General features: G+C 45.0%; 1 protein-coding gene across 3 annotated transcripts; it reads right to left on the bottom strand.

The window, feature by feature from the left end:
- Positions 1–27,164: 27,164 nt before the first annotated feature.
- On the bottom strand, positions 27,165–85,761 carry AMOT (angiomotin). Of its 3 annotated transcripts, XM_044306131.1 has the most exons (13): positions 85,645–85,761; positions 59,710–59,820; positions 58,485–59,352; positions 52,919–53,360; positions 51,312–51,456; positions 48,444–48,536; positions 38,392–38,537; positions 34,039–34,188; positions 31,475–31,665; positions 29,213–29,335; positions 28,366–28,598; positions 27,966–28,190; positions 27,165–27,627 (listed from the first exon to the last, which is right to left on the bottom strand). In XM_044306131.1, the coding sequence occupies exons 3-13, from the start codon at positions 59,312–59,314 to the stop codon at positions 27,530–27,532; spliced, it is 2,676 nt and encodes an 891-aa protein (XP_044162066.1). In that variant the 5' UTR covers positions 59,315–59,352; positions 59,710–59,820; positions 85,645–85,761; the 3' UTR covers positions 27,165–27,529. The 3 variants fall into 3 exon arrangements, with proteins under 3 accessions (XP_044162066.1, XP_044162068.1, XP_044162069.1); XM_044306133.1 differs by lacking the exons at positions 58,485–59,352; positions 59,710–59,820; positions 85,645–85,761 and adding an exon at positions 55,768–56,303; XM_044306134.1 differs by lacking the exons at positions 58,485–59,352; positions 59,710–59,820; positions 85,645–85,761 and adding an exon at positions 55,756–56,296.
- Between the last annotated feature and the right edge of the window lie 58,418 nt (positions 85,762–144,179).

The raw sequence follows: 144,179 nt of genomic DNA, 5'->3' as shown, positions 1-144,179 counted from the left end.
CCCAATACCCATGCACTTTCACTGGCTTACCGTTGCTAGCGATAATATCTAGCCAGGACTCTGGTGGCTGGGTGAGGAGACTTGGATCCCAGAACTTGTCAAAGGCAGGCCGTTGAATGGTGGTGACCTGTGACCCAGTGTCTAACAGGGCCTCAAAGGGTATCCCGTTGATACATATATTAATTTTCGGACGGGATCCCACATACTTAGGCATCCATTTTGGATCCTTTGGACCTTCTGTTCTACCTCCCGAGGGGCGGTCCTCTGCCTCAGGGGTTACTCGTTTAACTGCCAGCACATGGATTCAGTATGTCCATATTTCTTGCAGTGATGGCAGACAGGCTGTTTTCTACTTCTGGGTCGGTACTTCGGTCGCCCATCAGGCTCTTTTGGATACACATCTCCATATGCAGGTGGGAGCCTTGGAGGAAAAAGACCTTCATCTTCTAGTAACAATGGCCTCTCCCACTCCTCTATCTTCTTGCACACCTTCTCTAGACTTAGAGTAAGATAGTTCACTTGCTCCATTAGTGCCGCCACTACATCTGTGACGGGAGCTTGGGTGGCTTGACCGACTCCTGCAGACCCCACATTGGCAGTCTTTGGCTGACAAGCCTGGGGTTCAGGGAAGATTGCTGGCCCTGGAGCAGGGTTCTGGCCTAGTATGCTGATGGCCAATTCTTTAAAATCCAAGAATGTACAGTGAGGGTGTTGAGCTGACAACATCCGTAGCTGGCCCTTTAAATGCTCAGTACTTATGCCTGCAATGAATTGCTCCCTAAGAGTCCGGTCCTGGTCCTCAGCTTCTTTAGGATCCACTTGGACTATAGCTCTCAGCGTCTCCTGTAAGGACAGAGCAAAATCACGGAGCGACTCTCCAGGCTGCTGCTTTCTGCTGAAGAAACGCATTTTAACTTCTGACACTGTACCAGGCTACTCTTCTCAGAACGGGGCCATGACATTACTTCCCTGCGGGCGGCCCCTTCTAACTGAGCTAAGAGGATCTCCATTTGCTGCTCAGCATTGATGGGATAAAGCCGGAACAGAGCCAGTATCTGTTCCCTAAAGTCTTTTAACTTGTGGGCTTCCCCTGAATAACGTGGGAACCAGGGGGCCCCGAAATAGTACGGCATGGTTAGCGGCATCAGGCTTGGCGGTGCCGCGGCGGCAGGGGCCCCAGAGTCGGCTGCGGGTACTTCAGCAGGCACTACTGGGGCTGCCTGTGCGATTTCCTCGACCGCAGACATGGCGTTGCTAGGTGGGGTATGGCCCTTTAAATGGAGCGGAGCGGACCGGCTTGCAGTAACTTTAACTTTTTTTTTCAGACAAGACTTTCACTACTAGCGGGGATCCCTCCGGTGCCTTGGCAGGGGTCGGGAAGCTTCCGGACAGGTAAGCGGAGAAGCCGGCAAAAGTTTTTAAAGTCGGTACTCACTCCGGTGGTGCTCGCTCCAAGTCTCGCGAGATGCGCCGCTACGGGTGTCGGACGTCTTGCGTACCGCGTCAGCAGGTAGGCGCGGCCTCTCGTAGCTCCGGGACTCAGGTAGGCGGGGTTCTTCTTCCTGGTTGGCTGGGCAATGGCTCCGCCTGATTCTTTTCACGCCAAAGTCCTCTTTTTCGCGCCAAACAGCTCCACGAGGCGCACTTGTAATCCGATCAGGTTAAATGAGCAATATGGCTGTCTATTCACTGACAGCAAGCGGTGACTCAAATCAGCAGAAAATAGTCCATACAATGCAGTCTTCACAACGCAATTATTACAGTTCACTTTGGCCCAGCAATTTGCAATAAAATAATTAGGGCTTGTCACTTTAAGACAATTTTCAGCACACAGTTTTAAATCCGCTATGGCGCAGGAATATTCGGATCCTGTTCGTGACGCCAATTTATGGAACACGCCAGACCTGCAGGGTATGACGAAGTGAGGTCACGGTTATGGGCAATCGAGGGTACTCACTATATTTGAAGAACCCTGGGCAGGCGCGTGGCAGTGAAGGAGAGGTAGGCACGGTTCCTCTGGGGCACGCTCTGTAGATAGGGACCAGGCCTGATGGTGGATGAGGTGCCCTGGATGTTACAGGTATTTTGTGTGCCTGGGGCAAGGTCCCTGTGGTATTCGTGACGCCAGTGCCTTTGGACGGTGGCACGCCGGTTGGTGGTTGGAATGATGAAGGTACACAAGTATACAGTGAACCAAACGTAAACTTTACTGGACAATCCAACTTTGTACAGCAGGTTTAGCGCAGTCTTTATATTACAGTTCCACAAGGGGGCTTATTCACAACATGGCAGGCAATAGTCATGCAAGATACGCAGAGGGTAAACTTTACAAGCACTCAGCAGCAGGTTGTACCTTTCCTCAGAATCAATGTACAGTGTCCTTTCTAGAACTCCTGCTCTGGCTTTATATCTCCCAAGGCCAGGATGCCTAAAAGGGTGGCTTAAATCCTTGGTTACTTTCTTCCTCAGGTATTATATTCTTGCTACACTTTTCTAAGGTCCTCTGCCCATCAGGGTGACTTAGCTTACCCTGGGTCGCCTCCTCCTATCAGGTGGATAACTGTAGGTTTCTCCCAGGAGGTTGGATCCTGCAACTGGGGTGTCTCTACTGAGCTGATCCTAGCCTCAGGAGCTTCAGGTGGACGAAGTGACTCCTCTAGTCCCCTGGAATGAACTAACACTTCCCTGTCTGGGCCTTCCTATATAAAACTAGGGCTCTCTAGCTCCCTCTAACGTCTGGGAGGCTAAACTACACCCTGACAGGCCTGACACCCAGATAATACAGGGAAAAACATGCACATGACATTTAATGCAATGCAACACATTAACCTGTGCAGTGCCCACCTTTACCTAGTGGGACACTACACTGGAAAGCCGCAAGCCTGAGATATGGGGCAAAATATGACAAAAGTGGGTCCTTTCAGAATACATTTCTTAGGCTTATCTCTGAATACTGTGTCCTTCTTTGTATAGGAAAAAAACTAATATGTTGGCATCAGTTAGAGTTGTTTTTTTTAAGTGGATCAGTCATATGCATCCATTTTTAATGCCATACACGGTATGCTAAAAATGTAAACTGCAAATATATAAGATAAATGTGGTATATTATCTGTACATCTTAGCCTTAGAAGTGTTGTTTCAGCACAATCAAAGATGGCATACCTCTCAGCACTTGTGCCTTATTCACACATCAGTGTTCGGTCAGCGATTTCCATCAGTGATTTTGAGCCAAAACCAGGAGCACCTCTAAACACAGAACAGGTACAGATCTTTCCATTATACCTTATCTCTGTGGAGGCTCTACTCCTGGCTCACAATCACTGATGGAAATCACTGCCCAAACACTGATGTGTGAATAAGGCATAAGCGCTGAGTTAATTTGTCTCATGCTATTTTTGTTTCAGAGGTTGCAGCTATTGACTATATTGGGCCAACCATTTTGTCTCCATAAAAAGAAAAGCTGAGCTGTTTGGAGATGAACTAGCATGCCACCAAATTCTACCGAGCATCAGGAGTGGCAGCAGCCCGATTCCCATGTCCTGGCATGCACAGATGGCTACTGTCAAGAGTGGTTGAAACAAACATGCCTGCTCAACCAAGATTGAGTGATTACAGTCATGGACAAAAGTTTTGCGACTTACGCAAATTTGGGTTTTCACAATGTTTGCTGCTTCCGTTTTTCTGGCAATTTGCATTAACTCTAGATTGTTATTAAGAGAAATCAGATGAATTGCAATTAATTGCAAAGTCATTCCCTGCCATGAAAATGAACTTAATCACAAAGACCCAATTTCCACTGCATTTTAGCCCATCCAAAAAACATCTTCTCATTAGCTCAGGAGAAAGTATTACCAGGCAAGGACATTTCTGCTTGTAAGACTGCACTTATCAACCATTTAACAGATAATCAAGAACTTCAAGGAGAGAGCTTCAGCTGTTGTGAAGAAGACATCAAGGTACCCTAGAAGGTCCAGCAAGTTCCAGGATTGTCTCCATAATGAGGATTCAGCTACAGGATCGGGTCACCCACTGTCCTGAGTTTGCTCAGGAACAGCAGCAGGCAAGTGTAAGTGCATCTGCATGCACAGTGAGGCAAAGGCTTTTGGAGGATGGCCAGATGGTCAAGAAGGGCAGCAAAGAAGCCACTTCCATCTAAAAAAAAACACATTTCATGAAGTACAGGGATTGGGAGGATTGGGGTAAATTTATTTTCTCAAATAAAGCCCTTTCAGACTGTTTGGGACATCTGGAAAAATGATGGTCCAGAGAAGATAAGTTGAGCGCTGCCATGAGTTCAGTGTCATGCAAACAGTAAATTACTGAGACCATTATACATGAGGTTGCTTCTCGTCCAAGTGAGTGGGCTCACGAAGAACACTGCTATGAATAAAGAATGGTATCAAAGCATCCTCCAAGGGCAACTTCTCCCTAAGACCCAGGAGCAATTAGACAAAACCACAGAAATTGTGCTAAACTCCAAGGACTGATTAGTAGTGATGGATGAACATCAGCCGGGACGATTCACAAATGAGAACGCGCGTTCATGATCAAATGTTCGCGAACCACACGTTCGCGGCGGGCCCCATTCACTTTAATGGCAGGCGAACCTGAAAAACCTTCAGGTCATATTTGCAGCCAGCAAACACTTACTAGAAGTACACAAATGGTCCCACAACATGGACAATGATATACCAGAGGGGGATCATTGGCAAAAATTCCCACAAAAAAGATGTATTTTAATCAGGGGCCATTTTTATGCGTCTCAAAGGGAAACTCTCAAAAACGTGCCCTGCTTGAGCGTAGAATTTTTTAATTTCCTCTCAGTTTGATGTACACAAATGTGCAGCACTCCACGTTTTTGTATCCTGCAGAGTCCAATAAAAAAATGCATACATTAACGTAATTTTTTTTTCTACCATTAAACTCTATCTGAGGCATTTGTTAACGCATACATTTTTGGTATGCATTAAATGGATGGCAAAATAGGATGTGAACCCAGCCATAGCGCCAGAATAAGCATCAGTATACAGCGGAGCAGCATGGCGGAGAGGGAAGGCCACCATGTACTGACAGAGCGCTACCTGGTCCTGGTGGTCAGGGATGAGGATTGTGTTTCCCAAGGATCATTTTCTAGTGGGAAATACAGGGCCCAGTATAATACACTAGAATCTATATAATATAAAGATATTATCCCTACCCCCAAATAATAATACAATTAGGTGGTCATTTATTATATAGCAATGGCCGGACTGAGGGGGGGCGGAGGCCCCCATGACGGGGGTTTGGTTTTAGTGAGCTGGGGGGGTGTCGGAATAGGGCGGTGGGAGGGGGGGCTATAGGTAGGGACAAAGGGTAGGATAGGTTAGTTTAAGCGGGGGGGTTGAGTTAAGGGGTTAAATAGGCAGGGAAGAGGAAGGCAGGGTGCCATTTTAGGTAGAGAGGAAAAGCTGTCAGCTTACCGCAGGGATGGAGCAGCTGGAAGCCATGCTGGGAGAGTTGCGGGCGGAGGTGAGAGGCCCAGCGTGGGCGCAGGAGCAGATCCGGACGCTGCTGAGGGGGGCGGGTGAGGTGCCCGTTTTGCCTCACCCACCGGCTTTACGGCCGCGGCGGGCCAGGCCGCCGGCGGGCCAGGCCGCCGGCGCGCCTGTCGCCATCGGCTTCCCCCCCTCGGGCTCAGTGCCGCATTAGGAGCCCCTCGCGGGACCCTCCACGTCGGGCGCCGACGACTCCAGCTTCCTCTAGGCCCCGACGTGGGAGGAATCTTTACTGTAGGCGGAGCCTTGTGGGTGGCCGGGCCCGGCCATCTACTCCTGTGAGCGGTGACGGCGGGGGAGCGGGACCAGGCACTGCGTGCGCCTCTGTAACTCCAGGCACAGAGGCGGCCCCTCGGCGTGGGAGGTCAGGCGTTCAGCGCTTGGCTGCTGCAGCAGGGTCCGACGGTGGCAGCAGGCCTCAGGATGCCGGCAGTGCAGAAGGCTCCGCCCCCAGGAGCGTTTCAGACTTGTCTGTGTGGGGCCAGGGGACGGGTGGCGGCCAGTCCCAGGAACTGTCAGGAGGGGTCCTGCTGCGCTTCGCATTCCTGCCTTGCCAGGAGGCAAGGTGAAGAGGAGAGGTCCGGTGTTGTGGTCTATCCTGGGGAGGACGTCCCTGGTCCCAGCGGGCCCAGGGGACAGTGGGACGGCGATGGCCTTTTGCACTCGGATGGCGCGACGCAGAGGAGTGATCTTCCGGAGTCAGGACTTGCGGCTGATGGGAACACAGCGCCCAGACAGCCAGGTGAGATTTCTTGGGGACCACTTGCGCAGGTAGTGTGGGGTGTGGGGGCTGGGGTGGGGGGTGTCTCCCAGTTAGAGTTGAGTAAGGGTCTGGGCCAATTGTTGGGGGGTTTGGCGGGATTGGTTGCGAGTTGGGGGTTGAGTGGGGGGACTCCTTTACAGGCCTGGGATGTGCACGGTTTGGCTGCGAGTGCGGGGTCGTCGGGGGAGCAGCAGCAGCGGGGGTTGCCGGGCGTGGGGGTGTCAGTGCAGACGCAGGCGGGAGCGGAGGGGGAGGAGGTTGTTCGGGTGGATGATAAAGCAAAAGGGGAGGTTTATCTTTGTTTTGAGGGCCCGTTGGGGGCGCATTTGAAGTCTGAGGTGAGGGAGAGGATTTGGAGGGGGAATATGTGGAGATATTTTCCCTGCTTCCTTTGGAGCGCTTCAATTTGGATAGGGTACGGAGGGAGAATGGTAAGAGGGAGGAGGAGGAGAAGCGCCGTTATAGGCTGATACCGCGGACGTTCGCTAACTGGTTGCAGGCGTTTGCGATATTGGCGAGTGTGATTGGGGAGAAGGCGCCGGAGGCGTGTTCGGGGTTGTTTTGATATCTGGATGCAATTGGTGAGGCGTATCGGGTGTATGGGGGAGTTGCGTGGTTGCGCTTTGACGAGCAATTCCGGCAGCGGAAAGTGGTGCGCCCTGAGATGCGGTGGGACCAAAAGGATATCGCCTTGTGGTTGAAGGTTACGGCCCCGGTGCGTTCGGGGCAGCCCTTTCGGGGGGATGGCGGCAGTGGGGGGACGGGCAGTACGGCAGTCACTTCAGCGAGGGGACTGTGTTTTGCCTTCAATGAGGGCAACTGTAGGTTCGGGGTTAAATGTAAGTTTAAGCACGAATGTTCAGGTTGCGGAGGGACTCATGGGGCAGCAAGGTGTTTTAAGGGGGCAGGCAGAGGGGGGGGTAGTTCTGGAAAAGGGGGTGATGCCGGTGTGGCTGGTAAGGATGCAACCGTACTTAGATAGGTACCCCAATAGAGAGGCCGCGAGATTGTTGGGTTTGGGTTTTGCGGAGGGTTTCAGAATTCCGTTCGTGCCGGGGGAAGCGGTGTTGCTCAAGAAGAATTTGCGGTCGGCTAGGGAGCATCCGCAGGTGGTGGGGGAGAAGTTGGGGAAGGAGATGATGCTTGGGCGGATGGCGGGTCCGTTTTTGGTGCTGCCTGTTGGCAATTTGAGGGTGTCGCCGTTGGGTGTTGTCCCTAAGAAGGAGGCGAATAAGTTTCGCCTTATACATCATCTGTCGTTTCCGAGGGGCTCCTCGGTCAACGATGGGATTGACCCGGCAGTTTGTTCTGTAGTATATACATCGTTCGACGCGGCAGTGGGTTGGGTGAGGCATTTTGGGGCAGGGGCATTGATGGCGAAGACTGACATAGAGGCGGCGTTTCGGTTGTTACCGGTTCATCCGGAGTGTCAGCATTTGTTGGGGTGTTTTTGGGATGGGGGGTTCTTTGTGGATCGTTGTTTACCTATGGGGTGTTCGCTGTCGTGCGCTTTTTTCGAAACGTTCAGCTCGTTTCTGGAGTAGGCGGTTGTGGACTCATCAGGTTGTGACTCGCTGATTCATTACCTGGACGATTTTTGGTGTATTGGCCCCCCAGGGTCGCCGGTTTGCGCTTTGTTGTTGGAAACATTGGGCACTATTTTTGGGAAGTTTGGGGTTCCGCTGGCGGAGGGCAAGACGGTGGGGCCGGTGACGGAATTGAGTTTCCTTGGCATAGTGATTGATTTGGTGAGGATGGAGTGTCGGTTGCCGTGTGATAAGCTGGAAGATCTTAAAGGTCTAGTGGCTAGGGTGATTCGGGTGAGGAAGTTGCAGTTGAGGGAGCTTCAATCACTTTTGGGGAAGCTTAATTTTGCTTGCCGGATAATGCCCATGGGTCGAGTGTTCTGCAGGCGGTTGGCACAGGCGACCGCGGGGGTGGTAGTTCCGCATCATTATATCCAGTTAGGGAGGGAGCTGCGGGCGGACTTACAGGTTTGGAGTTCTTTTCTGGACCAGTTCAACGGTCGCTCGCTGTTTATGGGTGTAGTTGTTGAGGCTTTTGATTTTGAGTTATTCACTGATGCGGCGGGGGGTTCGGGCTTTGGTTTTTTTTGTGGCGGTCAGTGGTGTGCTGGAGTTTGGCCAGCTGTGTGGGTTGAACGGGGCTGGGTACGGAATTTGTTGGAATTGTTCCCTATTGTGTTGGCGGTTTTGTTGTGGAGGGAGCGTTTCCGGGACAGGAAGGCTCGTTTTCACTGCGACAATATGGGGGTGGTTCAGGCAATTAATGGTCTGTCGGCGCCGTTGGTGGTGCGGCTGCTGCAGCGGTTGGTGTTAGAGTGCTTGTCGCTTAATGCCTGGGTTGTAGCGGTACATGTGCCTGGGGTGGACAATTGTATTGCTGACGCCCTTTCTCGTTCGCAGTGGACTCGTTTTCGGCAGTTGGCTCCGGAGGCGGACGCGGTTGGTCTGGAGTGTCCGGCTTGCCTGTGGGAGCTGTTGGAGGAGCGTTAATGGGGCTTATTTGGGCGTCCTTGGCTCCGGGTACGTGGGATATGTATATGAGGGCTTGGACGGCCTGGGCGGATTGGTGTTCTGTGTTGGGTAGGGGGATGGAGGATCCGGAGTTGGCTTTGTTAATGTTTTTGGGTCATGGTAGGAAGCAGGGTTGGTCGGTTAGCAAGGTTAACGGTTACATGGCTGGGTTGGCTTTTGGTTTTAAGGCTCGGAGGATGGTGGATGTTACAAAAGCTTTTCTGGTGGTGCAGGCGTTAAAAGGGTGGCGGAGGATGGGTGCTGGGGTGGATGGGAGGAGGCCAGTTTAGTTTGGGTTGTTGCTTAAGTTGGGGGGTCAGTTGCGGGGGGTCGGTCGGAGGGGGAAGCGCGGTTGTTTCGGTTGGCTTTCTCGCTGGCGTTTTTCGGGGCGATGCATGTGGGAGAGTTGGTTTTTCCATCGGTGAGTCGGGTGGGGGGACTTTTGAGGGGGGATGTGGAGTTGTTTGCGGATAGGGTGGAGTTTGTTATCCGGCGGTCGAAAACGTATACGTTGGGTAGAGGTCGGAAGGTGGTGCTTTTGCGGATTGAGGGTTGCGATACGTGCCCGGTTCACTGTTTGCGGGATTATGGGATGGGGCTTGGGGGGGAGGCATCCCCCTTGTTGGTCCATGCGGATGGCTCCTTTTTGTCTCGCTTTCAGTTCTCGGCTGTTTTTGCTAGATGTTTGAGCCGTGCGGGGATGGATAGGGTGGGGTATTCTAGCCACTCCTTTAGGATTGGGGCAGCGACGGAGGCTGCTAGATGGGGCCTGGGTGAGGATGTTATTAAGCGGATTGGACGTTGGGAGTCGGCGAGGTTTAAGTCTTATGTTCGTTTGGATTGTTTATAGTCAAAGGGGGTACTGTGCGGGGTTTATCGTGTTGGTGCAAAGTTGTGGTATTGTTCTTTTGTTTCTTTCATTACAGGTGCGTGTGAATTCTGGGGCATTCTTATGTCTTCTGGGGGGCTGTTCGGGCAGCGGTTAGGGCCGGACGGTCAACAGCTAGGCTTTGACAGGGAGTCTGCGGTGGTAAGGTGGATTGGGAGCCGGGGTATGGTTTGGAAGGGGGTATTGCCTGAGATTCACAGGTTTGTAAGAATGGATAGGGCGCCGGATGTGTTGGTGGTCCATGCGGGGGGCAACGATTTGGCGGCGAAGCCTATCCGGGAGCTGATTAAGGAGGTCAAGTGGGATTTCTTGCGGTTGTGGTCACTGTTTTCGGGTATGGTGACCGTATTGTTCCTCGTCATGTGTGGAGGGAGGCGTGGTCGGTGGATGCGGTGAATAAGGCAAGGGTGAAGGTGAATAGGGCGACAGGGCGTTTTATGGCTAGGAACGGGGCGGTCGTAGTTAGGCATAGGGAGTTGGAGGCTGGAGTGGGGGCTTTTTGGAGGTCGGACGGAGTTCATTTGAATGCGGTGGGGTTGGATATGTGGAGTTTGGCATTGCAGGATGGCATTGAGGTGGCCCTGAGGTTGTGGAGGAACGCCCGGAGTTGAGTTGGTCAAGTCCGGGCGTTGGTGGCGGTGGGAAGGGTCCTTGGAGTTGGTCATGGTGGAATCTGAGGACAATTGGGGGGCCCCACGGTTGGGGCTGGACTCCCAGGTGGACCGAGAGGTTGTGGTGAATCGAGGGGGGGTCATTCGGTGGTGCCTTTGAGCTGGGCGTTACGGCTGGAGGCAAGAATGGCTCACCCTGGTTTGGCAGCTCGATGTTTGGGGCTTCAAGGACCTTCCCCCATTGGGGGTTTACAGTATTATGTATGTTATTTTGTAATTGTTATTTAATAAACGGCTGCTGTGGCCATTACATTTCCAGCTGGTGGTCTGAGTTTTTATTAAGAATAGGGCTCTGTGGCGGGGAGTGGGGAAATGTAATGGTGGGGAAAGGGGGGGTTTAAAAAGGAGGCTATTAAGGTGAATGGAGGTGGCGAACGATGGATAACCAATACCCTCGTCAAGAAATATGTCTATGTTAAGCGTATTTCTGACACAGATTGTGGCACAAAGGTCCTTAGCACCGCAATCTGCATATTTTTCCAGCTCATGCCAGGTCTAAAAAAGGATGGCGTGGGCAGGGAAAGTGATACAAATGTAACTGTCAGCCAGTACAGGCCCCAAAAATTAGGCAATAGGCACCTGACAGCAAAGAACTTTGGATTCTGTGGCTGGAAGTACATTAGGCAGTCACAGGATAAATATGTAACTATCGGCCAATACAGGCCCCAAAAATTAGGCACTCACCTGACATAAAAGGCCTTTTATGCTGCTGTATATACAGTACATAAGGCAATGACGATTCTTTGTTTTGGGTGGTGGCGGATATGTGTGGGCTGGCATGAAGAAATTCAATTACACATGGTCATCACAGGTGTTGAATTCCTCCGAGAATGTGAGTAGTCCACACTGTCGTGAACTAGGCGACTGTGCTTATCGGTCACGATCCCCCCTGCTGCGCTGAACGTCCTTTCGGACAGGACACTCAACGAGGGGCAAGCCAAGAGTTCCAGGGCAAATTGTGCCAGCTCTGCCCACAGGTCAACTCTGTACACACAGTGGTCAAGGGGTTCCTCGGTTCTCAGAGCGTCCACATCGACCGTTAACCCAATGTATTAATGTATTTGGTGATCCTGGCAAATTAAATCCAATATAGCGATTCAGCATTTGTTTAACAGCAGGCATATTATCATTTGCAGCAATAACGGGCCCAGTGTGTGTGAGCTGTGACGTTGCCAAGCAACGGGTGACGCTCAGCCGCAGGTCCCTACCTCACTTCCGGTGAGCCCGCACCACATGATCCCAGCTTCCGGTCTGGTGGAACGCACGCGAGCGGCGTGCGTTCCACAGGCAGAGACAGGTACTCATGCCGCTACAGACAGGTGAGGCAGTTGATCGGGGGGGGCGTAAACCTACCGGCAGTGGAGTAATATAAGGAGGCGGGGTGACTACTATTAGTTGCTCACCCAAATCACCACTATTTGAGGTGAGACACAGGCTGATATAGGACACTTCCCTTGATTCAGCATGGATATGACTTACTCATTATCCATATTGAGAATACAGAGTTAAACCACCTTCGATTCCAGTAAGTAACTAATCTGAGTTTCTTTTTGCTAATTGACATCTGGCACTCAGAAGTATAAGTGACCAATACTTAGTGTATTTTTGCAATTTTGTCTTTAGTTATCCCTGAATACTGTGTGAAGTCCCCTGATGATGTCTGACAAACAAGACTGAAACATGACATGTAGGGCTTTGTAAACAGGGTAAAGTGCAGTGCTAGGCCCGTACTGAGGCCATAAAGGTTCCATATGGGGTCGCCCCTGTCAGGGCGGGTGCTCTGTGTCTGTTAGGCAGGTGTAAAGAACAGCCCGTAGCCCTCCTACAGGTAGGGAACCCAATAATAGGGCACACTAGGAGTTCATGTCATGCCACCAGACACAAGCACCATGGTCACCTTGGTCCCTGTATAACCAACTACCAGGACCTTCCTCCACTGGATGTGGAACTCACAAGACGTGGTAAGATCCACTCTTTTCTTCACTTTATTGTGATTCAGAAACAGTGGAGTCGTGTATTTTTTGTTGTTTCTCACCTAGTGGTACTCTATATATATTTTAAATGATTTAGTAAAAGCTATGTTTTAAGATACCCAGTTCACATATAATTTCCGTTAACCCGATGTAGTCGGACACCTGTTGGTCTAGGGGTTCCCTGAGGCTAGATCTGGATGACGGCTGTCGATGGGTTGGCTGCAAGAATGATCTCATATCCTAAGTGACCAACACATCTTCAAACCGCTCTCTTTTTGCAGGTGCGGTAGGATTGGTACCCGCACCTGTTTCGCTGTGGGTGGACATTTCTCTGCCAGCGCCTGCAACAGCAGAATACAGCATCTCTCACACCAAAGCCTGGGAATGCTGCATTCTGACAGCCCTCTGTGATGTGGGTAACATGTCCGCCATTTTGTGTTTGTACCAGGGGTTTAAGTACATTGCCACCCAGTACAGGTCCTTGACCTTTATGCTTTTTATATGGGGGTCCTTCTTCAAACACTGGAGCATGAATGCCCCCATTTGCACTAAATTGGAAGCGGTGGTGCGCCCTGGCTCCTGCTTATCACCCAGGAGAATGTCATCGGTCTCCTCCCCCCAGCCACAGACAACACCAGTGATCCCTGAAAAGTTTAAAGCCTGTTCTTTTTGCTCCTCCTCCTCCCCCCAGGCACCATCCTCCTCTGACTCCTCTTCAGACTCCTGCTAACTTGTCTCAGATGGAGTAGCCCCCACTGGGAATTCATTCAGCATTGCGACTTCTTCACCTTCCTGCTCCTCGACGGCTTGATCAATGACACAACGCAATGCATGCTCCAGAAAGAAGGTGTAAGGTGTCACTGATGGCGCCCTGGCTGTGACTGACCAGTTTGGTGATCAAATGGTCACAGGAGTCTGCATGTGTTGCGCATGAGCAGTCACTGGCGCGGTGAAAAGAAACCAAGCTCCCCAGAACCTGTCCTGCTGCAGAGTTCGTACAGGTAGTCGTTAACGGCACGTTTCTGCTGGAGCAGCCTATCAAGCATATACAAGGTGGAGTTCCAGCGCGTCGGGCAGTCACAAATCAGACGTCTGACGGGCAAGTAGTGTCACCGCTGAACGTCAGCAAGGCGAGCCATGGCCGTGTAAGATCTTCTAAAATGGCCAGAGATTTTATTGGCCTGCCGCAAGACATCCTGGACCCCAAGGTATTTGGCAACGAATCACTGCACGACTAAGTTCAAGATGTGTGCCATGCAAGGCACGTGTGTCATTTTGCCCTGTTTCAGCACGCTCAGCAGATTGGCACCGTTGTCGCACACCACTTTACCAACTGTCAAATTGAGCTGGGTTAGCCAGTGATCGGCCTGTGATCGCAGAGCTGAAAGCAGTGCAGGACCGGTGTGGCTCTTGGCTTCCAGGCACAACAGCCGCAGCACAGCATGGCAACGTCACACCTGGCACTTCGAATAGGTTCTGGGGAGCTTGGGGGGTGCAGCGGAAGAGGCGGTAGCAGTGGAAAAGGAGGAGTCAGCCGAGAAGGATAGAGTAGGAGGAGGAGAAGAAGAAGAGGCCGGCCTGCATGCAATCCGTGGCGGTAACACCAAATCCACATGGGTGCCACGGGTTACAAGCTTGATGGCCATCAGAAGGTTCACCCAGTGGGCAGTAAAAGTTATGTACCTTCCCTGCCCATGTTTGCTAGACCACGTGTCTGTGGTCAGATGTATCTTGGCACCGACACTGTGTATAGTCCAGGGATGCCCTTCTGGGAGAAATATTTCCTTCCGGGGACCTTCCATTGTGGTGGGTTAATGGCCACAAATTTTCTAAACGCCTCAGAGTCCACCAATTTATATGGCAGTAGTTGGGCTAGCAGTTCCGACAAGCCAGCGGTCAGCCGTTGGGGAAGAGGATTATCCGGCGTCATCATTTTTTTACGCTCAAACATTTGGGCCACGGAAGCCTGCCTTGTGCCAGATGAACACGACAACGGCATGGTGGAAGGTGGAGTGGAGGACAAATGAGAGGAGAAAAGGCAGGATGTGGAGTACCGGGAGTGTGGCTTTGTGGGTTCTGACGACGTCGCTCCCACTGGGCTCGGTGATTGAAGGCCAGGTGCCTTCTTAAGGCGGTCGTCCCTAGGTGAGTGTTGGGCTTACCGCAACTTATGCGTTGACAGCACAGGCTGCAACACTATTGTTAGCAGCTGACACGTTAAAAAAAAAGTCCACACTGCGGAGCCATGTGCCGGCATCTTGGGAGCACCAGATGTGACCGTGCATGGTGGATGGCTTGCTCCAGATACATTTGCAGTCTGCTTTTTGCCTCCTGTGCACTGCGAGTTCTGCCTGCTCCATCTCTCCCTCTGAACTCCCCTCCTCTTCCTCTCTTGTGGGCACCCACGTGACGTCCATCGACACATCATCATCATCATCGTCACCTTCACTACCACTGACATTAGAGATCTCGGAGTAGGCAGCAATAGCAGGGACCACCCTCCTTGGGCTGATCTGGGTTCTGTCGTCAGACCGCTGGGTGTCAGCCGTTGCTACCTCCTCTTCCTCATCCGATGCCAAGAATGGCTGCGCATCGGTAAGGTCTGCGAATGGATGGTAAAATAATTCCTCTGACTCGAGTGGAGGGGCTATGGTGGTGGTGTCTTTGGGGGTGCACACAGCAGTGAGGAGGGTGCAGATACAGAGGATGAGGAGGGTACAGAAGCGGAAGGCTTAGTGAGCCACTCAACCAACTCTGGTGCGTCCTTTGACATAATCGCACGCACCTTCTGCAACTTCCCACTTAGGCTACTTTCACACTCGTGTTTGGTGCGGATCCATCATGGATCTGCACAGACGGATTCGTTCAGATAATACAAACGTCTGCATCCGTTTAGAACGGATCCATTTGTATTATCTTTAAAATAGTCATTACGGATCCATCTTGAACACCATTGAAAATCAATGGAGAACGGATCCGCTTTGTATTGTGCCAGATTGTGTCATAGAAAACGGATCTGTCCCTATTGACTTACATTGTATGTCAAAACAAATCCGTTTGGCTCCGTTTCGTCAGACGGACACCAAAACGCTGCAAGTGTCTACCTCCAAAGCGGAATGGAGACTGAACGGAGGCAAACTGATGCATTCTGAGTGGATCCTTTTCCATTGAGAATGCATTAGGGCAAAACTGATCCGTTCTGGACTGCTTGTGAGAGCCCTGTACAGATCTCACAAACAGAAAGCCAAAATGCCAATGTGAAAGTAGCCTTAGGCTCCGGCCTGGTACACCTGCCCGACCCTACCACACCTGCGGAACAGCCTGCCTCTTCCTCTACCTGTCATTTTCAAAATGACCCTGTGCCAAAGTCCCTAGAGAAGAGCAGTATTTGTGGAAGCTGATATATGGCAGGCCTCAATCAGTTGGTTATACAAGCTGGTATATCACCCTCAAGCAGTAATTTTTTGGATGCAGGTATACGGAAAACCTCTATCCCCATTTTGTGGAAGCTGATATATGGTAGGCCTCAATCAGTTGTTAGTTGAAGCTGGTATATCACCCTCAAGCAGTAATTTTTTGGACGCAGGTATATGGAAAACCTCTATCACTATTTTGTGGAAGCTGATATATGGAAGGCCTCAATCAGTTGTTAGTTTAAGCAGGTATATGAAAACCCACAATCTGTATTTTGTGGCCGCAGGTATATGGAAAACCTCAGCCCTAAATCAGTATTTTATAAAGTATATTATAAGTATATCACAACCCTCTGTGTATCATACCTATCGATAGCACAATGTTACCAGTCCTAAAAGGACTTTTGTGGCCCTATTAGCTAGCATTTGGTGTCCCTAAGTTCCTAACAGTCTGTCCCTGCTCCAAAATGCAACCTCTCCCTACACTGGCAAAACACATAATGTAAAATGGCTGCCAGATCAGGTTCTGTTATAAGGTAGGGGGTTTGTCCATGTGCTGAAACGTCTCAATTGGCTGTCCTGTTCCACCCGATGGATGTGTCATGGCTCAAAGTTCGGCCCAATGCAAATGAATATGGCACACGCGGACGTCGCCATATATTTGCATGTTTGGCGGATCGCGAACGCGGAAAGTTCGCCGCGAACTGACCGCCGGGCGAACCACAAGGCCATCACTACTGATTAGGCAAGAAAGGGTTGCCATCAGTCAGGATTTGTAACTGGGGAACTATTGGGACACCTCAGGCAGTTTTTAGTCCTAACTTATGTGACGTCACAACATAGAGACAAGAAAAGCAGTGATGTCACAATATATAGATGATAAACATGGTTAACACACAGTACAGGTAGTGCAAATCTCTAAATAAGTCTAACTCTTCCAATCTGCAGATCCTCTTAGTTTATATACCTTATACCACATAAACCATACCTGCTAAATTCTAAAGTGTTTAATGGACTGACATGGGCAGCTTCTCTAGAGAAGAAATCATAACCATTTGTTCTGCTGACATTTTAAACAGAATGGCTTTTCGTGAATAAAAAAAAACATGATTCTAAAATAAACTATATTCACAGCTTTACTGTTATTTCACTAGACAGGAGAGCATACGGAATAATGTATTATGCATAAAGAAGCTGAATTATCTGCAAATCTGTAGCCATCTTTAGATCCAGTCTGGTTGGTAATTTTGACAAACATGGAAATTTTGCTTTTTCATTTAGATTAACAGCTGAAGAGCCATAACGGTTTTTAAATGACAAGATTTGTAACATGAGGGATTTTAATAGATCTTCGGTTATGAGGTGTTTGCCACTTAGATTTTATCGACAGATTGGCTCCTTAGTTGGCACAGGTTTTTAGCGATAATTATGCAGAGCAAGCAGTGGAAGGCATAGACTATACATCTATTATATGTAACTGGAGAAGGCCTCTGCCATGAGGAAAGGCTTAATCTGAAATACCTTTCATGGATCCATTTAAAGACAGTGGGGCAGTTTTTTTGCCATAAATACATTTTTAAAAATTATATGTTATGGTGGAACACCATATCTATGAGGCACTTGCACCACCTGGCCGGTATTCCGCCATTATAGAAGGTATTTTGCTCAGACTGCCAATACCGGCGGGACCACTGGCTTGCCGGTATTTTCTCTCACTACATATATGGCAAAATGGTCCCTGCTCTGGGTCCATATTTGTAATTGCTAAAAAAAATATATAAAATGTCCTGATATATACATAGAAACATAGAATGTGTCGGCAGATAAGAACCATTTGGCCCATCTAGTCTGTCCAATATACTGAATACTATTGATAGCCCCTGGCCCTATCTTATATGAAGGATGGCCTTATGCCTATCCCATGCATGTTTAAACTCCTCCACTGTATTTGCAGCTACCACTTCTGCAGGAAGGCTATTCCATGCATCCACTACTCTCTCAGTAAAGTAATACTTCCTGATATTACTTTTAAACCTTTGCCCCTTCTAATTTAAAACTATGTCCTCTTGTAGCAGTTTTTCTTCTTTTAAATATTCTTTCCTCTTTTACCTTGTTGATTCCCTTTATGTATTTAAAAGTTTCTATCATATCCCCTCTGTCTCGTCTTTCTTCCAAGCTATACATATTAAGGTCCTTTAATCTTTCCTGGTAACACTCACCTATAGAATTATTAGGAACACCTGTTCTATTTCTCATTAATGCGATTATCTAGACAACCAATCACATGGCAGTTGCTTCAATGCATGTAGGGTTGTGGTCCTGGTCAAGACAATCTCCTGAACTCCAAACTGAATGTCAGAATGGGAAAGAAAGGTGATTTAAGCAATTTTGAGCATGGCATGCTTGTTGGTGCCAGATGGGCCATTCTGAGTATTTCACAATCTGCTCAGTTACTGGGATTTTCACGCACAACCATTTCTAGGGTTTACAAAGAATGGTGTGAAAAGGGAAAAACACCCAGTATGCGGCAGTGCTGTGGGCGAAAATGCCTTGTTGATGCTAGAGGTCAGAGGAGAATGGGCCGACTGATTCAAGCTGATAGAAGAGCAACGTTTACTGAAATAACCACTCGTTACAACCGAGGTATGCAGCAAAGCATTCGTGAAGCCACAACACGCACAACCTTGAGGCGGATGGGCTACAACAGCAGAAGACCCCACCGGGTACCACTCATCTCCACTACAAATAGGAAAAAGAGGCTACAATTTGCATGAGCTCACCAAAATTGGACTGTTGAAGACTGGAAAAATGTTGCCTGGTCTGATGAGTCTCGATTTCTGTTGAGACATTCAAATGGTAGAGTCCGAATTTGGCGTAAACAGAATGAGAACATGTATCCATCATGCCTTGTTACAACTGTGCAGGCTGGTGGTGGTGGTGTAATGGTGTGGGGGATGTTTTCTGGGCACACTTTAGGCCCCTTAGTGCTAATTGGCCATCGTTTAAATGCCACGGGCTACCTGAGCATTGTTTCTGACCATGTCCATCCCTTCATGACCAACATGTACCCATCCTCTGATGGCTACTTCCAGCAGGATAATGCACCATGTCACAAAGCTTGAATAATTTCAAATTGGTTTCTTGAACATGACAATGAGTTCACTGTACTAAAATGGCCCCCACAGTCACCAGATCTCAACCCAATAGAGAATCTTTGGGATGTGGTGGAACGGGAGCTTCGTGCCCTGGATGTGCATCCCTCAAATCTCCAACTGCAAGATGCTATCCTATCAATATGGGCCAACATTTCTAAAGAATGCTATCAGCACCTTAGGTGTGTATATATATATATATAGATAGATAGATAGATAGATAGAGAGAGAGAGATATCTATAGATTCCAGTACACTGTATATGTGAATACATAGGAAAAATACTACCAAGATTTTTAGCCATAGACAATCTTACATTTGTTAGCATTGAGCCATATAGATCAATGCAGAAAGTTCAATTCCTAGCCGAGGCAATTTTAAAATAGAGACTTAATAAATGTTAAATACACAGGGGTGTCCCTAACAGGGAAAACGTTCAAGTTAAGTTTTATAAAAAAAAAAAGAAAGGCACAAATAACACCCCATGTTAAGCCATGCCCCCAAACCACACATGCTTTTATCCATTTTAAACCTGGACGGTATTTTTGTTTAGGAAAGGTGAAAACTCTACCAATGTCTACAAATGTCTCTAGAAAGACGAATGGAAAATTATTAGGTTTGACATGGTGCTATTCATCAACATATCATGATGGGCTCTGAGGATGAATCCGTCACGCTGCACGCTGTTTGCGACAGGATATTGTACATACAGTATAATGCATCAGTGCTCATAAATATCCTCCTATGTCTCTTCCTTATTTGACACATCTTGAAACGTTATCTGCACTGGGGCTTTCAGACAGCATTGCACAGGTTTCTTTGGCCTCCAGATTAAGGCTCCATTCACATGTCCATATAATGGTTCCACATCTGTTCCGCAAGTTGCGGAACGGGTGCAGAGCTATTCATTCTCTATGCGGACAGAATGGATGCCGAGAGCACACTATGTGCTCTCCGCATCTGCATTTCCGGAGCGCGCCCCCGATCTTCCAGTCCGCGGGCCCGGAAAAAAAATAGAACATGTCCTATTCTTGTCCGCAATTGTAGACGAGAATAGGCAGTTCTATGGGGGTGCCATCCAGGTGTATTACGGATCCGCAATGCACTACGGACGTCTGAATAGACCCTAAGAGATTCTGAGAAATCTGACTTTCTAGTATCCCTTATACAGTGAAAGAACCCAGTGCCCGTGCATTTGCCGATATACAGACTGTGTTGATGTTTTTCAGAAGTCAGAACCTTACATAGATATCACTGAAGATTAAAATGATTGCTTCATGTCCATGATACATCAGGAAGGAGTTAATGAGGAACAGTGCCTTCTTGTTTACTAGTCCTGGATTTATTTAAAGCCAGTGTGGAGGAGTTTGGAAGAGATCACGTGCCCCTTAACTAAACTACACATTCTTGAGGCAAAACAGCTGGAGACATCCATGCTAAAAGATGTTCTGAAGTCTATATCTGACAATTTCAACAAAAAAATTACTTAAAGTGACTAGTTATATCGATAGCATTTAAAGGGGTTGCACTAGATTAGAAAAACATGAGCATCAGAGCATGAAATTCTCCAATGCTAACATCAGGGGGGGCTGCCTGGGTGAAATTATGGTTATGTCCGGGTTCATCTCTGAACCCCTTTAAGGACTAATTACATTTATTTAGTGAGAGTCTCTAGCTTGGTTCTTGCCTTTACACGTAAAGGGGCTGTTCACCCCTGGGGGCTTCTCAGGCAGGCCAGACCCAGCGTGGCCAGAACTGTGGAGGAAAATCATACTTACCTGATCCCCGCTCCCGAGTTCAGCTCCTTCCCTCTACCTGTGCTGCTGCAGCTCTCCCCACGTCAATATCCTGTTTGTCGCAGATCACATGGCCGCTGCAGCCATTGATGTATGGGAGTCCTACAGCTGGGACCCCACCGATCACGAGAACGGGAGCCTTGAACCATGTGAACCCACCCTGAAACGGACGGAGCAGCTAATAAAAAACGTGTGCCGCTGCTTTATTCATTTCTATGGGAAAGCTGGAGAAAAGCTCACCCCAAAACAACTGCCTATAAGTGGATGAATGGCTTGATTATTTTTCCTTGTCACGTTCCAAGGCTTCTTAAAAGTTGGATGTTCACCTATACGTAGCCACTTCCAATAGGTGACACTAGTGGGATGGTTATTTTCTCTGGGAGAAACCTATCTGCATGGATTTCTAGATCCAAACAAATTCACTAACAGAGAGTACAGCTCTGATAGCGCAGATAAAATACAGTACATTTCCAAACAAGTGTTGTAGTCTTGCTACAATGAAATAAACAGGTCACAAATCATACAAAGAAGAATATGTAAGCATCTGATTGGATTTCTTTTATTTTCCAGTTCATGAGCATAGCAACAGAGTAGTGCAAAAATAATTCTTTTGTTACAAAACACTGTAAAAACTGTACAAAGAAAAAAAAAAGAACAAACTTTTGCCCAGCAAATGCATCTTGATAATTCACAAACTACAAGAGTACATTGTTTATCCAACCCTCTGCTTATTCACGTACATTATTAAAGATCTGGTACATTCACTGTTGATAGGCAGATTGGTAATCAAAGACAGATGGCAACTCAAGATCATTTGGCATCAATGTAACATTTCTCAGCATTGATAAATGTTTCCTTTCTGGGGAAATGTTAAAAAATGAGAATGCTAAACCATATCTACAGTATAAGGTGAAGGTGTATCCTGAAAGATATGACTAAGGATAGCGCCACACTTTAGTATTGAGATTCCTAGAGAGCTTAAACCACCATTAAGAGGAAACACACAAAATGTAGGCCTTTAACACAAGTGCTATATATAATTACTATTATGTATTTAGACATCTATTCAATTAGGGAACAGTTTATTTTTTCAATGGACCTTTTGTCAAACTTAGAGTCTGCTCTGGAATAACTTTTCATTGGAAACATTTCATGGACAACCAACCGCTATTTCATGAAGAGTGCCATAAATGCTGCAATATAATTTCACTTGCATTTTGCATCTCCGCTGAATACGGTTCTTAGACTGCTTTAACACAGCCATAATACAAGCACATTTGGTGATTTGACCAGTTTTTTAGAACCACAGGAGGTCACCCTAATGTGGATGCATAACTATGCCTATATACTATGGTCGGACGAAAGTTGCCTCTGTATTTCAAACCGAGGATTTTCTAGACAGGTTCCAACTTTGGACAGAAGAAGGTGTTAAACATACCTGAACTATGTTCTATAAATCACAAATGGGAGCCTATGTTTTAAAATCCAGTAAGAGTCTTCTTCATCAGGTACTGCATTATATGTAACTAATGTATACAAAAAGCTGTAGTCACTAAAAGACATTCTCCATTCTAATATGGCTGTAAGGAAAAAAGAACATGGTCTAAAGTCCTCATGTGTCTTTTCTGTCTGTAGCTTCATGCCATTTCAGTTCGAGACTCAAGTAATCACATCATTTACAAGGTTACAGAAGTTTGGCAAGGTGCCCCATACAGCTAGTCCATATCATCTGCCCCCCACTTGCTGTTCAAATCTGAAGGCCAAATTAGCATTTTGCTGTTTTAAGCAGCTTTCTTCATACATTTTTTTGTTCAAAAGAAAGAAGCAGTATGAATGAAGGCTTTAAAGTTCTCATCTTTGGATGTAGCCATAGTCTTGACTTTAAAACAAAAAACAATGCATGCCAAAACTGCACAGTGTAAACACTAATTGTTATTGGCACTGATGTAATACAGGAAAACCAGTTTGACAGCAGTTAAGCAATTCCAACCTATTCCAATCCAATCCGGGGGGGGGGGCTCTTAGAAGAGACAGGGCTTCATAACAAATATCAAACTTTGGTTCAGCAGAATCTTCTACTTCCTTTCTGTGACCTTTGGGCCACTCTCCATACCCATGTTTGCTAATGTTGCAGTTCCTTTTGTGAGGGGTGTCTTGTATAGGTTCTCACTAGAAGAACCCCTCTTTCAAAAGGCAACACAGAAAGCCATATGGGCGGCCTTTAAGGCATGTACACCCTAGGTGGAGAACCTCAAAAACCTGAAACTTGGTTTCCCACCAAAAACTTTTGTCCTTCTTTTTTGTATCATTAAGGGCTGTGATTTATCTTTGCCTGAAAATAATGTTTTGCTTAACAGAATAAATTCTTAAACATTCCTGTGTAAATTGCAGCTTTCAGCAAGGATATTGAGGAACTTTTTTTTTTTTTAAAGAACAAATGTTTATGGCCATAATCCTGACACGAAATGCATACAATTAGGTCTTATGCTATAAGTATCCAGGAAGCCAACAGTTCCTGCTTCCAACCTCTTGCTGTTTTCATTTTAACCCACGGTACACAAAGGAAAGGAGAAGGACTAGCAGCCAGAACAACAGGATAAAAATGTATTGGCACCACTACTACATTTTCCTGCTTAAGCCAGTCTTGGCAAGAGCAGCAACTATACTTCTCGTTTTCACATTACTCTGCCTCACAATGACAGCGGAAGAAGCACACAATAAGATGGTGAAAAGACAGGAAAGATGCCTTAGTCTTTTCAAAAAATAAAAGGGAGTAAAAAAGTTCAAACTGAAATATGTTCTGCTGAGGAATGCCAAAATCTGCCACTTGATTGTAAACAAGGAGGAGATTGGCAGAGATTTGGGGAGTCATACAAAAGGTATAGTATGCACGCTGACTGCAAAACTGCTCAAATAACGAAGCAGAAAATTCTGGCTGAATACAAGTAACTAAAATGTGGATTTGAAAAAATTGTAATAAAAATTAGAACATTTTTAAAATATTAATACCCAAGTTCTACTTGGTAAGGAAAAAAAAGAATAATATGCTTTTAATATACAAGCAATTAAATTAACCCTTTGGCTACCGCAACATCCAGCTATATTTTGCTCTGCAATACACTGGGATGCCTCTGACAGTCAAAGAAAGAAAATACAAAGTTGAATTTAATTGAAAAATGATAAAATAAAATAAAACACTAAGGAAAATAAAAAGACAAAGACAAAATCAGACGTAAATGCTTCTATTTGGCAGTGCAAAGTCATTAACAGGGAATGTTCTGTTAATAGAGGAAAATAAAAATGAGCATTATGTTTCTGAGCATAATAACCCACATTAACATACAAAAACATTACATTAGGTAGGTCAAAAAGTAATTACATCTAGAGGATATACACATGATTTACCATCTCTCTGTAAGAAAGTCTGCAGTTTTCACAATGCAAAACTGCTGATGGTGGCCGGGAAAGCAGGACAGATGTAACTTTTGTGGAGATTTTAGTATAAAATATAGTGTGAATGTGAAGTATTATTCTGCCAGGCTCTGTCCCTGCAAGTGCCCAGGAGGTGGAGCTTCATTGCGCTTCACAAGCCCAACCGCTCTGATACAGCTGTAGTTGTCTCCTGTTTGGATGCTACTGCTGCAGAGGGCTCTTCACAGTGAAGATCTGCTTCCGATGAACTTGCAGGAGAGAAACATGGCAGAATGAAAGTTCATATTCACACTACTTCTGATAATAAATGCTCCACAAAAGATATGTTTGTGCTGCTCTCCGGCCCCTATGCCTAATGTTGTCAGCAGTTTAGCATTGCCAAAACTGCTGACAGATTTCCTGTAAATTTACATTTACCTTTAGCAAGAATAAATAAATGGAAATCCACAGATTTAACTGGTTCCACGAAGCAATGTTGCTTACTTGCTTAGGGCTTCTACTTATGAACAATGTCCAAATAAATTGAAAGTCTGTCTGTAAGGCTACTTTCACATTGGCGTTTTGGCTTTCAGTTTGTGAGATCCATTCAGGGCTCTCACAAGCGGTCCAAAACGGATAAATGTTGCCCTAATGCAGTTTGCCTCCGTTCCGTCTCCATTCCGCTTTGGAGGCGGACACCAAAACACTGCTTGCAGCGTTTTGGTGTCCGCCTGACGAAACTGAGTCAAACAGATCCGTTCTGACACACAATGTAAGTCAATAGGGAGGAATCCATTTTCTATGACACAATCTGGCACAATAGAAAACGGATCCGTTCTCTGTTGACTTTCAATGGTGTTCAAAACGGATCCCTCTTGGCTATGTTAAAGATAATACAAACGGATCCGTTCTGAACGGATGCAGACGGTTGTATTATCTGAACGGATCCGTCTGTGCAGATCCATGACGTATTCGCACCAAACGCGAGTGTGAAAGTAGCCTTAATCTCCTTCATTTAAGTATGTATAGAGAAGTTCTGAAACCCTGCATACATAAAAAAAAATGGATGTATATAAAACTACATGTTTAGAATTAAAAATAAAAAGAATTAAAAAAATTTCTTAAAGAATTTGAGGGCTAAGTGATTAAATATGATTCATTTGACTGACTGCTAATTCAACAAGATTTTTTTACATTTTAAGAGAATGAGGCAAGATATATAATCCTGATACGGTTATTTGCAAACTAAACATAACAGTATATTTTGCAACCTATGCTGTGGTTAATACAAGAATACAACTGTGGAAAACATGCCTGGTAAACAAGAGAGACAGCAACTGCTGCAAGTATATGTGTAAAACCATCCAAACCAGTCTAAAGTGAAGTTTACAGTATGCACCCATTTCCTGGATCTAGTATATTGCAAAAAACAGCAACCACATCTTGTATTTTGGGCCCCATCAAAATAATGATATGTGGTCCAGCATTACTGGACGTTCCTTTGCCAACATCCACAACAACTAGCATTTATAGCCAACAAAACAAACCCCGTGCCAGCCGCTTTATGTTGTCTAGAAAGCAGACATGCTTCTTTTGCAGGAACATGCTGAAAATAAGTGCTAGCAGTCAAGCATGTCCCCAGACAGAAGTCATAAGGTGCAGAGGTTATTCTCTTATAAGTACATCTCACTAGTTACATAGAGAACATTCAGCAAATTTTAAGTTTACGCAAGTAAAATCTAACAGATTCTTGACATTTTAAATGCAGACAGGCAAAAAGATGCAACGTGCTTCTGGAAAAAACGTATACAAATACAAATGCTTCAAAATGTGTCACATCATATGTCAGGCTCCCACAGGTCTCAGCCTTCTTAAGAGTAAATTGTTTGGAAGTGGAATATCTTGTCAAGGGGTTATGGAAAATTGCCCTAATCATGACTATGCTCTGTAACGTCCCACAAGGACTGTTCTTGATTGTAACTAGCAACCATGAAGATTTTAGGGTGGGTCCCAGAAAGGTTTGGACCCGTAGGACAGTGGCATTGCATAGTACATACATGTCAGAAGGTCATATTAGTTGGAGCCATGGAGCTGGGAATCCTTGAGTGACACTTGAGAAATGGGCACACAATGTTGCCGTCTGTACCTAAATATATAAAAACCTACGAATAAGGAAAATCCATGGTTTTGTATGAGACAGATGCCAGAATTCTTTAGTTCGAACACTGGTGTAATTGCAACTCCAAGACTCCTATCGATGTAACATTCTCACATGTCTGAGTGCATTCACACTGCATTTTCCCTGTCCCTCTGAGGTATACATCAGGTGGATTTCCTAGCTAGTTTCTTCAATGAACATATGAATAGGGGGCTTGTGGATACATTTCAATATACACCAGTCCCATACACCAAACGGACACTGCAAATGCAGTCTGAATGCATCCTAGCAGACATGTCAGCAAATACTATAACTTTTTTAAAAAGCAGTGTTCTATGCAGTCTTCTTCTGGAATCCTCATTAACAATTTTGTCTATGGCAAATCAGTTTGCAAGTAAAACTATGTAAGTGGAACAATTGTCGCTGGAAACACTTTTTTTTCCTGGTATTTGTTTTTGACAACACTAATGATGTCTCTTTATGCACATCCTTAAAATACATCTCCTTCTGTAAATTCCTAAATAGATATTTATTTGCATCATATTCTGTTCTTTAGTAATGCCTATATCATCATGCATTCTAGATAATAAGAGCTCGGCACGTTGTAATTAGAACATTGGAATGTTAGAGGCAGCACACAATGCAGGAGGGGGATCCGTCATGCTCACCTGGAGTGGTCACTATCATGCTCACATAGATTGGTTACCATCATGCTCTCTAGCATAATTTTTATTGTTTCGCAAACAGGACCTCCGCGGAAAAGGCCATATATCATACGTTATCTTTAAGTTTTACCATCTACTACATAAAAGCTGGTACATGTTTCCATTCTCTTAAAAAGTAGGGAGACGACATGAAAGTATGCTGCTGCCCAGGAGAATGGAGTTTATTTCATTCCTTCTACATTCAGAAGACAAAGGTTCACCTATGTATCCAAAAATGTTAACCAACAAGACTGGGTGCCAAGTCCTCTGCCAGCAGATGGCCCATGTGCTTTAAGCGACAAAGAGAAATCATTCATAGTCTTTCCGCCAACAATTATAGATTACTTTCAGCACTAAAGTCCCTTCAGGTCTGTACAAAAGGCATTTATGTAATTTACAAATATAAAAAGTCTGCGTGACTGAAAAACAAATCTTCAAATATGTATAAATATGTTTGGGGTAGATCTTCCTATAAATACCATAATAGTTAAAATAAAAATAATAAAAAATAAAATTTGAAATATCTTGTTTATATAAGATATTCCACCAATTCCCCATCTGTAAGATCTTGGTCCAGGGACGGGATGGGATTTTTTCTATCCAAAGTGCTGGACTGGAAAACTGCATCTGTGGAGGAAAGGAGCAACATTCATTTTAATATCAAAGTAACAAAGGTAGGGTACGACCACTTGGTCAGGTTTCTGCGTGCAGTTTTGGAAGCCAAAACTAGGAGTGAATATTTTTTTTTTAAAAAGTCATATTTGTCCTTCATATGTCCTTCTCTCCTTTTATAATCCACCTGATTTTGGCTTCCAAAACTGCATCAGGTAACCTAACTGTGTGAATGTACCCTTATACATTATAAGTGCCAAATAATCAGAATGATCAGTACACAGACATTTCAAATAAAGGATTACTACACTGCTATTTCAAAAGACATCAGTCATTATGCGATTCACATTTACCTGTTTTCTCAGAGCTATACATGGGGCTCGGAGTGGCCAGCCTCCCCGGGCCTGGAGATGCAGCCACTGAAGGGGCTTTGCTTTGCTCATTATTTTTATCTGTCTGTGTGCAGCAGTCTTTGCTACCAGACTTTGAATGTCCAGAAAGTTGGGGTGTGGATGGAAGTACAGGAGACGGAGTGGATGAGATGGACTCTGAGCGATATTCTGTTCCTAAGAGAACTCCTGCACAAAACATATAGAAATACATAAGACACTAATAAAACATTAAAAAACAACATACAATCCTATCTTGTCCAGCTTCCCTTAGCTTTTTTTCATTTAAACTAAATAACTAAAGAGGCTGTAGATAAATGATGCAGCCAATACAATTATTATCCCATACAGTGATGTATCTTACCCAAGCTGCCTTTCCAGCTCTTGTCCTCTCTCTTTTCCTCCAAGATAGGAGTACTGCTGAGTGTAGAAGAATGAGAGAGTAGCCCAGAGCTGGCATTTGAGATAGACATAAGGGACTTTGATGGACGCATGGAAGATGGTTGATCCGTTTTGCTGGTGTCTTTACGAGAACGTTGTTGAAGCACCTTAATCATGGCATCCTTCTCAATTATCTGAGCATGAAGAGTCTTTATCCTGACATAGAGGAAGTTTTTCTAAATTACATTTTCTAAAGTTAATATTTTACATGCTTATGCTTTGATCATTTTGCCACTGGTCTTTGGTCACTTATGACAGCATGAATAGTGCATAATGCAAGGCCAATTCCAGCTGTGAAAACTACATAAACCTCAATAGAAACCCAAAAAACAGCATTTTGGATGGGGTCTATCAGCCACCATTTGGATCTGTCATGCGATGGAATCGGCACATCATCATGACTTCCAGTGCTCTTACACCAAATTGTGATTTTGGAAACACAGAAAATTATATTTACCATAAATGTTGTGTACTAGCTTATATCTGTCTGTTACTACCGTAGGTCCCATGACAATCTTATTCTAGAAACTTTTCGTGACAGACCCACTAGGAAAGGGGTTTTATGCCATCATTTCATGTTTTAACATTTACAATACATGACTCAATGCTTTGCAATAGTCACATTTACAATTGATATAATCAGGCATGTTAAGAAGAGTGCATCAGCCACTGGTCTATAAAAGTCCATTGCTTCATGAGGACTATAAATCCAAACATACTCAATGTCTATTCTAGATTGTTACCACATAACTGTGCCCTCTGGATCTCACCTTCCTTCCATGTCTACACATCTTCTATTGGCCAAAAGTATCTCTTCTTCTTCCTTCTGGATACGGGCCTCCACACTAGTATCAAAACTTGAACTAGGAGAATGGCTTATTGAGCCGGTGTCCCTGAAATAAGACATGTAAATAAAACAGATTAACAAAACCGCACATATTTCATTCATGACACAAGACACTGGAAAACGTCAAGAATAAGTAACTGAAAATATAAAAGCTAAGCTGGGTATAACGGCAGTCTCCATTCTCATCTGCACTGCAAAAAGTACATACGATAGTTGGTAAAATTTGAAAAAGACACAGGTCAATAAAGTCCAAACTGCAATCGTACCGTGTCAATCCAGAGAAAGGAAAAAAAAAAAAAAAAACCTCAATAGGTAGCTGCTAATTGCCCTAAAGTAAGGGAGAAAATTAATTCCCGACTCCAAATCTGGCTATCAGAACAAATCCCTGGAACAATGCCCCATCTCTAAAAATCTAGTACCCATTACCTGGTCCTGCAATATTTCTAAATTCAAGAAAGGCATCCAGACCCTGCTTGGACTTGTTCAGGGAATCAGCCAGCACAACTTCCACTGGCACGGAGCTCCATAGTCTCTAGATGCGGAGGATGCCCTCCTGTATTTCACAAATGCATTTGCAGCTTGTGTTACTTTTTAGCTCCTATGTCAGGTATGTTTCTGAGTAAGCGAAACCACACCTGACACTACACAGTACGTAGGCAGAATAATCAAGTCAGGTTATGGAGTAATGGGATGAAAGGAACCAAAAGAAATATTTCAATGTTGCTGGATAAGCAAAAAAAGTTGGAGAATGAATGGAGGGTGAAATGATGGACACCACTGCAAAAAGGAACTGTAGCAAGGTGGACGTTAGTAGAATTTCTATCTGGCATGCCAAAATACAGCAGTACATTTTGACATTCACTTCTAATTTGGTGGAAAATTTTAACTGGTAATTGTGGTATTATTGCTAGGTTTACCAGATTTATTATCCTGACCACCAGTACACTATTTATCACTTATGCCACTCAATCAGTTTTCAGGACAACAATAGTGCTTCATCGAAGCTCACTGGCGGTGTAGTTGTCATTTTACAACATGGAGGCTAGAAAAAAAAGGCTGCCTAAAAAATAAGGAATGCCTATCATGCACCCAAGTAGCTACACATTATTTTGAGTGATCAGCATTATCAAACACTATCTGCATACAGCTACAGCCATTGCAGTGAAAATTAAGATTCTAGTGCCACACACACACCTTAGATAATGTTTAAGGACAATGGATTCTTAAGGGTGCCACTAAACTCCATTCAGTAAGATATGATAACAATTTTACAGTGCTCCTCCTTCGTAAACATGTTAGAAGTAGCCGATCAGGGCAACAATTATATGGAATTGACTAGAATTTCTAAAAAGTATGCATTGGTCTCTTGCAGAAAAGACAGAGTGCACGTACCCAGAGCATACACAGTTAAATAATTTGCTTACGCCAGCTGGCTCAGAACCCAGATATGCCGTTTTACAACTTTCAGCTCTTCAAACAGCCATGTCCCTGAAATAACTAGTAAATTCCAACACAGAGTCCTGAGAAGAGCACACCAGGAGATAAGATAAGGGGAGAATGCAGAGTATACCAAAGAGCCATCTATAGGGTCTTGGCCACGTTTTTACTACATCAGCACTGACTAGGATTTGAAGACTGCCAAGTGAATAACCTATGAGAAGAAAACCCTGCCTGATAGTGAAAACGTAAAGCGTGAAAAAAGAACATTTTGCACAAGGCAGGAAAATGCAGCTTTGATTCAATTTTCCAGTGATATATTCGGCTTAATCTTAACTAGCCCCTAGCCAGATACCTCAATTTCTCTTTTCCTTTCTGGCCCTTTCACCAGGCCTCAGCTTTCTTCTAGTTAATAGCCACTAAATAACGATCATATAACCAGACAATCCACCAAGATACTGGTGGACCACACTACATAAGTTAGCATTTGATAGCCAGGCAGTGACAAGGGGAAGGTCAGAAGTATGGTCCACCATTCTCGGTTAGGAGCTGTTGTCAATCTGCCAACCCAACATGTGGCGTGAACACTTGAAAAGGTAGAGATGGAAAAAAAGGGTCCAGCGTCTACATTGAATTCTTCATTAAATGAAGTTATACAGCACAAGAAACCGGTGTTGGGGGGACATGCATGGGTCAGGAAGCTATCTTATGGTGCAGATATAGCCCACAAAATATAATTTATACTCACCTCTGAGCAGCCACAGTAGCAGCGGCATCTAGTGCAAACTGTCTCATAACACTTTCCTCCAAGTACTTCTGCTCCCACTTGGTCATGTCTGCTTCAAGAGCTAGCACTCTCTCCTCCTTCTCCCGGAGTAGCTCCATTAGGGCGACAGCATTATACTCAGAAACACTGGCGGATTGAGAGTTCCCCTGGCGCTGTAACACAGGATATAAACTTGAGTAAGCTCCACTAAATAGCAAAGGCATCTGCAGTAAGCTTCAGTACTTGTGTGGCATCGTGAGCCATATGTGCAAGTATAAATCTGCTGCAGCCTTTAACTGTGGCTAAAAAATTTATATGAATTGAAAGGTCAAAAGTACATTGAACACCCTAAGAACTGCCAATTCATAGCATATTTTGCTTAGGATCAATATCAGATTGTGGGGGTCTGGAAACCGGCGCCCCTCCTATCAGCTGCAACCAGGACAAAGCCAGAAGCAGTGGAGGGATACCCCAGTTCATTTTAGTTCTGCATCTGAACCATGATATTTAGAGACTTGGCCATTCTGTATATAGAACCCATGACATTTTGACTGCTCCATTTTAAAACACACCTACACTGATTGACACTATTTACTTTATTGGGTTTCTCTACAGTTACAATTTAATGGATGGTAAGAAAAGAGGCAATGGTTCTCAAGGTATCATAAACCTGCAGAAGCAGGTAATGACCAGAGTTTACATGCACCAGTGGTCTGATCTCCAGTACAAAAATAAAAATCTCTTTGACTTTGAAATATCATTTTTAAGACACACATTAAAAAATTAGACGGTTGAGATCTTTGTATAATGCAAATGAGAGCAGAACAATGAAGCATTGATATAAAGACTCTCTACATACAGGCATGAAAGATACAGTAGACTCAGCTGACAATTCCAGTCCTCGAAGAAGCAGCTTGAGGGGAGCAGGATCTCATTCTGGACACAACACACAAACAAGATGATCATTTTGCTGGCTCTCTGCGGGAGCTGCTGACCACAGTTCACCTCTACTAGTTTTTTTGCAGGACTCTTGGAAGGCTGGGGGTTTGCAATGACCTGACTGTGCAAATAATCTCCAAGTAATGTGCACACACAGCACTTTGCTTGGGCCAAAGAAAGAACTAAATTTATACTGGCTATTTCTGGGGCGTCTGTTGGTCTGCTATAAGAAGGCCAATGTATATTTAATGTGTGTGTGCATTATGATAATACCATAATACAAAGGGGCATATTCAGAATCTGGAGAGCTGCAAACAATTACAAGACGAACAGTAGCATCACATTTCCCAGTTTCCATGCATGTCGTATACTTGTGCTCTATTTGTATCATACATTAGAAAGATTTTCTCCAAGCTTGCTTTTTGCAATTACATCCAGGTATTTGCTAGACCAGGGCTGTTTTAGTCTGCCCAAAATAACCATCAGGTAATATAAGAACATCTATGAATTTTTTTTATTGCATCACAGTTGCAGAAAAACTGTGTGGAGTTAGAATTTGTTGTTATATGGTTTTTTTATTCAACAGGATTTTCTGCATGTTGCTGAAACAGTCTTGAAGAAATTCAGTAGAGAACACAGGGATCAATTTCCTGCTGATCTCTTATATTTTCAATCTGTGTCATACTGCAGATATCAGAGGGGGAGGCTGGCTCCTGCTTACAGCCAGTCATAGACATGGCTTAGCTCTGGAGACATGGCTTATCTCTTGAGACACAGAGGAGATTTCTTTACATATTGCTCAGTTTTAATTTTAACATGAGGTACCGCATATGTGCTGTGGAGTCCTCGATATTCCTGGGTCGGGAGCAATCATCAGGAGAAATAGAATGGCCGCCATCCTATTAGTACACACAAAACCTGTCCTCATCCAACAGCAGGACAAGTTACGTCACAACGCTGAGCTAAATAGCTGCCTCATCCTCCTCTCTGCTCTGCTTTGTCAGGGATTATGATTCTGAATACAGATGATAAGATCTTAAGCTGAATCTTTATAGGAAAGGAGTTCATGAGGAGACATGAAGTACCGAAAGAATGGACAGGACAGACTGTGGTAATGGAGACTGCACACAAGAGCTGCTGCTCATTACCCACACCCCATCTCCTCTCTGTGCTTCATGTCTCCTCATAAACTCCATTCCCCAGAGATTCAGCTGAAGATCGTATTAAACTGTATTCAGGATAATAATCTCTGACAAGTAGAGCAGAGAGGAGAATGAGGCAGTTCTTTCGCTCCTGTGTGATTAGGACAGGTTTTGTGTGTACTAATAGGACAACGGCCAATGTTATTTCTCCTAATGATTATTCCCCAGACAAAACAATACATCATAACTAATAAAAAGTATTTGAGAATATATTTATAATAAAGTAATATTTATGTATTTTCATTGTCTTTGTTCTTGGAGAATCCCTTTAAGGACTCCACAGCACAGGCATAGCATTGCAGGAACTCTCGCCTTGGCTGCCATTGTGGAAAACTAAATTATTATTTTTTTGGGGGGATGATTAAATAACAAAATCGATAAGATAAAAAAAACTGTTGGTTGTACCTGCTGCATTCGTAGGGATTCCAGTTCTCTTTCCAGCCTGGTGCGTAGTCTGTGTTCCAGTTGTTCACGCTTCTCACAGGCAGCCTGGAGCTGGGCCAAAGCCTGTTGCATCTTTTCTACTTTGTCAACATATACTTGCTTCTTCTTCAACTAGAAATGAATTGGAAAGTGTGGCTTTAACAAAACTCCCTTCATATGGCGCATGTCTCTACGTGACCATAACCCATGGATTTTTCCAACCCCAGACTGAAGGTACAATTTTCAGATTCATTCAAGTTTTACAGTTTGGATCTACATAAAAATCTAGGACATATTTATTTGCTATTTTTGGTAGCCAACTTCTCGACAGATTACCAGTGGAAGCAGACACTGATTTCTCTCTACTGCTGGACATAGAACTAACAGCTTGGCTCTGATGAAGTGGTTTTCATCTGAGCGCTGCTCTCTAATAAGATATAATTAGAGATGAGCGAATTTTAATGTTATGAAATTCGCTCAAGCTTCGTTTGGTGGTAAAAGCAGAATTGCGTTATGGATTCCGTTACCACGGACCATAAAGTAATTCGATGAGGGAATGCATAACGGAAACGGGACGGATCCGTTTTTCAGCCCATAGACCTCTATTATGACTGAATGAATAACGGAATGCCTCTAAAGCCATTCCGTCATAGAATTGCGTTATGGTCCGTGGTAACGGAATCCATAACGCAATTCTGCTTTTTTACCGCCAAACAAAGCGTGAACGGATTTCAAAATATGAAATTCGCTCATCTCTAGATGTAATCAGAATTCTGTATTTGGATTTGTACAGTATTAGAGAAAAAAAAAAAAACATGAAGTTGGTCTTCGTTGCCATAATTTGTGCCAAATGGTTAAACTTTGCACGCTGGCACATCTTTAATGATAACTCTCATCTAGAGATATTACTTTGCCATATTTTGTGGCTTTCTGAAAAAGCCACCTTTGCTAAATCCACAACCATTTTCCACTATTTTTCAAGAGCAGTAAGAATGGTGTAAAATTAGAAAATGGTACAAATTTTTGAGCAAAACGCTGTGCACCAAAATTTGAGAATCATTTTTTTAGGGCTTCATAAATTTTCATTAAATGTGAAATAGATTTCAATATTGTGAATATCCAACTCTCCAGAATCCTTTGGCTATACGTATTGTATGTACATAGCTAGTCCTGGGCCATTGAGGTTATTCTCCAGATCTGAACAAAACACCATGAACAATGGAGAAGGTACTAAACCATTCCCAGCCAGATTCTGCTAGGGAGGCATATGGCCTCTGAGCAGTGCATCAATTCTAAATTCTGATAGATGAAGAGGTCTAAGGATGTATATATATTCCTCATGCCGTAATTGGCACGACAGGTGAATGACAATATCAGAGTCCTGTCTATACGTGCTTGCATGGGAGGCAAAACAGTACTATACCAGTTTGGTCACATTTCAAAGAGATGAGAATAACTTTCCTTAACCCGTTTATGCTCGTCATGCAACAGCAATACAAAAAGCCCCTTTTTAGAGTTAAGTACCTCTCATTACTTTTTTTTTTTTTTACTTTCTAAGACAAGGATCAAATCATATAATTGATGGATTATTCTAACACAAAATGTCTATTCCCAGTAGCCCGAACATTTGCGGATCCCTGCACCCCACCCACCCCCTGCTGGGAAACAAAGTCAAAATTAGCATTTATGCCAGCAATGAAAGTGTATATTATAATTTGTTCTCTTTTATGAAGATCAAGTCCTGGCTCCTGAGCCAAGGAAAGAGTTGAATGTAACGAGTGATGCAGTAATGTTCCGACATTATGTCCTCGTTCCTTTTATGGTGCAGTGCTAGTATGTAAAGAATCCAGTATATCCCAAGCGCTTGCCAAGCAAAGTCTCTTTTAGTCTGCACTTGACGGAACTATGAGAGGAATCCCCTCTGTTTATATGTGCTGCTCAGGATACCTCTTATGGTATAAGGTTGGCCAGACATGCCAGTCCATCGCAGAGTCATAATTGTCATCACACTACGCAAAACACAGGAGATGGCCAAGAACATGCCGCTATGCTCTGATGTTTAACCCTTGCAGCACTTAGCTATATATTGCTGGATATAAATATGCACTGTCCACATAAAATCGTACTTATCTGCTGCACTGTACACCCCCCATCGAGCAGGGGTGCCATATAAACACGAGATATGCTAGGCACTGCACTCATGATTTAAACTATTAGGGTTTGCTTACACTGCTTTGTTACATTAGGACAAACAGTAGCTTATTATGATCACATGAATTATATTACAGTACTTACTTAGAGACTTTTTAACCACTGTGTTCAATATCTTAGGGACGAATAAATATAACACTCTGCAAAACTGTATATGGTTGACTGCATACTCCATACTGGATGCTTATTTTATGATAGTTGCCCCCAAACTTGATTAAATGAAAGTTTTCATACTTTGTTCAGGCTTTTTGACTGTTTAAGTATGGTACTTTACATTTTATATATATATATATATATATATATATATATATATATATATATATATAATTATTTTTTTTGTTTTTCATTTTATTAATTTAATTTAGATATAATATTCTGTTTTAAAAAGGATTTGGTTTGTGCATCATGTGGTAATTTTTGCCTGAACATAAGGCAGTACATAAAGAAGGATGCAGAAGGTAGGTTGTCCCACCGGTCTTGGAGCCTGAGCAGCAACGTTCCCTTGTCTGTGGAATGTTACAAAGTGCCTGATGTTTTCCAGACAGCAAAACAAGAAAAATAAAAAAAAAATCTTCCATCTTCATTTATTGAACATTCCTTTCTCAGACACTGCCCAGACTCCCTGCCGTGTATTAAGAATTTCTCCTCTAGCTTTAGAAAGTAAAGGGTAAATGAAGCAGTTAAAGTCCAATCTGGCAATCTGTGCTTCATTACGAGTCGGGAGATGACAGTTTGGGGAATGTGGAGCCACTTACAGGAGTGCGAGTGGTAAAACCATCCTGGAATGTGGAGGGTGAGGAGATGCAGGGATTTTACTAACCAGTAACCAACAATTATAATCTTTATTGAAGATGATTAAAAGTAAACCAAAGGGGCATTTCTTGGTCTTGCAAACCTATTTACTTATCATTTTTGAACCCTGATCAGAGACAGCCCCCTGTAGTTACTCAATTAGATCATACACTACACTAATCAATGCAAAGCTCTTCTGTGGGCATCTTTATGTAGGCCTTTCTCTCATATATAAATATATATATATATATATATATATATATATATATACACACACACACACATATATTTATACAGAGAATGCCATCAGTCACGGATAAGACCGACCCCGTGTACAAATGAAGTCAGAAAGAGCAAAGATATAAAAAGGTATAACGTACAAGTTTTACTGAATCTTTTCCCACATAACTATACATCCATCTGCTCAGCTCCTCCTGCTCTATACCATACTGCCTGTATATTCCACTGCATTTTGTGGTGACAGGTTGTCTTTAAAGGGAGTTGTCACATGCTTTATGCCTAACAAACCAATAATAGTGATGATCTGATTACTCAAGATGACCAAGGAATGATGTAGTGTGTGAATAATACCAGGGATGTCACACTTGAAAGATATGCTAATAGCATATACTGTTAAGGCCAGATTCACATGTCTGCGCTCCAGATGTGTTATACATCCATATTCCTTAGATGTGTCACAGCTCAAACATGGGTTTAACTGAGATGAACTTATATGGATGTGTGAATGCGACCTACTTATGTATAAATGATTATAAAAATTGATATAACTGGCTTAGGTATGAATATTCATGGCCACCAAATTTTGGTTTAAGATATTAACAGCTGAAAAATAAAACCAAGGTTTTACTATTGCTACAAAGCATGAAAAACCGAATAAAGCAAGACAGATCTTGTCTCAGATAAAAGTGGTTTTCTGGGTAAAAGATATAGATTACCTCTCCTCAGGATAGGACATCAATATCAGATTTGTGGGACCACTACACTTTTAATGGAGCTGTGCTTCTGGCTCAATTCAAAGTGTTAGGTCTAGCCCTAAAGGCTACAAGGAACACCTGATCATGAGGAAGCCGGGTGAAGGAACCCCACCCAACTAATATTGATGACCTATCCTGAGGAACGGGCCTATAAATGATCAGCTTCATAACAATGACTTATATATTTGATATAGGCCCTTTATGCAAACTTGGGTCAAAGGCTTACACAAAAGAGAATGGAGTAGAGCTTGGTTCTACAATTACAATGGATACCACAACATTATAATCTTATGGATGTATATTCTAGATGTATATCCAACAGGATGTTCATACTTACTTCTTCTTCCAACTTCACCACCTTGGCCTGAGCGTTATTTAAGGCTTGGTCTCGGATCTCAATATGCCTTCTTTGGTCCTCATTCATGGACCGCAAGGAAGAGGACTCCATTTCCAGCTTCTCTTTCTCTCTTTGTAGGTCTTTATCTGCAAAGATACAAAAAGAAGAGTTTTCAAAAATTGTCCAAGATGTAGATAGATAAGGAGGCAAAAGTTATCTGCAGCATTAGGCACTTGCTTTCCCATATTAAGCACTGTGATGCGAGTTGAAGGATGCCACATTTTTACATATTCTTGGCCGCTAGGACTTTTGATATGCTACAATCCAAAAATTGTAAATTGCAGAAAATAACTTTGTCATAGAGTGATGTAACACTTTGTGGAGAAACCAGGCAGAAGGATGAAAGTTGTAGCACCTTTACCATATTTCTTCACTACCAAGTATTACAGTAAATCATGTTCCAGCCGCTTGGTTGGTTTCCTGAACATGATGCTGCTATTTCCTCATTAGAGACATTAAAAAGAGATTATTCAAAATATCACCAGTGACAGTTTTCTGAACTCTAATGTCCATAATATTCATATCATTGTGCAGAAAGCTCAGCAATCTGTAAATGGCTGTCATTGTTTCGGCAGTCGCTCCCTCGTTACTAGTGCCAATCTTTTGACTCATTCAGTTAAAATGTAATTATAAACAGCATCACCCACATCCATCTATTCCCAGCCATGCACAACAAACATCTGGGCGTTGCTGGAGTGATGGGTGTATTTCAGTACAATTCTCTAGGGCATAAATCAATGACAGAAAGAAAAGTTGTTAATAGGGCAAAAAGTGGGAGTAGTTTCATCAAGAAAATGCCATCCTGCTGCACAAAAGATTCAAGAAAGGTTGTCAATGACTGATACTGGATTTATGAACTCTGATCACATGACCAATCTAATGTTATATTATCAGTGTTAAGGTGCATTCACTTGACTGTATGTATTTTGGGGTACACAAAACATTGATCCGCAAAATATGTTTTTGAAGGACCCATTGTAACAATGCATATTCTTGTCCGAAAAATGGACAAGAATAGGACAAGTTCTCGAACATGATGTGCAGTCCGCATTTTTTTGCAGCCCTTGAAATTAATGGGTTCTGTATCTGGTCCGCAAAAAATGCGGATCGGATAAGGACCAAAGATACAGTAGTGTGATTGGGGGCCTTAATCTCAGTTCAGTCAAGTTTATGGTTTTTGCACTGTAATAGTTAAAGGGTTTCTACCACTTCGGTTTCACATAATTAGGTGTCAGACACTAGCGATCCGCTAGTGTCTGCTCTGCCCAACCATCCTAATATAATTGCTTTTGGGGCAGCCGTTTTGCTAAAAAAAGAACTTTTATTAATATGCTAATGAGCCTCTAGGTGCTATGGGGGCGTCATTAGCACCTAGAGGCTCCGTCTACCTTCAGAAACTGCCGCCGCCCAGCGCGTCCCTCCAGCCCGCCCATCTCCTCCTGAATGCGATCCTCCTTGTGAGCGCCTGTATTCGGCGCATGCGCAGTGAATGTCTGACAGCTTCCCTGCTCAGACATCTCCACTGCGCCAGTTCCTCGGAGCACTATGGCGTCATCGCGCAGGCGCAGTGGAGATGTCTCAGCAAGGAAGCGGTCAGACATTCACTGTGCATGCGCAGAATACATACGCTCACAAGGAGGATCGCATTCAGGAGGAGATGGGCGGGCTGGAGGGACGCGCTGGGCGGCGGCAGTTTCTGAAGGTAGACGGAGCCTCTAGGTGCTAATGACGCCCCCATAGCACCTAGAGGCTCATTAGCATATTAATAAAAGTTCTTTTTTTAGCAAAACGGCTGCCCCAAAAGCAATTATATTAGGATGGTTGGGCAGAGCAGACACTAGCGGATCGCTAGTGTCTGACAGCTAAATATGTGAAACCGAAGTGGTAGAAACCCTTTAAGTTAAACAGGCACTGCGATGATAAACAGGATAATTTTCTTATGTTTTTTTTTTTTTATAGCGGCTCCAAATGTTAGCTTAAAAGGGGTTGTCCAGGTTCAGAGCTGAAGCCGGACGTATCTCCCTCTTCCCCCACTCAGCCCCTCTGACATAAGCAGCGGAGTATTTCATGCTCTGATGCTCTCCCTTGCCCTGTGCTGAATCAAACAGGGCAAAGTTTTTTTTTCTGGAAATCAAATGACTTACCGGGCTCTCCATGGGTAAGCTAGGCGAAGGCTTCCTCCTATAGTGAGCCCAGTGACGTCACCAGCACTAATGGGCGGGATTTAGCCCTCCTTTAGCCTGTAAAATTTCTAGGGCAGCGCTAAAGCCCGTCCATTAATGCCGGTGACGTCACTGACAACACTGCTAGCCGGAGGCCTAAGCCTAGCAGTGTAAAAATGTAAACAAACAGCCCATGCCCTGAGCTATACATGAAATGCTCCAATGCTCATATCAGAGGGCCTGCCTGGGTGAAAACGCGGATGTCTGGGTTCAGCTCTGAACCCAGACAACCCCTTTAGGCTAGGTCTACACGACAACATGTGTTGCACGACAATTTTTATAATGATAGTCTATGGTGTCACAATGCGACATACTGCGACAGTCACTGAAAAATCCATCCACAGTCGCAGCATGTCGCAGTGCGACACCATAGAATATCATTATAAAAATTGTCGCGCGACATTTGGTTGTCGTGTAGACCTAACTTTAAAGTCTATAGGAATTATGAAAATCGGGTTTTATCCATAGTGGCATTTTTTGTTTGCCTGGGTATTTTTTTTTTTGTGATGTGTAAAAGCTACAACAGTTATTTGCTAGTAATGGATTAAACAAAAATTATGTTTGTAACATTAATTTTAGAAAATCTGTTGCTAAATTTAGGATTCTGTATAGAGATAGCGGGGATATTGTGGAATTTACTGGGAAAAGCAAGGACCTGGAAAACCCCAGTTTACAGAAGGAGGAACAAATACAATTTCCAACTAATTAAATGGTAACATATTAAAAGAGACTAGTGAAAGTCAGAGAGGAAAGAATTAAAACTAATCATGGTCCAGACATAATTATTTCATTAATTTCTGATGATATTGTGACAGAACAGGACTGGTGACATGACATTGCTAAACAGCAAGTGACTGGTAACAATAACTAATCAGAAGATCTGGGAAGAAGAGTCCCCGCAGCCATAACCACCCAGTCGCTGACCGACCAGTAATGCTGCATTCCTGAACCTAGGCCGTGGGAGGAAGGTGAATCAGGGCAAAGGTTTACACGTGAAGAAGACTAAGGCAAAGCCTGCCACTTGTAATGAGCTCTAGAAGACGCTTTCATCTACGTGCATCTACTGAAAGTATAACACTGAGGCAACTAATTGCTGTCTTTACTGGCTTATGTGAGAGGCCGTGAGAAACCTCAGTTAAAATCCCTCCACCTGCTGATATAAACATAAAGGGCAGTAAGAAACCAGAAAAAAAATAAAAAGGCATGCATTAAAGGGGCTATGTAATGTAACTCCATGACCAAGTACAAGTCACATTCTGTCAGAAATGCGTAGGCCTTTTTTTTTTACTGTTTTTTTATGGATGTTTTTAATAAATGATTTTTTTTTTATGGATTGCTGGAAAATAAACTCATTCATTGCTTCAACGTCATATGAAAGCCAGCTGATCATCAAGGAATCAGCTTCTCTAATCATTTCTTGGCATGAACCATGGCAGGGGAAATGTAAAATTGCATGTTGGGTATTCCAACAAATGGCCTAAATGAAGTCCATATGGCCTAATGTGGTATTTTAAAAAAGGGTGTTATCTTCATGATACAACCTCTTTAAAAGGAACAGAAAAGAAATGATGTAAGCACCTAGACTTTCTTTACTTTCTTAAGCTTTTTTACTTTTTTTGGGCCATCTCTGCACAGCATTTTTCCAGCCATTGTTGTAGCTCAGTGAACATGGAGATGATAAACAATGATCTGCCATAAGGATTTTCAAGCAGCGCTTGCGGGGCGGAAACGTGCCACACAGTGTGGCAAAACACCAGTTCATTTGCTAAGCAAACACAGGCGAAGCCCCATAAAAACCATGTGTGCTACCTGTACTTATCAACAAAAAAAAAACGTGGCAATTCTGGGCCATCTGCTTTGGATTTGCAGCGCCAAACCATGGCAACTGAGCGCAGGGCTGTATTACAGCAGTCAGTTCAGTTAATAAGTTGGAAACAGGAGAGACAGGTAACTGTAAGGATTTAAGCAAAGTTGAAAATGGCCAAATTGTGATGACTATATGACTGGGTCAGAGAATCTGCACAATGACAGTTCTTCTGACCTGTTCCTGGCATGTAGTGGTTATTACCTGCCAAAAGTTTTCAAGAAAGGACAACCAGTGAATTTACAACAGGGTCATAGACACCCAAGGTTTGCTGATGCTCATAGGATGTGTGCTATGATAGTACAAACTTCAGAAAAACAAACAAAAACATAAGGATAGGTCATCAATAGATGAGCGAAATTGTGTTTTCAAGTTTGGCAAGGTTCAGGTTATCTAAGAATTCCGTTGTGGATTCCGCTACCACGGACCATAACGTAACGGAATTCTTAGGTAAACCCGAACCTTGTACGCCGAACTTGAAAACACAAGTGCGCTCATCCCTATTCATCAATAGCTGATTGGTAGAAGTACCTCAATGTCTGATCGGCACTCCCTTCGACCAGCTGTTTGAACAGGAGGCGGCGCTCCTTGCCAGCGTTGCTTCCTCTGCCCATTGTCTCGGAAGTACCCTTTATTATGAGTACTCACTCGATTTACTTGAATAAACTTAGTACTTGTAATTACAGTACGCCCCAGTTGCAATGGAGATGATGCGTAGTATAATGAAAAGGGAGCAGCGCTCGCATGGAGCACTGCCTCCTCTTCAACAGCTGATAATTTGGGGGTCTGGGTGTCAGACCTCCGCCGATCAGAGCATTAATAAAACCCCTGAACAACCCCTTAAATGTTGGCTACATTAGAAAGGTGTCAGAACACACAGAGCATTGCAGCGTGCTGCATATGGAAGCCGTGTAGCCAAGTAGTACACGACATTAATGTTAGGGCTGACCGGTGTAATACTTCAATGTATCTAAATTTACATAGTAGAATGGTTAGGTCTTACAACATTTGTCCATAAATAATGTACTTTCTCTAGTTGAGGTTTTAATTACTATCATTTAGGTTAATTGGATAATGACTTGACTTGGTGAAAGTGGAACAACCATGACAAGGTTCCTGTTTGGTCAGGTTAAAGTAAAATTGGTTGCCCAGTAGGTAAGGCAATAACCTCCACATCTACCTCGGACTAAAGGCTATCTCCACATCTACAGTATCTCAGACTGTGGACCATCTCACACAAGCAAATTAGTGTTCTGGCACTTTATTTTTGCATGACAAACCAAACCATTTGCATTGGAACACTAAAGCATCCAGGAGACGTTTTTCAATATATGGGCTTGTCTAAAGGACTCTTTTTCATGCTGATTATCAGGGATAAACGTTTGTATGGACGATTGCCCATGATACCTGGCCCATGTAAAGGTGCCACCATTCATCTTGTGAAACCACTCCTGATATGGCACTCAAAATCATTGTGACAGAAGGAGGGGCAACACAAGTAGGCAGGGCCAGCAATACTGTAGTAAGGAACCAAATGCCGCCCCAACAGAGCCAACTGTGCAGCACAAAATACTGCCCCAGCAGAACCAAATACCACACGGTATCACAATATACAGCCCCAGCAGAATCGAATACCACAGTACAGCACAGAATACTGCCCCAGCAGAACCAAATATTACACTGCTTCACAAAATGCTGCCGTCCGCGCCACAGTATGAAGCTCCTACATAATTAATGCCGGGAGAATTAGATCTTTATGTACCCAGCTTGTGGCCATGAGGAGGCCTTGGGTGGCCCCTTGGGCATCTGCTCACTGGGAAATTTCCCTGTAGGGTCTAGGGCCAGTCCGCCCCTGTGTACTGTCCACTGATTACACGGATGGCTATTCATTTGAAAGCCCGCTATTTAATATTAGCTGCTGCAGTGATATATCCGATTACTGTACCACCATAACCTACTCCCACACCTTGAGCTACCTGGGATATTTGAGGAACTTTTACAAGACTTCAAGACAGGTTTTAAACTCTTTATAATAAATACCTGTCCATTCCTGAGTACTCAAAGGCAAACAAATATGGGTATTTAAAAAAAAAAGAAAAAAAGGCGACTCCCACAGAAATTAAGTTTTAAAAGAGAAATGAGGCAACTCCCACAGAAAATATGGTCTGGCTGGTTAACTCCCACAGAAAATATGTAAGCACCTCTAATTTCCTCATACAATTAGCCAGGCTTTAAAACCAGATTGTCTGCTTCACTATAGCTGGAAATTCTTTTAATTTTTCAAAAGCTTGGCTACATACATGGAACCACATAATGTCACCCCTCCCTCCGAAGGGTGGGAAAATGGAGATGAAAGACTCAGACTTCAAACACAAGGGATCCAGATGAAGCGAAGAAGAAAAATACAAATCAAACAGTGGATTCCGACATCAATACAAGCAATTCTCCAGCCCTTTGTTTCTACAAATTATTAGACACAATGACAAAAAAACTCATTTAATTTTAAGTAAAATCCCCTTCCCTATAGGCGACTACTAATCATTATCTACGCCTTTCATTTAACTTGGAAATAATCCGTTTTCAGGTTCAGCCCTATGTGTGGGGAAGGCTGTGCCATAGGGCTTTTTCACACATTTATTTGCATAGCATGAAGTAAAAAGAGCCCTTTAAAACAATCATATTGACCAGTAATGACCAATGCTGCCCCTAGTATGAATAACTTGTTAAAGACAGACAAGGCAATATTTCTCCTGTAGATCAGCATAAGGCCCCCTGCACACGAACGTGTGCACCCCATGGTCGTGCTGCGGCCCGCAAAATGCAGGCCGCAATTCACGAGCACAGTCCGTTGGGCAGCCGCAGCGGATCGCGGACCCATTCACTTTAATGGGTCCGCGATCCGGTCATTCCGCAAAAAGATAGGACATGTTCTATCTTTTTGCGGAAAGGAAGTACGGGATGAAATCCCACGGAAGCACTCCGTAGTGCTTCCGTAGGGTCCCGTTCCGTGCTTCCGTTCCGCACCATTCCGCATCTCCGAATTTGCGGACCCATTCTAGTGAATGGGTCTGCAGCCGTGATGCGGAATGCCCACGGAACGGCACCCGTGTATTGCGGATCCGCAAATGCGGTCCGCAATACGGCATTGGGAAGCACGCGTTGGTGTGCAGGGGGCCTAAGGTAAATTCCCAGTATTCATTAGACAAATGATAGATATTTCACTGCCATTACAAATGTACTGACACTGAACACAAAAATCGTGAACTACAATAAGAATGCAGTGTTGCTACATATATGCACCAAAATGGCCAGTAGAAGCGGGGGGGGGGGGGGGGGTGTAAATGGGAACTTAAAGTAGGCCCCAAAAAAAAAAAAACTAAGTGGCTCCATGTTGTAAGCGGGTCCAAATTGACAAAAGGCAGGGCAACAAAAGTAGGTGGTGTAAGCAATACCATAGTGCAAAATACCATCCCAGCAGAACCAAATACCACAACATACTGCCCCAAACGCTGTCCCTCTGGGGTGGCCATCAGTAGCTGCCATTTTCTGTTATCTTTGATAAAGATATGAAGCGGGGGGCTTAGGAGGTGAGATGAGGGCCACAGCAGTTACATTTAGGGGGGCATGTGTGGTCGCTGGTCAGGTACATAAATACCTGGTTCTCACAGCTTTAAGTACCACCGACAGCTTATCACGTACCCAGCGAGCTCATTACATGCAGTCAGACTGCATCCAGAAAGCAGCTGCATTTTAGTCTCCATATTACAGCTGCAACTCTTGTACCTGAGCTGAACGCTGATCACCAAGGAGTGTTATAAAGAGCTAAGCTTGATTTAGTTCATTTGCAGGAAGTTCCGGTACTGTAGCCATCATACACCTGCGACAATGCGACTGACATTTGAATTCAGCCTTATACTTACTCCCCGACTGTATAGATATAAAAACAAAGGTAATAAATAAAGGAATAGCGACGGATTTTTGAGTAATTTGAGCAAGCGGGCTATGAAATCAGGAAAGCAAAGGTCCTATGTCCAATTAGATCTTATGCAAAGCTGAAAATAGAGGAAAAAAGACACTGGGGTGTAACAACAGCGCATGATCACTGGGGCGACGGGCACAGAGCACAAGCATGCAGTTCATAAGGAGCCTTACCTGAAGAGGTTGCACTTCCCGGGCACAACACTGAAAGTAATTGCATCAGTGAGGAGGAAAACGGCAGTGGCCAGATCCAGGGGACGGTAGGTGACAGGTGATTATCTCTACCACTACTCTGTGGAAAGCACCTCTTCCTCCAGCTCTTTTCGTTTGAACTTCCCCAATTATAGGGCTTCTGGATTTCATAGAAGGAGGTACCCCACTATAAACCTGAGCAGAGACGCTAACAAGAACCGGCTGTCACTCTGGCTGACTCAGGTCATACATGGACTGTCATGTATCTGACTTGGCTCCATGTAAGGCTAAATTACATTAAATGAGCAGGCAGCCACATCGTCCCCACACAAAGCTGCCTGCCAGCCTCTTAGGAGCTGGATCAGCAGTAATCAAGTCTCACATTAAAACGGTCTTACTTGAGACAAACCCTGCAAATATTATATTTGCCAAATACATAAATTCCAAACCCCTATTATTATAATGATTGCCCTTTTAGCAGAGTAAGCAATGTGATAATAATATGCACGGCTGCAGCCAAGTCAACAGAATACACAGCCCGATGGCAGAACTCATCAAACTTCATGGTGTAAAAGTGGTCACGTGACAGGGTTCCCTGAAGCCCATACGCCGTTTATACACGTGTCAGGCTACTTTCACACTTGCGTTCAGAGCGGATCCGTCTGAGACGGATCCGCTCATATAATGCAGACGATGGATCCATTCAGAACGGATCCGTCTGCATTATATTTAAAAAAAATTCTAAGTGTGAAAGTAGCCTCAGACGGATCCGTCCAGACTTTACATTGAAAGTCAATAGGGGACGGATCCGTTTGAAAATTGCACCATATTGTGTCACCTTCAAACGGATCCGCCCCATTTGACTTCCATTGTAAGTCTGGACGGATCCGTTTGCCTCCGCACGGCCATGCGGACACCTGAACGCTGCAAGCAGTGTTCAGGTGTCCGCCTGCTGAGCAGAGCGGAGGCTGAACGGTGCCAGACTGAGGCATTCTGAGCGGATCCGCATCCACTCAGAATGCATTAGGGCTGGACGGATCCGCTCGGGGCCGCTTGTGAGAGCCTTCAAACGGAACTCACAAGCGGAGCCCCGAACGCAAATGTGAAAGTAGCCTTAAACGAATCGATTTATATGCTGCACAGATCTATAAGTACAGGAACACACACAAACATTCATTTCATTTGGTTTGCTCTTATGACACAAATTAGGCTACTTTCATACTCCATGGATCTGCACAGTCAGATCCGTTCAGATAATACAAACGTCTGCATCCGTTCTGAACGGATCCGTTTGTATTATCTTTAACATAGCCAAGACGGATCCGTCTTGAACACAATTGAAAGTCAATGGAGGACGGATCCGTTTTCGATTGTGTCATAGAAAACTGATGCATCCTCCATTGACTGTCATAGAAAACTAATCCGTCCCCATTGACTTCCATTGTGTGTAAGAACGGATCCGTTTAGCTCAGTTTCGTCAGACGAACACCAAAATGCTGCAAGCAGTGATTTGGTGTCCGCCTCCAAAGCGGAATGGAGACGGAACGGAGGCAAACGGATGCATTCTGAGCAGATCCTTTTCCATTCAGAATGCATTAGGGCAAAACTGATCCGTTATGGACCGCTTGTGAGAGCCCTGTACAGATCTCACAAACGGAAAGCCAAAACGCCAGTGTGAAAGTAGCCTTAACTTCAAGCACAGCATGGACAACAAATGATCACCGCAGGGGACTCACTCTGTGCTAGTAGTTGGGATATGGTCTTCCGGTTGTCCTCTGATCCCTCAATCTCCTTTGCTGCAAGTTGCTTATTAGCAGTTTCCATTCGTTCTTTAATACAGAAGAGTAAAAACAATACTTATTGACTCCAACATCAAGCAGTTTCACAAACTCACAGCAACAAGGACTAGATGTATATATGTAAACAGCAGCACATATAACTATACAAACACACTTTTACTTCCCTCAATATCTGCAAGATCAGCATTCATGATGAATTATAAAAAACATTATTACGACGCTATAACACATCCAGCAACAGCACCCTTTTTAAATACCAATTAATCTCTCGTAAGTAATTTAAAGATGATGGGTCCACTACATTTTACAGTCTAACTTCACATAAATCAATAGTATAAGTAAAGATAAGAAATGTTGTAACATATTTTATTCAAGAAAAATGCCTCTTTCTCCAGTTATCAGACTCTTATCCACCCCCTTCCTCCTTAAATGTTCACTTATTTTGAATTAACTGATCAAATCTATATCAAGAGAACAGACTGCTTTTCAGCTTCACTGAGAGATCAGGACAAGTCTATGACGAGGGGAGGGGAAGGAGGGAGTAGGAGACTAGCTGTTATGATGACTCTCATACAAATCATATGCAGAAGAAGAGATCTGTAGCACACCACTCAAAGCAACTGCAGCATGGACGACAGCAGTAATGAGCAGTGTAGCTGTAAATTCAACACTGGGATGAGACAGTAGAAGTCTCTGTGCCTCTCTCACTCTGCAGCTACCTCCTCCTCCTCTCTTCCTTCTCCATAAAAATCTATGGGCAGCATGGAATCTGATCTCTCAGTGAGGCCGAATGCACACGGCCGTTTTTCACGGCTGTGAGCGGTCCGTGGAACCGCGGCCTGGATTCCTGCTGAGAGCAGGAGCGCATGGCGTCATGGGTTGCTATGACGCCATGCGCTCCCTGCTGCCGCCACAGTACAGTAATACACTGTAGTCAGTATTGGGCAGCATAGTCAGTATTGGTCAGCATTTTTCATCAGTAAGTGTAAGCCAGAAACAAGGGTAGGTGTAAAATACAGACGAGGCACACATCCATTATACTTTCTCTTTGTAGGTTCCACTCCTGGTTTCAGCTTACAAAGACTGATGCAAATTACTAACCAAATACAGACCATGTAAAAGTGTCCAAACGGTCTTCTCTCTGCAGATGGATTTGATCAATTAATTCAGGGTGCTTGAACATTTAAGGAGGACGGGGTGGAAAGGAGCCCAATAAATGGAAAAAGAGGCACTTCTCTTTAATAATAGGATATATTACAAAGTTTATTAGCTTCGCTTGTACCAATTGCTTTTTGGAAATCTCTTCACACTTTAAAGAATCAGTCCACTTTGGGAAACTGAACATTGCACACAGTAACCATGAACATAAACTATAAGCATATGAAGGCATACAAGTCTTCTAGTAGACAAAAGAGGTAGACTTTACTGTTGCAGAATACCAGCTATCTGTTTCTTATTATGCTGCATGGTTTAAACGACCATTGAGCTTTATACGACTCAATAATTGGATACGCAGATTAAAAGGAGATGACTCTTTATAGTTGCAGGAGTCACAACTTAATGACAATAATGGAAAAATGTCTTGCTGAGGGACGGGCTTCTAATACTAGAAACACCCAAGCAATTTGAAGAGAATGTCTAAACTATAGCGTCATTTAAACAAATCCTCCCAATAACATCACTTCCGAAAAGCAAATCATTCAATTAACGGCATTCCCACAGCTTACATACAAGTACAGAGGATCTGCAGACCATCCGGCCTCAGCGGTCAACTGGAAGCACCGTAACTTTATACATCATTTCAGATTTTTTTATGGAATGTCCCGATTGCTTTGTTGTATTTGTTGCTATGCGAATTTAAAAGTGATGAGTATATTGTGGCACAGGGACATTATATAATATAGAGAAGCACAGCACACCCTGGACAACAGTATCTGGTTTCATGTATTCAGACTGATGAAGATAGCTGCCCAATGATGGTTTTCACAGATTTTCACTGGGAAAAACTGCATTTGTTTTTCCATGTAACCACAGGAACATCTAAGCTCCAGTAGTTAAAGGGGTTTTCCAAAATTTCGAAGAGTCCGTGAGGATCCGGCACCAGTGACCAGCTGTTTGAGAAGGCACCGGCGCTCGCAGTAGTGCTGTGGCCTTCTCTCCACTCACCAAGCACAGCGCCATACTTGGAATCACAGCTCAGCCCCATTTACTTCAATGGAGCTGAGCTGCGCCTAGGCCATGTGACCGATGAACATGACATCACATGGTCTACGCAAAGCTGCAAGCACTAATGTCTTCTCAAACAGCTGATTGGCGGGGATCCTGGGTGCGGGAACCACACTGATCAGATCCTGAAAAGCCCCTTTAAACTATGGAACGCCACACTAAAGCCTTATTCACACACACACAGAGATTTTTCAAGAATTATACAACTACACCAAAACAGCACTGTGTGACTGAAGCCTATGGTTCATTAAAATAAACAGTTATTTAAGATAAAGAATACAAAAGTACTCATTTGGGTGCAAACACACATGCAGTTTTTGATTCAGTTTTCTTTTTTAATCCAAAGCTAGAAGTGGATCCAACAGAAAGGAGAAGAACAAGTCTTTGCTATATATTTCCCATTCTTTTGCATGTTTATAAGCATCAAAACAGCACCAAAAACTGGATGTGTGATTCCAGCGCAATGGAGACAGAGATAATTCATAACAAGATCATCTGTTCAAAAATCAAGGTCTGAATTTTAGGGTGCAGTTTACTATGCTGGCGCCATTAAAACATTTTCGCGCAGCTGTAGATTACCTCTGAGGTCCCTGTTAAAGTCGTGAATCCTTCGGATCTCTCCCTCCAGTTTTGTTCTCATAGCTTTCTCCAAAGTCTCTCTCTTGGAAGAAGATTTTACAAGATTTTCATATGCTTCAGAGACTCGCTGGATTTCCATCTCCATCTAAAATGTGCCAAGACAACGTCATGAGGAGCATGGCCAACTATACACTCCCTCTGTAATGACACACTGCACCTGTTTCCTCCCCTCCCAAAAGTGGAGATATCTAACTTAGGCCTCATGCACACGACCGTTGTTGTGTTCCGTTCCGCAAAATGGGGTTCCGTGATCCATTTTTGTTTCCGTGTGTCTTCCTTTATTATTGGAGGACCACCAGACATAAAGGCATCTGCATTTTCAACGGCTCTATAGAAATGAGTGGGTCCGCACCTGAAACCCTAAAATTGGCGGAACGGACGCGGAAGCAAACAACGGTCGTGTGCATGAGCCCTTATACTGATATAAAAGAGAATAAGCATCTGTTCAATAAAATGCTGAAACTTACAGCACGTTTAAAAGTAATCAAAGCCACACATAGATAAATACAAAAATGACATCTTTATTAATCAATACAACAATGAATAAAAAAATGCAGGGAATGTTGAATAGTGGAATAAACAGGCAAACCCCAAAACAGAGGTAATATGTGGTAATAAATATTTCATAGGTATCTAACCATAACTTGAGACATATTGTATCACCAGTTAATCCAACACAAAAAATACTGATCAATGAGATAAAATATAGTAGCAGTTGTGTAGGGATACCAGGTATTGATAGTGGGGTGACAATGAACATAAATCATCTACCCCATAAATGGATCATCCCTTATCCCAGGAAAATTTTTCCTCTGCAACTCAATGGGAACAGAAAAATTCACAGTGCGCACTGGAAGAAGCGCACTTTGCGAAACGTACGTCGGGCTTTCGGTTCTTCCCAAACTGGTTGGTATTTATTATTACAGGTATATTACAGGTATTTTGTATTTATGCTCAGGGTGTGGTTGGTTGTTGGCTGTGTTGGGTGTTGGCCATGCCACCACATATACCCTGCTATACCCAGTTTTTCACACAGTGAATTTTGCTGTTCACGTTGAGTTGCAGAGGGAAATGTTTCCTGGGATAAGGGATGATCCATTTATGGGGTAGATGATTTATGTTCATTGTCACCCTACTATCAATACCTGGTATCCCTACACTACTGGTACTGCATTTTATCTCATTGACCAGTATTGGATTAACTGGTGATACAATATGTCTCAAGTTATGGTTAGATACCTATGAAATATTTATTACCACATATTACCTCTGCTGTGGGGTTTGCCTGTTTATTCCACTATTCAACATTCCCTGCATTTTTTTTATTCATTGTTGTATTGATTAATAAAATATGTCATTTTTGTATTTATCTATGTGTGGCTTTGATTACTTTTAGGTTTTCTGATATGATGCCACACGTTTTGTTATATTGTGTATCTATTGATAACTTTCAGCACATTGTAAGATTTTTTTTTTTAAAGCATAAAAGATGGGGAAACAATTGAACCAATATCACAATATAAAAAAAAACTGTGCCGCATAATTACTTTTTGAAATCTTGCCACTTTGTCATAGCATCCTTCCAGCTCCTGGCGTAGAGACCTGTTCTCTTCCGACAGAACAGCCACCATCTGCTGTGCCCGGGAAACAATGGCAAATGGGTCGCCCTGCATCTGGGAATAAGGGGAGGGTAAAGAGGGAGGTCTTGCATGGTCCATTTGTGGTGGTTGCTGCTGATGACCAAGGTATGTCTGAGACATGCGGTAAAAGTCTCCATGGTGAAACTGACTGGACATTTGATGAGGCCGTGGTGTCCCAGAGAAGAATTCCCCATGGCTTGGGGAGGGAAGCTGTTGTTGAGATGGTGACATGCCTGATGGTGGAGGGGACTGTATGAGGCTCATAGATCCCAAGGATGTAAGGGAAGAGGTGGGACTGTGGTAGTGTGGAGATCTCTGCTGAAAATGTTGTTGCACATCGTGATTTTGCCTGTGGAATAAAAAAAATAATATATATATATATATGTATAAATAATTTTAATATTTTCCTAAAACATGACACCACCCATATACCCTATTATCAAGTAGCTCTTGCATTACATTGACAGCCAGCAGCTGATTTCAGTCTGGAGTTGTCAGGAGCTGATCACCTCGGCAGCCACATTTTGAAAATATGCCATGAAGAAAAATGTGCCACCTTTTCCAAAATCCAAAATCTAACCCTAGGAAGAAAACTAGTAACATACCCTACCCATCATCCGCATCCAACTGAGGGAGAGGCATAGCTATTGACCAAGTGGCCATTTCAGAGCATGTATTTGACAGAAATATACGGTAAGAAATATAGTCCAGGATGGAATAAAAACTGTAAAAGAGTAGCTGAGCTGTAAAGACTTTTGTCATGGATCATTTGATCTAGTACTGTTCACACTACACCTCCTCTGTAACAGCATTGAGATTTCCATGCAATATGTTGCATGATGCTAATGATACTTACAATGGAAAAAGTGGACACAAAATAAAGGATGACAATTCTCTCATGTAACTCATGCTACAAATGACTGCTACATGCAAGGGGTGTAAAAGGGGTTGCACTGCAGAAAGGATGGGGGTCCAAAGCTGGGGACTCATACGGTATATGATGTTCATATTGCCTAAAACAGGCATAGAAAAATAGGTAGTCTTTATGAGACAACCCACTTAAAATACTACATTGTAATATACAGACACAGAACTGATTTTGAAAAGCATGTTTAAAAAATCAGTGCAGAATCCACATGTTTTTTAGCGCGAAAAAACAGAGTTTGTGCGATTTTTTTATGCTTTTTCTTTTAACCAATGTGTTAAAAAATACCACTTCAATACAAAGCTGCATTTTCAGCTTGAGGTTTTTGATGCAGATCTAGGCAAAGAAAAAACACGCAGAAAATGCACAAAAGAGAACATGGACTTACATGGAGCTGTTTTTTTAAGCTTCCCATTCATTTACACCGTAAAAAAAACAAAAAACAAAAACAAATGCTGCTTCCCATTGAGATGAATGGGAAGCTGTTTTGAGGCAGAAACGCACCAAAAACAGCGCCAAAAAACTCAGTGTGAACTGGTTGAACTGCCCTAATAAGTGTTAGGGTATGTTTACCAAATCCAACGTGTGTTTTACAAGAGGATCTGCAGCATACATTCGAGGCTAAGGCTCCATGCACGCAGCCGTAAGTGTTTTGCGGTCTGCAAATCGGGCATTCGCAAAACACAGATCCTGGCTCTGAGTTAACTCCCCCTTGTCTAGAGAGAAGCCCTATTTTTGTCTGCAAAATGGACAAAAATAGGACATTAGGACAGCGAAAAACACAGATCGGATGCGGATTGAAGCTGCGGCCGTGTGCATGAGGCCTAACAGTGATTTCTGCTGTGGATGTGTAGCGGATGTGCTGGGTCAAGGATCTTCCCTTTCAGTGGGGCTAATGCAGAACATTTCTGTGTGGAATCTAGAAGTAGAATAAACATGCTGAGTCTTGATGTTAGGAGATTTGATAAAGATTTAAGGGCCCTTTACACAGGCCAAGAATTCAAAAGAGCATCACCAACGAGCATTCGTAGAACTAAATCATCAAATCTGGATTGTGTGAATGGACCCTTACAAGCACATCTGTAAATAAACTCAAAGATATGTCTGCAGCTAAATGTTTACTACGGTAGCTGATCAAGCACAATTCTTCATACAGTATTTTACTGCACATCCACAAGGCGCTTTAGTGCAAAACATAAATCACATCTACACCTGACAATGACAAAATACATGCGCCATGCTACAGTGCAAAGCTTGCTTATAATTCCTATTGGGAAAAGATGCGTAAATATCAAAGCAGGAGAAAACTACAAAAAATAAGACAAAGTGAGTTCTGACTAAGTAGGGGACATATATTACCCGTATAGGCCAGAAAACTGGTACCCAAAAGTGCCATACCTGCGCAAAATATTGTGACCTTTTCAGGGTTGGGAGCCCTGATCCCCACTTTTGAAAAAAAGTGGGTGAAGTGGGGAGCAGGAGGTGCATTAGTTAAGCTCTACGGCATAGATTATGCCATAGATTATAGCGGAAATGTACACCAGCTCCCTTGCTGGTATAGATTTTCTTTTTGCTGCACAGAACTGAAGAGATGCGCCTCTTAAAAAACTGTGGCACATCTGATGCCAGCGGGGGACAGGTTAAGACGTAACATGCCGGTCTTACTAAATGTCCCCCAAAAGTTCACTGTAGATTTTAGAGGCCAAATAGATCAGGTCATAGTCCAATTTCAATAGACAACAATCCAAAATGCTAAAACAAAAAAAACAAAAATAGAACAACAATCAAACATCTAGAAATGAATAAAGAAGTAACATACATAAACTCTTACAAGTTATTCAGCTTTCTCCAAGTTATTTGGTGCTCCCTTCCTTCTTCATCCTCTAGAAATCCCATGTCATTTTTCAGCACCAAATCCCAAAGTATATTCCAACTTCCATGTAATGTTGAGGCAATGTTCCCGACAAAAGGTATATTGGCTTTTTAATGCAAAGACTTAAGATGAGACTTGTAAATTTTGGTCTCCGCAGTAGCAAATCGAAAACTCCTGAAGGCAGGGAGCCTTGTGATGTTCTGTGCGACTGAAGTTGTTGGGACCAGTCAGGATCAGAGCTTCTGCCCACATCCAGAAGGTGGATCCACACGTGTGTCATTAATTGGAATGTAGGTCACGTCCCTCATACTCTCTATTCAGAGCCATAATTTATCAGCTATCAAGAATGTACAGGACTGGTTTCCCTACCTCATTTCACTACCTCCTTCTTCAGACGCATGCTTATTAAGGGATTATGTTCTTGTACAAACTATTTCATTGGCTATGACAGTATGGTGTCACATCTGAATAGAAAAACTGGACGTGGATACAAAATGATGGGTAAACTGTTAAACTCACATTAAAGGCCAGGTCAAAATGCAAATGATAATTTTGGTGAATCTATGGCAAAATCTGCTGTGTAACATTGCGATTTTAATGCAGATTTTAATATGGACTTGCTGAGGATTTTACCCAAATGGTGACTTCCACACTGGAAATCCTCCACATTTCAGCAGCAGTATGAGCATGCTGTGAATTTATGTGCTCTGACTTCCGTACAGAATTTTCTAGTACATGTGGATGGGGTTCTGTACTGTACTAAAAATGGTTTCATATTGCTCCCATAACTGGTGAAGCCGGTAGCATGGCATGTGACTGCTAAGGTGACTGAGAACCCTACAACCATAGAAACCTTCATCAACACAGCTGCCTCCCTCCACAGGTTACCTCTATTTTCTAAGATTATCTATCTCTGGTATAAATTAAAGGGGTTGTCTGAGACAAGCCCTGCAATAGCCTAAATAATCATGTTATGCAGCGTCGTTCCCTGTGGTGCTAGTCCGGTCCTCCTGCCACTGCTTGTAGCGAAGACGTGACATATATGGCATGTGACCACTGCAGCCAAACACTGTCTTCAGTGGTCCGCCGCTAAGGACAGTGATAGGCTGCAGTCGTGACATTCTCTACTTCTGCACATCACGGTATATTTCACCAACACCAAGATGTGCACGATGACATGCAAGTATATGAAACGTCACTGCTGAAGCCAATCACGGTCCTCACAGTTCAATCACTGATTGCAGTGATTGCCTGCAGCGGTCATATGCCATGCACTGGCACATCCCCAACACAGTTTGAAGGAGAACAGGACCAGCACCGCAGAGAGTGGCACTTCAGAAACAGGTACAAGATGATTATTTTTTTTTGTTTTAGGCTACTGCAGGACTTGTCCGACAGTTTTAATTATGTCAGAAAATCCTTTCAAAAATCACACTCATCAAGAGTCTAGCTCAGGGATCAGTAACCTTAAGAAACTCCAGCTGCTGTGAAACTACAACTCCCAGCATGCACACTTGCTCAGCTGTTCTTGTAATTCTCATAGAAATGAAAAGAGGATTCTGTGAAACAGCCACAACCCCGCATGGGAGCTGTAATGACTCTTTCCTGTTGTCACTTGAACCACGGTAATTATATGTTTAGGCTTTTTTTTTTTAAGCTCACCTGACAAAGAGGAATGGTTCATTGGAAAGGAGTGTTGCTTAAATGCCAAACTGCGCTCCAAAACTGTGACAACATTTTGCTGTAAAATTTTGCCGCAACGTAAGCTAATCAATGCATGGTCTAAAGTTAAGGTGTCCATACAACTTCCATAGCTGTCAACTGAACACTCTTCTATACACCTTCCATAGCTGTCAACTGAACTTTTCTGGCAGTGGCTCTTCTCCTCAACACACCCAATCATTCTTACCCCTTACTTCATTTGTCATGGTGAATCGGGAGATCTATATACATTAGACTGTGGGCCGGCCATGGCGAAAACGCTGGATTAAGCTGAAAATATTGTAATGTGTACGTGGGCCTTTAGGCAAATGTGTTTAACGTGTCTAGTGAGACGCATCAAATTTATCATACAGCTTGAGTCACTGTCCTTAATGTGACACATTTTTTGACTGCCGGTCTAGGTGTACACTGTCTAAATATCAGACGAGAGTAAATCTGCCCTATTGAGTTAAAGCGCTCACTATCTCCAATATGTCTCCAGATTTAAATGCAGAGTGCTCACATATTATCAACTTTTCCGCCAGCAACACTCAAATTGGCACCATGTTTCCCTGGACTGGTGGGGGGATCGCATTGGTCTGAACCCCCACTACAATACATTTATGTAACATCTTCAATCAAAATGACATAAGTGTCTCAGAGTTCATTCTAAAACTATTTCAATACTTGCAGTAGAGACTTGTATAGTTACATAGTTGGTGTGGCTGAAAAGAAAGACACAAAGTCCATCAAGTTCTACCAAGGGATGGGTAGGAATTTAAATTTTAGGAAAGGGGAGTGAGGCCCAGACTTCTACACATTTTCATAAGAATTAGTGTCATTTCATTTTAAGACTTCATCTATTGTATGTTACTGCTTTGTTTGTTTTTCACGTGTTAGGCTCATGAAACCGTTCTCATGGATTACACAAGAAAAGTTATGTAAGGTTGAGTAGAGGAAAAAAATAAGCATACCTTGATGAGCCATACTCTGGCGGAGGCTGGTAACGGACCATTGGACCATCTGAACGATTTTGATGACTGCCTCTAGGGTCCCCGTAATAATGCCCCATCTCCTTGGATTTTCCTTGAGTTGGTAGAGTGGAAATATTTTTAAAAGGGTAATCAGGAGGAGGACCCCTGTGTTCCATCTTTTGTCCACTAATGTGAGATGGATTCTTGAATACTTCATTTGATCCAGTGGTTTTATAGAAATCTCCTGGCTGTGGGGAGAGAGGGGCACTGGTAACAGGGGCATGGGCCTTTACACCACTAGTAGCTAGTGAAAGTTGCATGAGTCGTTCACTAAGGGACCGTACATGGCCCTGCTTTAGGTCCTTTAGGCCATCGTCCTGATGAACTCTAGCTGTGTTAACCCTCTGAACTGTGGGGCGCCCTTCTGTCCTCATTTTCTGATTAGTCACACCAGTTACATAAAAAGCAGCGCCAACACTAGTATGAGGTTGTCCACGAAAGTACTGAGACTGCACCTTGGCCTCTTCATAAGTCGGGAGCTCTTCACTGTTCTGAGCTCTCAACGGTATCTGCTTCTCCATCATATTCTCCACCTGGATCTCCTGCCCTTGTGGCTCCTGGCGGGCAGCATGTGGAACTAACTGGGAGTCTTGAGGATTCAGTCCCTCGTTCTGAGATACCTGACCACCACCAAAGGGGGGCACGTTCCCTGTAGCTTGTTGATGCAAGGCCAGCAGGTTACGGTTGTCATTAGGATTCCCGTAACGTAGCTGCTCCTGCAGCAGTCTCTGCAACACTGTGGTGGCTGCTTGTTCTTCTGAAGTCCTCATCTCCAATAGCGTCTCCTCAAAACTGGAATCTAAGGGACCTGCGACAGCAGTAAGTGTGCATTAATCCTTTAAATCACACCACATAAATAGACTTTAAAGTCTAATCCAACCAAACACAAAATTGGTATTATAACATGCTTTATCATTGCAAGGAGCCTTTGCCACATCAGCTATAGGCTCTTCTAGATTCTCACAAAAAGTAAACAAATACAATGTAAATGACTACTATCTAAAATCCAATCCGTTTTCATTCTTAGGAAGGATATAACCACATTTTAACTAACCTGGGCGTTTTTTAAAAGGATATATTATAAATTACATTACTTATAATATGCTCAACAAATGAGAGCAGAATTAGGCCAAACAAACCTCATTTTTCAAGAAAATTATTTTACCTATTTCTGTATGGTGAGAGTTGCTGCCCACCAACGCTGTGAAGTTATCCTGCTCATGAGGAGGTCTGTGAACTTAGGAGGAATGGTCTTCTGTCTGCTGCCGTCTTCAGTCTGAAAACATATTTAAAAAGTGATATTAGACATTAGCCAACAAAATGAAAGAATGTCTCAAGTGACAAATATAACCCAAATATCAGCATATGGGCTTAATAAAACAGCAGTAATACCAAGCAGACTGAGTCTGGGTTCACATGGCTTTTTCGATTTCCATTCTTCTGATCTGTCTGATTTTCTGAAGGATCAGGAGAACAGAAAATTAAACGGTCATGTGAACACAGTCTTAAAGGCAAAATAGAAAATGTTATATCACAAACGCTACCTCTAGCTGTGGAGGTGACACAAGACTGTGGGGATGTGCAATGCTTGCCCTGCAAAAATGCAGCAAATTTACACTTTGTAGTTTGTGAGTAATGTTGTAGTAAGCCAATATTTTGCAGAGACGTCTGCAGCAAAGATACAGGAACATGAAATTTGTCCAAAGTTATCACTGGGTCAATTTAGCAATTTTATATAACAACTAGAACTGGAATTTGCAATAGTAAAAGTTAAAGAACTGTAGTCCTCCTAGAACATACAATGCTTTGACCACTCAGAACCACTACATGGCTCCATATTTAAGCAGGAACTATTGGACTACAGTTACCATTACAAAGTTCTCTTCAGTTGTTAATGTTAATGTAAATACACATTATCACCCAAATGATGGCAGCATTTCTAGAGAACAGACACCTACAACTGGGTGGATCGTAAAACTAATACAACAGCAAACACCCAGTCCACATTCTTTGTAGATGACAAGCTAGAAGGCTGTAAGGAAGTGACAGACAGGTGAGGAAAAAGACAGCAAGACCTTCAAGCAGGTAAAATGGCTAATTACAAAGATAACGCACATGTCCTGCCGAACAAAACAAGTCACACCAAAGATTCTAACATCTATAAAGCAAAAAGTTCCACTTTTCCATTACCTATTAACCCCTATGGCCATACACTGTACAAATAAAAAGGAGGAAGTAGTCGGCTACCACCAGGTCTGTCCATCATTAATCTAATAAATCTATACATTAGTGCATAAGAACACCCAACCATACAAAAACACCAAAAATGCTGGACCCAAAACAGAGCACTCTTGTCTTGTTACTCCATCCATATCCGGATTTATAGTGTGGCGCATGGGGACACTTCCATGCCACAAATATCATCAATTGTCATCACCCAATCGGCCAAAGTGCTCTGCATATTGGTCACTCCATCTAGCTAAATTATTGATGGCCACAAATATAGACCCATGACATGTATCCTTGTGATCAGGCTACTGACAATGGGTAAGACATTCTGCACTAATTCGGTTTCAACCTATCACCAAAAGTCCTAACAGCATGAAGCAGGGTCATAGACATCTACAGCAAGATAGATTCCTGGCATCTATGCGTACGTTAACTTGGATTTTTGGCTGGCCCAGTCTATGCTACTATTTAGAGATATAGTTATAGCCATCTGTATTGTCCTGCCCTTCTGTCCAGATGGATTCAATCATAGTCATCATTAATTTTGTTAATGCTGATTATGAATTGGATTAAATCATGCGGCTGTTCATCACTCATCATGCATGTTCCTATTAAGAACTGATCAGTAGGTTACAGTCATGCGTCTAATAATGAATGCAATGTTTGGAATGAATGAATTGGTATTGGTCCATTTTTGGAATTTGGTACTTTTTCAATACACATTAATAACACTATGAATTTTCTTGCATTTCTCGGACTGAAATGCTCTATTTAGATCCAATAGTTTTCGATGTTTTTGCCATATACTGTGTGAAGAAGATACCTGAAGAATCAAATTAAATTTGAGCATGTTTTATATAAGCTTTCTAATAATACAGTATTGCCACTGAAAGGAGTCATGTTCATATGGGCCCACATTGCTGGGAAAAATTATGTTTTAATATATGCAAATAAGCCTCTAGGAGCAACAGGGGCGTTACCATTACTCCTAGAGGCTCTGCTCTTTGCAATTGCTGCTGCCCATTTTGACTGACAGGGCCAGGCAGTGGAAACGTCATTACACCTAGTCCTGTCAATCAAGTCTATCAAGTGCAGAGGGCATGGTAGTTGCAAGCCTCTAGGTGTAATGACAACGCCCCCGTTGCTCCTAGAGGCTCATCTGCATATATTAAAGCATCATTTTCTCAGCAATGAAGGCACATATGAACATGGGACCAACACAGATGTCTTCAGCTGCCAAGTGCACATGTAACAGGTCAGCCAGTGTCATAGGTACAAATCTGCTGACAGATGCCCTTTAAGAAGTCCTGAATGAATAGAAAAGCCTGCCCTGATCTATATGACAAGCGGGACAAAATTCTGGAGATTTGTAAATATTAATGTATTCGATAAGGATTGCCTTTGAAGTGCACTATTCAGTTTGCTGTTCGTGAACAGATCTACGGGTCCTGACACTAAATTACAATTTGAGGGCACAAATGGGATAATTTCAAAGCAACACCTTGCTATTGCTTTTACTCTGATTACACAAGAAAATAGCAAAAACACCACCAGGTTTAACCTCTCACCTCCCTGTCTCACAAGACAAGGTGCATTGTTTAACAGCATGTGACCCCCACTTACCTCCCAACACAAACACCATCAGGCACAGATACGGCGATATTTTACATTTTGGCAGGATATTACAAACAATATGTACATACGTCTTCACTCTAGTCCCCCCCCCCCCCCCCCCCCACCAACCAGAATTTTCTTTTTTCTGGACAATTTATCCCAAAATCACAGGCAGCCAACATTTTTTACAGACAAATTGGAGAACCATTATGAATGATAATGATTATAAGTCATACAGGTCTAAAGCTCAATATACTGATAACACCTCATTAAAAAGTTGCCTATTTTTACGGACTGTCCAGAAGTTTCTGAACAGTTGCCAACCCTGCCTGCCGAAAACAATGGACAGTCCATTTTCTGAGACTCAGTGGATGCCTGGAGCCATCTAATAATTGTAATATTCTACTACAATGACCAACTGGTATTTTCATCTTTCGTCCATTTTCCCACAGATGAGTAGCAAACACACAACCAGTACAAGAATGGTTATACATAGATATCGAGCCAGTAATCTCTATGATGTATAACAAGGCAGAATGTTGTGGAATGAAGAGCTAGTCAGACCACTGCAGATGTCATTGTCACTTTGTAGCCAAGAAAAAAGAAATTGCATAGAAAAGAACATCCTGGGATTTCTAGAAGCTTCTGACCCGAGGCCTAAGGAGTATGAATAAGGATCAAACATCGAGATGAAGAGTAGTGTGGTCGTATCCTTTGAGAAGGGGCAGAAAAAAGCAAATGCTCTAAAATACCAGTCTTATATGAAAGCTAGTAATAATCAATTGCTTCATCCAGTTCCACCAATGATATCATTTTCTACTACACGTCCAGGCCTGCACTATATATATGCAGCTCTGCACCTGTTAGGGAGTAATTAAGGCAGCCTAAACCTAACTAGAAATGTACGGTTGCAACATATCTGAGCTTACTACGACAGATAACATCATTTCCTCATCACAAAGGTTATTGCGAGGCAATCTCCACTATCCTAGTGATCAGATAAGTGAAATAAAGAGACTTCATTTGCCTACTGAGACTCATCATAATGACCATTCTGCTGATACTGACGCTAGGGAGCTAAAGGGGTATTGCCATCACAGACAATGGGGGTATATCGCTAGGATCTGCACCTACACAGAGGTGGGACTCGCACCTACACAGAAAACGGAGCGGGGGAAAGATGGTGGAGGATGCAATATGCATGCGCAGCCGCCCTCCATCCATTTCTATGGGGCCACCGAAAATAGCCGAGCGCTATTTCCTTTGGCCGCAAAGAAATGAATGGGAGCGGTGTCCACACAAGCATGGTACGCTCCCATTCACTTGAATGGGGAGAGCGATTGGCGGTGGTCGGACCCCGGGAAACCTGGGGTCCTCCAGCCACCTCTATTCCCACTCCGTTCTCGGCGCAGGTGCTGGTCCTAGAGGTGGGACCCACACCTATAAGACAATGAGGGCATATTCTAGCGATATGTCCCCATTGTCTCAGATGGGAATATCCCTTTAAGGCTGTATTATACCGACAGATTATCTGACTAATATCTGTCCAATGAGATCAATAGTTGGTGTGTCTAACAAAAGGTGTGTAAGTGGCCATCTGTCAGAAAATATGTCAGATAATCTGCTGGTGTAATACAGCCCTTACTGAGCACTACGTACTAAGGCCTCATGCACATTATCGTGTCAGTATTCCAGTCCGCATACCATAGAAATGATTAGGTCCATGTGCAATCTGCCAAAAAAAATAAAAAATGCAGATCAGGTACAAAAACAAAAAAACTTCAAAATCCCTGAGGGAACAATAATAGGAATAGAAAACATTTCTGAAAGACTGTACATCGTCTATACTAACGTTCCTCTGCAGACACAAAATGCTCCACAGGAGAAAAAAGAAGAAAAAAAAGCTGCCGGAAATCAAACCAGATTGTGAACTTTCTTCCACAATGACTGTGAGGAATTAATGGCAGCTATTAACTCGTTATTACAGTGCCCCGTTTTTATCTGTCATACCTGTAATCGCTGGTGAGTAAAGACGACTTTACATTTCTGCATTCTGCTGGCATTCTCCCTACATTTAATCTACATACAGAAAATGCCAAAAAGGTTGGATCAAAGAACTATCATTTTATTTCAAACAACATATCTGCTTTGTGGATGAAAGTTTTTTTTTGTGTCTTGGCAAGTCACAAAGTAGGTCACACTGATGCTTTCTGGGTAGGGGTTTGACTGCCGATACCACCATGATCCTGAGATTGAAGGGGCAGCAGTGCTAGGGTGGCTAGGAGCACCCAGGTGCTGGCTAAATTTAAAATGCCACCCTTTTCTGAGACGGGAAAGCCCCTTTTAAAAGTGACATTTTCCTTGGACATGGGGTCAATGGTAAGTCTCAAGTAAGTCTAAGGTTTGAAAGAACACTGGAGATGCAGAAATTAATATAGAATTTGTCCTCACTTTAGGATCTGAATCAAAACTATAAAATATACACATAAAAAAAAAAAACATCTTTGCATCAGTAACCAGAATGCAGTGCCGGATCGATCACATGACAGACACTGGTAGCGACAAACGATCCCAACTGACGTATAAAGAGATCTATTGGTTTGGCTGTGGTGTCTGTCATTTTGCCAAGAAAAATAGGTCTACATGCAGCAATATTCTTCCTGTGATAAAGATTACTCATCTTCTGGACAACCGCAAAACTTTAGAAAACAGAGACTGAGGCTTCATGTACAGGACCATATCAGTTTTGCGGACCACAAGTCGCAGATCCGCAAAATATAAATGCATTCTGAGTGCCACTTTTTAGTCTTTTGTAGGCCCATTGAAATCAATGAAACCGTGGTCAACATTTTGTGGTCATATTCTGTGTTTTTGCATGAAGAGTTAAGCAAGTTGAAGATGAAATGATCTCCAAAAGGCATAAGGATTGTATGGATTTTTTGCTACTGTCGTGTCGCAGTCGCATGTCGCAGTGCGACACCATAGACTATAATTATAAAAATTGTCGCGCAACACATGTTGTAGTGCAGCCCTAGCCTAAAGTTAAAGATGAAAGACACTTTTCCACATTTTAAGCAGTATTATTGTATTATTTTTGTGAAAAAAGGAAAGGAGTACCTTGCAAAAGTATGAGAACCTAAAGAGATTTGAGAGCTCAGACTAGAGATATGAGACTTTAAATAGCCTGTTAGGGTTAAGGCTGGTTCACAATCATCGTTAGGGAAGGCCAGGTGATGCAAATTTCAAAGCTTTATAAGTACCTAGACTCCATTAACCTTGTCTAAAAAAATAGCTGCCATGGGTTCTTCTAGGCAGCTGTCTAACACTCTAAAAATGAAAATGTTGAGGCCCACAAAGCAGAAGAAGGCTATGGGAAGATAGCAAAGCGTTTTCAGGTTGCCATTTCCTCAGTTCGAATTGTAATAAAAAAAAATGGCAGTTAAAAGAAACAGTGGAGATCAAGAGAAGGTCTGGAAGATCAAGAAAGACCAAGACAGCTGCTCATAGAGTTGCTAGACAGGCAAATCAGAACCCCCGCTTGGCTGCAAAAGACCTTCAGGAAGATTTATCAGACCTTGGAGTTGTGGTGCATTGTTCTACTGTTCAGCAACACCTGCACAAATATGGTCTTCATAGAAGAGTCATCACAAGAAAACTTCTCCTGCGTTCTCACCTTAAAATTCTGAGTCAGAAGTTTGCAAAAGAACAGCTAAACTAGCCTGATGCATTTTGGAAACAAGTTCTTTGTACCAGTTAGGTTAAAATAGAACTCGCTGGCCACAATAAACAAAGGTATGTTCAGAGAAAAAAAAAAGGCACAGAATGAAAAAGATCACCTCTCTAACCATTAAGCATGGGAGTGGATCAATCATGCTTTGGGGTTGTGTTACAGCCAAAGGGCTCATGCACACAAACGCATTTTCTTTCCGTGTCCGTTCTGTTTTTTCTGCAGACCGTATGTGGAACCATTGATTTCAATGGGTCCACAAAAAAAAAACTTACTCCGTGTGCATTCAGTTTCCGTATGTCCGTATTTCTGTTCCGCAAAAAAAAAAAAAATGTCCTATTATTGTCTGCATTACAGACAAGGATAGTACTGTTCTATTAGGGGCCAGCTGTTCCGTTCTGCAAAATATGGAATGCACATGGATGTCATCCATATTTTTTGTGGATCCATTTTTTGCAGACTGCAAAATACATACGGTCGTGTGCATGAGCCCAAAAGCACAGGAAATATTTCATGGGTAGAGGGAAGAATGTAATGAAATTCCACCAAATTCAGGAAGCAAACCTAACACCAACTGTAAAAAGGCTGAAGTTGAATAGAGGATGGTTCCCTCAAATGTATAATCAACCTAAACGCACCTCAAAGACCAAAATAGACTACCTCAAAAGGCACGAGCTGAAAGTTTTACCATGGCCCTCACAGTCCTCTGATCATTGAAAATCTGTGTATAGACCTCAAAAGAGCAGTGCATGCAAGACAGCCCAGGAATCTCACAGAACTGGAAAACTTTTGCAAGGAAGAATGGGTAAAAATCCCTCAAATAAGAATTGAAAGACTCTTGCCTGGCTACAAAAAGCATTTACAAGCTGTGATACTTGCCAAAGGGGGTGCTACTAGGTACTAACCATGCAGGATGGCCAAAGTTTTGCTTCCTGCCCTTTCCCTTTTTGGTTATTTTTAAAATGTCAAATATGAAAATAAAAAATTGTTTTTGCTTAAAATACAAATGGAATGTGTTATCTTTAACTGCCTTTTGAAAACTTGTTTCATCTTCAACTTGCTTAAAGGGAACCTGTCATCAACTTTATGCTGGTGAGTTGATTTCAGCGGTCTGTCATTTGAAAGTCAAAAGTAAGTGGTTGCCGAGAACCAACATCACAACCATTGCAGATTAGGCCTAGAAAAAGAGTCCCGGCCACCTGAGAAGAGTCATGGTTATTCATGAATTCCTGCTGTCCCACCTGCTATTGATCTTCTACCTAGTTTTCTCCCTTTCTCTCTAGCAGAGAACTGACAACCATCAGCAGATGGGCGGGGAGTGCAGGAGATTATGAATAACCAGGACTCTTCTCAGGTAGATTTCACTCTTTTCTAGGCCTGGGCTGCAATGATTAGGATGCTGGTTCTCAGCAACCACTTTCTTTTAGCTCATGAGCGACACACCTCTGACATCAGCGCGTATGTCAATATTTTATGCTGCCCTCAGTGAGGTCAGAGAAAAGTTGATGACAGGTTCCCTTTAAAGGGAACCTGTCACCGGGATTTGTGTATAGAGCTGAGGACATGGGTTGCTAGATGGCTGCTAGCACATCCGCAATACCCAGTCCCCATAGCTCTGTGTGCTTTTATTGTGTAAAAAATTACGATTTGATACATATGCAAATTAACCTGAGATGAGTCAGGGACAGGACTCATCTCAGGTAAATTTGCATATGTATCAAATTAGTTTTTGGGGACTGGGTATTGCGGATGTGCTAGCAGCCATCTAGCAACCCATGTCCTCCGCTCTATACACAAAATCCCGGTGACAGGTTCCGTTTAACTGTTCATAGTAACAGTAATTTTACCAGGGGTGCCCAAGCTTTTGCATGCCACTGTATGGTGGTGTGCATGAGGCCCAACTGTAATACAATTGTCTCAAGGAGAAACACCTCACGGAATAATTGGACTGATGCTTTTATTATCCTTGCACATTTAAACAGTTTGGTGTGCAAAAGGAGAAGGCTAACCACATGGAAAAGCTCATAGAACAACCCAGGTAAGTACCCAAAACATGCAGACATTAGTGTATAGTAATCTTTCCCCTGTGAGAACTGACTGGTTCTACAGGTGTCAAAAAGGTATTGACTCATGTCCCTCAGCCGCTGCATATGTGCAAACATTTAAAGAGTGAAGAGAAGCAGGATTATACGACTATCCTAGCACACAAATTAGTTTTAGTTTCATGAATCTGAAGTAAATACTTCAATATTGGCCAGTCATGGAGTAGCATCAGCCTTTTCTTCTCAAGCAAAAGCTCCCATGTCAAATGGTTGACTGATAGCTGTAGAGGAGGTCAAGTCCAAACATTTTCCTAAAGGCAGTCACAAGATGATCACCACTGGAGGGAACTGGTTGGTATACAACCCTAGAGCCCCTGAAAGAGCCATTCGGACCATATAAAATGTAAATAAAGATCTGGATGATGTGCCAATGGCTGCAGTTCCTATGCCCTTTTCCAGCACAACAACATTCACTCTTCAGCTTGTACTAGGTGTTAGTTCTCTGTACAGAAGTGGGTCTGGTTGTGCAGGTTACGGATGTGTGTGACACATTAAGGAGTGTTTTTGAGGTATTGCAATGTGTCAGTGATTCAGCTCATGCGATTTTACTAGGAGGAGGGCAGCTTTCACTTTCCGCCACGTGACAGTATCTTAAAAAGGCCTGTTGACTAGATAGACTGGAGGAAATGACTACACAACCCATAATTCACTAAAGCCTATCAGAACTACAAGAAGCTTCTCACCGAGGAGCTCCATAGCAATGCCTATAAACTCCTCCATAATAAAAAGCATTAACAAGAAATACATGTGTGCCAAGGGGTCCATAAAACAGGCCCATAGTGACTACGTGCCTTAGGACAGGCTTCCTGATATCATGACAACCACTACTTTTCCAATATGGTTTCTCACTAAGGTTTCAGCAGACCCTCAATGGCACAGAAATCAGCAATGTTCTGCTGTTTCATTCCCTTATTCACAGCCATTGCTTTCCCAGTTCTGCACTGGGAATGCGCTGGATTAACAGATAGGGGAATGAAGAAGAACTTGAAATTGAGAAATGGAACCAGAAAAAAGTAAACTAAAATTTGCAAATCAAACAGGTAAACCGTGTGGTTCAGTAAACATTCTTCTGCAATGTAGGGTGTGGTAAGAAGCAGGTGTATGGCTCCGGGCCAACCATGATTATCCATACCACACAGACTGAGTCACCTGAGCAGAATCTGGAACAATCCTTACACACAGGGGGGGGGGGGGGGATATCAAATAATCATCAAACATTTTCCCATAGCTCACAAATCAGAAATACAAATGCTGGACACACAGGCCAGATGTAGCGAAACTGATGGAGGTGACTGGAATTGGATGGAGATCAATTTCAAAAGGACCTCTGAAAAATAAATGGTCCCGCTCCGTACAGTATTAGAACGAATTATGCAAATCGACTTCAGATGTTTCATCCGAAGTCGATTTGCTCATCCCTACTGATGACCTATCATCAGTATAGGTCATCAATATTAGATTGTGGGAGTCAAATGCTTGGCACCCCTGCTGATCAGCTGTTTGAAGAGACTGCAGCCTTCCTGCAAGTGCTGCATGCTCTGCAATGCTTACCAGCACCAGTCATCTACATTGCAGAGGATGCAGCTCTTGCAGGAATGTACAGCAATTATAGCTTGCTCTCCCATTCACTGAATGGAACAAAGCTGGAATTACACTGCACCACCGCTACAACGTAGACGGCGTGAAGGTAAGTGATAGAGGATGCAGCGCTCCTGCATCCTCCTTAATACTTACAGCTGATTGGTGGGGGTGCCAAGAGTAGGATCCTCACCGATCTGAAATGTTCTTTAATTCCCACCGCAATAGAAGTGCAGATTTAATATTAAGACGACATGAAGCCGAGTCCTGATTGGGTACAATGGGTATGAAGGCCGGTCTTCATGCTGACAGTTTTGTGGTCCATAATATTAACTGTAGTAACATAACTTTGCATCATCTTATGGATATACAGCTGGCTATATACATGGAATTATTGTCTCTTGGCAAACGGTCCCAATACTTGTGTCAGTGTGGTCGCAGGTCTGTGGTCCCGAACACTGAATAAATGGCAACTTGCATTCACAGAAATATGTCAGGGAATGTGAATCGGGTGATACAAGTATCATTGGTTTGCTCTTGTTTGCAAAGAAAAGGACTGTCATAAAATAAAAGGAACATAATTAACATGTATTATTGCCAGTTTTACAGCCACAATAAGGCTGTGATAAAATTGCTGAATGTGAAGGCAGGTAATCATTCTGAACTTTTCTCTTTACTCCCACAGGAAATAAACCGCAAACCGTAATTTCTGTCTAGGTTCCTCCAATACATCCATCTGAATGTTGCCTCAAGTATACCACAGGGACCGTACAATAGAACTATGGAGCTCGTCCACCTAATGTGCTGCCATATGGTGCCTCAACAGGATGGAGCTATTCTCCCCTTGAAGCAGTGCTGTAATACAGTATCCAAACATGTCACTTTTTTATGCCAAATTCCACTGTCCTGGAGTAAAATCTCAGTATGCCTCTATAAGCGATCAGTGATATACATCCATACACTACGGACCCCCAGACTTCTAAGACAGCTGTATTATGGCTCTGTACAGCTTACAACATATACAGGGCTATGAATTCCAGTGAAAAATGCACCACTGGAACACCAAGGCCACTAAGACTACGGTCCATCCGGCTGTCCAGTGCACCGGACCAGCTAGAAAAAGGGCCTCAATTCTAAGGCCCAAAACATTGCTGTGAATAGGACTGTGCCTACTGGCGGCAGATTGTAAAGAAAAGGAAAAAAAAAAAAAGTCACCGTTTATTGCATTAACTCATTGGAGCGCTGTCGCTTTACTTGTTTAACGGGCTCATGCCCACCATGCATCATGACTGTACAAGTGCTGAGTTGTACAGATCCATAATACGGCACCCATAGGATTCAATGGGCTCATAATGTGCCTTCATTTGTCTCCAGTGTCTTACTGTGACAAATGGAGGGATGGTTTTTTTTCTACTCGCTAATTCAAGTAGACTCCGTGTGACACCGAACAGACTATGCCAGTCTTAAAAGGTCACTACAGATAGATTTATTTTGGTGGATCCCCACAAAGTCAACATATAATCCCAATAAACTACAGTGTGTGGAGGTTTTCCAGTAGTCCATTCATGGTTCCCTTCAAAAAAAATAAAAAAGGAACAATTACCAGACAGGCAGGATTTCAAATTTGAGCACCATCCGCTTCTTAACTTCTCAATTAAAATGTCATGCATATTCATGGGACCCAAGCTTGTATGTTCACGGGCGATTCCAGCTGCTACCAGCCACAGAACTTCTTTCTCTTGCTATCTCAGCAGTCTGTTGACTGTAAAAGCCACAAGATTGTATGTGAACTTTTTTTCTTCTAAATGTCACCTGCACTCCAAAGGTAACTGTGGAACTTTTCTCTATTAGGCCTCAGGCACACGACCGTATGTATTTTGCAGTCTGCAAAAAACAGATCGTAAAAAATACATATGACACCCGTGTGCTGTCTGCATCCGTTGCTCCGTTCTGTGGTCCTCAAAAAAAAAAAATATAACCTGTCCTATTCTTGTCCGCAAGAATAGGCAGTTATATTAATGGCTGTCTGTGCAATTTGCGGAACGCACGCGGACGCCGTCCGTGTTTTGCGGACCGCAAAACACACAACGGTCGTGTGCATGAGGCCTAAGAGTGAACGTTCACTTTCTAGATGAATACGTCAGACAGGCCTCAGATTTCAAAATGCAAGTGGATTTTTTTATATAATGTCTTGCTGCCCTGCATACTTTATACGATCATATAATTCAGAGCCTACATTCCACACAAAAGTTGCATACATAGACATTTACAGCATACACTGATGTAGCCATCCCAATACATTTTTACTGTGGATTCAAATCTGTTTGCTGCAGATTCCAGAGGGACGGAGAATAATATAAAACCGCGGAATGCAGAACAAAGGCCAGAACTGGGCGGAAATCTGAGTCATTTCAATGCTCTGCATACACTTAACAAGGGGACATGGATCAAAGGACAACTGATACTTCTGATTTTCCAAGGCCACAACAAACCTCCTAGAGGTAAGGCTATTCAGCAGAAAGACAAAAAGGTATGGCTACCTTTGTACTCCGAGGAGATGTCAGTTAACCCACCTGCTGCCCGGGGCAGAGCACAAGGGACCAGCTGCCAGAAAAGTGATGGAGAGATCAATTCAAGACATGGTAGGGAAAGAATGCAGCTATTATAAGCTCTACTATCTACTGACCAGCTATTAAACAAGTCAAGAAGACCAAAAAAAAGAAAGAGGGCTTTCTGAGATCGATTACAAAGGACCATTTAGTGTCTTGCTATATAGTGTTTTGTGATATATCCAATTTTAGAATGTGTACACACAGAGGAATATTCCTATTCCAACAAATCAAACACCAGTTCTGTAATAAATTTAGACAAAGGTAATAAAACTGGACCAATCCTACCATTTAAGGTCCCTTAAGACAGGAGAATTCAGCAGGCAATTGCGGGGAAGGAAGTGTTCTTCCCGACAATTGCCTAAGGGTCCATTCACACGTCCGCAAATGGGTCCACATTCGTTCCACAATATCGAAAACCGACGCAGACCCATTCATTCTCTATGGGGCCGGAAGAGATGTGGAGAGCACACTATGTGCCCTCCACATCCGCATTTCCGGAGCGCGGCCTCGAACTTCCGGGCTTCAACCCCAAACTTCCGGGCCATGAATAGAACATGTCCTATTGCAGACAAGAATAGGCAGTTTAATAGGGGTTGCCGGCCGGGTGTATTGCGGATCCGCAATACACTACGGACGTGTGAATGGACCCTAATCGTCAGTGGAGTAGCAATCACTAATGCCATCGCTCGTCCCCATACAGATTCATTGTTTGCCGACAGCAGAGTGCCAACGACTATTTAGGTGCCTACACAAACTATCCAATTAACTCCAATTTTGCTCATTCATCGTGTAATCAGCGGCACCTTTACACTAGATAATGAACACTTGTTAGCGATTATCTGGCGGATTCTCAGCCTGTGGGCCCTTCAGTTTCATGTGATATAGGCCATCATCTGGTAACTAGATATAAAAATTGTCTGGAGGAGCAAAATATAGGATCATTGCCCTGAAGGTGGGTCTGCACATAGGTTTTTGCTGGTGTTTTTCTGTACTTTTGCAATTTAGTGGCAGAACATGGACAGAACACGTCTGTGATTCATTGAAGTGTGAACGAAACCTTAATGGCGTTTGGTTGTTTTGCACATGCAGTTTTTGACATTTTTTTTGTGGTAAAAACACCATCTTTAGAAGTTAGCTGAAGGCCTATGGGATGGAATGTAGTGCAGATGCGGTTTTTGCTTAGCTGCAGTTTTCTTTTTTCAGGCTGTATTGGAAACTAATCCGTAAGTGCTTTACTGTTATGTTGCAATGGTCACTTTTTGTGCCTCTGGTTAACCCATATAAAAGGGGCTTTTCTTAGGACACGCCATTAATGCTTGATCTTTGGGGGTTCAACCCATGGGGACCACCACAGATCATCCAAATGAAGAGTCCATGGCCCTTGAAGCCAAACATATGGATGAGTCAATGTGCCTGGAGATAAAAAGGGAAGGAACCACAACGTTCAGTCAGATGATCGACAAAGGTGCTGGGGGGGAATTCTACTCAGAAATGTACATTGTAATAAATGGTGATGTCTGTTGTATAATAATTACATTGCTTAGAAAATCAAGCATATGGCATGGTAGACCAAATATTACTCATTTGTCAAATGTGTTTTACATATTGCAGTTTGGCTTGGCATGTTGATGGCTGAACTGTTCATATGAACGATCGGCCACATTTTGCCTGATCGTAATCTCATGTGTAAGGCCGGCTTTAATGAGCTTGGCTAAGGGGAGGACTCGGCTAGCTGAAAGGCAACATGGCCCCAACAAGACAGTTCAATCAGCAATAGTTCAGTGCACTCTACATCAACCAACCAGGTTCCCACAACTTCCTACAAGCAACACCAAAGTAATAGGTCATCAATATCTGACACTGTGCCACCCCTTTAAAGATGGAAATCCATCGTGGAGTGTGGTAATAGGTGTTGGTTGTTCCCAGTCATCTGTGTTCAAAATGTGGTGCAATATAAACACAATGGGCAAGCTATAAGAGAAAAACATACAAATAGACCAAGAGAGACATCTTAGTGGCAGGACAGCAAACGCAGTGCTACATACCATAAAGATAGAAAATGCACAGCAAAACTAATGAAAAACAAATGGGAGTCAATGTTAGGGTTACGTAACTGTAAAAAATCTGCTGAATGACATGGGATTCACATACTGAAACCCCAACGAAAAGAGAGGAATCATCTGCATTGTACAAGGAGATGATGCTGGGATATTTGTCTGGTGCCGTTATAATGAAACCCATAAAAATGACTGCATGAGGAAAACACTAATGTCCTCATTTATAGAGTTACAGGTCAAGTAAAAAGGATCAGGGGGTGGCAATCATTACCTCAACAGTCAATGCACAGGTAAAAGAGTGTTAAAGGGGTCTGCCCCCACAAACAGCATTTATGATAGGTGATAAATGTATGGTCACTTGTAGTCACAAAATGGGGGTCCCTAAGTATCCTGTGTGAATGGATGTAGTGCAAGTGTGTGACCTCCGATCCATTTACTGTCTATGGGACTGCCAAGTACAGCACTCAGAAGTGACAGACGTGATGGTCAAGTATACACACTACCGCACCATTCAAAGGGAACCATTCTCTGACCAGCAGTCAGACCACCTGTGATCATACATTTAATCACATCCAGGGAACAGGTCATAAATGTTCTTTATGGCACAAACTCCTTTAAAGTATATCTGTCATTTCAGATTACTTTTCAGAATAAGCGTTCATGTGTATACATGAGGAATAACAGCATTTGTGGCCATTGTATGACTTTGACTTGTATCCTTCATTTATCAGCAGTTTGCCCTCTCCAGATCCTCTCTCGCTGTCAGTTTTCAAAGACTAGCTGCTATGATACACAACACACAGGGGAGATCCTGAAGAACAAGCAGCAGCAGCAGCATGGAGCACGTTATACAGAAGTACTGAGTAGTGTTGCTGTGAATCCAGCACTGGGGTGAGACAGTAAAACACTTAGGTCCAGCAGTGTCTGCCCATTGTTTCATTCTTTTTAAATCAGTCTTCATCTCTGACATGGTTCATAAGTGGAGAAAGTTTCTTGTATTGGCCTGCACTGTTGATTTATGCAAGGTTTTTTGCCCCTTTCAAACAAACCATAGAATGGCTACCATAGTGACGTTGCAACAGGATATGTATTATGGAGCTATAACTCAGGAATACAGCACTGTACAGAGGCACCATAGGGCAGCACACAGAGAGCACATGCCCCATAGTGTGCATAGACCTTGTCTGCCTCCGCTCTGATGTACATGAGGTCTGGCGCAAATGCTGATTTAGAGATTCCACTCATTTTTTTGCTGTTGCTTTTACAGTGAACCATAGCTGTGTAACCAGAGTCAATCAGTAACTGTTTCCAAACTGATTTTATACTGATTAAATGCAGATGGGTGTTGAGAAACCAGTGGTCATGAAAAGGAGGGGGGGGGGGGGTAAGGTAAGTGAATTTGAACAGGAAGCTACAACCTAAAACACATACAAATACAAAAACCTTACAACTCCATCCCCCACAACAATGCCCCCCCCCCCCCCCCTGCAGAAAGTGATGCTGATGTAACAGGCTTGGAGCCGCTGCCTCCGCACTGATGAGAATCATGTGAGGTTACAGAATTCAATGAAGAACTGCTCTCCAGCCAACACTCTGCAAGTCATTAGTCTCTGCAGAATGTTCAAACCAATCGAAATAAAACAATTAATAACGGCTAGTTTATATACAGATACAACAAAAGTCTCCCTCCCGCCCCATGGCACCTATGAAACACTGTGTACTTTGCCCTGGTAAGCTGAGAATTGGGAGAGGTTCCATTTCCTCTGTCTGCTCCTCACGTCTGATGTCATTGTATTCGGCAAGAATTTTCTCCCACAATGCTCCCCTCCTCCCTTTTATTGACCGGCAGATAAGTTGAATGCATTCATGTCGGACTGTTCAGCTTTTTTCTCCACAGCAACTAAAGAAATCCCTGTATTATATGTTAACATAAAGTTTGCCTTCATTCCAGGTAGACGTGTTAATATTTGTTTCCTTTCTGTGCTGTAACAATACGACTGTTTAATCAATGGTATCTAAGATTAAGAATGTTATATGGAAAGGCTTTCTACATTCGTAACCCAGATGCCAAAGAAAGGAAACCAAAGTGGCAAGACACTACGCCAGCCACCAAGGCAAGGAAGGAAACCAAAGTGGCAAGACACTACGCCAGCCACCAAGGCAAGAAAGGAAACCAAAGTGGCAAGAGACTACGCCAGCCACCAAGGCAAGGAAGGAAACCAAAGTGGCAAGACACTACGCCAGCCACCAAGGCAAGAAAGGAAACCAAAGTGGCAAGAGACTACGCCAGCCACCAAGGCAAGGAAGGAAACCAAAGTGGCAAGACACTACACCAGCCACCAAGGCAAGAAAGGAAACCAAAGTGGCAAGACACTACGCCAGCCACCAAGGCAAGGAAGGAAACCAAAGTGGCAAGACACTACGCCAGCCGCCAAGGCAAGGAAGGAAACCAAAGTGGCAAGACACTACGCCAGCCACCAAGGCAAGTAAGGAAACCAAAGTGGCAAGACACTACGCCAGCCGCCAAGGCAAGGAAGGAAACCAAAGTGGCAAAACACTACGCCAGCCACCAAGACAAGAAAGGAAACCAAAGTGGCAAGACACTACGCCAGCCACCAAGGCAAGAAAGGAAACCAAAGTGGCAAAACACTACACCAGCCACCAAGACAAGAAAGGAAACCAAAGTGGCAAGACACTACGCCAGCCACCAACGCAAGTAAGGAAACCAAAGTGGCAAGGCACTACGCCAGCCACCAAGACAAGAAAGGAAACCAAAGTGGCAAGACACTACGCCAGCCGCCAAGGCAAGGAAGGAAACCAAAGTGCCAAGATACTACGCCAGCCACCAAGGCAAGAAAGGAAACCAAAGTGGCAAGATACTACGCCAGCCACTAAGGCAAGTAACATTTCTACGTCTACACTAGAACAGGGATGCTCGACCTGTGGCCCTCCAGCTGTTGTAAAAATACAACTCCCACAATGCCCTGCTGTAGGTTGATAGCTGTAGGCTGTCCAAGAATGCTGGAAGTTGTAGTTTTGCAACAGCTGGAGGGCCGCAGGTTGAGCATGCCTGCACTAGAACAAGAAAAAAATAAATAAATAAAAAATATACCCAACAAAAAGATAAGTAATATGGTGTGAAAAATGTCAAAATAAGATGCAAGTCGGGACTGTTTTCATGTCGCACACCGTGTCCTGTGTACAAAGCAGGGAGTTTCTATGAAGTCCTGTTCATTTCTTCCCTTTATACCCCTTCTGCTGCTGCCATGCAGAGGAGCTGCCCTGTAAAGAGCATACACCTCAGAACTGGCCAAATTGTGATTCTTGCACAGTGCAATACCAGTAAATTGATCTGAGGTACACTGGGTTGTCACCAACGTGTGTTGATAAACAGCCCATGACCCCTAACATACAAATCTACATAGAAGCATTGAGAATGAGCATTACCACATACACCGATAGGCAGCTACCTGAATGTCAGTGCATGCATCCTCATGCATTATAATAATAGTAATTACAATGTGAGTTACTATCATATTGAGCCATAAAAACTTTCACTTAAAGAGGAGCTTAAACCAGTTTTTACTTTATAAAAGCAATACCTCACACTGTGGTCCATGTTTAGGAGGTGCCCCCCGTTTGGTTTTGGTGCCTGATATGCTAATAAAAGGGGTTATAATGCCCGGGCCCCTCACACAGGTTGTAATTACTGCGCTCCCCGGCACCCGCGTCGCTCCTGATGCCCGCACGTCCGTCACTGCATCTCCCCGTCACACGGATCAAAACATCCAGCCACAGGAGGAGACAAGCCTTCCTACCATCATGGGTGACGCAAAGTAGGCTCGTTGCATGTATGAGGGGCTCAGGCATTTGAAGGGCATTATAGGGGTTGGATAACCCCTTTAATAGCGTCGGTACAGGGAGGAGGAGACATCAGCTTTTCTCAGTGGGCGTCTCCTTTTTCCTGGCTGTGGCGCAGCTCAGTCCCAGACATGGAGAAGGAGAGTTGTTCTCGTGAGATTTGGTAAATCGCGCGAGAAGAGGCTATGTAAGCGAGCATGGTACTTGATGTACTCGCTTACATAGACTGTTCTCACTCGATTGGACTGCATCACGGCCAGGGAGAAGCAGACGCCCACTGAGAAAAGCGCAGTACTCAAACACAGCACAGCCACGCCATGACCATGCCATGTGATCGTACCCCAAGCATTATTAAACTATTAGCACTGGTGTCTGATACTTTAATGTGAATAATTCATGGTTACACCCAGGTCCCCTGACCTGCGTCCCGGCACTGCGCTGGAAACATAGCCGCTGATGGAGGATTCCGTCTACCAGAGGCCACCATTCACTCACAATGGGGGATTGACTGCGCATGCGCTCATGTCCCTGTCAGTACCCAGTCTAAGTGAATGAAGGCCACTGATGAATGGGACCTTCCATTAGCATTGATGTTCCCAGAGCTGCACCAGCAAGCAGATCAGGGGACTTGCGTGTAAACACGAATTATCCAGCATCTGTGCAGCTAGAAATATACATTTACCAACCTTTCTAAAAGCTCTAATCCACGCGCTAAAAAAAAATCAGCAATTTTAAATCCGTAGCATGAAAATATCTACTTCAGATTTTAACCTATGTAAAAGAATGGGGTTAAATTCAAGCAAATCTGCTGCAGAAAGGTGGAAATTCTGGTGCAGAAACTCCATTACATGCAGCTGTACCCTGATTCAAAAGAAAGTTAAACAAAAAAATTGAAGAGGGAAGTAAGATGCTTTTTTTATGCACTAGTAGTTACATGCAGATCTACGGATACAGATGGCACGTGTCGGGAGGTCTTCTATGTGTATAAGCCAAACGTAGGGTTCGAAGACTGTGGACAATAACATACATAGGCTCTGTTCACATCATTGCTGCATCTTCTGCTTATAACTGAGCCACAACGCTGTGCCGGATCAGGCCCCAACGCTATTTTTCCCCATCAGAAACAACGGAATCTGTGTCAGCACTCCTGTGTCGAGGTTTAACCAAACGGACTGTTGAAAGGGCCACAAATGCAATATCCTATTACGGGAGATCACAAAGCTACTATTTGTTTCATAGCAGCAATGAAAGGGTTAGTTTTTCTGTAACCAGGAAGCCTGGCAGCCCTTAGGAGTGGGGCCACAGAAACGGAAACTCTGCACTCAGTGGCCAGGGACAGACAAGGAAAGATCAGCAAGAAAAATCCTACTTTGCAGGAAATCCGTCAGCATGTAGGAATCTGTGTGTGCTTACCCTCTAATCACTAACACACCAACATCTCCTGGACTCCAGCCTCTAAAATATCCCAAACTACTGCAGAAGTGACCAAAACAAACTATAATGCGCTATCATGTGACACCACAGTGCAGCTTGGGGACTGGTCATGTACCTGGTCTGCCACTTCAAACTTTACCCTATTTATTCGCACCAAGACAAGAAAGTTCGTTAAACATAGACTCTGGTGCAGTATAAACACCCAAAGTCAAAGCAAAACGTAAAAGAATAAAGCCCCACCATAAAAACTGTATAAATAACATGAAATCAATTATGTATTAAATAAATAAATTGTCGCCATTGATCCCGCAGGGCTGGGGAGATTAGGACAGCCTTTACTGATGGCAATGACATTTTCACCACACTATAGCTTATAACTGCTGCGCACAAATCTAATAAATTCTGTTAATATTATTATATCAAATTGTAGTCTATGCAGTTCCCTGTAATATCACACATCACTTTATGATTGACGGGGGCCCCGGAGGTCACACCCTGGGGCCTTATCGATTCAGTATCACGTAAACGGGAGCTGAGCTGCAGTAACCCGGCACAGGCGCAACACAGTGGACAGAGCTTTCAGCTTTAAGCCCATCCACTGTGTTGTTTCTGGAGCCAATGGCTGCAGAAAACTGTTAATCGCAGGGGGCCACATGTCGGACCCCAACCAATTTGATATGATTGGCCTATCCTTAGGATAGGTCATTGACAAGCAAAACACGGAAAAAAAAAACTAGTAGCAATTCTGTCCCATATAAATTGAATAATCAAGGATTGCAGAATGTGGTACAGATTGATCAAGAAACAAACAAATGTAATGTTCTGTAATATTTAAGTAAATAACTCTTTTAGCTCTTCAATAATAAAAAAAACCTAACAGACCACTCCTTATTGGATAGACTGAATATTAGAATAACGCAATACAAAACATGTTGTACAAACAATGGCCCCATTACAAGGACTGACTCACTGGAGCGTAACCTTGTCCCAAAGAGTAATCCATCTTAGCTCAAATCAATAGACATGTGAGCAAAGCAATCTAGCAGTATGCCTTAAACCACGGTTAACGCCAGAGAAAAAAATATCATCGTCACGCTTTCTCCCGTCAAGCAAACTGGAAATTACAAAGCATTCGGAAAGTCTTCAGCCTCTTTCACTTTTGTTCACATTTTGTTACTGTATGGAGCAGCCGTGTGCTAAAATAAAATATTCAAGTTTTTTCCCCCATCAGTCTGCACTTTTGCAGTCAGCAAAAAACGGATCCGCAAAAAATTCGGATCACATCCGCGTGCATTCCGTATTTTGCAGAATGGAACAGGTGGCCCCTAATAGAACAGTACTATCCTTGTCCATAAAGCGGACAATAATAGGACATACAGAATGGAAATACGGACATACGGAAACGGAATGCACACGGTAACTTCCGTTTTTTTTGCAGACCCATTGAAATGAATAGTTCCACATACGGTCCACAAAAAAAACTGAGCGGACACGGAAAGAAAATACGCTCATGTGCATGAGCCCTAATTATGTGAATGCAAGATTTTTATTTTCCTTTTTAATAAATCTGCAAACATTTCTCAAATTCTCTTTTCACTTTTTAATTATGAGGTATTGAGTGCAGAATAATGGGGGAAACTTTTCTTTACTTTTTTTTTTCCTTTTTGCACAAGGAGGCAACATAAAACGTGAAAGGGTCTGAAGAATTTCGGAATGCATTGTGCATACAACACTATACAATAAAGGGTACAACTAAACTGCAATAACAAAAAAGCAATCGGGTTACTTATGTGTTTCCATAGGAACCCATCTAAGTAATGTACAGTATGTGCTCTACTCCAAGATGTCTCCGTTCTGCATCTGCAGGAGAACGTAAAGAATCTCAGAGGCCTTGGCCAGTGGGGGTCAAATATTCTCTTTAATCTACAGATTCTTTCACTTTGATAGGCTTTAATCCTCTGACCTGGTGACCCCACATTCCTTGGTATCTCTGTCACAAATGGACCATTCACAGGATGAATCTGCAGCTCTATTACAGAACTGTGACTGCACCGCTACAATCCAGTGGCTGTTCCTGTCTGTGGATATACATCTATTCATGCTGACAAACTTTAATATACTTACACCGTTAGATAAGCGCCGTTGTCGCTGAGAGATGACCAGTAGGGATCGAAGCTCCATAAAGCCTGGAGATGCATCCAGTACTAGTCAGGATGTGGTTTGCTGGATTTATGTCACAGCAAGAGACTACTTTATCAGTACTTACAGCCTATGGAAATACCAGACTGATAGATAGATAGATAGATAGATAGATAGATAGATAGATAGATAGATAGATAGATAGATAGATAGATAGATAGATAGATAGATAGATAGATAGATAGATAGATAGATGACAGATAGATAGATAGATAGATAGATGACAGATAGATAGCAGATAGATGACAGATAGATAGATGACAGATAGATAGCAGATAGATGACAGATAGATAGATAGATAGATAGATAGATAGATAGATAGATAGCAGATAGATGACAGATAGATGGATAAGAGATAGATAGATGGATGACAGATAGATATGAAATAGATAGATAGATAGATAGATAGATAGATAGATAGATAGATAAGAGATAGATGGATGACAGATAGATAGATGACAGATAGATATGAGATAGATAGATAGATAGATAGATAGATAGATAGATAGATAGATAGATAGATAGATAGCAGATAGATGACAGATAGATGGATATGAGAGATAGAGATAGATGTATAGATGATAGATAGATAGATAGATAGATAGATAGATAGATAGATAGATAGATAGATATGAGATAGATAGATAGATAGATGGATAGATAGATAGATAGATAGATAGATAGATAGATAGATAGCAGATAGATGACAGATAGATAGATGGATATGAGAGATAGAGATAGATGTATAGATGATAGATAGATAGATAGATAGATAGATAGATAGATATGAGATAGATAGATAGATAGATAGATGGATAGATATGAGATATATATGAAATAGATAGGGACACAATACAATTTCATTTACAGTTAATAAATCTCTAGGTCCTATTTCATCCCACACTGCGGAGGGCATTGGCAGATAACTTGGACTGTGGCTGTGGATTTGTCAGTTCACGTTGCAGATATCTGCGGTGGAGAATCTGCAGCCTTTACAGTAGCAATAAATGGATGAGATTTCCAAAATGTGCCCGCAGTGAAATCGGCACATAACTTCACGCTCCGTGGGAATTTTAAATCCACTGCATGTCGATTTAAGTTGAGGATATCTGCCACTGATTTAACCCTTTCCAATAGAGTGGGCAAATCAACAGCGTTTCCACACCGAAATCCATATGGTTTGGTGTGAATTTTGCTGCAGATTTCAGCCATATACACTGCGGATTTTCCGTATCTATGGATCTCGCTACCTGTGGCCATACCCAAAGGGTTTTTCCCACACACGTCAGAGACACTGCGGAATTTCCGCTGCAGAATCACAGACAGAAAAGGTGCAGTAAAGTGTATGGGATTTTAGGAGGTCTCATCCACACGCTGCAGAAAAAAAAAAACGTCCTGAATGTCAATTTTAGGCCTCATGCACACGAATGTTGTTTGTTTCCGTGTCCGCAAAAAAGGAGGACAGCACACCGTGTGCTATCTGCATCAGTATGTCCGTACCGTAGCCCCGCAAAAAAAATACATGTCCTATTCTTGTCCGTTTTAGACATTATTACAATGAATCTGAAAGAAAAAAAACGGATGGCATAAGGATGTCATACGGTTTTTTTTTGCGGACCGCAAAACACATACGGTCGTGTGCATGTAGCCTTATGCTGCAGATTTTCACTGGGGATTTCCCCCTTTGAAACTAATGGGATTAACTTTACAGAAAATCGTCAAGATCTGCATATGAGACGTGCAAATTTTGCTGCAACTTCTGTGGATCTGAACTAAGATGTTTTTCATTGCAGAATGGAAGGGTGAGGTTTGTGGCAATTATCGCATCAAATCCGCAACTAAATCTAAAAAAAACACATGGACTTTGATGCGGCTAAACACAGAAATCCACACGGAAATTTGTGCAACAAATTTTTTGCCGCCCCTGTGTGCCACCTAGGATGATGATGTGAGCACAGTACAATACATAGGAACTGACTGCTGAGTTTGTGTCAGAGGAGCAGCCGATGGTCCAGGACACGCGGCCGACACACAGGGGCTGTGTTTCCCGGACCGCACAGTCACACATGAGCCCCTTTAGTGTTTCTTTTTTTTTTTTTCTTCGCTAAATTTCTTTAGCTTCCAGAGAACCCCTATAACTATTTTATTTCATGGATAATCCTGAAAAACGTCAAGTGCCCCTGGTGTACCTCTCTAGGATGAGATCATGGAAATCTGTGCAGCCAAAAGGTGGGAATTGTATTTGTTAGTGAAGAATGCCAATAGTCTCCATCATCAGAATGAATAATGGGCCAAGTGGCACATAAAGGACGCGGCAGACAGATGGTCATCGGCTATGCAGCGCTGCTTCAGGACAAATGAGAGAGGGATGAGGAGCGTTCTGCTCTTGCCAGGGAACCACACATACCTCCTTTCTCCACAGCAAAAAATATAAACTCTACACAAAACAATACAGAATATAAAAATATATATATATATATATATATATATATATATGTGGAATGTAATGATCAATTCAGCCCTGGATCATAGTAAACAAATATTTACAAGAAAAACAATATTTAGCAAAACAACTCAATGATAAAAATGTACATTCTGTTTCTAGGAAAAGTCCTAATAAACAAATAAAAAGTCCATTTTGTGCAGAGATGTTTTCGGGGCGTCCATCGAGTTGCCTGGCGATTCGGGCTCATGTATCCCTGGACATTTGTATGGCAGGGGGAGGAGAGAGTCTTGTGGAGGGAGAATGTGGTACTGCGGTTTCCTGGAGACAGGAATCTCATGCTCCCACCCCAGGTCTCCAGCCACGTAGGAGCCCTCCCTGCCAAACTCCACTCCTCCCTTCCCTGGAAAGACTGGCCAGGAGGTGAATGACAAGGGGAGGAAGGCGAGAGGTGGGACCCGGCAAAGAGCAGGTGGTGGATTTCACAGGGAGACAGGTGTGCTGGGCTAAAAAGCATCCTGCCAAGGTAAAGCGCCCTATGAGATGGGCATGGGGGCGACGTACCAACGTAGCAAAAAGTCATACTACAACCCCCACCCTCCAAAATAAAAAAAAGTTACATGTCGTCACTTACGTCCAAGGAACTACAGAACAGGACCAGGACTCCCACTGTCTAGAACATGCATATGGGAAAATTAGATTGCGAGCTCCTTTGGTGTGAGTGGTATCTGTACAAGAGAGGTCTACCTATCCACATATTTCACGCCATATCCGATGTGATGGAAACAAGTTATAATAGTGACACATGAGCCCCATTTACATCCTCGTAACTATGACCCAACGCGTTTCAGGCTATGGCCATACACTGCAATGTCTGCACTGTAAATACAGTTGAGCATTTTTTTTTCTGTTTTTCTTTTCATTCATTTAGATTAGAAATTCACAAAAAATTTAGAAAAAATAAATAAAAAATCCCCGTCTTGAACAGGAGGGATTTCTGGCATCCAGAATGGCAGAGTGTGAACAACTGTGCTACCAAAGTGTCATCTAATCAAGTGGACGGTGGTCGGAATGTCCCCAACCATCCCCAGCATGTCACAGGAGGGATGCCACCAGCCCGGCCATCAGAAGTACAATGCAGAAAGATACTGACAACCAACAAAGGCACCGCACACACGGACAAAGCACACTATGACGTCTCGTGTGCGGTACCGCACGCGGCTGCCAACCAGGCTGATACTGACCATATGGGCGCCTCGTCCCCTGCTGTCCCGGTGTCGCGGCCGCACTACGGACTTGTTCAGACTCCCCGTCCCCCTCAGCGCAGCCCCAGCTCACTCTACGCGACTCAGCGGCCGGGGAAAACGCTCTGCTCAGGCTCTGGCCCCGCCTCCACGCTCCCATTGGACGACGACCACACCACCTAGTCTCCCATTGGCCAAGAGAAATGTCAGTCACCAACACACAGGCGTCTATTGTGCTCCCAAGGTTTATTCAGGGCAAGGTTTAGTAACTCTTCCAGCGCTGTAGAGAATGCAGGAACGGGCGCTGCACGAAGTGTGTGTGTATGCAGTGTGTGAACGAGTCCATTCAGTCAGGGAGACCCTGGAGCGGTTACCCGTAGCAACCTATTAGGTGTCTGTTTTTTAAGGGAAAAAGTCTTCTAAGGGAAAAAAAAAGTTTTTGTTGCTATGGGCAACGGCCCCACTTTTCTGCACCACTGCTTGTGTCATTCTCACTACCCAGACTATAAGTGTGATGAATTGTTGGTATATAAAGACAAAACCTGTAAATGGTGGTAAAGGAAATAATAGTGGCGACCCTCTAGTTAGGAGGGGGATCGCAAGGTGTGGCTCGGGCCCTGTTCACATTACTTTGTAGCCTGCATCGTAGAAACGCTGATTTCTAAGGTTAATCTGTTTTCCCTTACGCTGGGTTCACACCTGAGCGTTTTACAGCGCGTTCCTACGCGCTGTAAAACGCACAACAGGCAAGAACCAATGATTCCCTATGGGAAGGGTTCACACCTGGGCGTTTTACAGCGCGTACGATCGCGCTGTAAAACGCCCGACGCTCAAACAAGTACAGGAGCTTTTTTTGGCGCGTTTGACGCGCGTTTGGGCCATAGACTCTTTGGACAACACTGCTGTCAATCACACAAACGCGCGTCAAACGCGCGTTCACTATTAAAAAAAACGCGCATAAAACACGCGACAAAAACACGCATAGAAACGCGCGTTTGAGAAACGCCTAGGTGTGAACCCAGCGTTAGTCCTAACAGCAGCACAAGCTCCATTATTGTACCACTGGTTAGGACACAAGGGAAACCAGCATTTTTGACAGGTAGCATAGGGGCACTAGTCCCCCACTGCAGCAGACGCGGTGGACTCCATGATAAGCCGTGCTACGGTTCAGGCACTGCATTGGTTTCTGTTCAGATGAATGACAATGCAGATGTGAACAGAGCCTTAGCCCTCATGCACACAGCCCTATTTTTCTTCCATGTCCTATCTGCATTTTATGTAGGTAGCCCGCTAACCCAGTCCTTTCTATGGGGCCATGCACACATCTGTATTTTTGCCGTTCCGCTAATTATAGAGCTTGTCCTATTCTGGTCCACATTGCTGACAAGAATAGTCATTTCTATTGATGGGAGGGGTAAAAATGCGGAATGCACCACGGTTTGCAGACCGAAATACAGATACAATCGTGTGCATGAAGCCTTAGGCCCGTTTTTCACTGACTTGTCCTGTCCGCATTTTCTGCGGACAGCAGACGTACCCATTGATTTAAATGTGTCTGTTCACATTTCAGTATTTTATTACTTACTGTGGGTCAGTAAAAAAAAATCACGGGGACATGCACTACTTTGATCCGTGATGGGGACCAAGCACACCTATTGAAGTCTATGGGTCCGTGAAAATCACTGACACACATCCGTGTTGCGTCCGTTTTTCACTGGAGACTAATAGGAGATTCTTTGGAAATTAATTTTCAGCTGAGCAACGTCAGTGAATTACGGATGACACACGGATGGTAAAAACGGACACACGGACCAACCACAGATCCTTCACGGACATCTTCACGGATGAAACGTACGCATTTTTTTACGGATGTGACACTGATGCGGAAATGTGAACGAGGCTTTAGTAACATTAGGATTCAGCAAAATCATAAATGCACAAGATAGAAAGAAAGCTCCAGCACCAGAATGGACGTAGTGAAAAATCCCGGTCTTTATTCGTCACCAAGATACAGGTGGATACAGCAAACAGTGACACTGGCTCCCACTTTATCCCCAAGATCTACGCGTTTCGAACGATGGTGTTCTTAGTCATGATCTGAGGTGTCCGACATGTTCCGGGATGAAATAAGGTTCACCTCCAATGTTCCCACCCATCATAAATGGCCATAATCTGTGCGTCTATGGTAGCATGAAACCACTTATGATCAATAGCAATCTCTTTCACCTACTGGAAAAAGATATGATCCGTAGATACCATAGATATGCATGGCCTAGTACTGATTGTTTTCACACTGGGTCACATAACTTGAAGTGTAGCTTTTCGCAGATTTTTAGTGCAGAATCAGGAAATAATTACAAACCATGCACCTTGTGTGACCCATGGGTGAGCCATCAGTGCTTTTCTGCCTATTAAAGGGGTTGTCCGCTTTAATATTGATGACCTATCCTTAGGGTAGGTCATCGATATCAGATCAGCGGGGTCTGACTCCTGACACCCCTGCCAATCAGCTGTTTGAAGAAAAGGCCGTGCTCATTCGAGCGCTGCCCTCTCTTCATTTTTTTACCTGCTCGCCATCGTATCTGCAGCAGTGAGCAGTGTAATTACAACTCCTTTTGTCGCTATTCACTTCTATGGGATGGATCTGTAGCATTTACTTGAACAGGAAGGAACCGTCCCATAGACGTGAATGGGACGGCTGTAATGTAATTACACCTGCTTGCCTCTGCGGTTGCGATGGCGAACAGGTAAATGGTGAAGAGGAGGCAGTGTGACTGTGTGAATAAGGCCTTAGGGCCCATTCACACGACTGTAAGGGCTCCGTGCCTGTACCGCAAACAGCGGTCCACAATGCACGGGCACTGGCCATGTGAATCCCGTATTGCAGGGCGGACCCATTGACTTGAATGGGTCCGCAATCTGCAAAATACACAAAAATAAGACATGTCCTATCTTTTGCGGTGCGGAGGCACAGACCCAAAAGCCCACAGAAGCGATTCCGTGGGCTTCTGATCTGTGCCTCCACTCCACAAAAGATAGGATATGTCTTATCTTTTGCAGATTGCGGACCCATTCAAATCAATGGGTCCGCATCCGCACCACGGAGCGCACACAGCCAGTGCCCCTATATTGCGGATCTGTCGTTTGCGGTCCACAATACGGGCACAGAGCCCTTACTGTCGTGTGAGTGGACCCTTAGAGTGATACAGTTCCTCACACTGTTCTAAGGCAGAGGTGGAACTTGAAGTTCCTAGGCCCCGATACAAAATCAGTAAGAGGTGCCCCTAAACTTGTGCCATTTACAATACTGGTACCCTTTTATGTAATTATGGATGCATTGGACCACCTCAGGCACCAGTCCAAGGTCTTCACCACAAACTCTGCACCTACTATACTACTAGTACTACATGCTCCTGAAAATGCAAGCAGTAATGTCACTGTACAAGGATAATAAATGCAACAAAGTCACAATATACAAATTCATAATCACAGTCACTTCCCTGCATCGGTATGACAACTACAGTGACGCCACAATACAGAGATAACAAAGTGATGTCACCATATAGCGGTAATAAAAGGAGATGGCTCTGCTCGGGGAAAATAACAATAGTGATGTCTCAGCACATGCATATAGAGCAAAGTGAAGTAACAGCGCAGGAGTAATAGTCACAGTGATGTCACCGGGCGTGGATAGTAAGCAGTGTGAAGTCATAGGTGAGGGATACTGCGCACAGAGGTTTCAGATAATAGGATTGATAAAGTGATGTCACAACTAACGGCAAAAGCAGTGATGTCACACAGTAAAGAGATAATGAACCCTGCCCTGCTACATTATCATACACCATGTTCACTTATATCCTTGGTCCAAGGTCCTTCCAGGTCTTAGAAGTTTGCATCCATTATCTTGATTCTGAAATCCAAAAATCAAATTCACTTGGGAGGAGTTTTCCACACTGGCGAGTATTCCGCACGGATGCGATGCGCGAGTTGAACGCATTGCACCCGCACTGAATCCCGACCCATTCATTTCTATGGGGCTGTTCACATGAGCGGTGATTTTCACGCATCACTTATGCATTGCGTGAAAATCGCAGCATGCTCTATATTGTGCGTTTTTCACGTAACGCAGGCCCCATAGAAATGAATGGGGTTGCGTGAAAATCGCAAGCATCCGCAAGCAAGTGCAGATGCGGTGCGATTTTCACGCACGGTTGCTAGGAGATGATCGGGATGGAGACCCGATCATTATTATTTTCCCTTATAACATGGTTATAAGGGAAAATAATAGCATTCTGAATACAGAATGCATAGTAAAATAGCGCTGGAGGGGTTAAAAAAATAAAAAATAATTTAACTCACCTTAGTCCACTTGATCGCGCTGCCCGGCATCTCGTCTGTCTCCTTTGCTGAACAGGACCTGTGGTGACGTCACTCCGGTCATCACATGTTCCATCACATGATCTTTTACCATGGTGATGGATCATGTGATGGATCATGTGATGACCGGAGTGACGTCACCACAGGTCCTCTTCCTGAAATGAATGCTCACCACAGGTCCTGTTCAGCAAAGGAGACAGAAGAGATGTCGGCTACGCGATCAAGTGGACTAAGGTGAGTTAAATTATTTTTTCTTTTTTTTTAACCCCTCCAGCGCTATTGTACTATGCATTCTGTATTCAGAATGCTATTATTTTCCCTAATAACCATGTTATAAGGGAAAATAATACAATCTACAGAACACCGATCCCAGACCTGAACTTCTGTGAAGAAGTTCGGGTTTGGGTACCAAACATGCGCGATTTTTCTCACGCGAGTGCAAAACACATTACAATGTTTTGCACTCGCGCGGAAAAATCACGGGTTATCCCGCAACGCACCCGCACATTTTCCCGCAACGCCCGTCTGAAAGAGGCCTAAGGGATCATGCCCCTGACCGTTTGTGCACCGCATCACGGATGTGGACCCATTCACTTGAATGGGTCCGCAATCCGGAACGTGTGGTATGGAACAGAGCATGGTTCACACCGCAAAAAAATAGGACATGTTCTATTTTTTTGTGGTGCGGAAGGATCAGAGACCCATTTAAGTTGAATGAATCTGCGGAAACGGCACGGATGTTGCCCGTGCATTGGGGCCGCAAATTGCAGTCCCCAATGCAAGGAACAACCTGCACACGTTTGTGCATGAGCCCCAATACATACCAATTCTACAGCATAGGAACTACCTCTGTCCGGTAGGTACCTCCTCTTTATCAACTGAATTGTGATCATTCTGAAATATACATTAAAGGGGTTATCCCACAAAGAACATGTTCCACCTGTCCACAGAGCATACACCAGATACAATGATTACAATACAGCTTCGTTCTATGCTGCTTTAGGTCTCTGGAAATGCCGTTAAAGCATTGAGTGTACCTCCTCAGGCCTATAAAGCAGAGACTTGTAAAGTAGTGTGGACTACAGTACTCTGTGTATATACAGTACATTCTGTACCATTGAGAAAGTCCATTATTATTTGGTATTATGTGGCGTTACCCTCAATCATGTAGATGTAACAGTAATAACCATCTCTAACTAGGTCCTAATACCCTAAGAAGTACAGAATGACTAAAGTTATGCGGATTAATGCATGCTGTGGTATTACCGTATACTGTATATGATGCCATTAGAAGACATACAACTCCTTGTCCCAAAAATATTCCATTATAGGCCCAAGTGGTTTTTATTCATCACTTTTCTGTCCTTTACTAATATAATTCTCTGGCTCACCAAGGTTACAATTGTGGCTGCTATACTTTCCCAATATTAACGTATGCAATTGAAGTAAATGGAGAAGAGCCTTAAGGTGGTCATACATCTTCAGTAGCTGTTGGCCGAACACTCCTGACTCTCCCATACATATACTTGGTCAGCATGTGTTTTCAAGGGGGACAGAGGAGGAAGCATCTGGCATGGCTTACATCCCAGGAGGACAAAAGGATCAAGAGTTGAAATTCAGCATGCCTGATATCATCTGTCGAGGGAGACTCAGGAGCTCCTCATACACTCTGTGATGGCCAACCTCTGGAACTCCAGCTGTGGTAAAACTACGACTCCCAATATATACAATTGCTTGGCTGTTCTCAGAACTCAATATAAATGAATAGAGCATGCTGGGGGTCGTAGTTTCATCACAGCTGGAGTGCTGGAGGTTAGCCATCACTGCTTCTAGATTGTCAGCGAGTCCGGTCAAAAAATGGTGGGACTAGACGACAATAGTCTAATGCGCAAGTGCCGTTTCTACACCGACCTTGTCACTTTCCGGAAAGGAGGCATGACCAGGGTCGGGGACGGCAGCCTCGCCACATTTACCATCTTCTACAGTAGTTTTCTGGTGTAGAACAGTGAAATCTATTTCAGTTCAGGCGCACGGACTGCCGGATTGTGCTGGGCTATGATAAATCTGCCCCTTTGTGTCCAGTCTCCCACAAGATACACAAGTGCTATGCGGCTGTATCCCCCTCCTCTGTATTAATATACACATGCAGACTTGAGAGAGTTTTTTGTATGTTTAAAAAAAAATTCAGATGGGAGACTTTCTCGGTACAATAGTAGCATGAGGAGGCCTGTTAGTTCAAATGACAGGGTGTGCGGTCTAATAGCATTGATCTGCTAATTGCACTTATAGGCATCTTCTAAAGATGATCTGAGGATCTCAAAGATGAGTATGTAGGGGATGTCAATCATTTTTGGACTGCAAATGCTGATTTTTTATAGTAGACTCCAACACCGGCAGAAATGTTGCTGAGCAGGTTTTCAACTTTAAGTGGAAAAAAAATAAAAAATCATGCACGTGAATGTATTTTCTTTCCGTGTCCATTCCGTTTTCTTTGCGGACCGTATGCAGAACCATTCATATCAATGGGTCCGCAAAAAAAGGAAGTTACTCCGTGTGCATTCCGTTTCCGTATGTCCATTCCGCAACAAATAGAACATGTCCTATTATTGTTCGCATTACGGACTAGGATAGGACTGTTCTATTAGGGGCCAGCGGTTCCATCCCACAAAAAACTGAATGCATATAACCATCATCCGTATTTTATGCAGATCCGTGTTTTGCGGACCACAAAATACATACGTCATGTGCCTGAGCCCTAAGGCAGCATTTGAATGTCTAAAAGTAGACATTCCCTTTAGAAGGTACCTGTAACCTCTCCTGGCATGTCTGTTTTAGTAACTACTTGCATTCCCCTTGTGATAACAAGTATTAGTATTATTCCTGCTAGAAGTTATTAATTACTAGCAGTTTACAATGAAGGTCCAGATGGTTGTTACCAGTTGGGGTTGTGTCCCTGCACAGTCTGGCACTGGCAGCACTGATTGGATATTATCAGACTGTGCAGAGACACACCCCCAACAGGTAATACCCATCTAGACCTTGGCACCTTGCTACCACTTCCTATAGGCTCATATAAAGTGTCATCTAATGCAGTAGTGTATTTATTTTCACCATGCATATTTAGTCATGTAAAGTTGTTATATTCATATAATTACCTGGTCCACCCGCAGATGGCGGCAGCATTGGCAGAGATAGTTTCGGATCCGTCTTCAAAATGCTTTCAGTGTTACTATGGCACCCAGGACACTATTAAAGTCCTGGTTGCCATAGTAGTAGTGGGGAGCAGGGGGAGCAGTATACTTACAGTCCGTGCGGCTCCCGGGGCGCTCCAGAGTGACGTCAGAGCGCCCCATGCGCATGGATCATGTGATCCATGCGATCACGTCATCCATGCGCTTGGGGCGCCCTGACGTCACTCTGGAGCGCCCCGGGAGCCGCACGGATGGTAAGTATGCTGCTCCCCGCTCCCCACTACACTTTACCATGGCTGCCAGGACTTTAGCGTCCCAGCAGCCATGGTAACCATTGAGAAAAAGCTAAACGTCGCATCTAGCAATGCGCCGAAACGACGTTTAGCTTAAGGCCGGATCCGGATCAATGCCTTTCAATGGGCATTCATTCCGGATCCGGCCTTGCGGCAAGTGTTCCGGATTTTTGGCCGGAGCAAAAAGCGCAGCATGCTGCGCTATTTGCTGCGGCCAAAAAACGTTCCGGAACGGAAGACATCCTGATGCGTCCTGAAGGACGGACTGTCCATTCAGAATGCATTAGGATAATCCTGATCAGTATTCTTCCAGCATAGAGCCCCGACGACGGAACTCTATGCCGGAAGAAAAGAACGCAGATGTGAAAGAGCCCTTACATTGTGTGTCAGGACAGATCTGTTTTGCTCAGTTTTGTCAGACGGACACCAAAACGATGCAAGCAGCATTTTGGTGTCCTCCTCCAAAGCGGAATGGAGGCGGAACGGAGCCAAACTGATGCATTCTGAGCGGATCCTTATCCATTCAGAATGCATTAAGGGCAAAACTGATCCGTTTTAGACCGCTTGTGAGAGCCCTGAACGGATCTCACAAACGGAAAGCCAAAACGCGAGTGTGAAAGTAGCTTTAACCCCTGCTAAGGGGAAGGCAGTAGGCCTGGTCCTGTCTGGGCAGGTACTGTTAGTCCTATGCCAGCCTTATCACTGGAGGTTGTGCACACCCAAGCATAAGTGAGCTTGAGGTACTCCAAAGCCAGGACAAGAAGTTCCTAGAATTCAAGTAAGAGACAGACTACAGCTGAACTAAGTTCCAGCAGAAGAGGAAAGTTCCTATTTACTCCAGCTAGCATAGCAGGGCTGAGATTGTTGCAGAGAAGTATTTGCCTGCCAGATTAAGCCAATACCTGCTGATGACCAAGATACCGTTTGGAAACCGCTTGGATTACCAATTCATGCCAAGTAAAAGCAACTGTTCAACATTACTATAAAGTCTGGGCACCACTTATTCTGATTATTCACCATCCAAGTTCAACTACCCATTTTTGCACTTGCTTCCAACCACACCACGTCTGGGATCCAAGGATATCCAGGTAGGAATACTGTGACACGTGTAAATAACATCTACAGAGACTGTAGGCTACCCTGCACCACTCTGGCAATCCTACCCCTGGGTACCAACATTACCATCTACAAATGGGAGCCTTGAGCTTCCACTGCTTAACCGCAGCTGGCGTCACGTTTACTTGCTCTATAAGAGGGACATATTTCGTAGAAACCTCCTAAGGGGCAAGGGATCCCCCAGATGCCTGACAGTGGACCGCTGCACTAGCAATTCATTCAAAATTTTAGCAGGATTAATAAAGGAATGGCACATCATAGAGTCATAAGAATAGATGCTCCAGAATTGTTATTACAAGGGGAGTGAAGAAGTAGAAGAAGAAAATCCCTTTATTGTCCCTCAGTGGGGAAATTTTGACATAACAGCAGCAATCACACTCACAACAGGAGCAAAAATAAGAGTAATTAGAAATTAAAAAGTAAAATACAAGAAATACATAACACAGAATTTACTTAAAAAATTCACTACTGGGTTTCTGGGAACAGTGGTGGTTATAAATCCTAACCGCTGCTGGGAGGAAGGACCTCCGATAACGTGCACCTAGGATGCAGCAGTCTGTCACTGAAGGAGCTCTCCAGCTCCACAACAGCTTCATGCATGGGGTGGGAGACATTGTCTGACAGTGATGGTAATTTTGCTAGAGTTCTTCTGTCACCCACCTCCTGCACTGGATCAAGGGGACAACCTAGGACAGAGCTGGACTTCTTAATGAGCTTATCTAATCTCTGTGCTATTAGGTGCTAAAACAGACATGTCAGGGGAGGTTACAGGTGGGTGTCTTCAGGTATCAGAGTCAATGAAGCTGCAGCAAGTCATCCAAGGACAGTAACAGATAATAAGATCTGGGGCTTGGAGTACGAATTCATGACTGCTACCCTCCAACTCTGTCAGCAGATAAGGCTGGGTTCACATCTGCGCTGTGAACTCCGGCAGTCTGTTCTGGCCTAGGAACTGACTGCCAGAGCCGGATACCACTGTGCACCGCCTGATCCCTGTTCACTGTAATGGCATCTGGCGGTAATACAGACGCTTTCCGGCATATATGCCGACTTTCGGACGGACAAAAAAATGTTGTGTGTAGCATTTTTTGTCCGATCGAAAGCCGGCATGTACGCCGGATACAGTGATCGGATTACAGTGCTGGAGTTCACAATGCAGATGTGAACCCGGCCTTACTGGATATTGAGAGCAGCCTAAAATCTGCCATTAGACAGGCTAAAGACAAAACAATTTGTATTATGTTAAAGGGGTTATCCGAGACTAAAAAATGTCCCCCATACTTACACTGAATATACTTACCTGGCTCCCTGCTCTCTGCCCTGCTCTTGCTCCTTGCACCGCCGCTGCTGCTTCTCCCCGTGTGTGGATGAAAACATCCGGTGTCGGGTGGGGGGGTAGCAAATGGCAGGAGACGATGGGGAGGAGCCTCCCTAGCATCGTGGGTGACGCTAGGGCGGCTCATCGCCACCTGCCATTGGCTGCTTCCACCCAACCCCGGATGTTTTAATCCGCGCACGGGGAGAAGCTGCAGCGGTGGTGCGGGGACCAGGAGCGGACCAGGAAGCGGGGAGCCAGGAAAGTATATTCAGTGAGGGGCCCAGGCGTATGGGGACATTTTTTTTTTTGTCTCGGATAAGCCCTTTAACAAGAGAACACAAAGTCATCGCTGTGCCCAGGGGCATAGCTAAAGCCCCGGTGCAAGAGTTAAGCTTGGGCCCCCCTTCCCTCAGTGCTTTGTGGCAATAAGCAAGTTGTGCACCTAGCCTTTCTGCTGCCTGAGGTAAAAATTGAAACGGCATCCCCCCATGCCAAATTCTTAACCTAACCTCCAGACCTACTGTTAAAGACATACTACATACAGAGCTACAAAACATACAGGGTAGTACAGCACCACATACCTCTTACATCCAGTGATGACTCATCTGATGTAGACATTCTCTTTCCTCATCTTCTCCATTCAGACCAGACCGCCATGATTATTTCTTTCAGCCATCTCTTTGCAGAGTTTGACAAACAGACATCTTAGTTCCCTAAGGGTCCGGCGGGGGAGGGAGACATCTCTCCCGTACCCCGCCGAAGCATCTTAATATAGGGGAGCCATTCTGAAGATGGCTATACACAATTGCACTAGCAAGGCGGCCCTATGGGCCCCTCTGGCTTAGGGGCCTGGTCGCAATTGCGACGACTGTGACCCCTGTAGCTACACCCCTGGGTGGTCTTCATAAGTGATCCCCTATGTGCTAAAATACCCTAATATATTCTAAAAGGTTTACTAAAGGTCAGTCTACATTATAAGATTACTTTCAAATCAGGCAGAGCCAGGAAGCTACACCGCATCAGAAAAAATGCCAGCTCTGTGTCTTCCGTATTTTATGACTAACTTGCAGAACTGGCACTGATGCAATATAAAAAGAAGGGGGAGGGGATTCCTTCAAAGAATCCTTTTCTGAGAAGATTACAGTAGACATATGCAGTGCTTCGGGCTGCAGGGGAGGCATAGTGGCCAGCAGCTGGAGAGGATGGGTGTGATGATTGTGACATTGAGGGTGACTGTAGTCTTCACAGTGGCTAATCCCTCTCCTTGCGCGTGCAGTGAATGAAGGGTGCACCCTTTCTTCCCTAGGAGGCACTCCCTGGTTAGGCGGCTCCTGCCTGGTGCTAGGTGGGGTATCCTTGAGGCGGATGAGTTTTGGGGTGCAAGGCAGGAGAGCAGGATGATGGCTAGGTGCCAGCAAATGGATGGTGACTTGGTCTGGTGGCAATAAAGGGGCACATTTATGAATCTTGCATGGCCTTGATGGTTAATGTCGGCCCCTTTTCGCTCAGGGTTAAGCCTCTTGCACACAAACGTTGTGCATCTGTTCAGTGCATTGGGGACCGCAATTCGCGGTCCAAAATGCACGGGCAACGTCCGTGCAGCGGCCAGAATGGATCGAGAACCATTCAACTTGAATGTGAACAAGTTCTATATTTTTGCGCAATGGAAGCACGGAACTGAACACCACAGAAGCACTCTGTTCCGCGCTTCCGTTCCGCACCTCATCTCCGGATTTACTTGACTGGGTCCGCATCCGTGATGCAGAATGCACACGGCTGGTAACTCGTGTATTGCGGAACCGCCGTATGCGGCCCGCATTAGGGCCACGGAACCACAACGGCCGGGTGAACAAGCCCTTAGGCCTCTTGCAGACGAGCGTTCCTCCCACAGCGAGTCCGCAGTGCAGCTCCAGGCCTGACCTCCCAGCGCTGTCGGGGGTCACATAGCATTATATTGATTTATGATGCTATGTAACCCTGACAGTTCTGGAATGTATTGAATAACATCTAGCATAATGCTGCCAGTGTTATCTAATACATTCCAGAACTGTAAGGGTTACATAGCATCATAAATCAATATAATGCTAAGTGACCCCCGTCAGTGCTGGGAGGTCAGGCCAGGAGCTGCACTGCGGACTCGCTGCGGGAGGAACGCTCGTCTGCATAGGGCCTTAGTCTCTCTGTTCAGTTGCTTTCTGGCAGCTTTCAGTCTCAGGAATGGTTTTTCCTGGATCAGGCTTCTCTTTGCACCTACTTAGTTGATGCTCACACATGTACATTGTACATCTTGCCTCTAGTACCAGCCCATCACTCTGGAAAGCCAGTGTTAACTATTTGTTGCCCATACATAACCATTAGGGATACAAGTGCACAAGGAGAAAAAGTGCTTTAACAACAAATCAGATTTAACTCTTTATATTGAAAGTGGCCTGAGACGCATTGTTCTGCCTACAATAAACCATCCATCTTATACTAGCTCCACCATCCATTGTATATCCAGCTATCCTCATAGGCTGGAGAACAAGCGTGCAGCAGCCTGCCAAGGACACCGTTCAGAGCCTGTAGGAGCGGTGTGCCTCATGCACAACCTAAACAAGGTGAGCATTTTATGTGCCCTAGTACCCAGCAGTCCTACCCATACTTGCGCTTCTTCTCTCCTTTGAACATTGAATTCTTGGCAATTAACTTTTAGCAGTGATCCACTGGGTCACTGCACATGTTCTACAACAGATGATAGACTGTAAGGCTGTCTACAAACATGAGCTACCTGTTGGAATAACAAGCTGTCTCTTCCCATATACAGTACATGTAAGCTCAGCTCGTCAAGCATGCATGTTTTCTGAGGGACAGGTGGGAGGCCCCCTTATACACATTAGAAGGTCGGCGGCTTTAGCCGCTGCTATATCTAATGTGAATAGCTTAAAACTTCCTAAAACTGCTTCTACAGAAGAATGGAATTGCAGCACTGTGCTGTGTAAAACATGTGGTTTTTGCACATCGTTTTTAGTTAAAGGGGTTGACTCAGGACAACTCATGTCCATATGTGCTATTAGGGAATTGGAATGTCATTGAGGGAGTTCCCCTGCGTGGGATCCCCCACTATGAGCCAAAAAAGAAAGCTGTATCTCTCATTCTGTTATAGTCCATGTAATACCTGGACAGACCTTCATCTCAATGGTCACCATGTAATACTACATTTCCCATGCTACCCCAGCAAAAATCATCAGTTTTCTAAGGATCTTAGTGGTCGCCTCTCAGATCACAAGTTATCTGATGAAACAGGCTCTCCTAATATGTCCGTCTTACTGCATACTTGTATTCTCCATCATTTTGGACTGCTGTTCCTCTGGTTTTCCTTCTGCGAATGTATGAATAAACAGCTGAGCATTATTATTCCTTTTATCAACGGGTTTGTTCCTTCAGCGCTGTCAGCACTGACTGGCAGCATATATGGAGGCATGACACACACGAATGTCACAATGCATAGTTCTCAGTATACATGGCAGGTCCGTTTTCTCCTCCTTCTGCCTCAAGACATGGATAATCCTGCATGCCCTGCACTTGCCATGCAACAGCTCCTCATGACTTGTACCAGGCATAACAGAGTATCAACGTTTCCTAAAGGCAGGGGCTGGAGTAGTTTTTACCCCAGGCGCACGAAGTTCCGTAGATTTGCCAAATTTATGACGAGGCACAGTAGGCAGAGTAGGGGGGGGGGGGATCTAAGACCGGTTTAAAAAGCCGGCCTTAGGGTACCTTTCACACTAGCGGCAGGACGGATCCGACAGGCTGTTCACCCTGTCGGATCCGTCCTGCCACTATTTCGCTATAATGGGGACGGGTAAGGAGCTCCGGCGCAGCATGGCAGTGCGCAGTGAGAGGCCGCCGGACTAAAAAGTCGAACATGCAGTACTTTTAGTCCGGTGGCCTCTCGCCGTGCTGCGCCGGAGCTCCGCCCCTGTCCCCATTATAGTCCGCGGCACGGCGAAATAGCGGCAGGACGGATCGAACAGGGTGAACAGCCTGTCGGATCCGTTCTGCCACTAGTGTGAAAGTAGCCTTAATAGGTAATACCCTATGAGTCAAATGTATTGATGAAGAGAGTGCTTAGCCTGCCCCTCAGAGGTGGAGAGCAGGAAGTGGTGAGAAGAGTACGCTCCTCATTAATACACCATGTCTGGTGTGTTCTTTCAGCAGCCCTAGTAGCCAAGAGGCACAACAGTGACCTTAAATCCACTTTAAAGGGGTATTCAGAAACTGTCCTAAATAATGACTGAAATCTATGGCAGCTATGAGTTGCCGCAGATTTCAGACTGGCACATGGAGTACCGGAATTCCTATCAAGACGAGAGTAGCACACATCTTGATAAATCAGGGCCTGAGTAGTTATTATTTTACAGCACTCTGACCCCCTTTTATTTGTATAAAAATAATGCCAACGGAATACCCCATTTAAAGAGGACCTTTCACCGCTCCTGACATGCCTGTTTAATAGCTATGTGCATTCCCCATGTAATAACAATTCTGGAGCATCTATTCTTATGGCTCTATGTTGTGCCATTCCTTTATTATTTGCACTAGAAGTTATGAATGAATTGCTAGCAGTCTGCAGTAAGGGTACAGAGGGGAGGTGAGAATTTGGGGGTGTGTACCTGCGCAGTCTGAAAATGGCAGCACTGATTGGATAGAGTCAGTCTGTGCAGGTACACACCCCCATCTTGTCACCTCCCCTCTGTACCCTTACTGCAGTCTGCTAGCATTTCATTCATAACTTCTAGTAGAAATAATAAAGGAATGGCGCATCATACAGACATAAGAATAGATGCTCCAGAATTGTTATTACATGGGGAATGCATGAAGATTTTAAAACAGGCAGGTGAGGAGCGGTGAAAGATTCTCTTTCAGTCGTACTGCATAATTTTGCAGAAGTACAATTAAGCGATCTAGCGCAGGGCAAGGGAGCGCATCTGAGCATGAGATCCGCCGATGATAGCCTCAGGGGGGCTGCCTGGGTGAAAATAAGGGTATGTCCGGGTTCAGCTCTGAAACCGGACAACCCCTTTAACCACTTTGGCCTGTGATGCAGACTAAACACGCCAATTGAAGTCTATGGTACATCCGTGTTTGCTCTGTTGTTCACTGACCACTAGTAGGAGAGGCTCTGGAAATGAATTATCAGCCTAGCCCGTGGAAGATGGATGAAACACTGGAGGGCAAAAAAATGGACACAGAGACCAAACACGGATCTTTCACCGACATCTTCACGGATGAAACACGTACAGATTTTTTCACAGACGCCAAATGGACACGGAACTGTGAATGAGGACTTAAGAAAATACTTAGCTACTTTAGATGCATTAAAAACTGCACTGTGTGAACTTTTCCTGGTTATTCATTCATTTGAACAACCTGTATAAAGCAGTTCCAGTGGTCCCAGTGCATCTGGCTAGCATTAGGTGGTGTGTTAGTGTTGTGTACACGTCTTTTTTTCCAGCTTTTGCTGTGTTTGTATAAACTAAACAAAGGGGCGTGATCCTTCTACATAACTATGACATCAGTCAGCAGCATGTTTAGTTACTTTAAGAGACTCTTGCATGCATGCTGGAACTGGGTAATCACTGTATAGGGAGATGATGAGAGTGATTGCTGGAATATGTTTACAAAAGGAAATGGAGCTCTGGTTATCAGACCCTAATACATTTACAGTTCCACAATTTTGTCAAGAGTCTCCTGCTAATAAATAACATATTCAGCTTTAAGAATTATTCCAGTTTGTCTGCAATTCCACATTTTGCAACAAAAAGTAAAAAGCATCCAGCATCAGCCACAGTGAGATATCTGCCACATCTTTAGTCTGCCTAGTCTAGTCTCAGTTTACACTGTACTAACCTTAGGCAGGATTAGTAAATCTCTCCCTCTGGGGGTCACTTACGAATGTTTTTTCAACGGCTTTTGGGCACACATTTGGTCATAAATAAGGCGAATCCTCTGGCAGCGCAAGAGGGAAACAAAGACCTGCGTATAAAACCAATGATTTATGAAATGGCCATTTGTCTAAGAACACATAAGGGGTTAATATAATGAACCCACCCTTAATTGTCCCCAATTCAGTGTTCTCCACGGACTGCTCACATATCCATTGACTTTAATGTGTGTATTCACACATCAGTGGTTTTCCATGGACCGTGGGTCTGTGGTGACACCATGGAAGCATGCCCTATTTCTGTCTGTGAATATAGGATCCTTCACGCACATTACAGTCTATGGGTTCTTGAAAACCACAGACACAACACAGATGGCATCTGTGTTCTGTTAGTGCTTTTCAAGGGCCATTGGTAGGAGATGCCCTAAAAATGTATTTCAGCCTAGCAGTATACAGATGAAACATGGAGGGCAAAAAAATGGATAGATACATGGACCAAACATGGACCCTTCACAGACATCTTGATGGATTAATCACTGACCATCTTGTCACAAATGTCATCACAGATGTGTGAATGAGGCCTTAAATGCTGTTTCCAGTTTGGACAGCCCTTTTCTGTGTTACAGGCCCCTTGACAAGGTGTGGTAATAGGAACAGTGCTGGAAGGTATATATGTCCCACTGAGGTACCTCAGCTGGATGAGACAACTAAAATCCAGAGAACGGTAGTAGTCTCAGCAAAGCATAGTTTGCTGAGACAGTTTTGTTTATTCATTCTGGGCTGGATTTTATTTGGATTGGCAGATAGGACTGTAAGTGGGATCTGCCAATCCACATCCTTCCAGGACGGGTATTCCCTTCTAACTGAGGTGATTCGCAGGTGAGGCCTGCTGTAATCAGGCTGGCATAAAGTACCTCCCAGTATGTCAGTCTGAGGGGAAGAGTGTGATCCTGGAACAGAGGCCTACAGAGGCTCTGTGTGGTCTCAGCTAGCAGGTCTGAGGGGCCACGATGCTGTGTAGCCAAATCTCTTCCCGGGGTGCAACTGTGCATGGTGTAGTTACAGCCTGGTGGCTGCTAGACTGTTTGGCTGAAAAGCCAGTCCTGATGTCACGTGTGAACTGTGTTCTGTAGGTGAGTCAGGGATACCATTTATGTACTAGGTAGTGCCTAGACGGGCAGGGGTTTATTTGAATTATTTTTGTTTATGCTAATGTGGCACAATAAAGCACAAGAAGTATTTTGGTTGCGACCCCCTGAAAGAAAAGCGATCCCTTACAAATTGTGGAGGATGTGGGCACCAGCAAATGTCCATGCATACAGGACACAAAGTTTTGCTAGGGGCAACGACATGACAAAAGTAACAGGTGCTGCTGAATGCTGCTGTGTGGAGTTAAAGAGCCGGAAGCCTGTTTATCCGGTGAAATTGCTGCATGTACTATTCTGGACATTTCTGCGGTGGTGCAAGTAAAATTGTGCGGTTATTTAAAGGGCCAGGGGCACAAATTAAAGTGAACTGTGTTGCTACCAGACTGCCTGTTGCTATGGGGTGGTTTGAGGATCCCGCCGAGCAGCTGATGCATGCCAATGCACAGAAAAAAAGAGTCTGCTGTGGCTGAACCCCAGCAAGCGGAGGGAAATCCACAAGGTGCTACCGAGTATTTGTGGGAAAGTTACCAACTGGAGGACTGTGACATGGATGAGTCGTTGGCCAGGAGCGTTAACAAAATATATGAAAGACACTGCGACTTAGTGATTGTAGGATTTCCACTGGGGGTCATTCTAGATTCCCACCAGCAAGTTTCTTGTGTCATGCCAGAGGTCCTGGAGTTCATAAAGGGGGAGTCAGAGACAGATACCACCATGACTCTGACCTTTGCAACGGACTATGGCTCTTTGCAATGGGAGATCTTGAAATGTAAGACCTTGAGAGTGGAGTGTGTGCTGGGCAAGGACTTTCCGTTATTTTGGCAGCTGTGGAGCGGAGAAAGCGTTTCAAGTTGTGCGGCTGGAGTTCCCAAGGAAAAGATTATGTGTGTGTTGTTGCCAAGGGCAACCAATGGGAGCAACCTGGGATGGAGAGCAGTTCAGCTCTCAGGAGTTCATATGTTCCCTGCCAGTGTGTAGTCAGTCCTAGAGAGGATGTGCGGAGGTGCTGTAATGCTGTTGCCAGGGCCGGCGCTTCCATAGAGGCAAGGGGGGCAATTGCACCCGGGCCCCCCGAGTCCTTAGGGGCCCCCCCGCGCCGGCCCGCAACTAACTTTAGGCAGGGCCGGCGCTTCCATAGAGGCAAGGGGGCTCTCTCCCTCCCCCCTGTGCTGCTTCTGCCGCCGCCTCCGCCAATAAGAAGGGAGATGGGAGGAGGAGGGGAGGGGCTGTGGCCACTGCTCCACCAATGAAGAAAACTGACCTGTAATACAAATACAGGAGGCGGGTGCCGGAATCAAATAGCAGGCACCCAACCTCTATGACAGGGAGCGGCACCTGAGGGGTTAATTGCCGCTGATCGCAGCCCCCTATCATAGAGGTCGGGTGCCGGCTATTTCATTCCGGCACCCGCCTCCTGTATTTGTATTAACACGTCAGTTATCTTCATTGGTGGCGCAGTGCGCCCCCCCCAACACCCCAGTATAATAAACATTGAGTGCGGCCCCCCCAGTATAATAAACATTGAGTGTGCTCCCCCCAGTATAATAAACATTGAGTGCGCCCCCCCCAGTATAATATACATTGAGTGCGCCCCCAGTATAATAAACATTGAGTGCGCCCCCCCCCCCAGTATAATAAACATTGAGTGCGCCCCCCCAGTATAATAAACATTGGTGGCGCAGTGGGAAGTGCCAATGAGGGTTAAAAAATAATTAAAAAATTAACTCACCTCCTCCAATTGATCGCGCAGCTGCCGGTCTCCTGTTCTTTCTTCAGGACCTGTGGTGACGTCACTGAGCTAATCACATGGTCCATTACCATGGTGATGGATCATATGATGTACCATGTGTTGTGATGACCACAGTGATGTCACCACAGGTCCTTTGACAGGTCCTAAAGAAAGAACAGGAGACCGGCATCTACGCGATCAATTGGAGGAGGTGAGTTAATTTTTATTTATTTTTTTAACCCTCATTGGCACTGCCCACTGCGCCACCAATGTTTATGATACTGGGGGGGGCGCACTCAATGTTTATTATACTGGGGGGAGCACTCAATGTTTATTATACTGAAGGGCGCACTCAATGTTTATTATACTGGGGGGGCGCACTCAATGTTTATTATACTGGGGGGCACACTCAATGTTTATTATACTGGGGGGGCGCACTCAATGTTTATTATACTGGGGGGCACACTCAATGTTTATTATACTGGGGGCGCACTCAATGTTTATTATACTGGGGGCACACTCAATGTTTATTATACTGGGGGGGCGCACTCAATGTTTATTATACTGGGTGGGGCTCTCAATGTTTATTATACTGGGGGGGCGCTCTCAATGTTTATTATACTGGGGGGGCACACTCAATGTTTATTATACTGGGGGGGTGCACTCAATGTTTATTATACTGGGGGGGCGCACTCAATGTTTATTATACTGGGGGGCACACTCAATGTTTATTATACTGGGGGCGCACTCAATGTTTATTATACTGGGGGCACACTCAATGTTTATTATACTGGGGGGGCGCACTCAATGTTTATTATACTGGGTGGGGCTCTCAATGTTTATTATACTGGGGGGGCGCTCTCAATGTTTATTATACTGGGGGGCACACTCAATGTTTATTATACTGGGGGGGTGCACTCAATGTTTATTATACTGGGGGGGCGCACTCAATGTTTATTATACTGGGGGGGCGCACTCAATGTTTATTATACTGGGGGGGCGCACTCAATGTTTATTATACTGGGGGGGTGCACTCAATGTTTATTATACTGGGGGGCGCACTCAATGTTTATTATACTGGGGGGGGCGCACTCAATGTTTATTATACTGGGGGGGGCGCACTCAATGTTTATTATACTGGGTGGGGCTCTCAATGTTTATTATACTGGGGGGGCGCTCTCAATGTTTATTATACTGGGGGGGCACACTCAATGTTTATTATACTGGGGGGGCACACTCAATGTTTATTATACTGGGGGGGTGCACTCAATGTTTATTATACTGGGGGGGCGCACTCAATGTTTATTATACTGGGGGGGCGCACTCAATGTTTATTATACTGGGGGGGGCGCACTCAATGTTTATTATACTGGGGTGTATATAATGTTTATTACCGTATATTGACCTTCTACTTAGCATTCTGTATTAAAGAATGCTATTATTTTCCCTTATAACCATGTTATAAGGGAAAATAACACAGTGAATAGACTTTCATCTTAGCAACCAAGCGTGAAAATCGCACCGCATCCGCACTTGCTTGCGGATACAATGCGATTTTCACGCAGCCCCATTAAAGAGCTTCTGTCACCCCACTAAACCTTTTTTTTTTTTTTTTGCTTACTTATAATCCCTACACTGCGATTTATGGCTACATGATCAAATTAATCATTTTGGTCCTGTAGATTTAGTTTAAAACAAGCTTTTAAAATATGCTAATTACCTTGCTACCAGCAAGTAGAGCGGCTACTTGCTGGTAGCAGCCGTATCCTCCGATCGTAAAGACGCCCCCTCCATATTGTGATTGACAGGGCCAGGGAACGGGATCGTTCTCTGCTGGCCCTGCCTGTTTGCATTTAAAATCTTGCGCCTGCGCCGCGGCCGTACCTGTCTTCAATTGGCGCAGGCGCACTGAAAGGCGGCCGCTCGCTCGGCCGCTCTATCCTCAATGCGCCTGCAGCCGATGACGTCACATCTACACCCGGCGCAGGCGCATTGAGCGGCCGCCTCTCAGTGCGCCTGCGCCAATTGAAGACAGGTACGGCCGCGGCGCAGGCGCAAGATTTTAAATGCAAACAGGCAGGGCCAGCAGAGAACGATCTCGTTCCCTGGCCCTGTCAATCACAATGTAGAAGGGGCGTCTTTACAATCGGAGGATGCGGCTGCTACCAGCAAGTAGCCGCCCTACTTGCTGGTAGCAAGGTAATTAGCATATTTTAAAAGCTTGTTTTAAACTAAATCTTCAGGACCAAAATGATTAATTTGATCATGTAGCCATAAATCGCAGTGTAGGGATTATAAGTAAGCAAAAAAAAAAAAAAAAGGTTTAGTGGGGTGACAGAAGCCCTTTAACTTCTATGGGGCCTGCGTTGCATGAAAACGCACAACATAGACATAGAGCATGTTGTGATTTTCACGCAACGCACAAGTGATGTGTGAAAATCACCGCTCATCTGCACAGCCCCATAGAAGTGAATGGGTCCAGATTCAGTGCGGGTACAATGCGTTCACCTCACGCATTGCACCCGCGCAGAAATCTCACCCATGTGAAAGGGGCCTAAGGGTGAATAGGACAAGGGTTCCAGCCCCTAAGGGGGCTAATAGTAAGTAAAAATAAAACACAAACACTAAGGCTACTTTCACACTTGCGGTAGTGTGATCCGGCAAGCAGTTCCGTCGTCGGAACTGCCTGCCAGATCCGCCGATCTTGATGTGACTGAAAGCATTTATGAGATGCATCCGGATGCGGATCCATCTCACAAATGCATTGCAAGAATGAATCCATTTCTTCGCTTGTCATGCGGACAGACGGATCCGTCTTGTATCTTTTTACACATTTTTACCGGCATGCGCAGACCTGAAGGACGAATCCTGCATTTCGGTATTTTGAATGCCGGATCTGGCACTAATACGTTCCTATGGGGAAAAATGCCGGATCCGTCCTTCAGGCAAGTCTTCAGTTTTTTTTCGCCAGAGATAAAACCGTAGCATGTTGCGGTTTTATCTTTTGCCTGATCAGTCAAAATGACTGAACTGAAGACATCCTGATGCATCCTGGACGGATTTCTCTCCATTCAGAATGCATGGTGATATGCCTGATCAGTTATTTTCCGGTATAGAGCCCCTAGGACGGAACTCTATGCCGGAAAAGAAAAACGCTAGTGTAAAATATTAAGTTTAAATCCCCCCTTTCCCAATTTTACATATAAAAAATATATACAATAAATAAACATATTACATAGCGCTGCGTCCGAAAAGTCCAAACTATTAAATAATTAAAAAATATCTCCTATGCGGTGAGCATTTGCCATTTTTTTGTCACCTTGTCACCCCAAAAAATAGGATAGGACTGTTCAATTATGGGCCGAACGTTTCATAAAATGCGAAATGCATGTGGCTTTTTTGCGTGGTATTAAGTATCGCAATACTTTTTTATGGTGACGAAAGCGAATCAAAATTTTGGTGTTGAAACAACCCTACGCCGATCTGATCGGCGTAGCGTTGTCACGATACCAAAATTTTCATTCGGTTTCGATTTGGCGACTAAAAATTTAATTTGGCTCCTAAATTTTTCAGTTCAGGAGCCAATGGCTACTAGGTATTTTTAGTCTGTAGCCCTGCTATCAGAGGCCGGCGCAGGTGGCGTGATGACATCATCGCGCCGCCTGAGCCCTGAGCCGTACACAGTGCGGGACACAGGCCGGAAGAGGCCTGCATCGCATCGCTGCCAAGGAGGTAAGTATAGGGGTTTTTTTCCTTTTTTTTTTTTTTCTGTACAATACTGATGGCTACTGACAAATGATAGGGGGGGCCCTATGGCTAGTGGCACATGATAGGGGGGGCCCTATGGCTAGTGGCACATGATAGGAGGGGCCGCCTATGGCTACTGGCACATGTTCATGGGGGGCTGCCTATGGCTACTGGCACATGATAGGGGGCCCTATGGCTACTGGCACATGATAGGGGGGCCCTATGGCTACTGGCACATGATAGGGGGGCCCTATGGCTACTGGCACATGATAGGGGGGCCCTATGGCTACTGGCACATGATAGGGGGGCCCTATGGCTACTGGCACATTATAGGGGGGGCGCCTATGGCTACTGGCACATGTTGATGGGGGGCTCAGGCTACTGGCACATGATTAAGGGGCATCTATGAGGGCACATTTCACTGGCATATTATTGGGGGACATCTATGGGGGCACTTCTTACTGGCACATTATTGGTGGCACTATAGGGGCATCTACTGAGGCCACAAAGAACGGTTATTTTATATGGGGGCTCTGTATAGGGGCATTTTATACTGGGACACATTGTGGTGGGTACTATGGGGAAGGGGGGAGAGGACTACTACGGGGGCACTGAGAAGGGGTATTTTATGCTTACAAATTATGGGGAACACTGAGGGCATCTACTGGCGCACTATATATCGGGCATTATATACTGGTACATTATGGGGGGCACTAGGGGGGAGAGGAGCGCTATGGGGGCATTTACTGGGGTCACTATATAGGTGTATTTTATACTGGCACATTATGGAGGCACTATTGGGACATTAGCGCAACTGGGGGCATTACAGGGGGGTATTTTTTGCACTGACACATTATAAGGAGAATTATTTCTACTGGGGGGCATTATGGTGGGCGTTATTACTCCCCCATGGTATGACCCCCTAGTAGCAGCACCAGCCTCTCCCTGCTCTGCTACACATATAGCCTACACTGTGCCACACAATATACAGTATACCGCTACACTGTGCCACACAATGTACAGTACACCTCTACACTGTGCCCCACAATATACAGTATACCGCTACACTGTGCCACACAATATACAGTATATCTCTACACTGTGCCCCAAAATATACAGTTTTCTGTAAAAGTCATCAAGTGTCATGGGAGGGGGGGGGGGGCCCTTATTGTTTTTCGCCCCAGGGCCCCATTTCACCTAGAACCGGCCCTGGCTGTTGCTAGAAGCAATCACGACCTTGAAGAGTTGGCAGATCGTGGCACCAAGATCCAAGAGGTGGATGAGGACCTTGGTGGAGAGGTTCCTGGAGCAACCTCGTCGCCCGGGACAGATGAATCCGTGACGTCAATGGGTAAGATTTTTCAGAATTTTTCTTGTATGGCAGATAAAGTGACAGTGAGCCGGCAGCAGTTGTTACCTGTTGGGCTGGTAGGACTAGAGACTGCGCCAACAGTGTGCAACATTATGGTGAAGGGCAGTCTAGTGCCAGCGTCGGTGGACGCAGGTAGCCAGGTGAGCCTGGTGCCTGCCAGCTTGGTAGCTGGGGATTGTGTGATGGACAAAATATTAAGGGTGCGGGACACTCATGTGGATAGCAAGGACTATCCGGGGACTTATGTACTCGATGTTACAAATACGCTCATTCATGATGAAATGATGGGCCGTGATTTTCCCTTGTTTTGGGACTTGTGGGGGAGTAGAAACACTTCTGAAGTCAGTGGCAAAACTCCTGCAGAACTTGTACCGATCCATTTAAGTGAAGTGACCATTGGAAACAGTGGTGCCAATACGATGCAAAGTGAATATGCAAAGTTGTCTGAAATACATAATGACAATGTGGATTTATGTACAATGTGTGATGATGATGACACCCCTTTTCCCTTGCAGGCTGTGATTGGGGAAGAAGCTCCCCCTGCTGGTACAGATGTATGTGTTATAGAAGTGTTGATAAATGTTGAGAGAACGCAGCTGGGGGAACTCACTGTGGAAAATGTGGCAGGGCTAGCATATGTACCACACATACCAGAGGTGGCTATGCAGTCTCCATGGTGTTCTATGGTTAATAAAGAAATGTCCAAGGTGGGGATTAGCTCATGTGTGGACCCAGAGGTCAAAATGTGGGTACTCCTGTGTCTGCCAATGTTAAGGAGAAGGAGACCAAGGCCCTCTTTCTGGCTAGGGCCTTTGGAGAAGCGCTTGAGACTCGAGACGAATTGGAGAGGCTGAACAAGCAACTTAGAGCAGAGATGCAGGATCTCATGAGCTCAAAGGATGACGTCGAGAAGAACGTCCATGAGTTGGAGAAGTCTAAGCGTACTCTCGAGCAGCAGGTGGAATAAATCAGGACTCAGCTTGAAGAGTTAGAGGCAAGAGATTCTCAATATGACATGTTTGCTCAAACAAAGGAAAATAAGAAACCTGAAGGGGGGTGTCCTCTGAAAAATGCCAAGAAGTCCTAGCCAAAGCCAGTTAAGAATGGGTCTAGAGAGGGTGGCGCTACGGTGCCGACTGAGGCAGAGAAGATGGAAGATGTCTCTGCTGAACAAGTTGATGGAGCTGATATAGATGCAGAAGCCAAAAGATTCATGGCAGTGAGTGTAGTGTCCCACTAGGTAAAGGTGGGCACTACACAAGTTAATGTGTTTTATTGCATTTGTGTATTTTTCCCTGTGTTCACTGGGTGTCAGGGTGCAGTTTAGCCTCCCAGACGTTAGAGGGAGCTAGAGAGCCCTAGCTATATATAGGAAGGCCCAGACAGGGAAGTGGTAGTGTATTCCAGGGGACTAGAGGAGTTACCTCGTCAGCCTGAAGCTCCTGAGGCTAAGGATAGCTCAGTTGAGATACCCCAGTAGTAGGACAGCACCTCCTGGGAGCAACCCGCAGTCATCTGTCACCTGAAGCAGAGAGAGAGATACAGCCAGGAAGTAGAAGGTATTGTAACCTTAAGCAAGTGCTAATACTGGAGGAAGGAATTCATACCAAGGATTTAAGCCAGCAATTAGGCATCCGGGCCTTGGGATCCAGCCAGCTAGAATAGCTGTGGGGATAGAGCAGCATTGCACTGCCAAGCATTAATTATATACCCTCCACATATCTTGCAAGATTGAAACCTGCTGTGATAAACCTGCTGTGCTTTTGGAACTCTAAAGGACTGCATTAACATCTTCTGTACTGCATGTATAAAGTTGGACTGTTGTCACCAAGTAAAGCAACGTTTGGTTCACCATATCATCCGTGTACCTCACTTATTGCTCCTGAAAACCGGTGTGCCACCGTTACAGGCACTGGCGTCACGAACCTTAAAGGGACCTTGTCTCAGGCACTCTAAACACCTGCAACAACCAGGGCACTTCACCCAACATCAGGCCAGGTCTCTACACCCAGAGTGTGCCCCAGAGGAATTAGTGTCTGCCTCTCATTCACTGCTACATGCCTGCCCAGGGTCCTCCAGAAAGTGAGTAACCCTCGATTGCCCATACCGTGACCTCACTGTCGCTATACCCTGCAGGTCTGGCGTGTTGCATAAATTGGCGTCACGAACAGGATACGAACATTCCTGCGCCATTGCGGATACAAAAACTGTGTGCTGTTAATTGCCTTAAAGTGACAAGCCCTAATTGCTTTATTGAAAATTGCTGGGCCAAAGTGAACTGTGATAATTGCGGTGTGAAGATTGTATTATCTGGACTGTTTGCTGCTTATTTAAGCCACCGCTTGCTGTCAGTGAATAGACAGCCATATTGCCCACTTAACCTGATTGGATTACAAGCGCGCTTCGTGGAGCTGTTTGGCGCGAAAAAGAGGACTTTGGCGCGAAAAGAACCAGGCGGAGTCATCGCCCAACCAACAAGGAAGAAGAACACCGCCCTGTCTGGAGGAAAAGGTGCCGCCTACCTGAGTCCCGGAGCTATGAGAGGCCGCGTCCATCTGCTGACGCGGTACGCAGGACGTTCAACACCCGTAGCTGCGCATCTCGCGAGACCTGGAGCGAGCACCACCGGAGTAAGTACAGACTTTAAAAACTTTTGCCGGCTTCTCCGTTTACCTTACCGGAAGCTTCCCGACCCCTGCCAGGGCACCGGAGGGACCCCTGTTGGCAACCAAAGACTTGTCTGAAAAAAAAAAAAAAAAAAGTTATTGCCATTACCGCTCCAGTCCACTCCGCTACATTTAAAGGGCCATACTCACCTAGCAACGCCATGTCCGCACCTGAGGAAATCGGGCAAGCGGCCCCAGTCGTGCCTGCAGAAGTACCCACAGCCGACTCTAGGGCCTGATGCCGCTAACCATGCCGTACTATTTCGGGGCCCCCTGGTTCCCACGGTTTTCAGGGGAAGCCCACAAGTTAAAAGACTTTAGGGAGCAGATACTGGCCTTGTTCCGGCTTTATCCCATAACTGCTGAACAACAAATGGAGATCCTCCTAGCTCAGTTAGAAGGGGCCGCCCGCAGGGAAGTCATGTCATGGCCCCGTTCTGAGAAGAGTAGCCTGGAACAGATCTTTGATCGCCTGGGCACCACCTTTGAGGCCAGGACAGTGTCAGAAGTTAAAATGCGTTTCTTCAGCAGAAAGCAGCAGCCTGGAGAGTCGCTCCGCGATTTTGCCCTGTCCTTACAAGAGACACTGAGAGCTGTAGTCCAAGTGGATCCTAAAGAAGCTGAGGACCAGGACCGGACTCTTAGAGAGCAATTCATTGCGTGCATCGGTACTGAGCACTTAAAGGGCCAGCTACGCATGTTGTCAGCTCAACACCCCCACTGTACATTTCTGGACTTTAAGGAATTGGCCATCAGTATACTAGGCCAGAACCCTGCTCCAGGGCCAGCAGCCTTCCCTGAACCTCAGGCTTGTCAGCCAAAAACTGTTAATGTGGGGTCTGCAGGAGTCGGTCAGGCCACCCAGGCTCCAGTCACGGATGTAGTGGCAGCACTAATGGAGCAAGTGAACTATCTTACTCTAAGTCTAGAGAAGGTGTGCAAGAAGATAGAGGAGTGGGAGAGGCCATTGTTACTAGAAGATGAAGGTCCTTTTCCCCCAAGGCTCCCACCTGCATATGGAGATGTATATCCAAAAGAGCCTGATGGGCGACCGAAGTACCGGCCCAGAAGTAGAAAACAGCCTGCCACCACTGCAAGAAATATGGACATACTGAATCAATGTGCTGGCAGTTAAACGGGCAACCCCTGAGGCAGAGGACCGCCCCTCGGGAGGTAGAACAGTAGGTCCAAAAGATCCAAGCTGGATGCCTAAGTATGTAGGATCCCATCCGAAAATTAATATAAGTATCAACAGGATACCCTTTGAAGCCCTGTTGGACACTGGGTCACAGGTCACCACCATTCAACGGCCTGCATTTGACAAGTTCTGGGATCCAAGTCTCCTCACCCAGCCACCAGAGTCCTGGCTGGATATTATCGCCAGCAACGGTAAGCCAGTGAAAGTGCATGGGTATTGGGAACCTACCCTTCAGGTGGGAGAAGCCACCCTGCCACAGCAAGGCGTAATTGTGGTACAAGCAGGAGATAAAGGAGGACACCCTGTGATCTTAGGGACTAATGTTCTTAAAAATTGTTACTCCGAAGTGCTTGAAGCATTGAATCAAACCATATCTTCAGCCTCACCTGCTTCCAGAAGAGTTATTCAAAAGACTATTAGTGTGCTGTGTGCTCAACAAAGGTTCGCCAACAAGAAAGGAGAAATTTGTACTGTCCGGAAAAAGTGGGGACAAAATGGAGGTCCCTGGAAGGGAAACAGTGAGTTGCCAAGGAAGAAGTGAACCAAATGTGCTTAAAAGGAGAGAGCGGTGACAAGCATGCTCTGCTGAAAGAGCTCTGCAAAGCAAGGGAGCATGAGCGCAAGAATCAAAGAGTGCGAGGGCGTGTCATCGTCACTCGGAAAACAGTAGAGAGGATCTGGCCATTAGTTGGGCACAGAAAGCCATTAGGCATTTTCTACTAGGTAGAAAGTCAGTGTTTATGAAAAATCAATAAAGGAAAAAATGTGTCACGGGCCGCATCTTCCAGAGAGCATGGTATGATGTGGGAAAATGCTCAGACCTCTGGTCTGAAGAAGAGGGGGGGAGGGGGGATATGTGGTAATGGGAATAGTGCTGAAAGGCGCGTATGTCCCACTCAGGTACCTCAGCTGGGTGAGACAGCTAAAATCCAGAGAGCGGCAGTAGTCTCAGCAAAGCATAGTTTGCTGAGACAATTTTGTTTATTCATTCTGGGCTAGATTTTATTTGGATTGGCAGAAAAGACTGGAAGTGGGATCTGCCAATCCACATCCTTCCAGGACGGGTATTCCCTTCTAACTGAGGTGATTGCAGGTGAGGCCTGCTGTAATCAGGCTGGCATAAAGCACCTCCCAGTATGTCAGTCTGAGGGGAGAGTGTGATCCTGGAACAGAGGCCTACAGAGGCTCTGTGTGGTCTCAGCTAGCAGGGCTGAGGGGCCACGAGGGTGTGTAGCCAAATCTCTTCCCGGAGTGGAACTGTGCATGGTGTAGTTACAGCCTGGAGGCTGCTAGACTGTTTAGCTGAAAAGCCGGTCCTGATGTCACGTGTGAACTGTGTTCTGTAGGTGAGTCAGGGATACCATTTATGTACTAGGTAGTGCCTAGACGGGCAGGTATTTATTTGAATTATTTTTGTTTATGCTAATGGACGACAATAAAGCACAAGTTTGGACCTTAATCCTGGTGTCCATGAAGAAGTATTTTAGTTGCGACCCCTTGAAAGAAAAGCTATCCCTTACAAAGTGTATAAAGAGATTGTGTGTGTGTGTGTTTGGGAGCAAGGTGAATCATGTTTTACACAATTGGGTTCTCCTGAAAGGGAAGTTTATCTGTGTGGCTCTGGTTTGTGAAGTACACCAGACCTTGGGGTATCTGCAATTTTGTTATGCATTGCAATGTTATAGTATGTTTTCTGGTATGTACTCCAGCGTATGAGGTACGGTTGGCAGGGACAGGTCAAACCACCCTGTTCCTCCACTCTTGATTGGAGTGGACTGTTTCTGCTTCCTGCCAGGAAGGGATGTTCAAGTCGAGACTTAGAGGGGATAGGAAGTACGTGCCAGAGCTCCCACTCCAAGGGACCATAAACAGTTTACCTGTGAGACCTTCAGGAAGAGTGCCAGGCGCAAGAACACTGCTTCAAAAGAATTTTAGTGTGCCAAAACAGCGGAGTGATCGGCAAAATCATTGCGTTACAGACATTGCTGCAGGTGATGGACTACAGATAAGACACCCATCACCAAGCCAGTCAAACACCAAGCCTGTATCCCACCATGGACATCTATATCCACAAGAGTCTAAAAGTACCATTTAATCGCCACCCAACTAGCAACCTCATCACCAGGTGACCGAAATTGCACTTTGTAGCTACTATTGCTGGATGTGCCACAAGTTATATTCTGTACTAAGTAAAGAGAAACGTTTATAAGTTTATGTCTGGCCTGATTCCTTCACACCACCTTTTCACTGTACTGATCCCCAGGAAGCAATGGCCTGAGCGAGTACACCATGACACAGCACCTCACTCCCATTCTCTGCATCAGCTTCTCAGAGGCTCACTGCATTTGTGGAGTTGTGTGTCCCCTTTATTACATACAGTTGCAATAAAAAGTATGTGAACCCTTTGGAATGATATGGATTTCCGCACAAATTGGTCAGAAAATGTGATCTGATCTTCATCTAAGTCACAACAATAGACAATCACAGTCTGCTTAAACTAATAACACACAAATAATTAAATGTTACCATGTTTTTATTGAACACACCATGTAAACGTTCACAGTGCAGGTGGAAAAAGTAGGTGAACCCTTGGATTTAATAACTGGTTGAACCTCCTTTGGCAGCAATAACTTCAACCAAACGTTTCCTGTAGTTGCAGATCAGACGTGCACAACGGTCAGGAGTAATTCTTGACCATTCCTCTTTACAGAACTGTTTCAGTTCAGCAATATTCTTGGGATGTCTGGTGTGAATCGCTTTCTTGAGGTCATGCCACAGCATCTCAATCGGGTTGAGGTCAGGACTCTGACTGGGCCACTCCAGAAGGCTTATTTTCTTCTGTTTAAGCCATTCTGTAGTTGATTTACTTCTATGCTTTGGGTCTTTGTCCTGTTGCAACACCAATCTTCTGTTGAGCTTCAGCTGGTGGACAGATGGCCTTAAGTTCTCCTGAAAAATGTCTTGATAAACTTGGGAATTAATTTTTCCTTCGATGATAGCAATCCGTCCAGGCCCTGACGCAGCAAAGCAGCCCCAAACAAAGATGCCCCCACCACCATACTTCACAGTTGGGATGAGGTTTTGATCTGTGCCTCTTTTTCTCCACACATAGTGTTGTGTGTTTCGTCCAAACAACTAAACTTTGGTTTCACCTGTCCACAGAATATTTTGCCAGTACTGCTGTGGAACAACCAGGTGCTCTTGTGCAAACTGTAAACATGCAGCAATGTTTTTTTTGGACAGCAGTGGCTTCTCTGTGGTATCCTACTATGAAATCCATTCTTGTTTAGTGTTTTACATATCGTAGATTCACTAACAGGAATGTTAGCATATGCCAGAGACTTTTGTAAGTCTTTAGCTGACACTCTAGGATTCTTCTTCACCTCATTGAGCAGTCTGCGCTGTGCTCTTGCAGTCATCTTTACAGGACGGCCACTCCTAGGGAGAGTAGCAGCAGTGCTGAACTTTCTCCATTTATAGACAATTTGTCTTACCGTGGACTGATGAACAGCAAGGCTTTTGGAGATACTTTTATAACCCTTTCCAGCTTTATGCAAGTCAACAATTCTTAATCGTAGGTCTTCTGAGAGCTCTTTTGTGCAAGGCATCATTCACATCAGCAAATGCTTCTTGTGAAAAGCAAACCCAGAACTGGTGTGTGTTTTTATAGAGCAGGGCTGCTGTAACCAACACCTCCAATCTCATCTCATTGATTGGACTCCAGTTGGCTGACACCTCACTCCAATTAGCTCTTGGAGATGTTGTTAGTCTAGGGGTTCACATACTTTTTCCACCTGCACTGTGAACGTTTACATGGTGTGCTCAATAAAATCATGGTAACATTTATTTGTGTGTTATTAGTTTAAGCAGACTGTGATTGTCTATTGTTGTGACTTAGATGAAGATCAGATCACATTTTCTGACCAATTTGTGCAGAAATTCATATCATTCCAAAGGGTTCACATACTTTTTATTGCAATTGTATATATCTCCCAATAAGCCATATGAATAGGGGCTGCAAACAACCATTTCAGCATGATTCTTGCAGCCAAGTCTCTGTATACCCCATACAGAGAAGTGGCTGCCTGGAAAAAAAAATGAAGAAACTAAAATATAAAGCAGAAAATACTGAAACACTGTGAGTTATCTTTCATCTTTTATATAGAGTAGAGCTGATATAGTGTTGCATAGTTTGCGTGCTGCCATGCTGCTTTATTTTCCCATTGGATTTTTTTTGCAAGTGTTTATTTCTGGTGGTGTTTTTTAGTAACAACATTTTTTCAGACTTTTTTTTTATTCAAAAGTCTGTAATTTGTGGAAAATACTACCAAAGACCACATAAAAAGCAGTCTATCGGCCAGCAAGTAATAAAAAAAAAAAACGGTAAAAATGCTTCATTTTTATAAAAAGAAAAGGCACCAAAAACCACCCTTTTTGATTATATGAACTGCCCGAGAGAAACACATATTAAAACTTTACCCAGGCAAAAAAAAAAGTGTATTTGTAACTTTTGACACTTAAAATAGGTTGCTTTCCTATAAAAGTAGATACTTAGCAGTGAGAGCTGTTAAAGTGCCAATTTCCTTCTTGACTTCCTGTACTGAGCATCCTGCCCACTTCCCTCCTGTCCAAATTCTTCACCCTGTACTTAGGACAAAGGATTCGGAAATGGAAACGTACACTTCTAGCAATAGAGGCATAAAGAGATGAGGGACAGCTACAGGGCAGCAGCCGGCTTGTAGAACCTAGGTAGCTTTTTGGTATCTGGGGACTAAACAATTAAAATGTTCTCTAGCCTAACATTTACTCATCTGTCCATTGGGGCGAGTTTACTACAGACCTATAAAACAGACATGAGCTCTGTGCCAGGCCTGACCTGCCGTTCATGTCCTCTGCTGGTGTAACACATGTTTCTGGCTCTAGACATTCATAAATATGTCTCAGATCTTCCACTAATAAGCTACACATTCCCACACCTCCTGTAAAAGACAAAAGTCAAGTCATTATCTTACCACTCTGAAATAATGCTGTCGACATTTGATGAGTATCCTGTAAGTCAATGTTTTTCACGTTATTTTTTTATTTTTTTTTGTAACATTGATTAATCTGCCCCAATATCTGCTGCTAAGAATCGGCCTAGTGGGTACCCTAATTCCATGTGATTTGTTGATTTGGTCCCATTAGGCTACCCGCACACAGGTGTGAACTGTCTTTTAGAAATTTTGCATAAATTTTCATTTGGATTTCTGTGCAGAATACACACCAAAAACTCCATGTATCACTTTCGGTTTCTGATGCCGGTCTCCTACAGTCATCACCCTTGCATTGGAAAGGGTGAAATCCGCAAAAAAGAACTGCACAAAGAATTGACATGCCGCGGATGTCAAAATTCACATGGCAGGATAAAGCAAAGTTTACACGAGTTTTGGCTAATCTCATACATTTTGCTGGTACTGTGTTATACAGCGGTTTTCCATTTTTTTCTCAAAAAAAAGTTTATGCTAATTTTTAACATGCAGACACCCTTATAGTTTTGCATTATTGTTGTGTCTGTTTTATTCTTTACAATATTTGTAGACTTTCTACTTCTCTGCTGTATTTGCTGCGTGGATTTAATGGATTTAATAATAAAATAAAATAAATCTCATCCATATGCTCTGCAAACCTTCTGTAACTGAATCTGCACAGATTTTAAATCTACCGCATGTCACTTTATGCTGTGGATTTTAGTTGCGTATTTCACCCTTTGCAGTGCAAAGGTTGAGGCGAATCTACAGCCAATCCACAGGAAAATATGCATGAGTATACTAATGGACACCAAGATCTGATTACGAGACATACCACTAAGGATATATAGTATAGCATCTCTGTGTTCATTAGAACCTCTAATTGGATAAAACCGATTCAATAAGAATTAGAAGGTGAACATGGGACAGTTAAAGAGGTATTCCCAATCTGGATATATATGACATATCTGCAGGATATTTTTTCATGTAGAAATGAGGTCCCTTAAATAGGTTATCAACCCCTGAAATGCTCACCCATATGCCCGGGCCCCTCACACACAATGTACTTACCTCGTTCCATGCACCTGCGTCGCTTCTGAAGCCCGCATGTCCGCCGCAGCATGTCCTCGTCGGGCGGATTAAAACATCTGGCATCAGGGTAAGGGGGGCAGCCAATAGCAGGCGGTGACAGGAATGACCATTATGGTGAGGAGGCCTGGCATGTCCACCTTTCTCTCCTTTCACTTCTATGGAAGTGATGGAAACAACCAAACTCAGATGTTTTTGTGACTGCTTAGAAGTGAATGGAGAGAGCTGTGCACATGTCCATGGCCACCTCATCATTCATTCTAGGCTTGGATGCAAAAACCAGAGGCCACCCCACCAGGTGGGATGGGGGTCAGGTGATCCCTGTTCTGGAGATAGAGGCAGGTTCAAAGGTTGAAACAACAATTGGCATACATTTAAGACATCCCTGATGGATATGCCATGAATGTCTACTATTGTAATACCCCTTTAACTCATGTTTTCCTGAGTCATTGATTTATTTCATACTTCTTTTTGGGAATGTTGTATTTAGGAGATCACAAGACATCACAATAAATCAGTAAAGATTAGAAACATTACATTTCATACATAAGATACTTTTCTATACAGGATGCTTCTTATCCTCTGTAGACTATTATTTCCACCACTCAAGTGGAAACAGATTAATGTACAAAGTCATATTTTATAATTAATACATCAGTATATTTTCTTGGCAGCTGGAATTAGTGCTCATTACTCTCTGCTTTCCCTGGTTTAAACTCTGAAGAAAATTGGGAACTATCTGCAGGCAAGGAATGGTCTCAGGAATTCCCCTGAATTTTAAACAGAGGAGGAAGCTGGCAGGAAGCCACGCTTTCCTATATTTTGCTCTAAATTGATCTTGTTCCAAAATCATCTTTCCCATTCAACACTTTTTGGACGGCCAACTTTCCTTTCAGTTTCCGATCAGAACTTTACCAAATATGGCACCAGAGCAATTAGGATATCCGTTATTATTGAGACCAGTGCTAAGCAACCCATTGAATCTCCAGCTGTAGTGGAATTAGGTTGTACTGAAAGTATCTGAACACTAGAATGATGCTATTATCCTAGGGCAGTACTCCAGACCTGGCGGTATCTGCTATTGTTTTATAATTATGTATGTTTTATGTTATCTATTTTATGTTTTTGCCATATATTCAAGCAAAACGAAGGTATGGATGGCAGAAACAGGGCTAACCACCCTGTTCCTCACAACCTTGGTAGAGGTGGGCTGGTCCTGCTTCCTGCCAGGAGGAGAAGTTGCAGTGTAGTGCTAGACAGGAGAGAAAGCGCCTACCCCTTGGAAAGATTCTCTAGAGAGACCAACTCACTCAAGCCTCAAGAATGCACTCAAGAGACAAGACAGAGTGAAAAGCAAAAAACTGCATTACAGACACTGCTGCAAGGTGAGGTACTATGGCTCAGACACCCATCATCTAAAACTATCACTAGGCCAGATAAAGTTCAAGTTTGAACCTGTCAGTGGACATCTATACCCACAAGTGACCATTTCAGTCATCCAACCTGCCTCTATACCTCCTTATCTGGTGCTAGAAACTGCAATTTAAATTTGCCTTTATTGGATATACCACAAGTTATATACTAAATTAAAATAAAAAGAGACTGTCATACGTCAACTTATGGCCTCATTCTTCAAACTACATTTCCACAGCACTGATCCCCAGGGAGCAACGACCTGAGGGCGTAAACCGTGACACCTCATCAGGGCCGATGTCAGAAAGTTTTTGTTTTACTGTTGACATACCTGTATGAGGATGTATTTTTATTGTGCTATTGTAAGGTACATGCATTGCTGGTACGAAGCGGATGTGGATCTGCTGTGTCTACTGAACAGATTTTACTTCGGGCTACTCCTAAGGGTGTTATCTAAGTGGCGTTCCCTGGTCTTCACTCTTTAACCCTTATAAAAGAGTCTGGACTCTGCTTCACGGAGACCACCAGGCCGTTACCTCTTGAAGTATTTACTGTTCAGTAGAGTACTGGTCCTCAGGGGGAAGAGACACTGGTGTGAAACACCGAGGAGTCAGGCAAATCCATAGACAGGGACAAGCCGAGGTCAGGGCAGGCAAAGTTTGTACAATACAAAGTAAATCTGTAGGTGAGGACAGGCAGCTAAAGGTCAGTACCGAGATTAGGCAGAGATCAGGTCCGTCAGCGAAGGGTCAAATCCAGAGTAAGGCAGAATTAGGCACACAGGAGAGTGAACAACACAAGTAGCATACCTTTGCAGGAAACTAGAGAACTAGGACCTATTGCTCAGCCACCCTCATGCAAGAAAAGATGCCCTAAACACCCATAGGCTGAAGAACATTAGAGTGCACGAGCTGGAGAGAGTGAGCGTGCCCTAGGAGCAGAGAAAGGCAGAGCCAGCAGGAAAGAGAGGGCTGCAGCCTGTGTGGAATGGTGGAGCAGTACTACAGAAATGCTGGCTGGGAATGGAGGGAGGCCCCTACCACCCGGACCACCAAGGGGGGGACTGGGTGAGCGTTCTGGTGGATAAGCCCTCCTTGAAGAGTGAGGTTGCAGTCAGCACAAACCACCAATATAACATTAACATTCAACTTTTATAACAAAAATGTTTGATCACAGCCATTGATGCAACAGCTGTCTTTCTGGACGTGATGGCGTGGACAAAACTCCAACACCATCGTTGCTGGCGGATGCACTGCTGGAATACCCACCTGTCACTAGAACCGGAGAAACAAGTCCCAGTGTCACTGCCGGCTCTGGGAGAGATCTTAGGGCTCTTTCACACTTGCGTTGTCCGGATCCGTCGTGTACTCCACTTGCCGGAATTACACGCCGGATCCGGAAGTGAGGCAAGTGAACTGAAAGCATTTGAAGACGGATCCGTCTTCAAAATGCGTTCAGTGTTACTATGGCAGCCAGGACGCTATTAAAGTCCTGGTTGCCATAGTAGTAGTGGGGAGCGGGGGAGCAGTATACTTACCGCCCGTGCGGCTCTCGGGGCGCTCCAGAATGACGTCAGAGCGCCCCATGCGCATGGATGACGTGCCATGTGATCACATCATCCATGCGCGTGGGGCGCCCTGACGTCACTCTGGAGCGCCCCGGGAGCCGCACGGACGGTAAGTATACTGCTCCCCCGCTCCCCACTACACTTTACCATGGCTGCCAGGACTTTAGCGTCCCGGCAGCCATGGTAACCATTCAGAAAAAGCTAAACGTCGGATCCGGCAATGCGCCGAAACGACGTTTAGCTTAAGGCCGGATCCGGATTAATGCCTTTCAATGGGCATTACCGTATTTTTCGCCGTATAAGACGCACTTTTTCTTCCCCCAAAATGCATCTTATACGGCGAATGCAGTCAGTTTTACATCGCTGGCAGCGATGTAAAGCGAGCGGGGACTCTGGGAGGGACTGGGAGGAGGAGCTGGGGCCGGCAATAGCGGCGGGGCGGTGCAGTCACTGTACTAAAGGCCCGCCCCGCCGCTCCGGTGTACTAATAAAATATGTCATATTCAATTAATGGTTATTAAATATGCCCCTTTATGCCTAATAGTACCTTAAATCCTAAGCGCATCCGTACAATGCAGGCCGGGCGGGCGGCAGCGTAACTCCCTGATGTCACGTGCCTGCGCCGCCTACTTTATGAATGAAGCAGGCGGCGCAGGCAAGTGACGTCAGTGAGTGACGCGCCGCGCCGGCTGCCCGGCCTGCCGGCATTGTACTGAAGCGCTTAGGATTTAAGGTACTATTAGGAATAAAGATGCATATTTAATAACCATTAATTAAATCAGACATATTATATTAGTATACTGGAGCGGCGGGGGATCTGTGGATGGCACAGTTATGGGCTGGGAGGGTCTGTGGATGACACATGTATAACAGTGCCATCCACAGATCCCCCCCTGTAACAGTGCCAGCCACAGATCCCCCCATAACAGTGTCTGTCATCCACAGTCCCCCCATAACAGTGTCCGTCATCCACAGTTGCCCCCATAACAGTGTCCGTCATCCACAGATCCCCCCATAACAGTGTCCGTCATCCACAGATCCCCAGTAATAGTGCCATCCACAGACCACCTAGTTCCAAACCCACAGCACACCTTTTGGTTAAAAATATTTTTTTTCTTATTTTCCTCCCCAAAAACCTAGGTGCGTCTTATACGCCGGTGCGTCTTATACAGCGAAAAATACGGTAATTCTGGATCCGGCCTTGCGGCAAGTCTTCAGGATTTTTGGCCGGAGCAAAAAGCGCAGCATGCTGCGGTATTTTCTCCGGCCAAAAAACGTTCCGGTCCGGAACTGAAGACATCCTGATGCATCCTGAACGTATTTCTCTCCATTCAGAATGCATTAGGATAAAACTGATCAGGATTCTTCCGGCATAGAGCCCCGACGACGTAACTCTATGCCGGAAGAAAAGAACGCAAGTGTGAAAGAGCCCTTAGAAGTTCAGATAGACGTAAGACTCAGGAGTCGATCTGACAGATCTCTATTGTTTTCATTGTGGCTGACAGGTTTCCACCCCTTCGCAGGTGTTGCTCATTATCAGTCAGGTGGCCCCTTTATATGTTTCGCCTTTCACTGGTTTCACTGCGGCTAATAGTTCTTCTGAGGAGTGCTCTGCTTGTGTGGTGATTCTCCTGTTCCAGTTGCTTCTCAAGCTAAGTCTTTCCCCTTTTTTTGTTGTGTCTGTCCTGACTAGGCCTCAGGGAGACACTGGCTCCTTCAGGTTGGAAGGAGCTGGTTGCCTCTTTCCCTGTTCCCTAAGCTGAGGGTTTGGTGCAGTGTGTCAGCAGTCTTAGGTTCCCGTGCATGTGTATTTCTACCTTTGAGACTTGCACATGTGGTTAGCAGCTTAGGGAGAGAGTCAGGGTTTGCTAGGAGGTGACCTCTTTATTCCCTATGCTTGGGGCCTAGTCTGTAGTTGTTTTGTTGTTGTTCCCTTTGGTTGTCTTTCCTTCCCCGTACTACCCGTGACACCCAGTTCCTCCTCATCTGCATGACTGTGGTGAGGAGGAGTCTCAAGTGAGCGATGGTTGAGCATTCTCACTGCTGCTCCATACAAGGACCAGTAAAAAACTAAACAACATGGCAGAGAAGGGGAAATGGAGTGAGAGGGAGAGAAATGTGGGAAGGTCCTAGTTGGACTCTGGTCGCAGAGTACCATCAGAAACCCAGCCTGCAAACTCAGGAGAGGACCAGAACTGAGACCAAGACAGCCATGTTGTATAAAAAGCAGAGCACCGATCACCCGTAAGACTTACGTTTCTCCATTCACATCAGTTGGTTCAAAGCCTCTACCCACTGTGAGCAGGATGGGTGAGTATCAGACCTCCATAATGTGGGAATAACTTTCCTATTGGCAAGAATAAAGTGACACAGGAGGCCTTTGGCGATTTTGGATAAGGATCCTGGGAACGTTGACAAAAGTGCTACCTCAGGAGCTTAAGAGAACCTGTCATCTCTCCTGACTTGCCTGTTTTAGTAACTACTTGCATTCCCCATGTAATGACAATTCTGGTATAACTCTTATGTTGTTCCATTCCTCTTTTATTCGTACTAGACGTTTATGACTAAAGGCCCCTTTACATTGCCCAATTGAGTAGATGATTGTCGGGAAGGAAGCATTCAAGGAAGGGGCCTTAAGGTTACAACTGGGTGTTACCAGTGGGAGTAAATCCCAGCACAGTCTGACACTATCCAAATTGTGCTGCCAATGTCAGAGTATGTAGGGACATCCCGACACCTGGTAACACCCTGCTGGACCGTTATCCATAAATGGTTAGCAGGAATAACAGAGGAATGGCACAACACACAGTTAATGTTTATTACATGGGGAATGCAAGTAGTTACTAAAACAGACACTTCGGTAGAGGTTACAGGTCTTCTTTAGCACAACAGTTGAAATGAGATATAACCTCCTTCCATAGGGGGAAATATAAGAATAACTGACCATACATGTGATCGGATGATGGCTTTCCTCTACAGTCTTCAGTGCTGCATTTTTTTTTCTACTTTGAAGAAAATATGAAAATTCTCCAAAAGAAATAAAAGAAAATCAACACTGTCAGTGAGATTTCATAAAATGTACTGTAATTCACACATTTATACTATCTGGCCACTACAGTTTTTAAACTACGCTAAACAGCTTGAAAAATACAGCAAACCTAAAAATAGCCCGAGATTTGGACTAAACTCAGAAGCTACAGATGGCTGTAAATTGCACCCGGTAGTCTTTTAAAGATTATTCAGGGAAACCAGGAGAAATTTTAAATGTTCCAACCAGGTCTGCTGTATATTCATATACCTGACAGTGTTAGGGCTCATGCATACGACCATATTTTGCATTTGCGTTCGATCTGCATTTCTTTGCAGATAGCACACGGGCCCATTTGTTTCTAAGGGTCTGCAAAAAAAAACAACTGTGCATGGAGGTCATGTGTGTGCTGTCCACATCTGTACTTCCGTTCTGCAAATTATAGAACATGTCCTATTCTGGTGTGCAAAATGTTGAGGATGGTAGTAGGATGAAGTTAGAAGAATGAGGCAGGTTTAAATTTAACTGGGAACTTTACTATAACCAGGTTCTTGACAACAGTTTACATCCCGTAAAAAAGCAGTCTCTGATACACATGCAAGTTGGATGTGATTAATCCCAGTGACAGGCTGTGCTGGTAGTAATGTGTCAGGCTGGGGTAGTTAGTTAGGTACTCACTGATACTCAGCTCCTTGCCTTGCTTCAGTGTCAGTTGAGGTAGTTCAAGTATTACGAGTGTATTACTGTACAGCAGCGGCGGCATGAAGCGCACGGCGTCATAGCAACCAATGACGCCGTGCGCTGCTGCTCTGAACAGGAATCCAGCCCGGCATACCACGGACCGCTCTCAGCCGCGGAACACAGCCGTGTGCATTCGGCCTAACGGTGAGGCTGCCAGAAGCTAATAAGTCCTTCACCTAGATACATACTGTTTGTTATTTATATCTGAGGACTAGCTACTAGATGCCAGTCAGCAGCTACTGCCCAGCGAAGATCTGGAGGAGACATCCGCCACTTCCTCCACTAGGCGGGCAAGTAGTGATGAGGAGAGTGGGGTGGGAGCTGGCGTTGCAAGCGGCCAGGCTCCTGATCCAGAGACGGTTGAGGAGGACATCAGTGACGTGCAGACAGTACTCGATGATGATGATGTAGCTGATCGCACTTGGGAGCCGGGTGACGAAGGGGCTTCATCATCATCGAGAGAAGAGGGTGGCAGCTTGCCTGTGAGCCAGCAGCGGAGCCAGCAAGTCGGTAGCGTGTCCGGAAGTCAGCAGGGAGGCAGCAGTGGGAGGTCAGTAGCCAAATGTGACCGGGGTAGACCACACGCTTAGCAGGAGCCTACCTGCCCGGAAGTAGCGGAGCAAGGGTTCACAGAGGCAGCGTCGGTAGCAGTCATTCAGTGCGGAGTGTTGGGGATAAAATCACCTAATCGCCGGTGTGGCAGTTTTTTGTAAATCCGCCAGAGGAGGTGAACGTGGCCATATGTATAATCTGTGGGCAGAAGGTAAAGTGTGGCCAGGGTTCCAATGTTGGCACTACGGCCCTGCGTCAACATATGCAGCGTCGCCATAAAGTGGCCTGGGAGAACCGTGGCTCCGATGTTGTGGTCCAGCTGCATCACCCAGTGGCACGCACCCAATTTCAGGCATTCAAGGCTCCACCACCTCAGCCAAAGGGAGCTGTCTGTCTTTCCCATCGTCTGCTGTTCATGATGCTCCTGCTCCTCCTCCTACTCCTCGTCAGTCATTCCGTCAGCAATCGATCACTGAAGCGATTGCCAAGAGGCAACAGTATGCGTGCACTCATTCAATGGTGCAGAAGCTGAATGTGCTCCTGGCCAAGTTGCTGGTGCTGCAGTCCCTCCCTTTCCAAGTGGTGGACTCTGCACCTTCCTCCCTTTCCAAGTGGTGGACTCTGCACCTTTCAGAGAACTGATGGCTTGTACCGAGCCAAGGTAGAGAGTCCCAAGCCGTAATTTCTTTGCCAAAAAGGCAGTACCAGTGTCACGACCCTGGGTCTTAGTCGTGACTCCTTGGGAGCCGCATGCAGTTACCCGCGGTTTTGGTGTTGTGACAACCGCAGCTGGGGGCACTTAGTGGTTTGCCTCAGGTGCGGTTGCCGCGGATAACACGCATGCGTGTGGTTGCCCTTGGCAACATTTTTTTATGTGCACTCCCTTTGTGTGTTTGTTGTGCACGAGGTTGTGTTGGTTGTATGCACTTGGACACCTCCCTTCACCTGCGGTGGTCCGCGGCAACGTCTGGTGTTGTGTGCATGTGGTGGCAGGGTCTCGGCCTGCTGGTTGTTCTTCAGGACGGCTGCCACGCATGCCGTTGCCAGCGGTAACAGGTGAGTGAGTGTGTGTGCTATTTCCTTTTAAGTTGGTGTTTTCCCTTCTCTTCTGTGGGAAGGGTTAACTCCCTTCCCTGTGTGTGTGATGTCACTGGGTGTGGTTGACTGGTGGGTGTGGCCTTTTGGCCTATATAGCCTGAGTCTCTTGCAGGCTTCAGTAGGTTGCTCTCAGCCATGCTGGCTGGAGCAGCCTCCTGTCTCCTCCATCTGCCTGGTGAGGACCATCCTTCTGGTCATAAAACCTTGTTAGAAAACCTTTGTCAGTAAAATATTTGTTACACGGTGTTATCTAGGTGTGTGGGGGGTTTTGTGTTATTGCAGCTTATGGTCCAGGGTTCCTGTGTGATGTCTGGTGTGTGCTGTGTTCCTTGGTGTCTTGAACTAACAGCACCTGCACATGGGTTCCTGGTTGTGTTGTCTGTGGCAGGTGAGTGATGTGTTGGTTCCATTTGCCTGTCACTGCCATAAGCTGTTTCGGTTTCCCTTTGTAGCTTGGCCTCATTAGACTCCTGTTTCTCCGTCTCCAGGAGGAACGGGCTGTCTACCCTGTTCTCTAGTTCAGGGCTGACTTGAGGGCTTGTAGGGACTACAGGTTCCAGCGTATGAGTCCTCCTACCATCAAGGTCGGCTCATACTGACAGGAGACAGGGTCAGCGTTAGGGACGCTATAGGAGGTGACCCGCTCCCTAATTCTGTGGTCCTGGCCAAGTGGTAACCCTACCATCTCCTGGCACCGCACGGCTGGGGGTTTCCCCCACACCCAGCTGTGACAACCAGCCCTGCACACACATATAGAACAATAGGTGGGCCAGTCCTTGAGCCTGTCGGTGTCTGCCAAAGTGCACAGCAGCGCCGACATGTGGAGCTGTAACTAAGGTCAGGGACAATACATGTCCTTTACGGCCCATTAGGTGAATGTGGTTCCTGCACAGCCACACCAGCAACTTGGCCAGGTGAGGCCGCTTCCGCCTCCACGTTCTCACGCCATTGGTCCTGCGACAATGTCCGGCTCTGCCTCTTCATTCTCCACCGTGTCCTCAGCCTACACTGCAGGGACAATTCACAGTGTCCCTCCAGCATACCAAATGTGCAGGGCATGGCGGTGTCATGCTGTTCTGCACCTCGCTTGCCTGGACGAATAGAGTCACACAGGGGAGGAACTGCTCTGTGTCCTTCAGCAAGAAATCGAATCCTGGCTTTCTCCACGACAACTGAAAATCGGAAACATGGTGACCAACAACTGGAAGAACATTCTGTCGGCGCTGCATCAAGAAGGGCTGAGCCATGCGTCCTGCATGGCACACGTGTTCAATCTGGTTGTCAAGCGGTTCCTGAAGTCTTCCACCCATCTGCAAGACATCCTAAAAATAGCCAGGAAACTTTACATGCACTTCAGCCTCTCTTACACTGCAAAGCACACCCTCCTTGAGATGCAGCGGCAGAACGGCATCCCCCAACATGATATGCGACGTTTCCACCCGTTGGAATTCCACCCTCCATATGTTGGACCGACTGTACGAATAGAGAAAGGCCATAAACAATTTCCTGATGATCCAAGCGGATAGGAGTACTTCCCTGTGTAACTTCGATGTCAGCCAGTGGCAGCTCATGCGTGACACCTGCCGTTTGCTCAGGCCCTTTGAGGAGGCAGCGTTATTTGTAAGTCGCCAGGACTACGGGATAAACAATGTCATTCCACCGCTTCATGTCCTGGAACAGATGCTGGTAAATCTGGCTGGTCAGGGGACTGTAGACGTGGCGCCTAGATCTCACGGCCACATGAGCCCTGTGGGGGCTGAACTGGCAGAGGAGGACATTGGAGCACAAGCCATGTGTAGCGTAATGGGTGTTTTTTCTACACAGGGGCAGGAGAGGAGGAGCAGGAGCAGCCAGAGGAGCTACAGGGCAATGAGGAAGACGAGGCAGAGGACCCAGACACACCGTGGCAATATGCAGTGGAGATGAAGGCAGAGAGTCCCTCCGAGTCACTTGTGCAAATGGGCTGCTGCATGCTCACTTGCTTGGGTAGTGACAGCTAAATTGTCACCATTTAGCAGCAGGATGACTTCTGGCTCTCCACCTTGTTAGACCCTCGCTACCGGTCCAAAATGGGGGCCTTTTTTACACCCGCTGAGAGGAAGGACAAACTGAACTACTATAGAGACACCCTATGTAGTCAGTTGGCGGCTGCCTATCTGCGTCATCGTCCATCCTCTCGCACGGCTGACTGAGGGGGCCCTCTGCGCTCATGTTTCACAGCCATGGCTGCTAGGGAGGGGTGGGGTGGCAGGAGCAGTACCAGCTCCATCAGCAGCAGCCTGAGTCTAGCTTCACTGAGCAGCTTTCTTCACCCGCCTAGTGAAGAAACTACTCACCAGCAGCAGCATCTAGACCTGGAGCAGAACCAGCAGGTGGTGGCATACTTGGAGTGCACCCTGCCAGCCGTCATTGAAGATCCGCTAGAGTTTGCCCTGGAAAATCTGTCCAGTAGTGTGGCATCCGAACAGGTGTTTAGTGCGGCGGGGGCCGTAGTTACCTCAAGAAGAACTTGCCTGTCCACCCAAAATGTGGAGAGACTGACCTTTGTCAAGATGAACCAGGCGTGGATCAGCCAGGATTTCCACCCACCAATTCCTGATGCTTTAGACTAGATCATCCATGGTGCCACACCAACACTTTGAAAAAGAGAACGTTTTCTTTCTGGCTACATGACTCAGCTACTATTCTGATGCTGCCACCTGCCTGATGCCACACATCTGATGCCAAGTGCTCATTCTTTAACCCACCATCTTCAGAGGGTACTGGTATTGCCACCCACCTCCATACTATGTCCCCTTGCCACTCTGTCGCCTCCTGATGCTGCCACTTCTACACTATGTCACCTTGCCACTCTGTGACCTCCTGATGCTGTTGCCAGCTCCACACTATGTCACCTTGCCACTCTGTGGTCTCCTTATGCTGCTGCCACCTCCACACTATGTCACCTTGCCACTCTGTGGTCTCCTCATGCTGCTGCAACCTCCAAACTATGTCACCTTGCCACTCTGTAGTCTCCTCATGCTGCCGCCACCTCCACACTCTGTCATTGTGCCTCTTTGTGACCTCCTGATGCTGCTGCCATCTCCACACTGTCATTGTGCCACTCTGTGGCCTCCTTCTGATGCTGCTGCCACCTCCAGACTCTGTCATTGTGCCACTCTGTGGTCTCCTCATGCTGCCGCCACTTCCAAACTCTGTCATTTTTCCACTCTGTGGCCTCCTAATGCTGCCGCCACCTCCAGACTCTGTCTTTCTGCCACTCTGTGGTCTCCTCATGCTGCTGCCACCTCCAGACTCTGTCATTGTACCACTCTGTGGTCTGGTCATGCTTCTGCCACCTCCACACTCTGTAATTGTGCCACTCTGCGGCCCCCTCATGTTGCTGCCACCTACAGACTCTGTCAATGTGCCACTCTGTGGTCTGCTCATGCTGCTGCCACCTCCACACTCTGTAATTGTGTTACTCTGCGGCCTCCTAATGCTGCCACCACCTCCAGACTCTGTCATTGTGCCACTCTGCGGCCTCCTCATGCTGCTGCCACCTCCAGACTCTGTAATTGTGCCACTCTGTGGTCTGCTCATGCTTAGGGTGGCCACTGGCAGAACCCCAAAAAGGTGGACAACACACCCCAAAAAGGAGAACATCGTACCGGGGACAGTGGTACACAATAGTTCAATACTACAGCATGCACAATACTACATTATACAGATACTATTATGAACAGAATGTAAAAATTCTACCAGCATGGTCCATATAACTATATACAAGAAGATGTATAACTTATACCAGCTGTACATATATAATTATATACAGGAGATACCCAGGTTATACCAGCATGCTCCATATCACTGTATACACGAAGATGTATAACTTATACCTGTTGTACATATATAATTATATACCGGAGATACCCAGGTTATACCAGCATGGTCCATATCACTATGTAGAGCTGGTATAAGTTATACATCTTCTTGTATATAGTAATATACACCATGCATGCAGGAGTCCTGTGCACCCCTCACCCGCATGCAGAAGTCCTTTGCCCCCCTCACTCTCATGTACACCAGTCCTGTGCCCCTCTCACCCTTACGCAGGAGTCCTGTGCCCATCCTCACCCTCATGCAGGAGTCCTGTGCCCATCCTCACCCTCATGCAGGAGTCCTGTGCCCCCTCACCCTCATGCAGGAGTCGTGTGCCCCCCTCACCCTCATGGAGGAGCCCATAAATTATATCAGATGACAATATATAGGCTCTTAACAGATAGTAGCGGGGTAGAGGCATGTAGTAACACAACTCTGGGGTGTTACACATCCATACGGATATTGCCTTGGTACATAAAGATGGAAATGAGCTGCAATTCCAGACAACAGGCACAGTGACAGTGAAGTGCAGGTTCCAACTCAATCTTAGAGAGAGGGTTACTTTACTAAGCTTGCTCAGCTTACTCTGACAACTCAGCCTTTAGGTCTTTTGGATCTTATGAATACTAAAACTTGGCAACCAACAGGGCAGTCCCCCTAGCGGCAGGCATTACTCTTCTGCTCCATTATTTGAACAGGCTGCTTCCATAATAGTAACTCCACTTTGTCTCTGACTCCAGAATAGTGGCACCTCAAGAATGGATCCAGTAGTACTTTAGACTTAGAGTTCTTTCTGCTTTAGGCCCTGACTGGGGAGTACGCAGGGGCACACCATACAGGTTACATCTTCTCCTTTCCTAACTTCCTCCCAACTCCTAATCTCCTAACCTCCTCCCAACTCCTAATCTCCTGTCTGACCTTGACTTCTGCTATATATAGGATGTAACAGCTACACTTAGTGGTGAAAAGGTGGAAGTGCGGTTACCAGCCTGTTGTGAGGAAGTTGTGAAGTCCTAGCAGCTTTTACAGTGCAAATAGAAAAATGACATTAAATAGCATGACATTTACAAAAGTTTGAAGTGTCCCCTTTTTACACGTAGTGGGACACTGCATCTTTATTTGATTCCAGGTCCTTTAATATTGTGCCTTAATAATATTGTTATGTAACTGTTATGTATTGTATTACATGCACTGCACTGGGTTGTCCAGCAGGTGGCAGTGTATCTGGCAGAGTACCTTTATATAGAATGGAACTTACCATTCCATTCTCCCCCTTTTTGGGCAGAAGTGGGCTAGTCCTGCTTCCTACCAAGAGAGAGGTTACAGGAAGCTATAGTCAGTCAAGAGTGAAATTTAGAGATGGAAGGAGATGAGAAGCACCCTGACTCCTTATAGTTTACAGACAGAGTATTACTAGGAGTCAACAGTCAAAGGCACCCCACTAAAAGGTACCAGAACTGTCAGATAGTCCAGCTACCAGACCGAAGCCAGAGTCTAGCACAGCCGAGAAAGTACCCAAGTTCACCTGCCAGTTTACCCCAAAGCATGCTGGAGCCAAGAGAAAGACCAAATATTGTCTGGATTCAAGTACGGTATATTCAAGTAGAGCTGTTGAACTTTTACCAAGTCTGGACTCTTACTCCACAAACTATCACTCTCCCCTTTATTGCTACCGAGCCTAATCCTGGGGAGCGACAGAACCCAGGTAGGAGCACTGTGACACACAAAACTGTTAAGGCAACAGCATCACTCGGCATTCCTAAAACCTGGGACACAATCGGCCCTGGGGGTGGCGTGTTACACTGACAAGTTGCCGCAACACCAGAATCTAAAAAAAATCCAGCAGTGTCGGATTTATTTGTTATTCTGGGTTTGTGGTTCCCTAATTTGTAAGTTGCGCTGCAGTCCTATTCAGTTCAGTGGCTGCACAGCAACACACAGCAATCTTTGTTCATGCAACGGGTATAGTGCCCAAGATTGTCATGTAACTCCAGCTTAACACCTCATGCACATGACTGTGTTTGGAGGTCTGCTGTGGATCTGCAAAACACTGATACCGCCAATGTGCATGCTGCCATTTTTTTTTATGTCTATAGAAATCTCCTATTCTTGTCTGTAAAACGTACAAGAATAGGACATATTCTATCTTGTTTGGGGGCTGGCTTAATGGACAAACAGATGCGGCCCCGTTGAAATGAATAGCTCCACATCCAACCCACAAAAAATGCCATGTCCATGGGGCCTTAATGTAAAACTTAAAGGGAATCCGTCAGCAGTTTTATGGTGTCCTAACTATGGGCAACATAACCTAGTGACGGGTCTCCTTAGCAAAATGCTGGGTCAATTTGTTTAATTGACCCAGTCGTTTTGCTAAAATCTTGTACTGTACTAACCAGCTTGAGAGCATGCCGATGAGTCCCCAGAGTTTCCAGACTATCACATGCAAAAAATGTGACAAACCCAACATGTCAGCACATACTGTTTTTGTTGTATTGAGTGAACTCTATTCTTAAAAGAAGCAATTCTAAGAAATGGGTAGAAAACTAAAACTGCTTCTGTTTATGGAAAACTGCATTTCAGTGAAGCATGTGATGGCCATAATTGCTGTTGTTCCCCTGATGTATTGTGCAGACACCAGTGAAATCTTGCCATAAAAATGGCTATGCAGCATTATATGGGTGAATTTGTAGGCTAGTGATGATCCTTCAATCACACAGTAAGGGCTCATGCACAGGAGCGTAATGGCTCAGTGTCAGGGGCGTAGCTATAGTGTCATGGTCTTACCTTCTTGCTGCTCTCCTTCGTTTGACATGTGCTGGCGGCCATCTTGGTTTCTGGGTTTCTTGTAGCCTTCCACCCTGCGGCTCCTCCTTCCCACTGGGAGGAGCTGGATGCCTAGCTCATATATATAGGAGGTCTGTGGCTTCAGTTCCTTGCTTGGTCCTCCTGTGTTCACATGCTTCTAAGACTGCTGCTGCTTCTGGTTCCTGATCCTGGCTTCGTCTGACTACCCTGCTGGTTCCTGATCCAGGCTTCGTCTGACTACCCTGCTGGTTCCTGATCCAGGCTTCGTCTGACTACCCTTCTGGTTCCTGACCTCTGGCTTCGCAAGACCCTGCTTCGGTTTAGCCATCCGTTTGGACTTTTGCCTTACAGCTTGATTTTCAATAAAGCCTTCTTATTTCCACTTATCTCTTGTTGTACGTCCGGTTCATGGTTCCATGACATTAGGACCAAGCCATGAATTCTGACGGTACAGGGCCATCCTCGCTACCTATGCTGGTTGCCAGACTTGATCAGCAGGATCACCTGTTGGGTCGGTTCGCTGTGGCGTTGCAAACCCTGCTTGAACGCACGGCTCATTTAGCTTCCGTTGCCGATGGGTCGGTTGTCGCTCCTGGGCCCGCTCCTACTGCCGCTCCGGTTGTTGCGCCAGAGTCTACCCCGACACCTGTTGCTGCGCCTGCGGTGTTTCGGGGAATGACCGGTTCTGCCCCCCTTCCACAGCGCTTTGGGGGAGAGCCAACTCAGTGCCGAGGTTTCCTTAACCAGGTGGGCATTTACTTCGAGTTGCTGCCACATGCCTTTCCTACTGAGAGATCAAAGGTGGGCTTCTTGATCTCGCTGCTCTCGGACAAGGCCTTGGCCTGGGCCAGCCCTTTATGGGAGAACAACAATCCGGTGGTTGCCGAGTTTTCCGGTTTTGTTGCCTCTCTTCGGAAGGTATTCGATGTGCCGGCTCGTGCTGCCTCTGCTGCGAAGCTCCTTATGTCCATCCATCAGACAGGGTTCACGATCCGTAGCTGAATACGCCATTGAGTTTCGTACCCTGGCAGCAGAGGTGGGCTGGAATAATGAGGCTCTGGTCGCTGCTTTCTCTCATGGTCTCTCGGATGCCTTGAAGGATGAGGTTGCAGCTAAGGACCTACCAGTGGAGCTCGAGTCTCTTATTTCTTTCCTGATTTTGATTGACACCAGACTCAGGGAGAGACCTTCCTTTAAGGAGAGCCTGCGGAGGTCTTCTAACAGATTGGCGCCTACGTTTGCTGTCCCACCCGTGCCTCCCTCTCCTCCCACGCCTCCTGGGGATGACTTGTCTGGGGGTGAACCCATGCAGCTGGGGTTTGCTCGCCTGTCCGAGGGGGAGAGGGTACTCCGGAGACGCGAGGGCCGATGCATGTACTGTGGTCTCGGTGGGCATTTTCGGTTGGCATGTCCGAACCGTCCGGGAAACGCTCGCACCTGAGATCCTGTCGGGGGCAGATCTTGGGTGGAGTCTCCTCGTCCCCGGGTTCCCGTGTTGACAAACCACTGATCACTGTTGTCCTCTCCTGGGTCGGGGGCTCGGTGACGACCCAGGCGTTGGTGGACTCTGGTGCTGGTGGTTTGTTCATTGATAGTGTGTTCGCTGCCGCCAATTCCATTCCTCTGCAGCCTCGAGGTTCCCCACTGGCTCTTGAGGCGATAGACGGCAGACCCCTTCTGCCGCCACACGTGACTCATGAGACCCTTCCAGTGGGGATAGCCATTGGTGCCGTTCACAGAGAGTCGGTCTGTCTCCAGGTGATTTCGTCTCCACACTACTCGGTGGTCTTGGGGTACCCCTGGCTCCAGAAGCATAATCCGACTTTCGATTGGAGATCGGCCGAGATCCTCTCGTGGTCACCGCAGTGTGGGGCTAGTTGCATCCATGGGCCTGTCAAGTTGCTGTGTACTTCCTCGGACTCTCTGTTGCCTCCTGAATACGAAGAGTACCGGGATGTATTCGATAAGGTGCGCGCGGTTGCCCTACCTCCGCACCGCCCATACGATTGTGCCATAGAGTTACAATCTGGTGCCGTTCCTCCTCGTGGCAAAGTCTATCCACTGTCGGTAGCGGAGAATGAGGCCATGGAGGAGTACGTGAGGGAGGCGCTTTCACGCGGACACATTCGCAAATCCTCGTCCCCGGCAGGGGCTGGATTTTTCTTTGTGAAAAAGAAGGGCGGTGAGTTGAGGCCTTGCATCGATTACAGGGGTCTCAATCGCATCACAATCAAGAACGCTTACCCGATACCCTTAATTTCCGAACTGTTCGATCGCCTCAAAGGGGCCACGGTCTTTACCAAACTCGACTTGAGGGCGGCATATAACCTGGTAAGGATCAAGGCGGGCGATGAGTGGAAGACCGCGTTTAACACCAGGACCGGTCATTATGAATCCTTGGTTATGCCCTTTGGGTTGTGCAATGCGCCCGCAGTCTTCCAGGAATCCATCAACGATGTTTTCCGTGACCTGTTGCAGCAGTGTGTGGTGGTCTATTTGGATGACATCTTGGTATATTCTGAATCCATGGAGGCCCACATTCTGGATGTCAGACGAGTGTTGCAACGGTTACGAGAGAACAAGCTGTTCGGTAAGCTTGAGAAATGCGAATTTCACCGATCCCAGGTAACCTTCTTAGGTTACATCATTTCCGCTGAGGGGTTCTCCATGGATCCTGAGAAGGTTTCGGCTGTCTTACAGTGGCCCCAGCCCAGTGGTCTTCGTGCCCTGCAGCGCTTTTTGGGCTTCGCCAATTATTATCGGAAGTTCATCAGGGACTTTTCCATGCTAGCCAAGCCTCTCACGGATCTGACCAGGAAGGGCAGTAATCCCCAGGCCTGGCCGCTCGAGGCCATCCGAGCTTTTGAGGCTCTAAAGTCCGCCTTTGTGTCGGCTCCGGTCCTCTGCTTCCTTGTGGGTTTTACTCCCGGAAACTGTCTTCCGCGGAGTGCAACTATCAGATTGGTGACAGGGAGTTATTGGCCATCGTGCAGGCCCTTAAAGAATGGAGGCACTTGCTCGAGGGCTCGGTGGTTCCGGTTCTCATCCTGACGGACCACAAGAATCTGACCTACCTCTCTGAGGCCAAGAGATTGACACCACGTCAGGCCAGATGGGCTCTGTTCTTGTCACGTTTTAATTACGTGGTCTCCTACCTACCCGGTTCCAAGAACATCAGAGCGGATGCCTTATCACGGCAGTACTCCGAGCTGTCCGGGGAGGAGTCGATTCCGACTTCGGTCATACCTCCGAATCAGATCCTGGCCGCCATTCGCACCAGCCTGACCTCTCCCCTGGGTGAGCAGATTTTGGCGGCTCAATCTGGTGCTCCCTCTGGGAGACCCAACGGCAGATGTTTTGTGCCTGAGGAGTTGCGCACTCGGTTGTTGCGAACCTACCATAACTCCAAGGCCGCGGGGCATCCTGGAAAGAATCAGCTGTCCTGGGCTGTTTCACGTCTGTTCTGGTGGCCTTCTCTACGTTCCGACATCGCCGCATATGTAGCGGCATGCTCCGTTTGTGCCCAGAGTAAGTCCCTTCGGCACCTTCCGTTGGGCCTTTTGCAACCCATAGCCACCGGGGAGCGCCCATGGTCACACCTGGGGATGGATTTCATTGTGGACCTCCCTGCATCCCGAGGCCATACGGTCATTCTCATGATTGTGGATCGGTTTTCCAAGATGTGCCACTGTGTTCCTCTCAAGAAGTTACCCTCTGCACAAGAGTTGGCCACGATTTTTGCCAGGGAGGTCTTTCGGTTGCACGGTTTGCCCAAGGAGATTGTGTCGGATCGGGGGAGTCAGTTTGTGTCCAGGTTCTGGCGCTCCTTTTGCTCCCAGTTGGGGATTCATCTCTCTTTCTCATCGGCCTACCACCCTCAGTCCAATGGGGCCGCAGAACGATCCAATCAGGCCTTGGAGCATTTCCTTCGTTGCTATGTCTCCGATCACCAAGACAATTGGGTTGACCTCCTGCCTTGGGCTGAGTTTGCCAGGAACACGGCGGTGAACTCTTCCTCTGGGACGTCTCCCTTCATGGCCAATTATGGGTTCCAACCTGCCGTGTTACCGGAGGTATTCTCTCCCCAGGATATTCCGGCTGTGGAGGATCACCTTTCCGTCCTACGTGCTTCTTGGGTACAGATCCAGAGGTCCCTTGAGGTCTCTGCGCAGCGCCAGAGACTCCAGGCTGATCGCAGACGAGCGCCCGCTCCTTCCTACCAGGTCGGAGACCGCGTATGGTTGTCCACCCGCAACCTCAACCTTCGAGTGCCCACTCCCAAGCTGGCGCCTCGCTTTGTTGGTCCCTTCCGAGTGCTTCGCAGGGTAAACCCGGTAGCCTATGCCCTTGCGCTTCCTCCTGGCATGCGGATCTCCAACGTGTTTCATGTCTCCCTGTTGAAGCCACTGGTGTGTAATCGTTTCACTTCCTCGGTTCCTCGGCCTCGTCCGGTCCAAGTGGGCAATCGTGAGGAGTATGAGGTGAGCAATATCCTGGACTCACGCCTGGTCCGCGGCCGGGTGCAGTTTTTGGTCCATTGGCGTGGTTATGGTCCAGAGGAGCGTTCCTGGGTTCCCTCCGCAGATGTCCATGCTCCTGCCTTGCTCCGAGCCTTCCACGCACGCTTCCCTCAGAAACCGTTCTTTACTCCGCGGAGGAGGGGCCCTTGAGGGGGAGGTACTGTCATGGTCTTACCTTCTTGCTGCTCTCCTTCGTTTGACATGTGCTGGCGGCCATCTTGGTTTCTGGGTTTCTTGTAGCCTTCCACCCTGCGGCTCCTCCTTCCCACTGGGAGGAGCTGGATGCCTAGCTCATATATAGGAGGTCTGTGGCTTCAGTTCCTTGCTTGGTCCTCCTGTGTTCACATGCTTCTAAGACTGCTGCTGCTTCTGGTTCCTGATCCTGGCTTCGTCTGACTACCCTGCTGGTTCCTGATCCAGGCTTCGTCTGACTACCCTGCTGGTTCCTGATCCAGGCTTCGTCTGACTACCCTTCTGGTTCCTGACCTCTGGCTTCGCAAGACCCTGCTTCGGTTTAGCCATCCGTTTGGACTTTTGCCTTACAGCTTGATTTTCAATAAAGCCTTCTTATTTCCACTTATCTCTTGTTGTACGTCCGGTTCATGGTTCCATGACATATAGGGGAAGCAGGGGAAGCAGCTGCTTTGGGGCCCTGACCCAGAAGGGGCCCATCCAGGAGGAGGAGGACTAAAAGATTTTGTCAGGGCCCCCTCAACAGTATTACACAATTGCAGCGTCCCACTACGTGTGTGTGGGCACTGCTTAACCCCTTAGTAACCAAGCCTGTTTGGGCCTTTATGACCAAACGTTTTTCTTCCTTTCTTCATGGTCTCGTTCCAAGAGCTATAACGTCTATATAGCTTTATGAGGGCTTGTTTTTTATGGGACAAGTTGTAGTTTTTAATGTCGCCATTTTGGGGTACACATAACTTTCTGATTAACTTTTATTAACTCTTTCTGGGAGGGATATGGTGAAAAATAGCAATACCGCCACTGCGTTTTTACATTATAAATTTTACCACGTTAATTTTTTCGGTACAAATAACATAATATCTTTATTCTCTGGGTCAGTACGATTACAGTGATACTAAATACTTATAATTTTTTTTAAAGAGGACCTTTTACTCGTATACAAACTAAAAACTAACTCTATCTGTGGGCAGAGCAGCGCCCAGGGGTCCCCCTGCACTTACTAGTATGCCTGGGCGCCGCTCCGTTCGCCCGGTATAGGCTCCGGTGTCTCAGCTCCGTCTGTTGTATTGGACTGATTTTTTGTAGGAGGCGTGTCCCTTGCTGCAGTGCTGGCCAATCGCAGCACACAGCTCATAGCCTGGCTATGAGCTGTGTGCTGCGATTGGCCAGCACTGCAGCAAGGGACACGCCTCCTACAAAAAATCAGTCCAATACAACAGACGGAGCTGAGACACCGGAGCCTATACCGGGCGAACGGAGCGGCGCCCAGGCATACTAGTAAGTGCAGGGGGACCCCTGGGCGCCGCTCTGCCCACAGGTATAGTTAGTTTTTAGTTTGTATATGAGTGAAAGGTCCTCTTTAAGTTTTACTACTTTTTTTTCCAATAAAACCCCTTTTATTAACCAAAAAAATGATTTTGCATTGCCACTTCACAAGACCCATAACTTTTTTATTTTATTTTTCTATGGAGTTGTGTGAGGGCTTGATTTTTGAGGGACAACTTGTATTTTTCATTGGTATCATTTTGGAGTAAATGCCGGTTTTTGATCGCTTGTTATTAAGTTTTTTTCGGTGGAAACTAAGAATAAATGAGAAATTCTGTCTTTTTATTTTTTTTTACAGCGTTCACCATAGGGGATAATTTATGTAATATTTATGTAGTCCGGGTCATTACGGACGCGGCAATACCAAACATATAGGGGATATTTTCTTTTTGCAATTTTTTTCATTGAAAAGCGTATTTTCAATGAAAAAAAAGCATATTTTTTATTTTATGGATTTTTAATTTAATAAATGTGTATTTTTTTCACATTTTTTTACTACTTAAAAGTCCCACAAGGGGACTATAAAATACAGTATTTTGATTGCTTTTAAAATGTAATGCATTATCTCTATAATGCATTACATTTCTATAGCAATGCTATTCAAACATTGACCAGCAGAGAGGCACAGCCTGCTGGAACTACAGACAGGCTCGGGGCCCTGATCGGAAGCAAGGTAAGCTTCCCAACACATCAGCACCCCGCGATCGCATTTTCGGGGTGCTGATGGGAGACAGAGGGAGTCCGCTCCCTCTGTCTCCACTTTACATGCAGCGGGCACCATTGCGCCCGCATGTAAAGGGTTAAACAGCCCGGCTCTGCACTTCTGCCGGTCAAGGCTGTTAAAGCAGGGCCCCGGCTCTCATGTGAGAGCCGGGTCCGTGCTCCCCGCTGCACAGGTGAGCCGTGCAGCACTTAGACTGGGCCGCCGTAAAAATGTGGCGGCCCAGCCTAAGGCCCCTTAGTGACCGCCGTAAAAAGACGTATGGGTGGTCACTAAGGGGTTAAAAGCACTTTTTACCCTAAAAACTGTATTATGCTGTATTACTTGACTTTGTTTCTGTGAAGAGAAAAGAGCTTCCTCCTTGGCTACACAGCCTATATGTGAATGAAGTGGTCGAATTAACCCCTGCAGAGGGTACACGTGGACCCTATGCCACGGCAGTACGTAGGCCAGGACAACCCACGGAGAGCCAGGAGCTTGATCAGGACTCTGAGTCTGAGGAAGATCCAGAAAAGGAACTTTCTACCGCCCCCGTGCGGCCTGCTGCAAAATATGTGCCACCAAGTACTACACAGAATCAGTATGCTACTGGTTTTGCAGGAACTAATATTCTCTGGCAACCCGCCATTGTCACCAGAGACCCCGATGTTAAACCTAAACCTCAAAGAGAAAGGGTTAGGAGAAGAAGGCCCGAACCACAAAACCTCAATACAGCTACAGAGGACTGTGCTATGCTATTCCAACAATTAGCTGTACAGCAACAACAGGGATTTGCTATCCCACATTAGGGAGAGGAACCTGCTGGCTCCTCAACACTGAAAAATCCATCTGGAGAATCAAATCCTGTGACCAGGAGTGACCCTACCGTTGGGCTGGCTTGCAAAGTAAAAAAAAGAACAGCCCCCTATCTTTGAGAAAGTAAAGCAGGAACTTAACTTGCCATCTACACCCAAACAGAGAATGATGGAGGGACAACCAGAAGGATCATCCCCTGATTCATGGGATTCTGGAAGCCCAATTCCTACAGATGTTTCATCATGTTCTGATCCCTACAACTAAGTAGGCCGTTCAACAACCATTGATATGGAGCAGGAGCTGCCATTTGTTTGAGAGGACTTCTCTTATTGTTTTTGTTTTTGAGCCCCTCTCTAAGTTCTTTTTGCAAGGACTCCATCTAGGACTCAACCTAATCCAGAAAGTCTTGCACTTTATTTGAGTGTTTGATCATGTTTAACCCCTTTTTACCCCATTTTCAGGTTATCAAGGGACTTTGTTAATGCAACATTTAAAGCATACTACCCAGAAAGACTTTTCTGTGTTTATCCTTTTACAACAAAATTTTTGCACTCTAAAAAGTTTTTATACATGTTTTATACCCCATTTTAGGTATGGACTCTGTCTTCTGAACCATATCATGGACTTTACTGCCCTTATGTGAGATAATTCTTTCATAACCATTTTTGGCCGTAACACATCTACCATAAAGAAAAAGTGTATGTGATATATTTTATATATTTGCCTAGAATGTATTTTTTGTGCATAACCCTTTATTCACAGGAGGTTAATGAAGAGTCATGATAATACATTGCAATGTCTAGATTCACATGTGCATATTTGGAGGTGTGTATTTGGTGTATTTCAGGACACGGCTTAGAGATCCACAGCTTCAGACATTACCAACGTGGAAGGCGACTTACATTTTACCATGGGGGTATGCAGCGTCCCACTACGTGTGTGTGGGCACTGTTTAAAAGCACTTTTTACTCTAAAAACTGTATTATGCTGTATTACTTGACTTTGTACTAATTTATCTGCAAAATCCCTGTTACCAGGCAGATTAGGTGTAATTTATACATCCCACCACTAGATGGGGATAAAACTTAGGTTCTATATATACCTAGTTCAGGCCTAGTTAGTTAGTTCAGTGAAGACCAGAGTTGAGATTAGAGCAGATCTCAGGAGATCAGATTAGATTAGTGGGAGAGAATGTAGAGTGAAGATTCCACAACACAGATTAGTGAGTGGAGCCAACTTTGCTATGAGGTAGTACCAAGATGTGAGGCGCAGAAGAGCGTTTTCCTTCTGTGGCCGGACTATATACTTGCATCCCTGACCAGTAGGAGAGAGTTTGCCTCCCTGGAATAGAAACAAGCTTCCTAAGAATTCATCGGTAATAAAAGCCATTATTGAGGGCCACAGACACCTTAGCGCATGGTGGAGGACTTATAGCTTCTAGCAGCCACACCATACTTCTGGGAAACAGATGAGTTACCTGTCCCAATGTTCCCAGCTTGTAGGGAAAAGACAAGGTATAGGACTGAGCACATCAACAGGAACAAGGTACTCCCTAACCACAGCTCAAATCAAGCCTAAGAAAGCCTAGAAACAGTGGATCTGCAGATTAACTCTTAATACCGACAATAGACTGTATTTTGTACTGCTGCAACCAAAGTCATCAACAGTAAAAGTTGTGAGTTGCATCTTACCACTGTCTACCTCATTATTACCACTATTGGTTGTACCACCATTAACGGTACT

Source organism: Bufo gargarizans, chromosome 9 (assembly GCF_014858855.1).
Source record: "Bufo gargarizans isolate SCDJY-AF-19 chromosome 9, ASM1485885v1, whole genome shotgun sequence".
Classification (NCBI taxonomy): Eukaryota; Metazoa; Chordata; class Amphibia; order Anura; family Bufonidae; genus Bufo; species Bufo gargarizans.
The sequence above is the reverse complement of the archived record's forward strand: the minus strand, read 5'-3'. Positions and strand labels throughout refer to the sequence as shown.

Bases quoted from the DNA above. Each gene is read 5' to 3' on its own strand.
- AMOT (XM_044306131.1), bottom strand. From the start codon at position 59,314: ATGAGGACTTCAGAAGAACAAGCAGCCACCACAGTGTTGCAGAGACTG. The intron at 53,361-58,484 runs GTATGCTTATTT...TTTATTCCACAG, and splicing joins CCAGAGTATGGCTCATCAAG to GCAAAATCACGATGTGCAAC. The intron at 31,666-34,038 runs GTACAACCAACA...CCTGTGTTACAG, and splicing joins AATCCCTACGAATGCAGCAG to CGCCAGGGGAACTCTCAATC.